The sequence below is a fragment of the Acanthopagrus latus genome, chromosome 15, assembly GCF_904848185.1.
Source record: "Acanthopagrus latus isolate v.2019 chromosome 15, fAcaLat1.1, whole genome shotgun sequence".
Taxonomy (NCBI): Eukaryota; Metazoa; Chordata; class Actinopteri; order Spariformes; family Sparidae; genus Acanthopagrus; species Acanthopagrus latus.
The window spans coordinates 24,268,725-24,412,903 of NC_051053.1; the positions used below are offsets into that span (position 1 = coordinate 24,268,725).

The 144,179-nt window shown below is 42.2% G+C and overlaps 2 protein-coding genes across 5 annotated transcripts; one reads left to right on the forward strand and one right to left on the reverse strand.

The window, feature by feature from the left end:
- The first annotated feature begins 4,845 nt into the window (after nt 1–4,845).
- Nucleotides 4,846–14,226, forward strand: LOC119033002 (protein FAM161A-like). 3 transcript variants are annotated; one of them, XM_037122570.1, is made up of 8 exons: nt 4,846–4,896; nt 5,080–5,191; nt 5,969–6,071; nt 6,164–6,265; nt 7,950–8,143; nt 9,335–9,600; nt 10,790–10,954; nt 13,152–14,226. In XM_037122570.1, exons 5-8 carry the CDS (start codon nt 8,045–8,047, stop codon nt 13,957–13,959), a joined length of 1,338 nt encoding a protein of 445 aa, XP_036978465.1. In that variant the 5' UTR covers nt 4,846–4,896; nt 5,080–5,191; nt 5,969–6,071; nt 6,164–6,265; nt 7,950–8,044; the 3' UTR covers nt 13,960–14,226. The 3 variants fall into 3 exon arrangements, with proteins under 3 accessions (XP_036978465.1, XP_036978464.1, XP_036978467.1); XM_037122569.1 differs by having other exon boundaries at nt 7,953–8,143; XM_037122572.1 differs by having other exon boundaries at nt 5,998–6,071; nt 7,953–8,143.
- Nucleotides 14,227–51,746: 37,520 nt separating this feature from the next.
- On the reverse strand, nt 51,747–118,199 carry LOC119034180 (contactin-associated protein-like 4). Of its 2 annotated transcripts, none has more exons than XM_037124969.1 (24): nt 117,888–118,199; nt 100,091–100,201; nt 92,680–92,873; nt 88,381–88,528; nt 85,866–86,069; nt 78,364–78,539; nt 78,089–78,235; nt 76,413–76,680; nt 75,834–75,983; nt 75,582–75,753; nt 71,958–72,064; nt 70,435–70,554; nt 69,984–70,184; nt 69,384–69,546; nt 69,111–69,238; nt 68,826–68,996; nt 67,943–68,161; nt 65,809–66,048; nt 64,208–64,408; nt 60,995–61,128; nt 60,488–60,575; nt 57,075–57,290; nt 55,246–55,317; nt 51,747–53,444 (listed from the first exon to the last, which is right to left on the reverse strand). In XM_037124969.1, the coding sequence occupies exons 1-24, from the start codon at nt 117,970–117,972 to the stop codon at nt 53,257–53,259; spliced, it is 3,903 nt and encodes a 1,300-aa protein (XP_036980864.1). In that variant the 5' UTR covers nt 117,973–118,199; the 3' UTR covers nt 51,747–53,256. The 2 variants fall into 2 exon arrangements, with proteins under 2 accessions (XP_036980864.1, XP_036980865.1); XM_037124970.1 differs by having other exon boundaries at nt 53,311–53,444; nt 55,246–55,312.
- Between the last annotated feature and the right edge of the window lie 25,980 nt (nt 118,200–144,179).

A 144,179-nucleotide genomic window follows, 5' to 3' on the forward strand; every position in this document is an offset into this window, starting at 1 on the left:
TTCAGCTTCACCATATTTTGCAGGCAAATGTTGTACTTTTTGCTCCACTACATTTATTTGTTAAGTTTAATTTCTAGATACTTCAGTAGAAGTTAGAAGTATCACATTCTTAACTCCAAGGGAACGTCAAGTATTTTTAAACTTGGGCTCGATATGCACATCTGGTTTATGCTTCAGGTCTCCACCGTCGTCTTCATGCAGCATCTCACCTCTCGCGAGACTTGTCTTTGAACGAGCCTTGTTGTTCTGTTTACAGGAAAGTCCTCTGTATCTCTGTAGGAATCACTTCCTAAATGTAATGAGACGTTTAGTCAAACAACCTCAGCCAGTCAGTCGCAAAAACAGGCTCTTTGAGTGGACGTGGCTCTGACGGTCAGAGTCTGAGGAGATCTACATGACTGATTTGAAAGCTTTTTGTGGCTATGAATCATTCACAGGTGAAAACATGTAAATGCAGCTGTACAAAGCCTGGAATTCCCCTTTACATGTTTTTATCGACAATCAGATAAAAGAAAGTCTGAGCTTTGAAACAGAGAGTGAAGCTGACTGAAAACACTACTTTCACTAAAAAGTGAGAAGCTCTGCTGCTACAGGTGATGATGACGTACAACTGATCACTTGTAGAAGACAAATGAAGCCCCAGTTAAGTCTGACAAAACATTTTCTTCCTCTGTATTTGGGACAGGAAACAGAAATGTAATCTGCAATGTACGTTTTTAAAGGTATTTGAGGGAAGCTGATCGTATCGGGCATCTGTTTATTTTGATCGTATCTGTGATTATAAATTCATTCCAGGAATTCTTTCTGGAACCAAGTGTTTGCAAATCCTGCTTTATCTGCATCCATCTCTCCTATATGTTCGATGGCCATTTCCCACATTTCCCAGAATGCCTTTTGACAGCCCCCCTCAGAGAGCCAATATGACCCCGTCGGAATTCCAGTTGGTTACACATGACGGAGCGATAGTGACACAAAAGCAACAGAATATCTTGTGGCTGCAGTGCATTCTGGTTACGCTGAGGTCACCGTAACTGCAGCACAACCTCTCCAACGGTTCAACAAAGCTCAGAGGACATTATCACCGCCAGCCAGGAAACAGGAAACACTCGAGCAACTGATTTAGTGTTAAAAACTGCAGCAGTGAAACACAAACATCTGCATGTGTGAAATGAGTTTTTTTACTACATGACTGAACACAAATGATGGTCATTTCCTCTGCAGAAGGTCAGGCAGGTGAGACGTGCTGCAGGTCTGACGTTGTTGTCTGATCATGTGTGAGCAGTTCGGCACATACATGAACAAATCAAATGGATCAACTAAACAGATGGACTTTTAGATTGTTCTTCAGACATTCAGACATGTTCTCAGACACATACATGAGATATCAACTCCTCCATTTTGTTTACCAGACTGGAATTTACACATTTTATGGTTTGGAAATTGTGTATGTTAATATCACTTTAAAGATCTTAAGTTGCTTTATTTTGTTTGTTTCAGACATTCGTGTAACATAACCGACGTGGCAACAACACATGCAAACATTTCAGCTTCACGTGACATCAGAGAAGCAGTTAAACGCATGTTAACGGGTATTTCATGCCAGGGTTTTTAAAAAAGCGAGCAGAGAGCAGCAGCTTCAACTTTACATATCATTGCATCTCATTACGTTTTTTTTTTTTTTTTTAAGGGCGGCTGCCATGTTCTCCAGAACTCGTGTATAGCCTGCAATCAGTCTCACACTCAAAGCCCAGTTTGTGTAACAGAAGTGGTTGTGAGGAAGTTAATGAGTGGGGCCTGTTGACAGGAGGGTGGAGTATCCCTCTCGAAAAACAAACAGGCTGTGAAGAGCTGCAGTGAAGTGGGAGGTGAGCAGACACTCCACCGCCCCGAGGCCTCTCCACGTCACTGTTTGTCCCCGCGGACGACAAAATGTGTCCGTCTGCGCCCACGTGTTTTTTGAGTGCAGGTTCTTCATGTGAGCTCCTACTTGTGTTCCTGCGTAGTCAAGTGTGTGTGTGTGTGTGACGTGAGGCGAGGGGTGAGATGAGGTGAGGTCAGGGGGATTTCCTCCTCATCTCAGGCCTCTTTCCGTGACACTCGCGGTCGCGCTGCTCCTGTGCGAAAGCGTTTTTGCTGCGAGGGTCCTGACAGGAAGGAGACCCTTTCAGTTTGACTTCCAGAGCCCTCGAACAATCAGATGTTCACATCTAGTTTGTGTGTGGAGTCAGTTTATCTGATCACAACAAGTCCCTTCTCACTTCTGCCTGTTTGGAGGAAAGATAGTCTGATTTCTGTTGAAAACTGCAATCACGTCCATAACCACAACCACCAAGGCAGTCTGAATGACGGTTATCAAAGTAGGTTTATATTTTTGAAGCATGAACCTGTTTTAGTTTTATCTCATTCTTGATGTTTTTTATGCTGATATTGTGTCTTAAGAGTCACACAAGTGAAAAGTCGCGTCCTTCTGTTTTATGTTGGTATTTAACAAAAATTATACAGAGATTATACAGCAAAAAAGCTGAATTCCAACTAGTTTATACATCTGATGAATCAAATCAGCTATCTCATATCTCAAACATGGACTGATGTACAAAAGCTCTTTATCATAACATGTGACACAAGCCACAAATAAACCACATCAAAGACTGAACAAGCAGCGAGTAAACTTTATTGAGCACTTTTGAAAACAGAAGGCTTCTAGACTTCTAGATTGAAGTAGCCTTAATGAACTTGAACACACAGTTATTTAATTCCAACATCAACCAAAATATCATCATCATCTGCTAACCCTCAGAAAGATGCTCCAGACATCCTCTCCAGAGGCGTTCCTCCGGCCTAGATGAGACAGAGTGAAGATATTCTTTCCAGTGTATTCTGGGTCTGCCCTCCGGGATCTCCTTCCAGTAGGATGTGCCCGGAAAACCTCCAAAGGGAGATCAAGAATACAGTGCTGCCAACAATACTGCTGACGCCGCCCAGAACCGCCTGTCCATCTCATGTTACGCTTCACCATCGCTCGAGAACAAAAACCAAGACACTTAAACTCCCTGGCTCGGGGCAGGAACACACACCCACGACCAAGTAGATGGGGACTCGTTTTGGAAATAAAACAGTGCTGCTGCGGTGCTGTTTTACTGTGAAGCTCCAGAAACATTTTGCACACTACGAAACTTCACCTGAGCACGATGAGATAAAGACTAGAATCTTCATTTTTGGGAGAACTGTTCCTTTAAGTGTGTTGTTGCTGTGTGATCTGGTGGAGGCCCGACAAACACTCACAACCGCAGCTGGTATGACTTAAGAAGTCAACAGAAAGTAAATTAAATTAAAAAAAAAACAGCTGAAGAAAATGTTGATATGCAGAATGAGAATCACAACAACCCCGTCAGATATTTGGTGGTGGTGTTGCTCCGCGCCAAGCTTGTGATGACTGTTTACTCAGCCCCACTCTGACTGAACACTGCCACCATTCATCCCACGCCAACACACCGAGGAGCCCGGCGGAAAAAACTGGACACACACACACACACACACACACACACAGCAGACATACAGAAACACAACACACTGTCAGAAATCTGTGCGGTTCACTGTTAACGGTGGTGTCGTGTCTGTCGAGCGCACGAGGAACCAGATGTTTGATGCACAGTGGAAGTTTTATTGCACAGAAATCGAGTGTTCCTGTTCTTAAGATTTGAATAACTGACCTGAGGCCCAAACCCTCTGATAGGCTGGTGGTTTCCCAGTGCATGCTGGGATATAATCAGTCATTCTCTCACCGCCATGCAGCCTCAACAGGTTTCACTCTCTCTCTCTCGCACGCACACACACACACACACACACACACACACACACACACACACACACACACACACACACACACACTGTTGGGTGTCTGTAGGAGGATGTGGCGGTCCACTGTGGTGAAATGTGAGATGCAAGATGTTCTGAGAACTGCAGGTACGTTACAAAGAAAAGTTGAAAAAAAAGAAAACCTATGAAAGAAAACCACAACTGCAAAAAATATTGTAACCATAAAATGTGAAGTTTCTTTGAGATGGATTACGTGATTCACCAACACTGTAAAAAGTCTTTTTGCAGTTAAGTGGACTCAACTTATCTTTTCAAATGACGCTAATGTAAAAATAGAACATTTATTTCTTTAATGTTGATTTAGTTCAGAGTCAGTCAGTCAATCAGAGTTGTTTTGTCCACGATAGTGAAGAAGAAGTTAACAATGGTGAAGTTATTATTGAATTTATTCTTTACATCGTCACAAGGTCCAATTTCAAAGTCAGTAACACAAGTTTCACCACAAATATTTCTGCTGACGTTGGAAGAAAATACTTCAGAGTTGTTGGTGCAGATCTGTGAGAAGAAGATTCTATAAACTATGAATATGTGAAAGGAAATCGTCTTAATTTGTGTTATTTGTCTGTGTGACTTAACTGTTGTTGACTAATGTTAAAGTTTATCAAACACGCGTTCCCAAGTTCAGATAACACAATGACGAACACTAAAGAAAAGACATTAAACTAACAATTCAACCAACGTAAAGTCAACTCACATGTTCAAAGAAGCAACTGAACTGACATTATTTAATTTGAAACAGCCCCAAATCATATACAGTGTGAAAACTGAATATTTGGGACCACAGTGATGAATATGATAATGTCACATTTGGAAGTAAAAAAAGGTTTCTTACACATTAAACACACACAAAAATGTCATGTTTTACAAGAAGTGCAACTGCTCCACCGTGTGGACAAATGTGTAAGCTGCAATGCTGCTGCCTTGATGCCAGTGAGGACTGTAAACAGAAGAAGAAGAAGAAGAAGAAGAAGAAGAAGAAGAAGAAGAAGAAGAAGAAGAAGAAGAAGAAGAAGCCTTCATGTGAGTTGCAGAGGCTAACTATTCTATGCAAGAATGAACCTAAACTAGTTCTAAATTATTTAAAGTTTAAAAACTGAAGATTACGCTCCATACATGTGATCACAATCATGAATATAAAATCACGGCTCAAAGTGAAGAAGGTTTGATGCACATTAAACACAAAATGATGTCACGATTTTCTAGAAGTACAGCAGCTCCACCGTGTGGACAAATGTGTCAACTGCAATTTGCTGCTGCCTTGATGCTAGTGAGGAAGAAGAAGAAGAAGAAGAAGAAGAAGAAGAAGAAGAAGAAGGTAAACTTTATAACAAATTCGATGACAAAACTTTCAATAAGGAAGCCACAACTAGAGATGTTCCAATACCATCTGTACTCTCCCGATACCGATTCCGATACTTGTGCTGTGGGTATCAGCCGATACCAGGTACCGATACTGATACCAGTGTGTTATAGAAAAGAAAAATATCGTCTACGCCTGCATGACTGTGATATGATTATCACTGTGGAAAGGCCTGGCTCAGGTTAAACCCTTTGCAAAACATGAACGAATACAGCAAATGGAAGCCACTTATTTTTTAGATTTATTTTTAAACAGAGCAGTATTAAAAAGGTGAACAGCAACTTAAATGTTTCCTGTCAAAAAAAAAAAAAACTAAAAGTGCAGTCATTATAAAATTAAACTAAAATAAAGGAATTCAAATCTTTAAATAGTGTGGTATTTTTATTCTATGTAAATAAATGAACAAATAATATGAAACTATGTTCAAATATATGTATACATGTTTAACTAACCAATTTTCTTGAACTCATATAAAATTCTTTCAATAAGTCATCAGCATTATTATATGCATTTCATCTTTTTGAATGTTGGTGTTGAATAATCAACAGAGAAGATTATGACGTCACGGTGAAGTAATTAGCAAATCAGCTCTGGAGTTACGGCCACAAACATTCCTCTGTGAGCTCTCAGTGACCTTCGACCCACAAAAATCTGATCAGTTCACGCGTGAGTCCAAGTGAATGTTTGTGCTGAACGTGATTAATGACAGTGAACCTGTCTCTCCCTCCTCAGCTCTGTCTCTCTGTCTCCTGCTGTCTCAGGCTCTCAGGTATATGGACAGGAGACGAGATGGAGGGAGACAGGAGACAGATGGGGAAACGTGTCGCAGCTCCAGGTGAAGACTTGCACGCTTGTAATGACAGAGTTGAATAAACCTCAGTAAACAGATTAACACAGTCGGCCCTGGTATGTGTCCTCCCTCTACAGCCTCATCTGTCAAATCCCCTCCAAAACCCTCCACAGCTGAGCCGAGGCCAGCCAACGTTTGGGATCCGTCCATGTGTGCTACTGGACCAGAAGGTCACCAGTGTAAGTGGACACTGACGGGTCATCACTGTGGTGTTCTGACTGTTACATGATCTATACAATCATCAATCATCTTTGCTTGAGAACAACTTTGTTACCAGTGAACCGGTTTACCTGTGGAATAATCCAAACAGGTGTTTTTGGAGCGTTTTCTACAGCTACAGTCTTTTTTTTTTTGCTCCGGTCCCATTTAGTTTCAAACGTGCTGCTGGCATCAAATTCAGAATAATCACATATTTACACAAGAAATCAATCAAGTTGATTACACGAAACAGTAGATACTGTATATAGTCTTTGTATTGTTTTCAGTTCAGTATATGCCAAAAATGATTAGCAAATCAAGCTAAAATGATCATCTGCAGACTTTAATGCAGATGTACACACAAACTTTATGTGATTATTCAGTTATTACAGATAAAGTTGTGGGGAATGATGTTAATATTCTACATTAAAAGTAAAAGACTAACATGTAGCTGTTTTGTCTCTTGTAATAAATCACACATCTAGCTTTTTATTAACTCAGAATGATCGAATAATTATGCATATACGAATGAGACCCTTAACACTGAACTTGTATACTAGAATTAAATGGGAAATGTACAGGTAATTAAGATACTTAACGGGTAAATTCACCAACAATTACAAAAACAAAATCAGTCATTATAAGGGTGCTTACTAACTCTTTCAGCTCAGCTGCTACAGTGAAGATTCCATCTCAAAAAAGGGATTAAATAAAGTTTATTCAAAACAACTTTCCAACTTTTCTGGGAATTGAGGTTGTAGGCTCGACTCCTCCAAAGTCTGAAGAATAGAATATAAATGCATTTTATACAGTTTGTAGTAATTGACGTTAAAAATGAATTTCAGGCATCAGTCCTGTGAAAAACTACTAAGTTATTAATTTTTGAGACTCTTAAAGGTGTGCAGTCACTGACAGGGTTTAAGTTAGAGTGGTAAGAATAATTTTTTGTATAATACAGGCCTGGAAATATAATTAGACACAGAATACAAGACTCATGTACATCAGAATTTATATTTATTGTGCTTTGTAGTGTTGGTGTTTACCTGCTCAGGTGCTGCAGAAACCAGTATCTGCTGTTCTTCACCTGAGAGAAGTCTTTCTGTACATAATCAGTGACAAGAATCAAATAAAATACAAATGGAGGAAGAGTATTCATAGATACATTAAGAAACATCCAAATATCATCTGAGAAAATGCTGATAGTTGTGAGTTTATTTGTGACATTTCTTAGAATCCATTAGTTAATATTACATGACCAGTTTCCAGTATAAAAGCAGGCATTCATATCATGTCTTATCTAATGTAAATAACCTTTGTGGCGTCCTTTAACTTGTTCACCTTCACTCCTGCAGAACAAAGTGCGACAGGTGCAGCAGGCAGCGTTTTCAGCCCTGTGCTGTGTTTAAGAAAGTTAATCTGTAAATCAGATTGGGGAGCATCCACACAGACATTTATCTGACTTTGAATCATGTCTTCAAGGGAAAAGCCATCGGGTCCATATGGACCATCTGGCTGATGACTGTAAAATCACGACCTCCTCCTGATGATAAGAGGATAAAGCGTTCAGTCTTTGTGTGTGTCAGTGTGTGTGTGTGTGTGTGTCAGTAAAGTTTGTGCTAATCTTCGCTGGCGTCCTGCTCTGACTTACCCATCCTATCTGCTCAGCAGGTCAGTGTGCAGAGACGGGGAATCTGCTTCAGACGGGTCGACGAGTGTCTGCTTTTTTTTTTCTTTTCGGAGAATAAGAAGGAAGAGCGGCGATGTATCGATCAGTCTCTCTGGAAAACAAGGAATTAATGTCTCCGTACGGAGAAGAAAGAGACCGTTACTTTGTCAGAGATGAGGACTGTGCCAGTGAGGTGAGCAATCTAAAGATTTAATGATAGTAAACTATATAAAGAAACTGAAAACCAGTGTTGAAATGTTACTTTTATAAACCTGTCAGTCACCCACATGAAGCTGCTCGAGTAAAAGTCTGACATAAAATGTACCAAAGTATTAAAAGTCCAAGTAAAAGTAAATAATAAGCTTCATATTTGTACATGTTTGTATATGCTGTTGTATCTTTTGTGTATTTTGTTTAATACATTGAAAAGTACATACATAAAGTTATCAAATGAATGCAATGGAGTAAAAAGTACAATGTTTGCCTCCAACATGTGGTGGAGTGGAAGTATAAAGTCGTAGTATAAAGTACACTGAGCACAAGATTAATAATAGTACTTGAGTAAATGTATTTAATTACATTTCATGCTTGAAAAGTGAGTAAATCTTACTGAAAAGTTTCTTTCCTGGTGTCTCGTGTCTAGTTCTATATTTTGTTTTAGATATTAGACAAACATACACAGTAAGATTTTGAGTTTTCTCAGTGATTGAAATAATAATCCAAGCAAATGAGACTTCCTCCAATTTATCTAGTCTTTTATTTTATTATCCAAACAGTTTTATAGTTGGACTTCAGTTTTTAACATAAGTGGTTTAAAAAAAAGAATTTCTTTCCAGACACCACACCCATGTTTGTCATTCGATGCACTTATTCAAAGAACAGGTTTAAAAAAAACAGATCATGCAAAGTTTTACTTTAATGAAGATGGAAATCCCCCCATGGGTTCATTCAGTTTGCCCACATCCTTACTTGAAGTCTTTCACGGAGATGTTTGAGGAAATATCACCGTTCTTACATGAAGCAGATGTGTGCAGATGGGTTTGGTGCACACACCACATCCTTATTATGTCCTCTCACAATAATGACATGTCTGTGAATGGTAAAACATCACCTCCATACTTCCCCAATGACTCATTCTTCTGCTGCAGCCATGAGCAGAGTTAAAATGCAATAAACTGACTCCCAAAAGTGTTAATTGTTTATTATTTTGATGAAGCTGCAAAGACTAAATGATCAACTGACTCTGACATGATGCCAACCTCGTGTTTGTTCTCTTTTAACATTCTCTAGGACGATAATTAATCGATTCATCTTTAAAATAATCAGTTGCAGCTAATGGCAACAATTCTTAGTTTCAGCACAGCATGTTGATGAAACCTTGCAGGACTATGACCTGGACTCAGAGAGCAGCGAGGAGGGTAAAGGCGGCAGGAGCGTTCGCAGCTCCCTGTCCATGGAGATCTACGGCTTGCAGAGGGAGCAGCACGTTTACTTCTCCAACCAGGAGTACTACAGGAGGCTGGAGGAGCTGAAGAGCGCCCACCTGAGGAACATGGCCGAGCTGGAGAGGATGTACATCAGCCAGGGCGGAGAGGAGGAAGACGGAGGTCTGAGGGGAGGAGAGAACAGAGAGGCCAGGCTGTCGATCAGGTTGGATATCATCTGTTCATAGAGAGTTTCAAGAGAGACATCAACAAGGCATCAAGTTTAAATCTCGGGACAGATTTGGTAATACATGAATAGATATTTTTTGGGTTGAGATGGGTTACAGGAGATTAGTTGTCGTTGATTAAAGATCGGGTGTAAATTCATTCAACGGGCAAGAGAAACAGAAAGAAGCCCGGACTACAGAGACGTAAAAGCAAGAAGGCAAATCACAACATGTCAATATGAATCAATAAAAGTTAATAAAAAAGGCAAAATCACATAGAAGCAATAGAAATAAAGTGAATCACAGCAATAAACGACAAAAGACGACGTCACGTAAGAGGAATTAGAAGCAGATAGTAAATGAAGAAAAGTAAAATAGACAGAAAGACTAAAATTAACTAAAGGATGAATCCACATTTTTTTAAGACGTGATTTTAGTTTCAAAGTCGGAGGGGCCCCGACTGCAAAAGCCTCGACTCTGGAACCAGGAGAGCCACAGCTGAGGATCAAGAGCTGCGAATAGCCTCATATGGGGTTGATAATTTCTACTATGTCGCTCGGGGAGAAACCCAGGCGAGCGTTAAATGTGACCTGTAAAATGTCAGCATCATTTCTTTGAATTGAACCAGTGCGAAGGCGTCAGGACTGGAGTGAAAGAGCAAATACAAGAAGCGATACCAGTGCCCACGTTTTTTAACCACAGCAATGTTGAAGAATGTACATAAATTGATTGTAAGTGACTAATTCTTATCCTGCTGCATGATACATTACAAAAAAACCCCCAAACCACATCTGAACTCGTGCTTTGTCCCAAAAGTACCTGGCCTCCAGATGAGTCATTAAAAGAACATTAAGCATTATATTTGAAGGCATTTGTTTGGAAGACTAGTCTTCAATTTAATGACACTTTGCAATAAAATAAGTTGTATTGATTTAAAGCTGCTTTTTGCCAGAGAAAAGTTGATTTTTGAGTCTCATTCCCGACTTTTCTCCGGAAAAAAAGCACCTTTTAAAAGTCTGATGTTCAGAATGATCAATAATGTACAGTCAACATGTGCACCCACACTTCAATATCAAGTATGATATGAGCTGTTCAAACCAAAGTGGGCCAGATGCTCTGCAGATGTGTAATCACTTCCATTTGGTGGTTGTTTTGCCTTCCTAAATTATAAATCTCTGCACATTGCAGTAGTGGCCCAGCCAGGAAACTCCAGAGGATCAATTCCCAGGAGGAGCTGGACTTCCATGACACATCGAGTGGTTCTGACCAATCAGAGCTCTATGGAGCGGACAGCATGGGGGAACTGGAGGTGCACAGTCCCAGAAGGACGGTCCAGGACCGAACCTTTCGGAGGTTTGTGAAGTTGCAGCAGACACATTCATTCTTGAATCTGAAATGAGGAAGCAGCGAGTTTTCGAGTTTCATGAGTTGCACGTCTGTTACACCCGCAAACGTAATAACTGCCCACAAATGTAATAAACCACAAACGTAATACAAATCTGCAGCTTTGAATGTAATAATCCCGCAAATGTAATAAATTTCCCACAAACGTAACAAAATTTGCCTACTGCAAACGTAATACTGAATTTCCTGCAAATGTAATAACTATTACATTTGCAGGAAATTATTACATATGTGGGAAAGTGAAAATCTGTAAATGTAATAACTTCCCACAAATGTAATATGAGACAAAATAATTATCTTTGTGGTTGTTGTTGTTTATTTGTTTACTTATAAACCTGCCAATAGTGACTGAATGTTTACAAGCAACCCGCAGGTCAGGTGGGGCAGGTCAGAAAGTGACAGAGCAGTGTTCTAAGTTATTAATAACACACACACACACACACACACACACACACACACACACACACACACACACACACACACACACACAGGTCATGCTCATAATTTTAAGGGCTATGGCTACAAGCCTATGCTGGTGGCTTATGAGAGCCAGTGTTTGAACCATTTAATGTCTGCATATCAAAGGCCGGGGCTGCACAGTGGCCCAGTGGTTAGCACTGCTGCCTCACAGCTAGAAGATCCGCGGTTCGCGTCCCGGTTAGGATGCCTGGGATCTTTCTGTGTGGAGTTTGCATGTTCTCCCTGTGCAGCGTAGGTTTTCACCGGGTACTCCGGCTTCCTCCCACAGTCCAAAAACATACTGAGGTTAATTGATTATTCTAAATTGTCCGTAGGTGTGAATGAGAGTGTGCCTGGTTGTTTGTCTCTATGTGTAGCCCTGTGATAGACTGGCGACCTGTCCAGGGTGTCCCCTGCCTTCGCCCTAAGTCAGCTGGGATAGGCTCCAGCCCCCCCGCGACCCTGCAGAGGATTAAGCGGCGTACATATAATGTGTACAGATGATGGATGGATGGATGGATATCAAAAGCCAAAAACTTGAATAGATAGTCCATTCTTTGAAGTAGGCCTAATGAAAACATTTGTCAAGATTTAAGACTGGTCCATGTTCTTTTTGATAGTAACATGGACCAAGACTGTCTGAACACTGACAATTAAAGACTTGCAAATAAATAATGACTGTAACTTAAATTAATCTTAATTTAAGTCTTAAATCTTGACAAATGTTTTCATTAGGCCTACTTCAAAGAATGGACTATCTATTCAAGTTTTTGGCTTTTGATATCCATCCATCCATCCATTATCTGTACATTATATGTACGCCGCTTAATCCTCTGCAGGGTCGCGGGGGGGCTGGAGCCTATCCCAGCTGACTTAGGGCGAAGGCAGGGGACACCCTGGACAGGTCGCCAGTCTATCACAGGGCTACACATAGAGACAAACAACCAGGCACACTCTCATTCACACCTACGGACAATTTAGAATAATCAATTAACCTCAGTATGTTTTTGGACTGTGGGAGGAAGCCGGAGTACCCGGTAAAAACCCACGCTGCACAGGGAGAACATGCAAACTCCACACAGAAAGATCCCAGGCGTCCTAACCGGGACGCGAACCGGGGATCTTCTAGCTTAAATGGTTCAAACATTGGCTCTCATAAGCCACCAGCATAGGCTTGTAGCCATAGCCCTTAAAATTATGAGCATGACCTGTGTGTGTGTGTGTGTGTGTGTGTGTGTGTGTGTGTGTGTGTGTGTGTGTGTGTTATTAATAACTTAGAACACTGCTCTGTCACTTTCTGACCTGCCCCACCTGACCTGCGGGTTGCTTGTCAACATTCAGTCACTATTGGCAGGTTTATAAGTAAACAAATAAACAACAACAACCACAAAGATCATTATTTTGTCTCATATTACATTTGTGGGAAGTTATTACATTTACAGATTTTCACTTTCCCACATATGTAATAATTTCCTGCAAATGTAATAGTTATTACATTTGCAGGAAATTCAGTATTACGTTTGCAGTAGGCAAATTTTATTACGTTTGTGGGAAATTTATTACATTTGCGGGATTATTACATTCAAAGCTGCAGATTTGTATTACGTTTGTGGTTTATTACGTTTGTGGGCAGTTATTACGTTTGCGGGTGTAACACACGTCACTGTCATATTTCATTCATCCCCAGAGACATCCTGCTGAGCCCAGAAGAACTGACAACGCAGAAGCAGTTCCGATTCCAGCCCAAGGCCTACTATCCGAAACCGCAGGGAAGACAGTCCCGGCAAAGTGGGGTCAGGTTCAAGTCGACCTCCAAGGTCACTGTGCCCAAACCCTTTCAGATGATGCTGAGAGAGGAGCAGAGGAAGAAGCACAAGGTGAGGACGCGCTCGGAGATCGAGCTGGAGAACACGTTGCTGAGACGGGAGCTGGAGGAGCTCCAAGAGTGCCAGAAGAAGTTCAGAGCGTCACCGGCACCGGCGCACATACACCTGCCTCTCTACGAAGCCATCAGCCGCCGCTCCACTCAGCGATCCAACAGAACAATCAGTACCAACAGTAAGCGTGACACCAGAAGAAACCAGCCCTCCGCTGCCGCTTCACCACAGCCTTTCCATTTCCTGGAGAGAGAGCGGAGGAAGAGGGAGGCGAAGATTGTGGCCGAGCTGGGGACGCTTGGATCGAAAGAGCAACGGCAGACCTTCAAAGCCAGGCCCATGCCCAGCTCGGTGTACGGCGCCAGACACAGAGCAGACACCAAGACCACAAACCGCCGGCCCCGGTTTCTCACCATCAGCACTCTGGAGAGGGAGGCCACGGAGGGCCAAAGCGATCCAAACTCCGACCCGGAGTCGGATGCGCTCAAGTCTCCTGACTCCTGCAGACCTCAGAGACGTCCGTCGGCCAAGCCGGTGAAGAAGCAGATAGAGCTGTCGATCGAGATGGTGAAGGAGAGGGAGCCGTTCAAACACCACAGCGACTGCATCAGTGTGTGAGAGACGATGTTCCTGAATCAAAGCAAGGCAGCAAAGAAGAAGGAAAACCAGCTAAAGTTTTGTATATATACGTTTAATTCTGCGACACAGCTAGTCACAGTTTAGTTACTCTTTATCACACAGCAGGACACGGTTCAACACCGAAGGTTTAAGTCTTAGCCTTTATCTTCCGTAGCACGTGTTGTTTTCATCAAACTCTTTAACACTAAATGGAAAACGTACGCAGCTCTTTACTCACACAGCGACAGCATTCCCGTTAACAAAATGACATTTATTGTTTCTCACCAAAACACGTTGTGTGTATCTCATTAAAGTCTTGAATTACTCCTCCGTAAAACATTTGTAAAGGTGATTCCTGACAGGAAACCTCAGAGTTGTGTATGCTCACGTTTGCCTCACTCGGGCTCCTCCAGCACGTTCATGCGTGTCACGTTGGAGTTTGGGAGCAAAAAAGAAGCTGTTTTGCATTTTATCACTAGGAGCATTAAAGCAACACATTGACAGCTTGCTCCAGCATCTGAGTGAAAACAGAAAGCAAAGGAAACAACTCCAGCTACTGGTAACCCCCCACCTGAGTGGTGTGATCTGATCAAAAACTATCATGACCCAGTTTCAGTATCAATTTGCAGTCGCAGGGTTGTTCCGATAAAAATAGAGAATGATTTAACGTTTACCCGATACCATTTTGTTCAAACCGAGCACGAGTATTTCAATTTGTGTCGATACTGATATTTCTATCACAGAAATAACTATTAGGTTACAGACAGGATTTATTTTCTTCTCTGCTTGTTACAACAAGTGATAATACAGTAAATAAAAAATAAATATAAATGATCATAGTCTCCTGTGTCAACAAAAAGCCTCCACTGTCTCCACATCCGACAAAATAAAACTTCACATTTGAATCACTGTGATATATTTTGAAGTAGCTGAGTAGTTGTATCAACGTCTGCAATGTAATCAAGAACTGACTGTCAAATCAAATGAAGAAAGAACATTTCAAAAATATTTATTGCCACTGAACATTTAATTATGCAGATATATAATACTGTAGGTGTGTATTATTTTATTCTCTCTTTTGAGGAAAAGAAGGGCTGCGTTGAAAAAAATTAGCTTTTTAAAAATTGTACATCTTAGAATAAAGCACTTAATTTTTTGAAAATAAATATTGTGTTTTTGTTTCTCCTCCATAAGGTTTAAACTGCTGGACAACTCCTCCATCAGTAAACGACTTTCTGTACAGACCACAAATCCACTCGACTCATTCATTCATTACTCTTAGAGACTCATTTCTGTCCTCTCTCCCTGTCCCCGTCTCTCACTCGCTTGTCACTTCTTCCAGTCTGTCTGGATTCAGTCAGTCGCCTCAAATGCACCGATTTGATTGGCTGAGTAGCGTCACGTGGGATAGCTTTACTCGCGTGAGCAAGCAGACCTAAACTGTTAAGAACATGCTGAAGACATTTTTTTTATAGGGATTGTGGTAACCACTTTTTTTTTTTTTTTTTTTTTTTATCCCTCATATGAAGTGTTCTGTATTAGTCACCGTTTACTGGAATTGTAAAATCACACTTATATACTTCTTGCAAATGAGTTTCTTTGGAAAACGTTTTTTTTTTTTTTACGTTTATCATTATTGGAAAAATCATCAGTTTTGATTAAAATAGAGTTTGTTGTGATATGAGTGACGCTGTCGGATTTGACCACGTAACTCGGAATCAGTGTGAAAGTCACGCATGTGGAGGAACAATCCCAGATCCTCCATGTCTCTCTGTGTCATAAGAAGAAAGAACACACCACCAGACCAATTAACACGCATTAGAGCTACACCTCTTCCTCCTGCCCACTCTGCGCTGATACTTACGGGAAGGCGTGGATGTTATTAGAAGGCAGATATTTACTGTAAGTGTGCAGACCGACGCACTTGCAGTGTGCAGGTGTGGTGTGGTGGGCGTTTGGCTTTCTTCCATCAGTACTGAAGCGTGTTACTGCACTGACCTGCATTCTTTGTTGAACCACAGTTTATCAACGTGGCGGGTCACACTCTTATTCATATAGTCTCTGAAGATATTTCATCATTCATTCATAAAGTTGTTGTGAGTCAGCATCAGGCTTCAGATCTTTGTGGGTGTCTCCAAAAGTGACCATCACCCTCAACAGCTGCATATATGAATACAAGAAACAAAACCCTGAAAAAAAACTAACAAAAGGTTTCTCAGCTGGGTTTTTTTTAATTGTTTTTTTTTTGTAGCATTAGGTGTCCTTCATTACAAACCAAAAGTTTTCCAAAGTTTGACCACTAGTCATTTTCAAGATGGCGTCCAAGGTGGGCAGGAAGCCCTTAAAATATCTTAACTCCTTCATTATTTGACCCATGTAATCTTGGTGTCTAACCCCATGTTTTCTGGGTCTGTGAATCCATTGGACTTGTCTAAATTGCACTGACATGATTACATACTTATTGAATACATGATTTTGTGAGATTACTGTAAGGTTTTATCTGTGTTTGGGGTGAACCAGAGATGTAAACGATTTAGCCTATGTCATGTAAGTAACTAAGTAACAAAAACACAGACTTGACATTCAAAGTAAAAGTTATTTTAAATTGGAGTTGTATAACTTTGATCATAAACAACTCTACATTAACCAGAACAGAGGCCTGTGTGTGTGTGTGAACCCTCTGAAATGGTCACTCATTTCAATTTAAATAATACATATGTAATGCACCCTCTAGAGATGCTTTGAGTCTAAATGTGGCATTATACTAAACCTAACAATACTAAATTCATAATTTTCAGCAATTCAGAAGTGCAGGAGAATATTGACATTTGATATTGCTTGCCTCATTAAAATTACAGCACAAATGTGTTATTCTCAGACAAATGCTTAGGACGGAGACAGATCCAGTAGCGGTGCGTCCTGAGAGAAAGAGAGAGAGAAAAGAATAAACAACGTTTTTTACACAAAAAAGAGATATCTTCATGTAAAACACTTGACGAATGAACAAGTAGGTCTAAACAGTTAAACATTTTTTGTAAACACAGTTTCAATAATTTTAGACAGTTCCTCCTAACGACGTAAATAAAAAAAAAAATGTTTTTTTTAAGGGAGTCTGGTAACATTCTCCACTTTCTTTTTTACACTAAGACATTTCTTCATACAAAACATTTGCCGAATGAACAAGTAGGTCTAAATATTAACGAATTTGTTGTAATTGGAGTTTCACTAGTTTTAGACAGTTCGTCCTAACGCAGTGATTAAAAAAAATGATTTTTTCCCAAGGGAGTCTGGTAACCTTCTCCACTTCAATTTTTACACAAAGAAATATCTTCACGTAAAACATCTGCCGAATTAACAAGAAGGTCTAAACAGTTAAGAATTTGTTGTAGACAGAGTTTCACTAAGTTTATACAGTTCCTCCCAACGCAGTAGTCTTAATACATTGTGGGATTTTTTAAAGAATGGTCACTTTGCGAGCTTTGTGAAACAGCTGCAGCGAATTTTAAATAATCTGTTCCTTCTCGCAAATTCTGTATTAAATACGAAATGTTAAGATGTTTCTTTCTCTGTTAAACGTGTCCGTGTTTTAAAGTGCGTTTTCCCTCGTTCAGCTGCTTGAACACAAATTCATTTGATTTCACCACTTACACCAAATTAACGAAGCTAGAACAACATTTCTGATGCACACGTCAAATTGTACAAATCCAGTAAACGGTAAACAAACAGGCTACTCCATTGAAGAAAGAGTGTAGAAAGTCACCAGACTCCCTTAAAAAAACGCTCCATTTTGAGACTTGTTGCTTTAGGAGGAACTGCGTAAAGGTTGTAAAACTCTTTTTAACAAGATATTCTTACCTGATTAGACCTCCTTGTTCATTCGGCGAGCATTACACATGAATATATCTCTTCCTTGTAATAAACGTCTTTCTTTATTTCTGTCTTCAGGGGATGATGGGTGCAGAAAGTTGCATGCAGGCACATCAGTACAATTAAAACATGGGTATTACTTCAAAAGGCCATTAGATGGGGTTAAAGTTAGGCGCCGTGGTATCTTCTTCCTGGTGACACTGATGGAAGATACCGAAGGTTTTTTTTTTTTTTATATGGGGGACGTCGAAGTCGAACGTGCCTTTTCTAAAATGGCATCTGCAAGGTACCACAGCCGGCAGAACGAGAGGTGCAGTGGTGATTTTCTCCTGTAAGTACTGAATAAATATAATATTTCGTCTGCATGCTGATGTGTCCATGACACCGGGAGAATTTAACTGATAAAGGAACGAAAGAAACCTGACAAAACTTTGACAGACACACTCTTATTAAAATAGCATGTAAGGATCAGCCATGTTTCACTCATTCATTCGTACAACAAGTTTCTACTTACGCAGAGAGTCTAACAAATGAGCGTTTTTATAAGGGACTCCTGTGTCTGTCTCCTGTCATAGACATCTGGAGTAAATGGAGAAATGCGTTGAAAACAGCATGAAGCAGAAAACAGGAAGGAATCATTTAAACTCACTCTCTCTCTCGCTCTCTTTGCTTTGTTTTCGATGCTTCTAGCTCAGTGAATCAGAGTTTTTTACTGTCATGTTTCTTTTTGCGGGGGAGGGTGTCTTCGCGCTTAATCAGTCGTGCGTGTGAACGGACGCTGCTGGCTGGACTTGCCACGCGTTTTCCTCCGATTATTAAGGAGCCAAAGCCTCGGTGGAGGAGCTGCCTGGCTGTAGTGAGTTTTGGGGGGCGAACAGGTGAGCGGACAGTCTGCAGCAGGTGACAGTGTTTGTGATGATGATCAGGGGGATTTGAGGGTGTGAAGGGGAAAGTTTTGTGTGCAGCGTTAGTGGAGGGTGTCACACTAGGACCTGGCTACACATGTTGTTTGGATCATAATGTGGGGGGTCAGGTATTCACCTCGGACCGAGCACAGAGATCTGTTCGGTTCCGAGAAACTGGCTACCTGGCTGACGAGGCGTGACGGGCTGCAGGGTTCAGGGCTGGTGGAGCCTGAGCGGCTGTTTAACAGGCTGGTCTCTGCACATTTGTTTACGAGAAGGTGGATGAAAGTGTGTTTTTTTTTTCACATGTGTTCATTGGAAAAAGAAGAAAGTGGAGAACGTCACCAGACTCCCTTAAAAAAACGCTCAATAATGAAACTCGTTGCTTTAGGAGGAACTGTATCAACTATTTTACAACATATTTTTAACGGATCTGACCTCCTTGTTCATTCGGCAAACATTACACATGAAGATATGTCTTTGTGTAATAACCCTTAGCAAAAAGTAGTATACTTGAAGTTCATTTTATTAAGTATGCTTGAGTGTAAGTACAGCAAGTATACTATGGACCATGTACTTGCAGCATACCAGAAAGTATACTAATCTAATACTTCTTCGGACTAAATTGGAACATTTTAAGTTTATAAAAGTATACTTTAAGTACACTTTCAAGTATACAACAACTACACTCATCTATATAATACTACTAGTGTACTAAATATATACTTAAAGTCCACATTTTAGCTTATTAACATGTAGGTTTATAACAGGAATAATACCTTAAAACAAATGTGTGTGGTGAAAGACGTTTTTACTGTGCTGAAGTAAATGTAAGCACAAGTCAATGACTTGACCTTATTCTGTGCTTAAATGAAGTCATATTAAATACTACTATTTGTAATTTGGCAAGCTCCAGTCAGACATTCACCATTTATCACCACACATGCGAACAACTTAACAGACAGGAAGTCTCTCCAAGAAAACACCCTTCACTCACGGTGCCAACATTTTTTATCATCTTTGTTAACTCGACACAATTTAACCACAGAACAAGGACGCTGCGGTCCACACGGGGTGTTACACTGTACTAAAGTACAAGTATAAGCTTTAGTATTAAAGTACAAGTCTGAGTATTAATGTACTTAGTCTTAGACTATTCTTTATATTTTTAAGTATAAGCCAAGTATACGTCAATATACTTTTCTTAAGTATATAAAAATATAGTATATAAAAAGTACACTTCAAGTATCCTGTCTCTGTTTTAGTATAAAGTAAGTGTACTTGTACACTTGAATAAACGACTTTTTGCTGAGGGAACGGTGGGCGATTGTCTCTTGTGGTGGTGTGTATTTGCATCATAGTGGGGAAGTGAGAGGAGATCTTCCTAACTGCCCCAAACTGCAGCTTCTTTTCTTTTCTTTTCTTTTCTTTTCTTTTCTTTTCTTTTCTTTTCTTTTCTTCTCTTCTCTCATGCTGTTGTGTGCCTGACCTGACGCTGTGTGTTGCATCACAATTCGTAAACGTCGAGGGAGAATTTAATCTTGAAAGGAACGAAAGAAACCTGTAAAAACTTTGACTGACACTCTCTGAATAACACATCAGACGTTTCTCATTCATTCATTCATTCATAATGTGGTTTAATGCTGAATCGTGTTGTTTGTTTAGCATTATGGCCGGTGCGTCATGGCAGGGAGAGAGTCGGGGGGGAACCTGGAACCTGGATCTCCCTTGAGGCGGAAGAGGCGGTGTGAGGAGCCAAATTTTACAAACTGTACAGAGGCGAGAAAGTTTTCTGATCCGGGGTTTATCAAAGGCGTGGTTTTGCGGTGGAGGCTGCTGTCCTCGCCACGCGTGTTCTGTCCGACGCGCTTCCGTTTCTCGAGGATGGGCTCTCGGTGAAGGAGCTGTCTCGCTCTGGTGAGTTCGAAAGTTGAAGTCGAGCTCTCCGAAGTGTAGACGCACAGTCAGACCTGAAGTGTTATCTCTGAGGAGACAAGTGCTGATAAAGTCAGCTTCTGTGTCTAACACGGTGAAAGTTCTCATACTGTGTACGCGACGTGCAAGAGGCTGCGTTGTTTTGGTTTCAGGGAAATCGCTCATGACGCGCCCCAGGACGCACCGGTGACGGAGGAGAGGTGGGGCGAGTCACTGGCCTGCAGCGGGGCGAGGACGCGCCGTCTGCAACAGGTGACAGTGTGTGTGAGGACCGTGCGTATCGGAGGAGCCCGTCATCCAAAACCCTTTCATCCAACTTAGTCAGCGACCCCTGCGCAGCCTCTTTGTGTGCGCTTGAATTGTGACACTGCGCCACCTGAGACGGGCGGGACGGGCGGGACGGGCTGGACTGGAGGATAACGCAGAGTAAGTCAGGTGTGAAATCTCTGAGACTGATGGAGAGGCTGAGAGGACAGGTGCGGGGCCCGCTGGATCCCTTCAGTAAGGCGAGGAGGGAGGAGCAGCCACTTTACCGGTGAGGCGGCAGGAAGACAGGAAGCACTCGCGGGCAGAGAGGCTGTATTCTCGGGGGAAAGTTGACTGAAGTCTCGGTCGGTGATTTTTCCAACACGGCTTCGGTTCGCCGATGCTGCGCCTCTGATTCTGCCTCCTTAAAGAGCCGGTCTCTGCACTGGTGATTTGTTTATCAGAAACTTCTGTGTGTGTGTGTGTGTGTGTGTGTGTGTGTGTGTGTGTGTGTGTGTGTGTGTGTGTGTGTGTGTGTGTGTGTGTGTGTAGGGGGATTTACAGTATCAGCTGGGATTCAAATGGCTCTGAAGTCACCATCCCATCTTGTGATTTTTATTTTTAAGACTTGCTGTAAAAGTGAGGGATCTGTTTTTCTTTTTTTTTGTCTTCAGACTGTGAACGTCAAAACCTCACGTCCCTGTCCTGCGCTGGTGACTGGTGACTTCCACGCAGATGCAAATTCACCTCTGGGATTGATCGGCTGCAGAGCATGGGAGCTGCAAGAGGAGATAACAGGCTGATACTGTCAGTCATTATTTGTAAGTTACTGCTATTGTCTCCTGTGGTCAGATTCTAATATTCAATCTAGAATAAAGACTGAGTTGTTTGTTTTTTTGTCCCCCAGTGGAGTTACTATGTTACCCTCCCAATGCACATGGCATTAAGTGCACTGTAACTCAGAGTGGCGGAGTGACACAATACAGCGTCCCAGAGTTCAGCGCAACCAACTGCGAATTCTGGTGGACCAACAGCTCTGTAAGTCTCAACACTAATATCTCATACCACCTGCATGTAGAGCTTTATCACATCGCACAAATCCATCTCAGTCGCCTGAACAATGTTATCCGTTTCTGCAAAACCCACAGATAAGCTAAAAACTAAAAGGTTTCTTTATGTTAAAGCTCCACGTTTGTGTTCTGAAGTGTCATGTATTGGTTCATGTTGATCACGTGAGCGGTGACGCAGGAACACACAGGAAGTGTAAGCCATGAGGCGGTTGTTCATCTAAGGTTGGAACACTTCGAGCGATGATTCAATTCAGGATGCATTCTAATTAAGTAATAAGACGTGCACACAACGTTAAGCTCTGGTTATGGTGGGCAAAATATGATGGTTTAGCTTAAAATACCTGTTTTGTTAGCCACAATCACAAGTCCCATAAAGAATAGCCTGTGTCGGACGTCACAAAAAACGCTTGAAATATCTGCAGGTGTCCTTAAAAACTTCCTTCCGCCTGCTCATGTGAAGGCCAGGTAATAAACTTCGTAACATGATACCACATGTGATACAGATGTAAACCGTGGTAGTATCTGTGGTTTGCAGAGACGTTAACTGCTTACATCACATCCTGGCTGGGCTTTTTTTTTTTTACACAAGCTTGTTTCACACTTCAAGCCTGAGGGTCATTGTTTATACACTGCCGGGCCAAAAATAAAGTCACTACCTGTATTTAACTTAGCAAAGAGTTAAGTGTCTTCCTTTGGACAAATACTGCAGTGTTTAAAACAGTTTCAGCTGGCAGCAAGTTATTTAACCCTGACTGATGCAGTGAGGAGTTTCTCATTCCATGTCAGAAGACACATCCTGTGGTCATGGAAAAGCTGAAAAGCTGGTCAAATTATTGCCCTGAATCAAGCAAAAACACAAAAAACAACTAAGATGATTACAGAAACTACAAAAATTGGAACTCTCCAACGCCTTCTTAAAACCTGAAAGGATTGTGGTGAACCGTCATCTTTGAGGAGGAAATGTGGTCGGAAGAAATAGAAATTGTTGAAAAATCGAAGATCACTGAGCTGACTACCTGAATATATTAAATAACCAGGTTTTTTCCCTGACGACACAGACAGGGGCAGTGTATAAACCTAATCTGAACTAGTTTGTAGATGTGACATGATTTTATTGTTTTTTTTAATGTGTTTACTTAAGGACCATGTGCTGGCAAACCACATGGCCAAACTGGACACGCTGGTAGTGAATAATACAAACTGGAGACTAAAAACAAATCAGTGTGTTGAGATGATCTCCTACGTGCGGAGCTGCACCTCTGAGGTAATAACAAACAGGAACTGCACACTGAAACACATAAATACTCTGGATAAACTGTGTCTTTCCTAATGATATTACTCATGTGTGATGTCAAGAATTTGACTTTTCTTCTGCTGAGCTCCAAACAATTATAATCTTACTGATCAATAATCTTTCTTGTCTGTTTAGGGGATAAAAATGGAGGCGAACTGTACCAGTGAGTTTCATCACATGTCAGATTTAGCCTCATACAGTATGTGAGTGGTATGCAAATGTCGTGTCTTTTACTTGATGTTCTGATGTCGGATTTTTTTTCCTCTTTACAGCCAGCTGCAGAGGAAATGCTGAAAATCAGGGCGGGAAAGGTACGGACAAATATAGTGTGTGTTTGTGTAAGATATAAGTCACATTCTAGAAAGATATGTAACAGTTACAGAACAACAGGAAAAAAACGTGACTCAAATTTGAATTGTGGGCAAGTGCGAATGAATACAAACTAAACTAAGGAGGCAGGGTTCTCCCCAGACTTTGGAACATACCCAGTTTCAATGTTAGCTGCTTTGTGGTGAGTGTTTGTGGGCTGCCGTGGTCTTCTCGTAGTGAACAACAAGTGTCCGACGAGGTCTGACGCCACAAAACAAAGCTGCTAACGAGACGGTGTCATTTTAGGAACGAGCTCTTGGCTCGCTGCATGTTGTTGTGTTTGTTTCTCTGTGGAAAGTCAATGCGGGGACGGAGCCCACTATGAACTACGGGAGCCCGTGAGGAATGCCGGATTTCTGGGGAGAACCCTGGGAGGGGATTAAACCAGTGCCACCAAAATACCATGACTGGGACAAAGACACCATGTTTTATGTGTGTCAACTTTCTGTCCTTGTCAAACCACATTTAATTCATGTATTTTTGATCGTGATTTTAGAGGTCGCCATTCAGAAAGTTTAAAGAGCAACTGCAGGCTATATAGAGTCTGTTTATGCAGTTAAAGGAAGATGATGAATTCATTAAATAAATCACAACTGGAACAAACTGAACAAACAAAGTGATGGCCGGTCAAAATAAAAAGAAGTGCAGCTGTGAGGCACCACTAGCTGCATGGCTAACTGAGCTAACTAGCTAAGGGCAGTGGGCAACATTTAGCGGCTACGCTAATGATTTGCTGCCCCCTATTTGTTTTCAGTATGAATTTAATAGTTGGCCAATTCTTACATATTGTACCTTTTTAACTTTAAAACTCGGTGTTTCCCTGACAGGAACTACCCACAACCAATGGATTATCCCTTCCTCTGTCAGCATCCTCGTCGTGCTGCTGGTGATTCTCCTGTGCTGCGGGTTCGTCACATACGCATGTCATTATAAGATAATAGAATTATACACACTGCCCTCATCCTAAATGTTTTTTAATGCTGTGTTGTAGGTACAAGCTACACAGACGACACAGAACCCCCGGACCCAATGTAGCTGATGAGGAGCCACAACATGGATAGTCATGCAAATCAGCTAGTACCGGATTAGTTTTAATCCAGTTAAAGGGTTTCATTTGATGCTGTTGTCTCTGTTTAGTCAAACTATATATTTGGGTCTCAAAGTGTTTTTAAAAGACTAATTTGCCACACAAAACAGACACACCTATGCAAACAGGTGTTGGGACCTACAGACGAAGTCGTTCAGCTTGGATTTCGAAATCGACTCTGAACTGAACTCAGTTTACGAGCTTGGAGCTGCTGTCGGTCAGGGTGACTTCGTTCCCTCTCTTCTCCACCTCTCTCCCCCCTGTCCTCAAGTCCTCATCTCCTGGAACTCAGGAGGCCCAAACAACAACAGTGACGCGAGGTACTGCTTGTATTCCATCTAAGTTAGCGTCCAGCAGCTGAGATGCAAAGCTTACCACCTAACTCCACAATCTGAGGACCACGAAGCAAGTTAGCACTGAGCTGCTATCCCTGCAGTGGGAAGGAGCGACCAGTTTTCCTCCGTCTTCTGTCTTTGCATGGCAAGAACATCACTGTTCATCATCAGGGTGGTGCGTGCAGAGGTACGAAACTTCTGTGAACTTGAGACTTTCGTCATCCGTCTGCACCAAATGTTAAGCTTTCACACAGGATGTGACAGTCTGTGGCACCACGCTACGAACTAGACGATGTGTTGGGAAATGTAGTATCTGTGTGTTTCCTACACATCCTGGGCTCTAAGACAATAGTGAATAGGAGGAAGACAGGATGAGATGGGACCAGATGCCCTCCTTAGACAACTGCGGGAATGTGACAGTGTGAGGGTCCCCATAACCAGGGGCCCTGACCAGCCCTGAGGTGGGCATCAGAGATAAGCTACAGGAAGGAGCCCACACCAGAGGTTAAGAGCTGACTCAAGGTATACATTGTCATTTAAGTGTAGAGAGACCATCCTGTCCACTTTAGCTGACATCAGCAAAGTTAAGTAACGCACACAAGAGTTATTTCATAGAGGATGTGAGGCAGACCCATCCTTCTCTTCTTTCCCATTGGATAGATGTACCTTGAACCCACCAAAGTGACCAATTGGGACAAGTAGGCGGTTATGGAGAACAGACTTTAAAAAAGGCCCCCACACCAGAGAAAGGGGGGTGGCACTTGGGTAGAATTCCTAAGATCGAGAGCATAGGAGTTCTGATAGGGCAAGAAGGGGCAAAAACGTTTGGCATTACTTTGCCCTAGATTGGAGAATATCAGAGGTGTGGCCACACTCTGTTCGGATGCTAGGCTCAAGTCTGTTTTAATAAAGATTGCTCTATCATTCCACCCAGCCTTGCCTCCGCAGAATTTTTTATCAACATACTACACGCCGACACCTTTGAGGAAAACAGCCCAGTAACTACAGAAACACTGGCAAAATCTAAGCTAAGGACTGTTCAACTGTGGTTGATGTGATGCACATGTGTTCAATCTATGTGATTGTTCACTGTCTGGGTGCTGATGTAATCTCAACTCTCAGGTGGGCAGCCATGACTCAGGTGTGGCCCAGTGTTGTTTCTGGTTTTAGTCTAGTCTTTGTCTAAAAATGTCATTTTAGTTTTCATTAGTTTTAGTCACGTTTATTGTCTTTTTAGTCTGGTTAAGCTTCAGTCGACTACATGTTTTTGTTTGTATTTTAATGTATTCCTTGTTTTGTTTTCTCTCTCTCACACACACTGTGAGGTTGATGGAGAAGCGTCCGTCCTCCCGACTCTTCCTCACATTTCTGCCCTAAAAACAGCGTCTGTCACCGGCAAAAAAAATGTTAACTCGCCGAGTGATTGTGATGAAAATGAATCAGCCCTCCAGACCGAGACGTCGGTGAACTTTCCCCCGAGAAATCAGCTTCTGTCCCCGCGAGTTGAGTCACACAGCGTCCAGTTTACTGATGACGATCGTGTAATTATGTAATTTAGAGCGAAAAACGCACATTATAACAGCATCCGTGTGATTATAAACTGACAGGGGACAATAATAATAATAATAATAATAATAATAATAATAATAATAATAATATATAATAGCGAGACGAAATGACGTTATCACACTTCGTCTCGTCTCGTTTTGGTCAACGTAAATGAATTTTATTTTGTAAACCACAGTTTTAATTCGTCAGCAATATTGCATTATATATTTGATCATAGTTTTCGTCACATTACCGCCATTTACGTTGCGTCTCGTCTCGTTTCCATCACCTGATAAAAGTTCGTTGACGATATTTAGTCACACTTTTCGTTGGCGGAAGCAGCACTGCTCAGGGGCAGAGGAAGTGTCTTTTTGTCAGAAGGTTGCTGGTTCTGTTTTTGTATATATGTTTTGCATTTTGTAGTGTCCTTGGGCAAGACACCGAACGTCAAACTGCTCCTGATGTGCTGACAAAAGCCTCTGCTAAAATGAAATGTGTTTTGCTACATGGCTAGTTTTGTATAGTTAAATTATGCTTTACGCACGTCTTTTTTTTTTTTTAAATAACATTTTTTTAATACTTCTGTCTGTTTAATGTGCCGACCTCTGCTCTGTGAAGGACTCAAATCCTTCGACCATTACTGGCTGTTATGGTGGTTTTTATTCAAGTTATGATGTCAGTCAATAATCTTTTACAAACTGAAGGTTTAATACCAACAATTGAATTTATGAGACTGATTTGGTGAATCTTATCCCTTCTTCACGTGGTGCCCGAGGTCACCTGATGAAAACTGGATCTAATTTGTTATCATAATTACTAATTATGCTTAATTATTATTGATTCACAAGCAATTAATATAATTTTTTTTTAGTGTATAGTCAGTTCATCACTTGGAAGCGTAGATTCGTGTTATTCTACAAGAATACAGTCACCAATGTTGTTTTCAAAGAAACAAACAAACACTTACTTCTCTCAGGTGTATGTGTATGAAATCACTCACTGCCCTGATGGTCACTAACCAAGCATTATATTCCCATCATGCATTGCACTGTGTCTGTAACTCTTAAATAATGTCACAAGTCCATCTGTTAACTCTGCCTTATAAAATATGTATTTTATAAAACTGCTGCATGTAGCAGCCGCTGTGTCAGAGCTCTCCTGCAGCTCTTCCACTGTAATTTGATTTAGCATTTATGAATAAAGACTAAACTTCTCCTGCTTAAGAACTGCTGCTTTTATTTTATTTTTTGCTGCACATCAGCAGAGGTCTGTGTTGTCCGATGATTACCCACCAATTTTAGGCATTCTTGTGGTGGGAGGAGCGATGAGACAGGAGGTGAGTCAGTCAGAGGTGGTCTGGCAAAAAGCTTGTTCCCAAGACAGTACCGCACAAAGAAAACCTACAAATGACATGTGAGCATAGGAAGTGTTCAAAGAAAGAAATAAAGAAAAAAACAAATGCAGAATAAATCATTGCCTGTAAGCAGCGTCATGAGTAAGGCCGGCTGCATGCTCTGCATCTTAACCACAAGCTAAACGCTGAACTGTTGCAGAGCAGTTCCTTTTTTTTTTTTTCCATGTCTCACAATAACCGTTGAAGAACTTCACCACAGATATATTTGACAAAATACCTTGTCTGCCACAGTTTTCATTTCACTGACTGAATGCGAGAAAAATGTTAATGAAGTTGAATGGAATAAGCAGCCAACTGTGTGTTCCAGCAGACAGTAGCTTAACAGAGTAACTACTACAAATACATGAGTCCACTTCTAATATGAGCTTGTGACTGAAATTCAAAGAGGGAAGGAACTCATGTTACAGATTTATACAACTATCTGTGTGTAATTATCACTGTTTAACTATAACAGACGTAAACAAACATGCTGGTTTCAACTTTCTCCTTGTGAGACTGAAAGTGTTGTCCCACATAATGCAGATGTTATCATGTCAAGGCCAAAAGTCACGCTGTTTACCCTCCATCTCGTCACAGCACGGTAACACATAGCCTCATGTTTCAAGGCTTCTTACACAATTTATTAAAAAAAAAACTGAAAACATCCCAGTTCTTACATATCATGACACGCTCACTGACATGAATTTTAAGAAAAAAAAAACCACCCCAACATCTTAAAAAGTATTAAATCTTTACCTTCAACTTCAAAAACATACTAAGCATCTTTTCTCATCATCAGTCAATCTGAAACCAGGTGTTACAGAAACAGCACACGAGGGAATTTTCCCTGAAATTTTCTGATTATGTGTAGCAATCGTAATCACTTGCCCACTTCACTGTGTCTGCCAGATGAGAGCATCATATATGTTTTCATTCAAACACTCTCTACAGTTATTCTACACGAAGACTACAGTAAGTGGAAGACATTCATTTTCTCTAATGCTTTTAATCTACAGGAAAATATTATATGTTTGATTCTGTTAGGTTAATTTGACAGCTAGTTTCCTTGAAGATCATGATTTTACGTACAAAACACATGATCAGTACATGAAATATGATCATTGTTATATATTAAACTACCAGTTTGAGTTACAACTTACAAAAAAAACATTACGTAATCTGCCTTCCACTCACTGTCTCTTGTGTTGCCACAACACTCCCACACTGAGTGAGATAGTGGAAAAGTTGTTTCTAATTTACAAACTCCATCAGATTACACACTGAAAGGGGTTACTGAAGGTCGTTTAAAGTGAAGAGAAGATGAAATCATCTCACACGTGTGACAAGTGTGTGATTGGTTGATTACAAGTGGTCTGATGTGGAGAGGGAAGCCACAGAGGTGCCCATGGTGAGCATGACGAAGCTACTTAGTCCAGCGGAGGACAGAAAGCAAAGTCCACTTCGACACCGTGAAGGTTTAAACCAGCTGCTCTAGATTTCTACACCACACCAACAGGACAGCACTGGACAGCACACAGTGTAGTTTTTTGTATTGGTATTTCTGTCAAACTAGTAACTCTCTAATACATTACATTTTGAAAGTAACTTGCCCAGTACTGGTATGAAATCAGTACAATTCCAAGCAACATTTCTGTCACAGAGCACACACAGAGAGAGACGTACCTTCGTCATGAACACCAGGTAGCAGAGTTACAGTGAGTCACACACAGGCATCACGAAAACCCTTTAGCCTCCTAGACATGAAGATGGAAAACTTGACAAGATGTAGCTGTTTCTTGGGGGGTTTCTTTCGTGTCATTTCTGCTTTTAGTTCAGGAATTTACTTTCAGGACCACAACAGACTGTGTAACGATACATAAAATTCCAGCCCATAGGATTTTCTCGTCCTCGTGGCATTTGATCTCCAGGGGTTCGGTGAAGAGGCTGAGAGGGTTTTCCCCGTCATGGGTGCTGCAGCGTCTCACACACACACACACACACACACACACACACACACACACACACACACACACACACACACACACACACACACACACTGCAGTTGTGCATGTTGAAAAAGACCTGGTCCGCACCCACGCCTGCCGCCAGGTGATTTGCCCATTAACGAAGTAACTGATTTCTAGGGGGGGGCGTAGATGAATTTTGAGTCACAATCTTACGTGGCTCTTTTAATAGTGAGTCAGAATTTCCCCTGAACTGCTCGTCTGACCGAACAACTACCAGCTCACCATAACACACAGCACGACGTCAGAATGTGAAGCTGAGGCGCTGCCACTTCCTTCAGACCTTTTGACCTTTTCACAGGCTTTAAATGCAGCTCATAAAAAAAACTTTGTAGAAATGGGATTAGATTGTAGAAATGTGTCTTATTGTAGACCATCTAGTAACCCAGCGTGAACTAACAAATGCAAAATACAGGGTCACCTCGAGGGTGTGTGGTTTTCTCTACACGGCTGCATTACCACGATATTGTGTGTGTGTGTGTGTGTGTGTGTGTGATATTTAGCTACTGCTTGTAACCACACCACTGTCAGTGTAGCCTTTACGTCTGTCTTTAATCCCTCTTGTGGTGTTTTTACTTTTACTCCTCATCTTATTATATCAGTTTTTATACCATTTATATTTATTATTTCAATTCAACAACAATTTAAAAAAGGCTACATCACTTTTGTTTATGTGAAAGTTGAAGTAAAAGGCCTGATACTTTTTTTCTGATATTACTGATACGTTATTTCTTATTAATTATAATACTGAAGGCAAACTAGTTTGAATCCGTGTCAGGCCCGGTCTATTTATTTTTCGGAAAAGAGAGCTTTGAAAAACTAAATGTCTCCGTCCAGACAACAAAGATGTCTAAAAAACCCATTATTTTCCACTCAGCGTGTGCAGTGCCATTGTACACAAGGGACGGGGGACATTACACCAACAGAACAAGAACAGCAGCCTCCAATATGAATAACAGCATTAATTATTAATCTGTGAAATCATGAACATTCAAACCAGTAGTGTCACCCTCACACTTGCACTTCTGTGAAACACGTCAAGTTGTAAATTATCCAACTCATTTCCTCAGTCAGAGTTGTCCGACCCTCCTCAGCAGAAAGATATATTGATATATATTGATCGATGGAGGAAATCTAAGGTTAACACACACACACACACACACACACACACACACACACTGCCTTCTCCAGTCAGCCCACCTGTTACGTCCTCACCACCTGCACATATTGATTGTATGATTTCACGATTTCATCAAAGCCTGTGAATAAAGTCAGTGAATCACTACACTTCAATTATTAAATAAATAATAAAATAAAAAGTGTTCACGTGTCCAAACTTCCTGTTACTTGTGCATAATACTGATGGATGCATTGATTCACGCGCTGAAAGGACAAAGTGAACAGAAGATTTAAAACCAACCTGCACCTCCGACACGTACAACTTGTTTTCTGTTTACAAGTACGAACAGATGATGCGGCCACTCCACAACGTGTGTTATGTTTCCCCCTCGTGTGCGATGACTCTTAAAATCCCCTGGCTGAGGGATTAGGGACTTCACCTCATTACGTGGTCCGTACCTTGACTTTCACCCACCCTATTTTAACTGCTTAGTGAAGTTTACAGTGTTCATTAAAAGGTAAATGAAAAGGCAATCCGAGCAGCCAGATCACATATTAGTTTCCCGTCACTGTCAAGCTTTAATGCAAAAAAATTCACATGTGGCCTTAATTCTCCTCTGTAGACAAGAGCTGAGGACGATAAAGGGAGGAAATGTTTTATCACACACAACACACAACAGGTGTTTGATTAAGATAACTCCTCTTTAATAGCTTCCTCACACTCTCCAAACGATCCTTTATGATTCACAGGGACTCTTAGTTGTCGCCGCAGCAGGGAAAACCCCTGTCGGACTTCATCAACTCTACTGGACAAAACCAGGATAAGAATGAGAGGATGTAACATTCATTGTTTACTTTGTGCCTTTAACTGTGTCTGGGTGATTTTAGTTCAACTGGCACCTTTTAATCCCACTTCACTGAAGTACAAAGTTAACAGCCGGGACAAATGCTAAAGCTTAAAAAGAGAAACAGAAGCCACCAGATGTCAGCAAAGCTACACTCACATTACACACGACGAGGCCTGAGAACTGCTTCTTTCTATTCTTTTAAAGTATGACTTAGAAAATAAGAAAATAAATGTTATTTCGAAGCATCATAAATGTGTTTAAAAGTGTGACGGCATGAGGACATGCAAGCAGCGCCGACCAGTGGTTTTCCAAGTTGGAAAGTTTGTTTCCATTCACCGAATTCCCCCTCACAGTTTGTACATGTAACTTGCCCTTTAAGAAACATGGCTTACATCACTCACCGATGTAAAGTGCTCATGGAGAACATTTTACCTATTTTAAGACAAACAATGGAAAGCACCTCTTTTTCTTCTGTTGGTATGAGAAAACTTGACGTGCCTGTCACTGTGAGGACAGTCAGTGCAAGAGGGAACTGGGGTATTTATGCTTTTTTCCTCCACTTTCTTTCTTTCAGTTTCTTTCTGCTTTATTTAAGACAAATAAAAGCATTCTGCTTCAAATAATCATTTGTGTTTGAGATGGATTTTCCATTGGATAAAGGCGTCTGCGAAATCCCCTAAACATAAATGTAAATGTCTTAAAATGGGATCTCGGTTGTAAAATATAGAATCTATATTTAATCTATATAAACTACCACACTCCTCTTACATGTCTGGAAAGTACCAGCAACTGGCATTGTGACGTTTGCCCTTCAGCAGGGAAAACCAAGGGACGCCGCCCGTCTCGAGCTCTGTGGTCACCTTGTGATGTTCAGCGCTGAACTCCTGTTACAGTCACATCGTCACAGTTAAACCTGAAATTCATGCACCAACACGCTCAGCAGTCACATTTCCTGCTCAACACACAGATTGTAGGGCTGATCTGCATATGTTTCCTGTTACAAAAAAAATATATGATCATTCTTTAATGGGAGCAGCTTGTGCAGCTTTCAAAGAGAGTGAATGCACTACTTCAGTGTAGTATTCACTGTTTTGGGATTTGAATAGATAACAATCTGTTTTCTGTTTGTGCTCAGGCCAAAATGTCCACTTTTCTAAAATGTCGTCCCTTTAAAGTTTTGAAAGTGTCTCTAAAAAGAAGAACACACACACAAATCCTCACACAAAAGAAAGTAAATATTACAATCCAGGGTTTGATGTTGGAGTTTCCCAAATACCGGTGTATGCAGTGAGCTTACTTAAATAAACTGTTGAATAGCTGCTGTAATATTCTTCCCGGCTCCGTCCTGCAGTCCTCTCGCACGTTGCACCATCTCCTCCCCGCTGCCCGTCCATCAACTCCGGCCTCGGTTCGGCTCCGGCTGTCTGGCCCTTCGTCCGCCTCAGGCAGCAAAACCAATTAGTCTCCGATAGTAAAGCAGAGACCTGCTCCCTAAACTCCTGAGCTCTGTTTTTATTTCCTTCTGTCTGGGACCACAAAACAATCTCCACCATTGACCCACAGCTTCTCAGGTCAAGCGGACAGATTTCCTGAGATACAGTAATGTTTTTGTGCTTTGGCGCTGTGTGGACATTGAGCAGTAAACTCTCTAACCCTTGTTTCTAGGAGTTATGTTTGTATCCCTCTGTGCAATTAAAATGATTGTGTGATGTTTAATGACTAACTGAATGATAACAGCTGTTAGGAATCTGTTTCATTGCTTTCTACTTTTAAATGTTGTTTGTCGCTCTCCTGATGAGTCACTTTTTTTTTTTTTTTGCATTTGGCTGACAGAACAAGGTTACTGTCGCTGCTGTGATTAGTTTCCATTGGACACAATCCAATACAGTTTGTAACAACAGACAACATGATGATCTAACGTCTGAATCATCTCATCAGAAGTTCCCACTCCTGCTTTCTGTTGTTGGACAAGCTGGTAATTAAGGCCAACCTATCTCCGCGCTTTGTGGGAACATTTTAATTTCAAAAGGGCTGAGTGGGAGTTTTGATCACCAGCATCAATATGTTTTTTTTTTTTCATCCCTTTGTGTTGCTTTCTGTTTTGCTGACAAACTACACCTCCGAGCAGCTTCAGGAGACGAAGGACGGGGTCACTGCGCTGAACTACGGAGGCCTGGAGGGTCATTCAACAAATTGTACCAGCGCAGACACTCTCTGATATCTATATCATTTTGACAGCTCCGTGGTTATGAGTGGTAAGGAAAAGTTCACGGTGATAGTTTGTGATAACGGCGTGGTAATTTAGCGAAGGTGGAGCTGAGAGGCCGGCGACTCTGCAGCTGAAGGCGTCTAATATCATCTTTAACCGAGGTCAGACGGCTCGCTGAGATCCTGCTCCGACGACAGGCTGACGGATAAGGATCAGAAAGCCTGTCAGCGTATTCAAAAAAGGGAATGGAGACATTTCTAGGTGACCAAGACGATTACTGCAAGTCATTTAAGGGTAAAGGACGGACAGTAACAAACTGCTGTTGGACTCATTAGTCATCAAATCAAGGAGACACTGAACTCACATCAAGAAGTGTGTTTAGACAGAAGAAGGAAAAGAGATGGTTTCGAATTGTAGTTTACACTTTGGACTTGAGATTAATCAGCTCCTGTTGTTGTGTTCGCGTCTGCAAAACTGATATGCTACCAACTAAGAAACTTGAACTTTTGTTTTCTTTACGTTGAAATTTTAGGTTCAGTTCTCTACATCATGCTGTGGCGACGCTGTTCTTACGCTCTGCTCAGGTCTCAGCAGATTCAGTGAGTGTGAAACTATTTTTAGTGATTACCCTGCACGGAGAGGAGCTCCACCAAAGAGCATCTGATTCTCCGCTGATGGTATCAGCTTCAAACCTCAAACCCCTGAAATATTGATATGGTGTTAATAATACACATATGATAATGTCGTGTGAGCAATCCAGAGGAAACGTCGGGTCTTTTCTCCATGAATTCACCTAGAAGTCATCGACTTGCCCGCTCCAGCTCCCTACACGCATGTTTTTGTGGGATTTATTTGCCAAAAAGAGAAAAAAATACAGTAATCACAGGTCAAGATATTTAATTTTATTGCTGTTAATATCATTATGGTGAATTTTTTTGGCCACAACGATCGTATAGTGAAAATCTGACATCCTGTCGGCCCCTCACTGTAAGCCTCCTACAATATATGCAGTCGAGTTGAGGCTGATAACCAAACTTTGCCTGTTGCATCATTATAAGAAGCAGTTTCAACAGTTAATCTATTTAAAAGCCACTTTTTTATAAAATTAAATACAGAAACAGACATCCAGAGATCATCCGTTTAAATTACAAGACAGGCTTCCAACCAACCTTTTTTTTTTTTTTTTACCTGTCTTGGGTCCATGCAGGTGACTCGAGTGATGTTCTCCAAGTCCCAAAACGTTTTTCATTGGGAAAGTCGAGTGAAGTCAGACCAGTCTCTTGTTTATATGTGGCGGACCCTGCCACCTTTCCAGCCTCAAACCGTGTTCTGTGGAGCTTATTTTCCTCTGAGAACAGCCTGTTGACTCACGTTCGTTTCTGAGTTTGTATCATTACAGCATTTACATTGTTAATATTAAAATTCAGAGTTTGAATGCCGTAGTGCCCCTTTAAATTTAAGCCTTTAACTTCATTTTCAGGTCAAGTAACTCGAGTCGATTCTAGTCCACATCTCTGCTGGAGCCCTGTTTGATACTGAAGTTGTGAGGCTGCGTCTTACACAATACTTTCCAGCACTTCTGACAGAAACTAAATTTGCATTATTCATACAAGACTTGAATCAACAATTATGCTGCGGCTCAGAGAGGGGGATGATGAGAACGAAGAAAGAAAAAACCCAACGCATGAAACACAAAGGCACCGGACGAGAATTTGCAGAATGTGAAACAGACGGCAGGTAATTTAAAGAGAATCAGGTGTGAGAATCACCACCAGGGACTCTCTCTGTGGTGAAATTAGACCAAAGAGAAAGTGACGATAAAGACAAGAACGAGGCAGACAGACGGCGACAGAGAGAGAGAGAGAGAGAGCGGAGGAGATCAGAGTTGTCAAATGAGACAAAGGGAAGAAAGAACAAACAAACTTTTCTTCTTTCACCTTTACTGTCTGTCTCTGTCCTTCTCGTCGCGGCTCCCTTTTCTTCTGAGAGCATGAAAAAAAAAAAAGAATAACGCCAACGCCACTTTTAAAGCTGCCAGAAATATATTCAGCTCTACAGCGTTTGTCTGTGCTCTTCGTCAGGTGTCTGATGTCTGAAAGGACTTTTGGTCAAAAAAAAAAAAAAAAAAGAGACATACTTCATGTGGGATCACATTTATTCTCCTTGTTTTTGATTAATTTGTAGTGAGCATCAGTATGATATCAGCACATTTCTCCTCCTGGCAGCTCCGTCTCGTCTTCAATCCATCCAGCAGCAGGATCACTGTGTTGGCCCTCCAGCATCAGATTTATAATTAAAAACAGAGAGCAAGAGTGAGCAACAACTGTGAACTGTGAACCTGCTGCATGCTTTAAATTTAGCATTTTACTGATCATCTTTAGGACCTTGATCATGTGTGTAATCATGTTACTGCTCTTACAATGTACACAAATGAAAAGGGTGTCAAAGCTAATACTAATATCTGGACTAGACAAGAAAATGCTGGATATTGTTAACTATTTGTTTTAGTGTGTTGAAGGAGATGATATGATGATTAACTACTGACAGACCTCAACTTATCTTGGGACGTGATCAAACCTGGCCAGCACCAGAGTCAGATGTACAGCACACACACGCTTAGGTAGGTAACTCCAAGCTTCCTGCTGACTTTGGAGAAGCTTGTCTCTGCATTTTGATAGTAAGTCGCCTGCTCCAGACTCTTTGGTAATCCAGATACCTTGACTGATACCCAGCCCGACCTCCAGCGGCCCATCTCCGGCCACGCCTCACACCCCAGTCCTGCTGTCCTGTCACCAGCCTCCGATGCAAAAAGCTCAAAATACCTCCAACAGGGGTTTCACCTCCGCTGCTGCCTCGCCAGTCTGTTCTGACTTTCTGAGTTCTCTGACATCTTTATTCCCCCTGGAGTTTTTTTAAAAAGTTTGTTATGGTGCGTCATGCAGTGTGGGACTCTAGACATGATCTTAAAACCTCATTGATCTTGTCTCAGTCTCTACACACTCTGGTTAAGGTGGTGCTGACGACAGCATTGTGGCTTACCCTGTGACTGAGTTAAAAATAAAAAGAGATCGTGTGTTATGCAGCGTCGGTCTTATGGTACAGAACACGTGGTGCTCTTATATTTTGCCTTTGTATCTTAATACTTTGCTCATTTATGTGTTCTGTAAGTGAAAGAAATTACTGAATTCTTTTAAAACTCTCGCTGCAGATTTAGACCCTTCAAGTATAAAGACCTGCAGTGTCCCGACTGCAAATCCGTTCGAGAGGATTAGTCGAATCTTATTATCCATCTCATTTTTCACTCCATGCACTGTAACTCCTCCATACATGTGGTGAGCCAAAATGATGATCCAGAGCAGAGAAGCAGATGCCTCACCATGACTATGGCATTACCTTTATGTGTCTCTGTATAGTCACAAGTGTGAATATAGCACTCAGTATTTATATGTCTGTTTATGTAACTGTTTATACATGACATGAAAAAACAGGAAATGTGCTGTAAAGCTGTTTTTTTTTTTTAAATATTTATAATCCACATCCAAATGAACCGGATCAAATTGTTTGTTTTTGTTTTCTGTGTGTGTTCGTCTCTGTTTCGATGAGTTTTGCCCGTGTGTGTGTTCACATTTCATGCCTGTCTGGTCGTGTGTGCGTCAGCGTGCGCTGTACAAACCGACAAAAGCCTTCGCTGAAAGCTCGCCGAGAACGTGAACAGCTCTGTCTGTAGACACGCTTCACACAGAGAGGAAACAATCTGTTTCCCCAGAGCCTCCTGAACGCTGCATTACTCCAAGCTAATCAGCCGCTCACTCGCTAATATCCCCAGATGAGGAGCAGCTCTCAGCTGATTAATGGGATTAATGTGATGCTGCTGTTTTAACTCGCTGACGTCTCTGCAAAGATGGAAGCAGATGGAAATCAGTGGAGGAGAAAGAGGACGAGATATCGATTCATCACCATCAGTTACACGGATGTATTTTCATTTAGCCCTCTCGTACCTGTCTATGTTTAGTTAATTACCGCTGCTATCGACAATTGAGGCAAATGAAATGAATTCACATGCGAAAGAAACACAATCAGGGAAGAAAGTCTAGAAAAACCAAACACATGATTCTGCTTCTCGGCACAGTGGCAGCCTACTTGCAAGATGTGAAGGAAACACCTGCTGTTCCTTTGAATGTTACGGAGCACGCAGAAGGATTTTAGATTTATTACGACGTAACAACTACGTGACACTTTCTAAAACTGAGCTGTAGATGCGATCGAACTACAAACAAGGTCAGCTGAAACAGGATGTCGAGACCAAGTTAAAAAAAAAAAAAAAATCAAGAGAAAACCACAGCAGACTCAGAGCAGTGAGAAGCAGAAGAAAGGAAGCTGTGGTTTAAAAATGAACTCTGACAAAACCAGCGTTCTCACTCTCTTCTGGCAGTGTTACCATCCTGTTCCTGTCCAAACCGAAGCAGTGCGCCAACATTATGACAGAACTGACACGATCCAACTCATGTACAGTGCCAAGAATCCATAATAGAGGGAAGGTTCATGGTGGGAGAGATCAGCAGCAGTTACGTATTTGGAAATATCAGATTTGGATATATATATAAAACAGGGGCACGATCCTCAGCAGGAGAGGACACATGGATTTAGTATTCCTTATTTTCCATTATGCTCTTCATTGTCTTTGCCTCCTCTGTCAACAGTGTTCTTTTTCCCTTTGCAGTTTAGAGTTTCCACACTTTGTCCAGTTAATCCACTGTTACAAGGGGATTATGACAACAATGCCTCCTCCTGTTTTGTTTGGGTTGTGCAATGGCCGACATGCTTCCTTTATGCCATAAATCAACCCTCATTTTTTATAGGAAACGAAACTGAGCGGACCAAGCAGCACTGTGAAAGTGCGGCTTACAGGGAACCAATATAGAGACAGATTTTGTCATTTTTCTATAGCTGTCTATAAGTTGTCTATTGCAAGTTGAAGCAACGACTTCATGAGCTACTAGGATGAGGTCAGGAGTAACAGGCGTGTGAGTCGATGAGGTCAGGGAAAATATATATATATATATATATATTGATATCTTGTATCTTGTTTTATCTCATTTGAAACAGCAACTAAACAAACTCTTCCCTCCTTTAGTGTCCTCGTCCGTCCTCTCTCATGCGGAGCTCTTTCAATGGTTATATGGAGGTGCGTTTGTTTGCACTGAAGCTTGACGATGAGGGGAAACTAATGTGAAAGCTGGCTGCTCGGATTGCCTTTTCAATTACCTTTCAATTAACATGGTAAACTTCACTAAACAGTCAAATTAACATTAAGTGGCTGCAAAGCTATCTTTGTATCTGCCCTGGTGTGACACACACACACACACACACACACACACACACACTCCACATCACGACAAAGTGACAACAGCTGTGTTGAATTAGGAGCTCGTCCTTGTGAGTCTTTGTGTGTGTTTGTACGTGTGCGTATGTATATGAGGACGCGCCGTTGAAAGGTGTGTGTCTCTGCACGAGTGAGCGGATCTAAGCTCGTGCTGCCATCAGGGATTCGTAATGTGTTTGATCCCCGCTCTCTCTCTGAGGCGGCTGTTAAGGATGAAAGATGCGAGGAGGCGCTGCAGCCGGCTCAAACACCGCCAGCTTTTCCACGGACGACCTCAACTGCCGAACCGACCGATCAGATCGCTGCATCGCTTCTGAGAGTCACAGCCTTTAAACGTCATCCCTAACAGCAGCCTTCAGACTTTGTCTTTCTGTGTGCACGTTAAAACAACCAACCATTTGTAAAAACAAATCAATCCAGTAGGCTTTTAAAACTCTAATTCAGTCTTTCAGTCAAGATAATTGCCATTGATTCAGGGAGATAATTTGTTCATTTCCTGCTTTAAACTGGTGCTAAGTTCACGTCAGGCTGCTCAGTTTCGGAGCATTTGCACCACAATGTTTGGACATTTGCAGTCAGAGCAAGAAAGTCCTCAGATTGCATTGACTTGGTTGGGAAAATGGAAAGCGCTGATACAATCTTCACACTAATTGTGAGTTTGGGTTTTTAATACATGAGAGACGCTGAGCAGAGATCGCCAAAACAAAAGCTTGGCCCTTATAGCACCGTATGCTTTGTGGATCAAGGAACAAGCGATTCACAGTGAATGATGAAGCATGTGTTCCCGTCGTCAACCCATCTGGCAGGAGAAATTCTGATAATGGATGTTTCTACGAACCATCGGTGCGTTGAAAGTTTTTGTTTCTTTAGCTTTTTTCTTGTTTGCAACACCGTGATTATGGTCTGGTTAGGTTCAGGCACAAGTACCACTTATAATCAAAATATCTGTTTTTGTTGCCACAAACATGACCGAAAATTGTCTCAAGGTCACATTTGACTTGTACAGATGTGAACTGAAGAAACAACATTTTATTCTGGGCTGATGTCACTCAACGAGAGCAGCCACACTGAGCTGAGATAAGGAGTTGCACCTTCAACTCCTCAGCAAATAACCAACTCTGTGACAGCATCATGTTTAAAAGAGCTTATGGATGAACAGCAGAGATGGTCACATGTATAACACATACGTCTCAAACACTTTCTTTGTCAATATATCTCCAACTACACTACTTTACATGGTGCGCTTCGATCTGTTACGATGGCATCCGTAAGCTACAAACCTTTCAGGGTCGTCTTTCCAGGCTACAGGGATGAATATTTGAGTCAGGACAGTTTGTCAGCAGAGGGAACCCGTTCACCTTGCACACAATTAGCTGCTTTTTAATATTCAATTATTTCCTCCCAGAGTGCTTCATGCCTGGCATGCGTCTCTCGATGTAGTTAAAATATCCAAGGCCTTTTTTTTTTGACTGGAGATATTTTGATTAACGTTGGTGTGTAACGGAGAGACAGAGGAGAAGTTGGTGTGTCGGCTGCTCATGTTGACAAATCAAAAGTCAGCTCATGACACTTTTGTTTGCACGCAGTCAATGGATGGAAGATTACCCATGAGACTCTGGGACTGGGCCACAGCATGCAGACGGTGTCTGTGGATGTGACGGAGTGGGGAGCTCTCAGTCTGCAGCCCGCAGGGAGCGAGGCTCGGAGACGGACTGAATGCTGAGCAGGCTTCAGAGACTCAGACACACCTCAACACCTCAAACACTGATGGCTGAACAGCTCCTCGAGTGTTACTCACTACACTACAGGCAGTCATGAGCATGATGTGATACTCAGCGCATCACACCACCTACACAACAACAACACCACCGCAGAGCTGAATGTTATTAACGCTAAGCTTTTGAAACCGATTGGAAATGTGCGTTCAAGGTTAATTCCACTTTTCCTTTACTAATCATCTCTTTTTTTCCCCTCTCCAACCTTCAATCTTCCAGCTGGTACAAAAAGATATATTACGGCTTGTTTCCATCCCCTCAGAAGAAGACATTTGCTTTGTGACGTTCATTTTATTTAGTGTGAACAACATCCACAGATAAAGAAGAAGATCCATCACAGTAAACACAAAGCCGTCATTAGTTTTTTTTCTCCATCAAAATCAGTGTAAAAACAATACAAAGAACAAAAAAAAAAAAAAATTGGACTGTGACAACCGTTCTACACTGTGTTGTTCACGGATGGACAGAAAACTCACAACAGCACCAGAATCTTCATGCACTTCTGACCGAGACGGCGTGTCCGAGGAGAGAAACGGCGTGAGAAGCAGCAGACCTGGAACAGATGGGCTCGTTCAAAACATACAGGTGAGAATGTTTCTCCTCCTCGCTAGCTTTCAGACTTTTAAAATGTTCCTCCTAATGATCATAGTTTCAGATTTTGCTCGTTTGCTCCCTAGAACAGGTGCACTGGAGGCGTTCCACAGCGCTCTCCTCATACAACTCCCTGAACGCCAGGCGCTGTTCTACGTGGGGAAGAGGCAGCAGACTCGTCTTTCCGTCTTCGAGCACAAAGAAAACATCGTGACGAGGAAGCAGGCCAAGACAGCTGTGTTATGATCTATTATAAGAGCTTACAACTATTGAAATTGGAATTTCCTGAGCTGAGTCAGTTGCCGGCTTTCGCTGATGTTTTGCTTTCATGGCGAGGATGTAAAGTATGAAGTTAGATTTGTTATTTACTTTCGGTTCTTGCTTTTTCTCATCTCCAGATGTGTTTTCCTCTTCTGAACCATCATCGTGACGGTCCTGCTGAGTATCAGCCCGATTCATATAGCATGCTTTTAAAGATTTTAACATTTGAACCACGATGTAACATCTAGTTTTCTGTTGCAGAAGATCCATATTTCACTCAAATGCTGTTTGAAAATCTGAACAACATGCTCATCTAAAGTCCAACTGAGAGATGACAAGTTCGTTTTAACTGTGGGTAAAAATGTCTATAAGGCAGCAAACAGGGGAAACAGCTAGCCTGGCTCTTTGTAAAGATGGGTGGATGGATGAAACAGTGAATAAATGAATACAAAAAATCCACCAGCACCTTCTCCTTCACTGAAAAGCTCTGCTGCAGGGCATGATATTGTGTTTTCCTGCATATCCGGAAAGCGTAGAAGGCTTTTTTTTTAATCATGTTTTATCAACCATAAGGCAAATCAAGATGGCACTTTGAATACATTTTAGTTAAAACATGCAGGATGATGATGAGGTAACTACTTTTGACAAATGCAGATCTTAAAATATGTCAGAACATTTCTGGATCTGCTCCCGAGCCGAACCAAAAACAAATCACTTGCTGTTGGTTGACCCACAGCTGAACTTTCCAACAAATCCTGTTAAAGTCTGGAGATATCCTGCTTACCACCAGACAGACAAACAGAAACATTCAGGCGACTGAGCTTGGGAGTGGAAACATAACGTCCAGTGGAGGATGTTATAAAGCTTCATGGGATCTTTTTGTCTTTCTGGCCAAAAACAGGATATCTGACAGCGTGACTGAGCCAACGGAGGTCATTGTTGATCCTGACACGCCGATTAACAAACATGGAAAACAAACTAAACATCTGGCTAAAAAAATGAAACCAGGAAATATAAGATGATGAACTGATCCAGATCTGAGTGTGAGTTTCTCCCACTGATGAAGATGCTGCTGTGATTATAGTCCAAAGCACGGCTGCACAGTATTCGTCTTAGTCACCATGCGAAGACAACGAGGCGTCCTTTCCAAAGAAGCCAATGAAACAGAAGAATTCCTCTGATGCAGCAGAAAATCTTTGCTGAGTCCAACCATTCCTGCATCACATCTCTGCATCTCGTTCTGAAACTCACCTGTTCACGCGGGTGATAAAAAAGAAGCAGCCTCTGTGGAAGCCCACCAGCCCTCCGCCTCTGATCTGTGCCACTTTTATGTTTCGTATCAAGCTGTCTTGATGTTATTGAAGCCCTGCGGAGCTCTGAGTTGTGCTCGGTGAAAAACCCTGGAGATCTGAGTAAAAAGAGAAAATATAAAAGGGGGAAAAAAAATCGAGCACAGCTGGGAAATTGTGTGGGATGGAAGTTGTTGAAGTTGAGGTAACACGGTGTGTTTTATTGACTGACAAGCTGAATTTTAAAGCTGCACTTGGATTTTTTTTGTCCACTAGGGGGCCAAAGAAACACCAGAACAACTAGGAAAACAAAGATAAACATAATTCACGGTCAGATATTCACTCTTCTTTTTAAACATCCATCTACAATCTGTCTCAGGCTGATGCATTTTCAATTTTCTTCACCAGAGACAGACACTGGGACAGATGTGCTGAGCAAATTGTGCCAAATCTATGAACAAAAACTCACTAAAATAAAAGACATCAAAACACGTTCACCAACTCTTAAACCAGAAAATAACATTAAATTTAAAGATTTAAAGTTAAATCTTAGAGCTTGTATAAATGACGCTCTGCGTTGTGATTCCCACTAAGCTCACAGCAAAGATAACTCCACTGCATCTAGTTAAATCCATTAATTAGTGAATTTAAGCTCCTTTGATTTGGCTTTTGCCCCCAACCAGCTGATTCAAGTGGACAAATTCTAATCTCACTTGCTGCAAGCTTGACAATACTTTTGTTTGCAGCAGCTGTGTCACATTTGTAGCAGAAGAGGCTCTCCGAATCACAAGTTTCAAGAAAACAACCTAAACCAACTCAAAGACGACTCCTCAACACTCGGCTTGTGACGTCGATGGACAAGGAAGAGGAGGAGACTTGATTCCAGTCAAACTGTGTTGCTAACTTTGTCCGTGTGCTGCGCAGATTTAATAATAGAACATGTGACATGTGAGGTGATGATGGGGAACGCTTTCAGCCGGAGTCAGGAAAAGCACGACAGTCGAAGCTGGACAGCAGTTTATCTCCGCTTGTATCCAGAAAGGATGAAAAGAGAATATGCTGACACGACTGTCACACAATGTGGTGATTATAGATGTTCATACAGACATAAACCATAGAGAGACATTAGAAACAGAAAAAAAGCAACAGGTCATTAGATAAAGTGGAGGAGGAGGAAGATGAGGGAGGTTGACTGTGGCACCGAGGGCACATTTTCCGTTTTAACAGCGAAGAGATTAGAGTTTCCTCAAAAGGAGACGCTCACGCTCTCACTTTATTCAACAGGATGATGAGGGTCCACATCAGAGCATCACATGCAAGAAAACTCTCGGGCTATTTATCCTTCAGGCACTCTGGAGGTGTCAATAAAGAGTCAGAGAGAGAGAGAGAAAAAAAGCTTTATTCTTGATTTGCTGAAATCTGTCACTGTCCTGCAGAGTTCAAGGATCTGGAAAACAGTAATCCATCACTGCCGTGGCTCGGTGGACTCCTGGCTCTGACCTTGAGCCATAAACAGCATTACTGATGTATTACAGCAACTGAGACTGAATAATTACACAGAAGAGGAGGGGACCTTTAGCACGCCGCCTGGCTCGCTCATGCGCCGCTATAAATATGGATGGAGAGTGATTTGAACACTGCAGAAACTTATTATATGCAGAGTGAAAAGCGGCGTGTGGGCGGTGATTGTGATTGAGCTGGAACGCCAACTCGGGTGGCTTCCATGCCGAGCTGTCACTCTGAACCCCTCAGCTGTGCTAAATGAATATGTACACGACTGCAAAAAAACCAAAAACACACACAGGAGTGATGACTGTGACAGTGTCAGGAATACGACAATGTGCGAGATGGTTTTGTGATGTTAACTCGCGTGTGGGCGGAGGCGCTTCACCTGCGCTCAAGTCTGGCGGACTTCACATGTGGTTTTATCACAGTTTCACACGTGAAAACGGGAGACATTCACGCCTTCGAGCTACACGGCAGGGTGCGGAAAGAAATGCACATGAAAAGAAAACTCCACTAAACAGCTTCCTTTATCTATTTTTATTTCCTGTTCCAATAAACTGAATTGAAACTCATTCCAGCAGAGCCTGTGACCCACATGAAGAGGACAGTGTGACACATACATCGTGTTAGATAACCTTTGTTGTGAAGCTCAGTGTTTGAATCATCCGTCCAGTTTTTTTATCCAGAGCTCAAAGTACAGTGACTTCAGTTTGAATGGGTTGGGATTTTAGTCTGGAGGAAGTAAGATGTCTGCAAAACTCGTTCCAGCCAAGCGGCAACCTCGGATGTACCCGAAACTGGATTTCTGGGGTGGTAACTTGAGGCTGAACATAATGCTGCATTTTATTTTGAAGGAGTTGCTGCAACAGGTGGTCAGTGTTTTTATTTTTACAGGTGATGGTTTCAGTATTCCTCCCTAATTTAAAGAGTCCGCAGTAATTCAACTACATTATGGATCTGGAGAGTCAGCATTTTTTCCTGTCAGTTAGGTCTTATATTGAGCACTTTTATGTGTACATGCAGTTTATTCCCTGCAGGGACGGGAATGATTACCGCTACATTTTCAAATGGTCTGAAAATAAAAAACAAAAAATCAAACTGAAGATATTTGTTTGCTCGGCCACAGCGAGCCGTCTGTAAAAATAAATGTAGGAAACTCATCTCGGCTTAAATAAATCCATTTGCAAAATGCATCATTCGTATTCCCCGGGTACCCGCTAACATTTATTATTTAACTCCATCTTTAATACATCGCTTGAAAATATTTGTATTGCTCCGTACTGGGTGCATACGTTTTTACTTTAGAGCGCTCAGCTCACCTCAGAGCAGGTCAGCAGGAACTCCTCAGAAGTCAATCTGATGCTGTTTGCAGCAGATGATATGTTATCTTGTTGGATCGAGATGCATGATTGAGGGTCAATAAATCTTCTTCTCTGTTACATTTAAGTTGAGCTGAGTTGAATCGAGGTAAAACTACAAGCTTCTTCACGACAGCAGAGTCAGAAGTGATCTCCTCCCACGTTTTCTCGATGTGAAACTGAGAAACCTAGCAAAGAACTTATGGAGTGTTGAAGGTTAAGTTATATAAACTTTTTGAATAAACATGTTGCCTTTAATGATTACAGCACTTTTCACATGTAAGATACATTATCCCCTTACCTGTCACCTGTGTAGATTACAGTGTATAAGGAAATAATATATTTATAACACGGGCAGCCAAAGAGCATTGACGTGTTTGTTAATCGGTTTTATCTCATCGTCAAAGTGGCACTGTTGTTACACTGTTAGACATCAATATTCATGCTTTTTGGAGGACAGACTAGTTGACTTGTACATGTGTTGTACATGGTAACTAGTCACGTTGTTTCATGTGAGGATAAAATCCGTCTGCACCCTCCGACAACCACGAAAAACCGACTGGCTGCACCTGATTGGATGAGAAGCTCCCAGATTTCCAACTTGACTAACACGGTGGCTCGTTTGTCTTATATTACAAAAATATCTGATGTTCAGATTTTACCTCTGGAGGTTTTTGGAAACTAACACACGTCTGCACCCTGATTGATTCTTATCAGTTTATGTAGCATCTCTGTTGTGAACATGAAGCACAGTCACATTTCACTATTACATCATTTTTGTACCGCAAAATGCAATAAAAGTAAACTTGTTTATAGTATTTTCTGCAACTAGCAACCCAACCACAGAGACAGATCTGCTTTCTGTTTACTCCTGCGCGCACATGCCAAGTGAGTGGTCATGAGAAATGTGTTTTCAGATTTTCAGAGGCCTTGTGGTGTTTGGTGCCGGACTTATTGATTTGATTGACACCACAACCAGGAGCGAGAAGAAGGAGGGTCAAACAGCAACAAACCGCAATCCCTGCGAATATGTCCACATGAGAGGGAATCAATACCCCACCAAAAAACACAAGTTACACTACCACTGCTTTGTTAAAAGAAAAAAACAAACAAAAAACAACAACTAACATCGCTTCAGGATCACTTCTTTCACATTCCTATACAGCTGTTGGATCAAAAATAGCTCTTTCGCTGTTTGTTCTCATGACAGGTGTCAGGTAAGGTGTTAAATATGAGCAGGACGGAGATCTCAGCAGAGAGGAGGCGCCGTGACAGAGAGGAGCATTTATAGGCTCCAGTTAATGAGGTGATAGAAGTCAGGTGTGCGCGCTGAGGCAGGTGACCTGAGGGCTTCTCTGATTGATGAACTGAACTGTGGTTAGTTTGAAATGCGCAGCGAAGCCGCTTCTTGTCTTTTTAATGAGGTTTTTATCGAAAGTTTATTTCTATTTCCAGCTTTACATTTGAGAAATATTTAAATAAATCCCCTGCCTCACTTATAATGAGCAGCAGATGAACAATAATGAGTCCATGGGCAGATATGACACTTTGAAAGACCAATACTGCTACTTTAGTCATTTAGAAAAACACATTAATCTACAGTTGAGAGAAAACGACAAATTATGTGAAACTGAATATAGGAAACTAATATTTTCATGCACCCAATAATGAGTTTTTTTTGGGGGGGTGAAAACAGTAAAGAGGCTTTTTTTTAGAGATAAATTCCAGTTCATCCTCAGAGACTCTGTGATTAAAAGCCGTCCTCTAGAATTGTTATTATGGCGGTCGGAGATTAGCCAAACTTTTCACACCATCTGTCTTCATCTCTCTCGCTGTTATCTTAATATAGGAGTCATGTGCAGCGATGTTGTGAGTCACATTATTATCCCCAACAGTTTATGACCACAGCAGACAGCAGTTCTTTTAAAGGGGCCAGTTAAATTAGCCCTGAATAAAACCCCTCATATTAATGTAATGAGTTGTACAGCTGGGCTTTTATTTATTTATTTTTTAAAGCTGCTCGTGCATAAGGTTGTTTGAAACGTTGGGAGTTTTGTTAAGCATATAATTTACTCAACACTGGGGAGAATATTACGGTGGCTGACGGGTGCAAATCATGGAAACACAATTGCAAATTCCCAAATTACAACGACATTAACCAGAAAACAGTTTGTCAAACGGAGAGGGTGCGACTTGTACTTATTGAATCTGATGTGCAGATCAGCGTCAGTAACTGTGGGAGTGTGAGGAGGTCAACGCTGACCGATGTGCTTTGTCATCACGTAATTTCTACGTATGGCCAGAAATCAATTGTAGCTCCAAAAACAAAGGAGGCAGCATATCACCGAAGTAACCGATAACTGGCACTGTTTGCAAGCTATCCATGGATGTCATAGCTCAGTTAGCCGGTGGCCAAAGTTGACTGCAAAGACGCAACTTCTGGAGTCACATTCTGCTCCGATCTTAAGCCGTTTATGGATGGAAGGAAAGCTCAGAGTCACTGGATGGAAATAAACTTGGTCAAACTCACTTTGCTGGTGGTGAACGTACGTCTACTGACCTATCTGACGCGATTCAGGCACAACTGTTCAAGGATCAGGAAATGTTTTGCAAATGCTCCTTCCTCACTCGTTGACTCTGCCATGAAGTCAAGGTTAAACACTCTGTTAACTTGAGTAAACTTTTGGATTTCACTGGGTTTAAACGTTGCTTGAAAACCGCAGAATTCTTCCATATTATATCTTCTTACTGGTCGTGAGAGCGTGGGTTGGAGGTTAAAATGTGTCCCAAATATGAAACCTTCCACTGCATCTGCGCTGAAATGACGCTATAAGTAAGATGAGAGGAAAGAGGAGGAGGGTGAAGAGAAGCTTGACAGTCATGCTGCGCTCTCTGGTGTGATGTAGGTGGGGAACTATTAGTGTCACTCTCTCCACCTAAAAACAGCCTCCAGCGATGACAGCTAGAACTGAAAGGAGAGACCGTGATTCCGGTGTCATGTGGCGGGTCGCGCTGCCACTGTGTCGCTCCTAACTGACATCTGCAGCGAAGAAAAAGTTGTCATGAGCCACATTTGGCTCAGTGGGAGTTTCGCTTGAGCGATGCAACCTGTGGCCTGCGCGCTGCTGACCTGTGACGACTGCCCTGTCAGCTGTGAACATGCTGTCAGCTGTGCTGTTTAACAAAGGGACTGTTACACTGCCAGCAGCAGCAGCAGCAGCCGCAGCACACAGCTAAGAAGTCTTTTAACATCAATAAATGTCACATTCATATGCTGGACACACTTCCCGGCATGATTATGATGGATGTACAGGCGGTGCGGAGCCAGAGGTCTGTGCAGTTGTTTGTTATCAGGTGGTTTTTTCGGAGCTGTTTGTGTTTGTGCTGCTGCAGCCTCGTGGGATCTCTAATCAGATCGCAGGCGGCTGTTAATTATCGAGACCGCAAAGTGTTTTATTGACATCACAAAAGCTACGTTGTTTTTTTTGTTTTTGTTTAAATCTACGTGTAAACTCTTTATTAAATGCATCGTTTTGTTGATTTCTGAGGCTTGACAGCTGCATCAGAACATACAAATTTACGATGCATAATGTCCACAAGAATGAGCCTTTAGTTTCTCAGAAGAAATATCTTTGCACACTTTCATGAAGCAGCTGCAGAGAGGAGGGACGAACGATGCGAACAAACTCCTGCACATGGTCTAACACGGTCTTTTGTTTTTGCTGATAAAGGTCTGGCATTGAAAGAGAGCTCAGGAGCTTGCAGTATCCTGATGAGAAACTTCCACTGACGTTGTTCATTTTCCTACCCTGTCCAACCGAGTAACCACATTAAACTGTCATCGGTTGGTAATGTAGGTTCATCAAAGGCTTCACTTTCTGTGCCAGCTTAAAAAACTTTGTGGTTTGACAGAGGAGGCGTTGCAGCATTTTCTTGCCTTCTCAGCCACAATGTGGCATTGCAGAAACAACCACTCTTGCATGATGACTTGTTGCTTGAATCAGAGTGTGATGCACAGCATCTAGGATGGTTGGATGTGATCACCCCCTTCTGTTCCCTCCATGTCTGCAGACAACACGCAGAGGATAATTCAGTCTCACATCGCTGCTTCCCTCCTCCGGCTCCTCCCAGGAAGGAGATTCCAAACTTAAAAGCGTCACCCTGAATTTCCACTGGATACATGTCAGCTGTGTGACGGTGCAGTACAGCAGACAGCTGGCGTCACGAGGCCGAGGAGTTCCCGCTATGATCACATGATCACTTGCGGCCACAGTTGTAGGTTTGTGGTTGCTGGTGTCAACACAGAGTGTTTTATTTTGAAAAGTAACTGGATGTTATATTGTTATTTCGGTGCTTGACTTCCCGTCTGCTCGGTGCTAAATTCAGCTGAATTGCTGCGTCGTGCTCCGACATCCGCCAGAAATATTAGTCCTGCGTATCTGTTCCGGAGGGCTCCGTTTCTGCGAAACCACAGATGAGATGATTTTAAAATGTACGTGTCTTTATGTTGCAACTTTAGGTTAGTTTAGGTTCAATTATTGTGTCACAGTGCTGTGCTTACACTTGGTCAGGGTTAGAGAAACATCGTGGTTTGGCTTAAATGCCTCTTTTCGTGACCACAAACACGACAGACTCGGACTGCGGTCGGCCAGCAGCCTTGTTCTGTTCAACTAACTGTTGTTGTTCTCCCTAATGAGGTGTTATTAGAAGCACTGGATGTATCCCCCCTCTGTAAATTATACCTGCTGACAGCCACACATCAGCAGAGTCCTGTGTGTGTGTGTGTGTGTGTGTGTGTGTGTGTGTTGGTGGGTATTTGTGTGTAAAGCAGGCGGACAGCAGGCGTCGTGACGCCCCATCACATCTCAAAGCTCTGTGTCCCCGTGTGATCGTTTCAGCATGAAGAGAGGAGAGGTGGGCCTGTGACAAGAATTAGCCTGACATCTACAGCACATGAATGCTTCACAAAGCAGCAGACGGTGAAGTTATCTCCTCTCTGCAGACAGATGCTTATTAATATCCCGCAGAAATGTCACACGGCGAAGAAAAGACCCATTCAGAGGCAACTTTTAAAAGACCGAACAAGCACAGATGTAAATTTATGGTGATCAAATCGACTGTTTTTCTGCAGGAGTCATTGATTCAGACATTAAGTTTCTAAACCCGAAATGATTTCACTTTTTTGTTTGAAAGGAGTTCATTGATTTAACTCTACTGTATTATTTCACACACACTCACACACTCGGCTTTTACAATACATGCTAATTGAAACGAAGTGGTGAATAAAAAAAAAAAAAAAGAAACGAGTGAACAAAAAGGTTAAAAGAGCGATAGCAGAGCAGCTGGAGAGGAAAAGATGAGCCCGCCTCGGAAAAAAAGATCGAACATTTTATTTTCACTGAACAGAATTATTTCTTACTAAAATATCTGTACAAATTAAAATCTTACAGCAAGTCGCTCATGTACAGTTAACCTCCAGACTGTTGACATCGTTGTGTTGCTGTATTTCAGGAGTGATGACACCTGGAACGGGAAGCCGATCCCTCAAATCAACTCAAAGTGACGTAGAGTAAACGCTTCACGCTGCTCCTCAGTTTCTGTATTCATACATTTCACAGATGACAGGGCTTTGTCAGAGCACAATAAGCTGAATCTGATCACGTTCACTGGTTTTATGTTCAGTTCGTGTTTGTCCGATGTGGTGGAATGAAAAGCAGCGCGCCACTTTCTGCAGGGATGATTCTGAAGTTTAGCATCGTCCTGCTTCCCCTCGACAAAAAGAAAGCAGGATTCTGATACTTTCACATTTGGTTCAGCAAAAATAATCTTCACAAATTAACACCACGGTGATTTCTGAAGCATGAATCCATTCGGCAGAAGTAAAAAGCTAACTCTATTTAAAGGAACGTGACTCTGGAGGGCACTTTATCATGTTTCATCTGCCAACAGGGGGACGATCCTTCCTTACATAAGCTGTTATTGATTACTGTCACTTTACATTTACATTATTTTCGCTCCATCAGAAGATGAAACATGATTTTTCTTTTCACACCTCCATTCTTGTTTTGCTTCTCGGAAAACTGTCTCTCAGAAAAATGACATTCCTGTTGAAATGCTTTAGTTGGAACGATGTTGGGGACAGAAACAGTGGACGTGTCTGTAGTTAGAGACGGCGAATGTATCTGTCTCAATACCTTTACCATTCAAATCTACATGGAGAGCCGGAGGCAGGAAAAGGCACAGAAAGAAGAAAAATCTGAAAAGAACATTCGAGCTGAGCTTCAGGCTGTAACGTAATGAAAAAAGAGAATCACCGGTGAATAAAACACAAATAATTTATGAAAGAATGAGAAATGTTCAATGTGAACGGATACATTTTGCTTTTTCATGGTCGGTGCAAACAACATGAAACAACTGAGACGGAATAAGTGGTCACTACGCTCACTGTCTCAATGACATTACAATTATTTTCCAACGTTTCCAGCATGAATAAAATGTTTTTTCAGTCACCTCGAAAATACGGTTCATCGTTTCAAACGTTTCAGTAGCACAGAGAAAAGACTGATTGATATAAAGTCATAATTATAAGATTTACATCATTCGATATTTACAATTGTTCTGGCGTATTATCAATTCGACATTTTGTTCTTGTGCATCTTTATACAGTCTTTACAAAAATACAACCACAGAAGAAGAAACAAAAAAAAACAAACAAAAACAAACAAAAACAAAACAACACCAACCCAAAGAAGACAGAACGTGAGTGAATGGTTCTGTTCCCGTCTCGATGAGCCGCCGCTCGGGCTCAGTTTGTGGCGTAAAGCACTGAGGCTTGACAAGGCATCTCTGTCTCCGTCCGTCCCCTCAGCAGGTCAAACCTCCACCCTAAATAAAATACTCCTTCTGGTGCTCGCTCGGACCGTTCTGGGAGCCGCCGAACGCCAGCTCCGGGCCGTCTTCGGGTTTTACTGTCTTTACTTCCTGGCTCTGGAACGTTCCTTTCCTCCTGTAGAGGACTCGGGCCATCACGGCTAATGCAGACAGAACCACGAAGATCACCACCGCTATCACACCTGCAGAGGAGAGAAGCGTTACAGATGATCAGCGGCGGGAACGTGGACCGTCTTTACTGAAGGTTAAGAGCAAACAGTCGGTCATTAAAGGGGTATTAATCACTTTTTTATCACCCATATGTAACGTGATATGACACTCAGTTGCCACTACAAGTCTGTGGATGATGTGTTTAAGTTATTTAACGGTGCTGGATTGTGGATTTCTGTATGATGGACTTTATGCGTGTTCTCGAGTGCCTCGCTCTCTGCTCAGATAGCAGGGAGCAACAGAAGTTTACATAAACTAACAACCGGCTTCCTGCACAACACAGACGCTCCACAGAGCCCCATTAAAAACAAAATGTCGAGACTCTGATTTTCTCACTGCAAAAGTTGGGGCGGACTTTATATTTCCAGGGAAAAGAAAGAAAGTTGACCAAAATTAGATGAAAAATACACAAACCACCTCTAAAAGTGCTTGTTTTTGCCACTCAAAGGCCAGCGTTTTTAATCTAAATGTCCGGCCACATTACAGACTCGTTTCATACACAGACAAACCTTTTTTTTCTTTTGGTAACTATCGCTATGGTCACTATGAGGTGACAACAACAGTGGAAATGCGAGAATGAATTAGAGTGAAATTTACAAAGTCACTGTTTGAAGAAGAAAGATGGCAGGTTCGTACGTATGAATCATTTGAACTCTGACACATGTAATGAAGATGCATTTTTCTCTAAGTCACTATTTAGTGGAGGCAGCTTGTTACGGTCAGTTACGGTTTTGAGGTCGAGGACGTTGAGCATTGTCGCTTTACACTTTGGCTTTAGTTTATTTGTAAAGTGCTCATCAGTTAAATACGGTTCAATTGGAAATAGAGCATCAGTTGTTGACACTTACTGTTTTATCCTAAGTTGCACGACTTCACTTCAATATGTAAAGAGACAGAAGTGGAAAGAAAAGAGTCTGATGTAAAACTCAGTCTTAAAACTGCTAACAGCGAGGTAAACTGCAAAATACAAACCAAGAATAAAATGCATAATTTATCGACGTGTTCATTTTGATTTGCAAACCTTTCCTGCTAAACTCAAACGTTCCTGTCGCTGCGCTTCAGACTGACACTGGCTAATATGATAACTGCCTCAGTTGTACAGATTCCACCGCAGGGTGCTCAAAAACATGTCAAGTGGGAGTTTCAGAAAACAGTGAGTAATGTTTTCATGATGTATTTGGATCCGTGAAGGTCTTAAAACATTCATACTTTAGTACATTTTTAATTGTTAGCATGCAAGAAGCAGATTACAACTGACGGCTCTGTGACTTCAAAATCCCTATTTTCAAATTGGGGATGAAACATTACATTTGGAGATAAAACTCTTTGTTAAAAACTGTTCAGTGACCCAACAGGCAGTGAGAAAAACATCCGATTGCTTCGGCTCCATCATTAGTTATGCAGTCAGCTCATTTTCCCAAGACTCCCTGGGCATTTTCATCTATTAGAAGGTCTCTGAACCAATGTTAGCTTAAAAAAAAACACATTTAATATGGACAATAAAGTCATTTGTATTCTAATTAGTTTGGTTTCCTTTGTGTGCTTAGACACAGTCACGCTGTTTGAGGGACGACTCGGGGCTTCATTTAAACTGCTGCGCGGCATGCAAATTTTATGAGCATGCTCCTGCCTGACGAGAAATGAATATTTCACAACAAATGAAAAGGTCTCCGCAAAACTTTGTGTGAAGGTGCAGAAAGACCTGGCAGGAACACAAGTTTTAAGCAGCGTCTGATACTGATTGATGAAAAAGCCTTGCTGTTGTTTTAGTACCTCCAATTAGAGCTGAGTCACTCCTGACGGCGTTCACCAAAGGCTGACCAGTTCCCACTGATCCAGACTGGCCTGCAGCAAAGACAGACAGAAGAGGTAGAAAACAGAGACGTAGATGTAGAAAGAAAAAAGAAAAAGAGAGAGAAGAAAGTAGAGATGCGGAGGAAGGATCACCGGGGAATAAAAAACAGAGTTGAGAAATAAAAACAAGAAATGAGATGAGAATAAAAAAAGGAGTTCAGTCAGGACATGAAATATAGAAATGTGAAAGATTCTGCAGAGGGATGATCACAGGAGACACGCGGAGGCAAACAGGAGTCATGCACAGACCGACCATCACGGCAGACGAAGCTTATTGGATACCACAGCACATCTCCACACAATCCTCTGTGTGCGTGACCACATGGGGGGGAAGATGCAGCACAGGAAACTCTACCCTGGTCTGAATTAATTTCCTCACGCAGTGCCCATTAACCCGATGCCATTACATCATGAGAAACCCAAAGGTCTCATTGTAAAGACCGAGTGGTAGCACCCACACAGAGATCTGGACGGTACCGCCCAACGATAACCTTATTAATATCCATTAACTTCAGCCCCTTGAGAAAGTGCGTGCTGTAATTGTCGGCATCCACCTTTAATATGAGACTCTAGTTCCTGCGAGGGCACGCAGGATTTTAGAGAAAAGCTGGAGTTTGGGTTTAGTGACTCGCTCATCATTATCCAGTTGTGTCCTGCTTACAAAAGCTGAAACACAGTCTTGAACATGTAAAATATTTGAATGCATCATTGATTTGCAGAAAAAGTTGACAGCCAACATTTTATCCAGGCGGCTGGGCTGCACCGTCTTCCTTCTTCACTCTCTGATGTTTCATCTGACAACGTCACAGATGTTGTGACATTGTTGGAAACGTTTGGGATAATTTATGTACACAATTCAACAAAATAGCACGCAAAGATCGTCTTTTTTTTTAGACTTCAGTGTGGAAAAGTTATTTATTATATATGTAAATGAGAGAAACCTCAAAGTAAAATGAAAGAGTCTTGATTTTCTATTTTTCAAGAAGCAATTTTTATCCACAACACTGTGTTTGTCATAAATCCACTGTTTTTTCTTTGCTGTTGTAGGCCGAGTCTGAGAAACTTTTGTCTCGAAAGTGTGGAAATTAAACTGAACTTTTAGCTCTTCTCACCTTTTGTTGTAAGTAAGAATAAACTATGATGATTCAGCAGCTACTGTGGGATTATTTCCATTGTTTCAGAGAGGGCAAAGCTGTTTTTTGGACACATTTGAATAAACATGTCTCAAGCCTTTGGGAGGCCATTTCCCACAGCAGCTGTTGACATTTGAGAGCCAGTTTGTTTGTTGCAGACTTATTAGTGTGGTGCACTACAGACTGGAGCGTGTCATACTGTATAACATAAACTTTGAACGTCGCTACAAGTCTTTTTCTCTTCAATCATAGCATTCAGCAATGACATTCAGCATTTTGGAAGATGCATTATACGGTTAAGTTTGTTTTTCACTCAGAAACTGAAAAACTTCCCCTGTTGTCGCCGTTGTTTCCGAACTGCTGAAGCACACAAGTTCTTTGTTTGGTGTCGTTGTCGGTAACCACACAGCCTCAGGGCGATCATCACCGCCACCCTCCAGGATTACCCTCATTTGCAAGTAGCCAAAAATAACATGTAAATGCAGATATGTGGCTAAAAGACTACGGCAGTGTTTTAAATCTCATCTGCATAACAGATACTAGAGCGAACGTTAAATGGAGCCTGAGGCGGTTACAGCGCAAAGACAGGAAAAAACAACAAGCGTCTCCTCTGACCTGATAGGTGGTGTGTTGTTTCTGCTGCGTAGGGATTGGCTGAAGTGGAGCCACAAATGGACTGGACCAGCGGGCCGGTAACAATGACAGGGCTGGTGTCTTGGTGGAGCAGAGCGGCTTTCAGAGGGCTGACGGAGTTAAAGAGCACAGCTGACAGACAGCCTGTGAAACCCGGAGAGGCGATCCGAGACAGCTCCGGGTCCAAATCACCAGAGTCTGAGCAGAAGAAGAGAGAAACGGAGCCTGGTGTTTTTTTCAGAACAGTAAAAAACAAAACAAAACTGAGTATTCGGATGGAGAAATGATTTTTACTGGGACAAATTGTGAGGTCAGTGTTGGGCAAACAAGTTGAGATCATTCCTCGATTTGAACGATCAGATATTTTATGATACTCAGGAGATCAGGGGCAAAATATTTCTTGTGCGTAGAAACAAAACTGTTGATATACTGTATGTTATATATACTCTGTGACATCAACAGTGTCAAACCTTTTCTCAAGTATATTATAAAAAAGAGACGGTAACAATCAGGAACATTACAATTAGTTCCAAGTGAGTGATTTGGCTTGTTTTGTGAGGTAGAGCTCTTACATTTTATATAAAACTCAAACATAATGGAACATGGAAAAGGTTAATTACAGTCCATAAGCAAATTAGGCTGTTCTTGTGAAAACTAAGCTCAAACGTTAATGTTGCGTTGATTTGCTATGAAGATGAGCCGACAACGGTAACATCCGTGAAAAGCGACGCGTGGAAGCATTTTAGGTTTCTACAACGCAGATGGCGAAGTCACAAACAAAGACGAGACTGTTAACAAGACTAACTCTTCAACAACAACAAATCTGCAGACTCAGCTGCTAGCTAAACGTCCAACCGAGGCAGGAGACGCACAACAGATGAGCGGAGTCGCGTTTGATAAAAACGTCGTTTGACTCCATGTCTGCCTTTCTGAGGCTCTCAGAGGCCACGACGGTTAAGGCAAAGTAGAGTAAAGTAATTATTAAATACTTGTCCTTTAAGAAGGGACAGAGAGAGAGAAGGCAGAATATTTTGTTCATGACAGAGCTGCAAAATAACTAAACCTTCACCTTCACGACATGCAAATCAAATAAATCAAACCAATCCTCCCTCAGTATAACCTGTATCAGATTAAACATTTACTGCACTGTCTGATTTATAACCCATTTATTAATGTGTGAATCTAATGCTGCTGATAACGACAGGGTGGCAGTGCTACACCTGGATCTGATCTGGGAAGTCCCACAGCCTCTCATCTTATTAACAACCTACTTCTTAGTCTGTCTCTGAAGGTGCTGTTCAAAAAGAACATAACTGGGTCATGACAGAGTAAATTACAGCGGAGCTATGTCTCTATTAGATATCTGATCTGTTTCACAGGCTCACCATGCGGAATAAAAACAAGAGCAGGGGTAATTGGTGGCAAAGTCTTTTATTCTGAGGGAGACGGACTCCCTGGATAGATTCCAGCTAATGCAACATCAGTGGTCTGATGTTTGTTTTTGTCCGTGTCTGGTCGGGGGAGAATCAGACGCAACAGCTTCTTTGTTCGACGCTGCATTAAGCCCACTCTATATGAAAGCACTGGGCTGATACTGAAACATTCATTATACCCTGGTGGTACCTGACCATTGGTCCACAGAAGATGCAATATATATGAGGTGGGATCATCCGGGAACCCGTAACCTCACAATAGAACATCCTCAGACCTATTGTGGGTTTTTATGTGTCTGGCAGAGTGAGTGCGCTGTCTGGAAAGTTTGAGAAGTTGCTGTGTTTACGCGAGCGCAGCGGCAAACAAGAAAGAAAAGTCGTCTTGCTGAGCTGAGTTGCAGAATACGAGTGGAGGATTTATCAGCGCATCGTGAATACATCGCTTACCAACAGCTGGTCTGATGAATATCTAGACGGCGTGCTGTACACACTGAGCGCTGGCCTTAAAACTGATCTGCGTTCGGCCCAAGTGGTATAATGGGTGCACATCCAGAGCGCTGTTGTGACAACACATCGCAACAAAAAGTCTGTTATCTCCACTTGTGACAAATGTTTTTTTTTATTTTATTTTATTTTTTATAAACTCCATGGATTCCTGTATTAGCTGCTAAGTAGGAGCTCTGTTTTCGTTTGTGGAATATTATTCCACCATAAGAGCTCAGCCTTGATGTACAGAGACACGGCAAGACTCTTCTAAAAACCACACTGGAGGGCAAACTGAGGCAGACTTGATGAAAACCAGATGCTCAGTCATCAAACAACATCCTTAAAGTTTTAGTCTGAGATGGGACTTGATGAAGGCTACGTGGAAGTGTCTTAATCCTGGAATATGCTAACTTCTGCCTGTAATGCCCACATTGAGGCTTTAAAAACCCTCCATAAACCACCAGGTTACAGTGGGTTTCAATTCGGTCCCATCTCTTAAATATTTCAACAAATATTAGGTAAGTTGGCAGGAAATATTCTACCTCTGCCTGAGGGATGAATAAAACTGATTTTGGGAACTTCCTGACTTTTGCCCCTGTGCCACCATGAGTTTGCCATCCGTGTGCTTTTGTTTGTCCACCCTGCTGATGTAACATCTGCTTGGCCTCTGTGGCTCCTCCTGAGGTTTCTTCCATTTATTCCCCTTCTCTGTGAAAAGAGTTTTTTTTTTCCGGGGGAGTCTATTCTGACTCGAATCGAGGCTGTGAGGACAGACGCTGTCGTGCACCGTACAGATTGTAAAAGTCTGCGGAGGCAGAGTCATTTCTCATTTTGGGTATTGTTGTTTCGATAAAACTGACTTGACAACTGTTAGATCAGTTGCCACAGATTTTCCGTGTCCCCATCAGGATACATTGCAAAAACGTTCTTGATCCCCTGAATATTTTAGAGTTTGCTCAGACTGGTTTCAGATTTGTTGACCGCAAACCCTCAGTGAAGGTTGGCCTAGTTTACCCAAACCACGGATCAAAACAGATTATAATCTGCTGTAAATCTCAAGAATATAAGAACAGACAGTTTCCCGACACGGCACGTTTTAACTACAGCTGCTGGTTGAAACAGTAAAGAGATTAATGTGGATTATACTCAAGTAAGTCCAGAACAACAGCAGACTTTACACCACAATCAAGCTGAAAAAAATGCTTTTTTGGAAGGTAAATAGAAAGTTAATTACCCTCGGCAGTCCGACTGCACTCTGCCAAAAACTAAGTACCTGAATCCCGTCTGATCCGAGTGCTGAGGGCGCCAGGTATGAATATTCGTTCTCTGTTTGATCTTCACTCGTTTAATCCTCTAGACAACACTTTCCAATACCTCACTGTCTGGTACGGCAGAGTATCTTTTGAAATGAGTCTGTGTCTGAGTGCTCTGCCGCCTCAAAGGCATCGTCTGGATCTCTGATGCCGCCTCACTTACTGTGCACTCTGCCGAGGACCAGCGACCTGATGGCGTTGAATTCTACATCAGACGTCACGTTGAAGTCCTCTCTGGCATTCTGGTCAATCTGAGAATTGGAAAAAAAAAAGAAAAGTTTCAGTTTAGTTTATCAGATGTTGACGGGAAAGTACACCTCAACGTCAAAGGAAGGTAAATAAATCAAAGCGTAGAAACCGATTACACAACGGGACACCGCTGGTTTTTGTGATTTTCCTCATGATTGCGGAAACTTTGTATGTTTATCTGAGCCTGAAAAACCAGTTGAGCATTTTATGCAGGAGGATGGAGAACTCAAATCTAGCAGAGAAAGTCTTCTGAAGTTTTGAGGAAAAAATGTTTCACCACAGCTCAGCCTTTATTAGCAGCTCGTCACTGAAGTCGACTGACAGAGAAGATGTTGAGAAAATCAGTGTGACTCAGGGCTTAGTACTGACTGGAAGGTATATTTCAGTCTAGTGTGTGTGTGTGTGTGTGTGTGTGTGTTACCTGCACAGAGACAGCGTCTGCCAGTCGTCTGATGGTGACGGCATGAAGCTGTCCGTTAGCGAGGTTCCTCACTTTGCTTCTCAGGATCTCGGCATCTTTGGTGCCGTCCAGTCGGTACCTCACCTCCAGCTTGTCTGCATACACAAATCACCAAAACACAACACTGGTTTGTTCCCTTCCAACAAACAAAACAAGCCTTTTATTACCTCGACTGAGGAGGTAATGTTTTTTACCTGTGTCTGTTTGTTGGTTGGTTTGTCAGCAGGATGACAGAAAAACGACAGATTTCCTGGAAACTTGGATGCAGGATGAGTCTCGGCCCTTAAATAGTCCCTATTAACTGTCGGTGCAGTTTGGATTAAAGGGCAGCTGCAGGGATTATTTCTGACTTTCTCTGACATGGAGAGATATCAATAACTTTCTCAGGGAATAATACATGGAGACTGACAGAGGGAATTAGGGTTCTTCTCCAGCTAGTTCTGGTTCTGCCCCGGGGTCTCCTTCCAGTTGGCCGTGCCCATAAAACTGATGCCTGAACAACCTCAGCTGGCTCCGTTCGACACGGAGGAGTAACGGCTCTACTTCCAGCTCCAGGAAACTTATTTCAGCCGCGTGTATCCGCAGTGAGATTCTTTCAGTCGCTGCTCGAAACTCTTGACCGAAGGTGAGGGTCGGAACAGATTGATAATAAATCGAAAAGCTTCGCCCACAACTCTGCCGACACCGTGCCAAACTGAACCGAGCTGCTCCATTTTCCCTCCGCTTGTGAACGAGACCCCGAGGTACTTAAACTTCTTTGCTTTAATTTAACACTTTGAATATTCAAGATTTCAACCTCTACAATGTACATTTCAGCTGCAAAAAACGCCACCCACTTTATAACAAAGAAGAAGTGCTAAAGTTGGCAGCAGCCGCCCTCTCACCCATCATCTCCTTTTCAACAGAGATGTTTTATTTCAGAGCGTATCAGTGCGAATCAGGAGGGAACCGAATGTTCCAGAGCAACAGCAGCCAAAGAACAAGCCGGAAAATATTTAGTATTGTGCGAAGTGCTGCCAGTGATGGTCCTCAGAATCACGTTAATCTGTACGATGATCACGTCGCTTCGGCTGGATAACGTTTTACTCCACTGACATGAAAACCCCGTCATGTCTGTGTGGGTGAGGAAAATGTAGGTATTCCATTCTACAGCGCTAATGCATAATAACTAGTGCCTATTAAAATATTTTGACTTATTCATATGAGCATATCTTGGGTGATAATTGTAAATGCATGTATTCCTGGTCAGGCTGCAGTGTGATTGGATAGAGGAGGATCAATATATACAGAAGAGGCAGAAAGTGAGAGCAGAACTAGAGATTAAACTTTTACATCATACATTAATCATATTTTTCCAACCGGCTAATTATTCTTTAACATTTAAAGCTTGCCTTTTTTTTTCTCCACCACCTACACTTACTAGAGGAGCGAGTCAGCATCTTCCAGCATCCTCACCCGGTAACGACCACCATGAAGAGGTCACAAGACAGCCGATTGTCTCAACGAGCTCGTGGGCCGGTGAGAAGCTGGTGATGGCTGAACTTTTCACACGTCAGAACTTCACTCGTCGCTGTTTTCCTGCTGAAGCCTTTTTAGTTTAATGAGGAAATGAGTGAGTCTTAAGCAGAGGAGAATGTGTTTATAGCAGCTCCGGTTCACGGCTCTTTAATCCTCTTCGGTGATTTGAACGTTATGTCAAAATGAGTTGAAGGGGCATTTTATATCTTCTGTGCTTTTCATGATGCTAAAAAAAAAATAAAGAAGGCTTTAAAAACATGAAAGAAATTGCCAAATCAGTCCAAAGTCCTCAGTTTGTTTGCCTAAAATGTGAAGGTTGCAGCGTCTCTCACTGCTGATGACACAGCAGAGCATCGAGATGCTCGCAGAGTTTTATCCCCCCAAAACAAATCTGCTCCTGAGTGTCTGATGAACTTGTGCTTCTGTGTTAATGCAGCATCCTGCCGACCACCTCATCATCCTCCTCCTCATCATCATCCTGGTTAACCCTGCAGTCTGGGTTATTACAGCGGCCTATTCACAGTCTATTTACTTTACTAATGTAGGTGGAATCCCGCTGCAGCCTTGGTCGTCCCTTTTTTTTCAATCCAAAAATGACCCTGCTTGCTCTTCTTCTGACTGAGCCCATTAGAAGCTGTTTAAACAGTGAAGTGTATAACAGCGGAGGAGAGGAGGACCGGATGAAAGGAATGATAAGAAGGGCTCGAAGAGTCAAGGAGAAGAAGAGGTGAAGGATAAGAGGAGGTTTGCTTTCACCACCGAGGACGTTGTTGATCAAGAGGTGTCTGATCGCTGCAGCGTCATAAAAACATGCAGTAAAAAATCTCTCTACCTGCTCTGAAAATGCATTTAAACCTATTATTTTAATAAGGTGCTGAATAAAAAGCTGTTAGCTTGTTTCATTTAATTAGTAATTATATCTATACACTCACTCTGACTTTATTAGGCACAGTGAGCTAAAACGAGTGCGCTCTAATGAAACAGTCCTGCCATAAATCTTCACTTCATGGAGGTCGTAATGTTCAGTTTTTATTGAAGCTGTTTTAGCGAGGCTCTGATTAAAACGTGGATCTATGGACCCTCTAACACAATGAATTGTGGGAGACAAAAGCCTGAATGTGACAGCACCATGCACATTATGGATTCTATACAGTAACAGGGAAATACAGTGAAGCTGACAGCAGCAACAACAGGGTTATAAAAGCTGTGGAGTAGAATCAGTAACCAAAAGTCACATTTGATTGTTAGATTATTAAATGCAACCACACCGTTCTTCAAACTCAACCTTCATTTTGAGCTTCTGGACATCATCCTGCACAGTTGTAATGATTTTCCTCTGACACAGTCTGTTCAGAGACAGACAGCGGGGTGGAAACAACACCAGCAACATGAGAGTGGACGGGGATGATTGGAACTGTGACCTGGGGAAACGTAGCGAGCCCTTTTCTACTTCCTGCCTCGCTGTCTTCAAGCACCCTTACTCTGATGACACCCATCTTCGAATATGGCTCACATCTTTGATCTCAGCTCACACCTTTCAAGTTTCATGATGGTATCGTGCACATTTGTGGCCATCATAGAGAAAAAGGACCACATTGTGCCATTGTGCCACACACACACACACACACACACACACACACAGGACCCGATGCTCACCGTGCTTGTTGAGCAGCACAGCCAGGTACTCCCTGCGGTACGAGCCCACGTAGAGGAGCAGAGCCGGACTCTGGCTGGTCCTGAAGCTCAGGGAGATGTTCTCTGCTCTCAGGGTCGTGTCAGGCAGGGCGCTGCTGCTCCTGTTCGGCTCTTTGAAGGTGTAGCTGATGGATGTTCCCGGCTTGAAGCTGGCTGAAACCTCTACAGCGAGGGGAGACGTGATGAATGGATTTTAAATTTGGCTGCTAAAGGACTGACGGGAAAGTTTCTCGCCTTACAACTTCTGCTTGTTATAAAAAAAAAAAAAAAACTTTTTTCATCCTCGCACGTACACCCACTTAACAACTCACACGACAGGATGATTTGCATTCAAATGTGAATATATATTAGTAAAAGCATATTCTATGTCTCCACACTGCATCTAAGTAGCAACTAATCCTGTAGGGGACTGGACTGTAACAGCGCCTCAGCTGCAGCGACAACGTCTAATTAGTGAGCAGGAGAAGAAGCGGCTGACAGCTGAAAAGAACAATAAAAAAAAATATGGCTGCTAATTATATCACTGTTGTGTGTCGGAGTTGTGTTTTTCCGTCACAGATAAAGCTCTGGAGCTCCAGCAGGCGACACAGGTTGGGTTGTTAATTATAAAAATACATGTGATGCTGTGTTACTGTGCCGATGTGACGATCCGATGTTCCTGTGACAAAGAGGCGTGAGTAAGTCTATGTGTGTGCTCTTAAAACAACTTTATGAGATCGCGACGATTACATTATACAGTTTGAGAAAAACTTAACTGTAGGATATTAACCTCTGTGTTTACCAAAACATTTTCAGTGATTGTTCAGACTGTAACAACACAAAGAAGAAACATCTGGAGACATTCAGGCGACTGCAGATATAGAAGAAAAAGGTCAAAACAAGAGAAATTATCAGCCGACAACAGACTATAAATGTCTTTAAGATATGAATCACATTTCCCGCATGATCAGGATCATTAGCAGCTCTGTTTTTTGTGATAACAACTTTAAGGCTTCTGTACGTGTGTAGCTCCAAGGCTTTAGTGTGTTAGTGTTTGGGAACTAAGTGTGTGTGTGTTTTATTCAAAGACCACTTTCAGGTGCTGCACTCGAACACATCTTCAGGCGGCCATGTTGTAGGACAGCAACTGTCCTCGTGGTTCAGTTGTGTGTTTGACTGCAGACTGATGGTTTAACTCTGATACTCCCTCTGTAAATTATTTTTGCATGGCACTGCACCAGCTTAACCTCCTAAACCTCGATAATACTAATCGCAAACTCGTGCCGTTTACTTCAGCTGAAAATAGCTTCTCATATTTTGGGTATTAAGGGTTTAAAACATTAGCATCTTCAATATGGCACCACACACGTTAGGCTTCCAAAATCACACCAGCTCAGTGTTGAAACTCTGCGCAGGGTTTTTGGGATCTAGGTGCTGAAATGTAAGCGCAGTCTTTTCATTAGACTGTCCTATCAGAATGACTTCGAATCGACCAATATCACAAGACTCAGGTTGGCTTTTCTTCCGTTGTCTTGCCTGTCATTAGAAGTTAGCAGTAAGCTTATTCTGCTGTGCACCAGTACCTCTGTCGCAGAAGGCTCCAGTGTAAGCAGACGGGCCGCAGTTGCAGGAAAAGCTGTTGGGTCTCTCCACGCATCGACCCTGGTTCTGGCAGAGTGAGCCGTAGCTGCTGCAGTGACCCGGACATCCGGCCTGAACCCCCGGGGTGATCTTCGCCCTCTCCTCCAGGTCCAGGGTGACGCCGTTCAGCTGCAGAGAGCGAATGCAACCTCGAAAGCCCTTCTGCCTGGACGCCGTGCCTCCTGAACACACACAGAGGATCAACTTCAGCAGGCGGGAAGACGTCTTGTCTTATATCTCTGTCTAGACTACACATGCAATACCTATCATTTTTTTGTCATTAACGCAGACAACTTTTTGAAAGCATAGTTTTAAATTTGACACCTTGAACAAAAACAAATGCAGACCTTTCATTCACAGTCTTTTCACAACATGCAGAGATGAATGAAAAGCAAATCACATCATCTCTGTCATCAGATGTGGACGTGACGCTGACTGATACCTGATCATAATTCTAATCGCTGAAAACACTCTTCACCTCCAGAGAATTTGCCGTCGCCGTCCTCATACCGGTGTTTTAAAATGACGAGGTGATGAAACACACTGAAACACAAACTGGCAGGTGAAATATTCATGCAGTTGGCTTTTCTGTTTGTCAGCCGAGCACCTGCTGATCGTCGAGTTATGGAAATTTGGCGAACTGTCAGTCTAAGTGACAGTCTGCTCGTCCTGCTGCACTCGCTGACTGTTACAGGAAAACATTTTCTCCCTTTTTCTCGGGCAGAATCTTAACTCAGAAAGTTATTGTTTTCTCACTTCCTCGAATTACGACCTTCAGCTGGCCCCAGAGTTCAGGCTCTGCAACATTATAATTGTCTCAGAGAGCCAAACTGGCAACCTCGAGACTCTCATGATGAGATAAACAGCTTTCCAAGACTGCGGAGATGATGAGGTTCATATGGAGGTCCAGAGTTTCGTCTGGAGCTGTCAGGAAAGGACTTCCTGAACTAATGGACTGGGTCCAAAAACTGCACCAAGGTTACTGGAAGGAACTTAAACTAAGCACACAACTTTTCACTGCATCAGCTGAAGGTGTTTTCTATCAATTTGTGAGGATTTTCTGTCAGTCTATTGAGTGTTTATAAAGGAATTACCTCCACAAAGTCCGGCTGTGCACCACACATTGTTGGGGTTTAGGAACAAGGATTGTTAAAGGTGGATTTATTGTCACTTTCAACATGGATCAATAACCGGAGACAGCACTGTGCAGGATGAGCTGGGATGGGTGATGAGTTTTGCTGAAGGGTTTAGTTTCTGTCGCTATCTGATATTTTTCAGAGGGACACAAAGATGTTAAACCACCAGCCTCGACCACGAGGGGTCGATGAAATTGTTTTTGTTGGTCAAACCGGTGGAGAAAAAGAAGGATGGTAAGACGAAGGCAAAGACACAGAGTAGTGCAACAATTCAAGAAGTCTATAAAGAGAAAAATCAGCTAACACCGACACCCCACTGACAGCTGGTATTAACATTTGATGAAGAAAAAAGGAAAAATACATGTTAAAATAAGGTGCAATGCTTGTTGATGATGATGATATGATTGAATCTGCCTGAGGAAGGTGTAAATGCAACCTGTGAAACATGCCGTCATCTCTACACAACACAACGCCGATACAGATATTAGTTTGTAGTTGTTGTTCAAGTTTAGAGAGCGAGAAAGAAAAAGAAAGCTGAAATGAACAAAACTGTGCTGATTGAATGTCTTATTTCTGAGATAAAAGAGCCAAAAGCTGCGTTACAACAGCGCAGCGTGAAATATTTAAGCGATGCAGAACGGAAATTAATCGTAAATAAAAGATGTACGGTAAGATCATCTGTGCAGATGTTCCACTGTTCTGCAACAAACCGACACAACCTGACATCATATTTTTAACTTAATATCGTCTATTACATATGCTGAAATTACAAGAGAGTACAAATTATTAAGAATTTGCTGCAGGCATTGTTTTTTGACGTTTACAAATGTTCCTCTAACTCAGCAATGCACAAAATACCATGATGTTTTTAGGGGAGTCTGGACTGTTTTGTCACACGTCACAGCCACACACACACACACACACACACACACACACACACCTATAAATAACTGGCTGTTAAGCTGCAGGTGGATGTGCCCGTCAGCTGGAGCCTCCTGCGTGGCAGCGGGGAGCTCATCCAGGCGAAGCGAGGCTTCTTTAACGTTCCGCTCGGCTCGGATGCGATGCCACCTGTCGTCGTTCAGCGGGGAGCCGGCCTCGACACGAACCTCCAGCGGACCGTTACCCACGTCGAAGGAGAAGAGGACCTCAGTGGAAGCTGTGTGAGGGGAGGAAGGAAATGAAGGTTAACTGTACGCAATCAATAAATCTATTCATCTTGTTATCTGTATCTCCCTACAGTCTGTTCCTCACTTATTTGCCAGGTGTTTTCAACAAACACACACAACAAAACACTGCGGTAAACACACGCCTTGTTGCAAAAACACTGAACCTGGGTGGTTTACTCATTGATTTCCAGAGTATAAAGTACCTTTTATCCTCTCACACCTTCTGTTGTCACTTGTTTCATTCCTCTTGTTACACTTTACTGAGCCATCACTCCCTGAAACAGTTTCACCATCTGTGTTAGGGATGAATGTGAAGTGATTTCAACCCAGTCGCCAGAATACATGTTAGCACATTTCTTTTGCAAGTTTTTGTTGGTTTAGGTTCAATTTCAGATATATTTACAAAGCACTACTTGGCCAAATGCAGTGCAATACCAGTGCAATGATTTCCCACAAAAGGAAAACCAAATGGAAGTGATGCGGGAGAAGTTTTTTTAAAGCTTGAGGAGGTCTGAGGTGGAAGCGGAGAGAGAAGCGTCACCTCCAGCTGAGTTCAATCCAGAAGAAACTTTAACTCCGAGGATGATCCTTAGGCAGCGCTTCACATCCTACTGAAGTCGAGATTAGACATCTAACCTGAGCGCTTTGACTCACAGCTGAGTTCGATCCGAATGAAGTCTTTGATGCCCAGGTTTTCCAGGAAGACCCCAGAGGACGAGGTGGTTTTAAACAGGAAGGAGATGTCGGCGCTCAGCTCTCCGTGGAATGTGGGAAAGTGGAGGTAAGACGTCTCCTTGTCAAAAAACGCAGCGTTCCAGACATTTTCTGCAAATACAGTGAAAGTTTTTTTAGTTTAAAATTCAGCTTGTACAACTTTACAGTTCTTTACAATTTATCTGTCTTGTACTGACACGTGCAGCGTGACATTAACTGACTTACTGTCTCCATGGCAACGCAGATGCCCCACTTTGTACGCGCTTTCTGAACCGGGTCTGTGGACATCGCCCAGCACCAGAGACCTGACAGGGAGGGTCTCTTTATGGGTCAGCAGCCCCGAGTCGTTGGCCCTGGAAGGAAGTGAAAGGATGACGCAGGAAAAAAAAAAAAGCAAAATAAGACTGAGTAGTTTAATTGTCATTTTCATCAGCTGCAGTAAAAGACAAAAAAACAGGAAGTAAGACGCAGTTTGACTCTGGAGAAAACGCACGGTACCATTCAGTCCGGTCTGCGTCACAGTTGCAGTGGTGTTTGGGGTCGACACAGCTCTCCTGCAGGCCGCAGGCGCACCGCTGGCTTCCTGGTGGAGCTCCGGCCCAATACGTCTGCACCTGTCCTCCACCTGGACCTCCAACCCACCAGCTGAGAGGAGGGCCGTCTGCAGCACACAGATACACCCATTCCTCTCACTCCTCTGAACATTTGATTTGACTTACATTGGGAGTTTTTCTGTCGGACAAAATACGATAAAGGAAACTAAACCAGATCCAGATCCCCAAACTCTGGATCAAACATTTCCTTTAATTTAGCTCAAGAGCTGAATCATCATGACTTCAGAGAGCTCCTACAGAACAGCATACCACATTATACATCTGTTTTCAAAGCTGAGCAGTAATCCCTCTTTAGGAGTGAACAACATAACATCGAGTGTGAAATCAGACGACGAGATCACACACCACTTGATCAGCAACACGGACCAGGCAGCGGCAGGCCCTCGCTGTGATCATCGTCCATCCGGTTCCTCCTGCTTGTACTGTAGAACCATCTGTTTTAAATAATCTCTACGTGGTGTCACAGAATACCAACAAGCCTCACCCGGCGTGTTGAGGAGGCGTGACTTCCTGCAGTGGTAGGTCAGCTCCTGCTCGCAGTGCTCCGACTGGGTAATGATGGCCGCCAGCTGCTCCTCCTCTGAACTGTACTCAAAGTGAGCCGAGTGCTGATTCCTCCCCGGCGACGGCTGGACTCTGGTCAGCTCCGTGTTGTTGTGCTGGATCACCATCCAGGTTTTGTCCTCTGATGGAGAGAGAGATGGAGAAAAACACAAAACACTGAAGATTATCTATTTTTACGTCTGTGTTTTATTTTTCATCTTTCATGTGATTGTGTTGGAAAATCCGGCGTTGAGATTCTTCACACATGAGAAACAGAAGCGGGATGAAAGAGTGAGAGTGGAGAGGAGTGGGCCTGTGTGTGTGTGTGTGTGTGTGTGTGTGTGTGTGTGTGTGTGTGTGTGTGTGTGTGTGTGTGTGTGCGTGTTAGCTACCTGTCATGTCGCAGTATATTAACTGAGGTCTGATGGGTCCGCTGCCGTCCACATCAATATAATAATACGCCGATGTGTTGCCTTTGTGTTTGTACGCCTCACAGGACTGCTCGTATATCGCTGAGGAGAGAGAGGAGACACACCTTCATCACCATCATCATCATCATCATCATCATCATCATCATCATCATCATCATCATCATCATCATCGTAATTTATGCTTTCATTATCCTTTTTTTTCTTGCAGTTGGTTTTAAACTGAAGCTTCCTCCCAACAATTATCACACAAAGTAGGTACTACACAAAATAAATAATCAAATATTATCACAGGAAACCTGTAATGCAGTATGCAACATTCTGCTATCAACCTTTTAAAAGTTGCTTTTCCTGAAACTGCAGCCGTGCAGGAAAATATTTAGAAGAACGAGTAAACACCTCACGGAAACACAAAATAAGTCAAAGCTCCAGGGTTCAGAATAGTTTGGCAAATAACCCCTTTGGGAAAGAACAGATTTAAAAAAACAAGCTGTAATATGTTAATTAGCGGTTAGGTGGATGTTGTTTCCTTTACATCGGTTATCTCTCCGCTCCAGTCTTTATGCTAAACTAATCTACCGACGGCTGGTTGTAGCTTCGAATTTAATGGACACATGAGAGTGGAAACAATCTTCCGTTCACTTTTTCCAAAACACTCTTTGTTTTGCTCATCAGCAACAACAAAAAGCGTTTTACATTTCTGGTGCATAGTATAACGTCAAATTTTATCAAAATAAAAACACTTTCAAATGTGAAAAGTGCCAAAAGTGCCTCTTGGCCTCGTCTACGAGTAGAATAAAAAGTAAAAGTGCACTTATCCTGACAGCTCACAGCTGGTAGCTAATTTATAATCAGAGAGAAACACACAAAATGTAACTGCAAAACCAAAAATGTATGCGAACAATAAGTTCTTATTGAGCCGCGGATGTTGTATCGGATGGTTCTTCATTATACTGAGATTCGTGGCACCCCCCCAGAAGAATTGCAAAGTTGCAACAAATCAAAATCCAACGTACAAACATATAAACATATAAAGGACATTGCCAACATTTACTCTGGCGGTTGGGCTGACAACAGTCTCTGAAGATGGGAATCCATCCTGAATGACATTTCGGTGGATGATTGCAAAGGGAACACTTTACTTGGTCTTTAAAACAAAACAGTAACACTACATCTGAAGTCTCTTTCACATTAGAGCCACAAACAAGCGTTTTTATTTCTCTTTATCTCCCTCTCTTGTTTCTCCTCCTCCTCTCAGTCTCCTTCTCCTTCCTTTGCGTCGACTCTCTCTCAACTCCCCGTACAAGTATGACTGCCACAAAGAGTTTTGATCTCAGCCTGACCTTCCACCACCGTTACATCTGCGGGGACTTCAGCTTGTAAAGCAGCAGGTCGTGTTGCTAGAGGAAGCACACGAACAAACAGAGCCGGCGCTGTGTGCGTGACGTACAGAACGACAAGAACCAAACAAAGCCTCGGGCCCTTACAGCTGTGACAGGTGGCGCCGCTGTAGCCGGTGGTGGAGCAGTTACAGTGGAAGGTGCTCCATGATTGACTGCAGCTGCCTCCGTGTTCACAGTGACTCAGAGAACACCTGAGAGACGGAAGAAAAGCAAACATCAGACCCAACACTTGCTTTAACCTTGCAACGTGTTTTAGAGGTGAGTTCAGTGCAGTTTGTACGAACATGAAACATGAATTACTTTTAGAAAATCACACACCGGCTGGTCAGGGAGCTCCGCCTGGATGATGGCCAGTTCAAGGCTCATTATTATTCTGATTCATTTTGTGACATCGGGTGCTTTACAGCTCTGAGCTGAACTTCATGGGGTGTTCAGAGTGGGATTGGTTTTGGGAGAAGTTTGATGAGGTGATATGATTCAAGGAAAGACCGATTGAATGGATCTTACACATGACTTCCACGTGTCCCATTCCAATTGTAAGATTAATGATTTTTACGGACAGAATTGGGGAGGTTATGTTTAGGTGAAAGAACTTCCTGCACGGGTCGAGGAAAAGTTTGGGGGATTTATCTTTCCATCACTAGGGTGCAGTGATTTGGCCGTTCCCCTTTTTTAAAATGAGGGTAAATCAGAGATCAAGACACCCCAGAAACTCCCAGAAACATTTGTGAAGGAGCACGAAATATTATAGATAGTGTAAGACCAGAGTTTACTTGTCTGACAGCCTTAGATTTAAATGTAAAAAGGTAGAATAATTATGTTAACGTTAAGGAAAGGTTTCTTGATGATAAGCATCAAACACTTCTACTGTCACCGTAGATGAAAGTAATTGTACTGGTTAAACCACATCCACGACTTCTGGATAATTGTTGTTTTTATCTGTTCAAGCGATTTGTGAAGAATCAGATTGAAATGATAAAAAATGACATCATTGTTTGCATAGCAGGAGAAGATGAGAAAATACTCCCCCTCTTGTTTTTCCTTCCTTCCTTCACTCCACGACAGCAGTCACGGTGCACCGGAGCACAGCAGTGACTCCCTCAGTGTGAACATGTGTAACTACATGTGTGTGAAGCGGTGTGAAGTGTATTTCCCTGCACCAGTGAACAGCTGAGGACTCCAGACTTTCATCACAACACAGACTGGAACAAAGCTCTGTAAACTATGCTCACACACTCAGGTGAATATTTGTTTTCCCGTCGATCAGCAGCGTGTTTGTAGGAACTCCGCTGTTTTGTTTCTGATTGGAAAAAAATAATCCCGGAGTTACGATTCTGTCCGCAAAAAAAAAATCTTCATGTGGGTTTTCCTCACGGTTCCGTGGCATCCAACACATTTGAGCAAACTCTGCAGCTGTTAACTCACCGTCAGGACTGAAACAGGAGGTGGTGGTGAACAAAACAAGCAAGGGAGGAGGAGGGAAGAGGGACAAAGAGAGAGACAAAATGATGGAGTTGCTGCAGAAAGCGAGAAAGAGGGAGAGGAATTAAAGTTGAGAGATGGACCGAAGGAGGGGAAGTGGGGGGGGACAAATGGGATGACGGTGGGGATGAATGGAGCTCGCCGACGACTGGGTAAACATATTCGAAGGGGGAAATGAGGTCAGCGAATTGTGACTGCAGGGAGACGGAAAAGAGAAAGGGAGAGGGAGAGGCAGCATGTATTTTTAATCTTTTAGTCCGTGTTAGAAAAAGCCTTACTCAGCAGGCTTGTCACATGGTACTGCTCGCTTTTTAGCACCAATTTCTTTGCTTTGCTTGTTATCTGGAAGTAAGCTGGGATGGAGGCAGGTGCAGCACTTTGTAAAGACTCCACTACTTTGTGCTTTTAAAATATACGCATTATAAACTCTGGCAGCCTATTGTTGCCACGCTTATCTGCAAATATGCATGTCTTGCAGAAACATGTGTCTCTTTCTTTCCGAGTGCGCTGATGGATTCGCTGTGCGCACGAGCAGTCGAGCAGCGTTTATTTCTGGGAATGACGACGAGGGTTGGAGGTGAGGGGGCTGGAGAAGTGCAAATCAATTTTTCAAGTTGACATTTTCTTGAAACAAAAAGCTGCACAGAGGGATAATATGTACGTTGCACAGCAGCGGGCTGTAATGATTTTGGAAAAAAAAAAAAAAAAAAAAAAAGGTCTGATGTCATGTTCCGTGTTAGTGGTCACGCACAACACAACGCTCAGAGGAGACGTGGAGCCCGACCTGACATTTAGTTCAATGCAGAAAGAGCAACGAGAAATCTTAGAGGCCGTGGTCACTCCACTGTTTAATGACATGGAGATTATTGATTTTGTCTGTGGATTTTTTTAATGAACAGCATCTATGTAGGTCTGATAGATCTTATGTTCCAGACATATACGACTTTTATATCCTATAAAATATAATATTGCCCGCCAAGCAACTGTCATCCACCTGCTTTTTTAAAAAAATGCACAAGTTAATCCAAAATAGATGCACAGAAACCTTTAAGAACAGAATTATAATGAACCCAATCACCAGATTTTTAAAGGAGCTCCAAAACTACAGGGGACAGCATAACCCCCCGTTACAGCAGCTCACTATACTGGACTCTTGTGGACTCATTCAAAGACAAGGATACGGTATGGAGGTGATTTACGGCGGCTCTGACCTGGACTGTGACTCTGGGGATGAGAAGACACGCGAGGCAACATAAAGCTCAACCCATATACATGTCATTTGAAGGTTATATGATACATAATGTACAAAAAAGTTTATGTTATGTATTAAACATACACATCTTGTTTACCCATGGGTTGCAGAAATGTACAATTCCATATTATTTATGACATTATGGCAGGTAGGCTGTTATAATGCACCAGCAGCTTAAACTAAATCTCAGCACTTCAGGATGTACACTTTAAATCCTGCTTTACTCACCGGAGAGTAAAGTTTTATTTACCATTTGGAAATAGTTTTGAAAAGAGCACTGGAGTCCAGATGAAAGAAAGAAAAAAAAAAAAACAACCTGTAAGTGTTAGCAAGATGATAATAGTGACGATGATCGTCTGGCAACAACAATTGAGAAGGCAGAGGCAGAAAGCGAAGCGGGCAAATAAGAAATTTATTTCCAAACCTGCCAATACTCCCTGTCCACTGACTTGGAACAAAATATCTCAGGATTTTTCCAAACTCGATCACACAGTGAGGCACAGAGCCAATCCACTCTAAATGTGTGTGTGTGTGTGTGTGTCCAGGATAGTTTATTCTCTCTGTAATAGTCCATAAAGTGCGCTACCGCTGCCTCTCGCAAATAAATCACTTTCTGAGGAATCAACGAAAAGCCAAAACCACATTTCAGCTCAGAGAGAGAAAAAAAAAGAAAAAGACGCCGCTCCTCATATGATGCCAGACGGACAAAACAATAACTGGACGGTTTTCTTAGCGGGGAAACATTTTGGGAAACGCTGAGCCAAATAAATCCCTCTGTATCCAATCCACTGCTGTCTAATAATCCTTATGTAACCCCATTTCACAGGAAACCAGCCACGGAGTCTTCAGAGGGAGATTAACTGGGTTTACAAAGGAAGAGTGGCAAGAAAATAAATCTTGACGATGTCTGCTAACACAGAATATTCAGTGTTACGTAGAAACATTTCCTACATAAAGCTAAAAAGCAAATGTACCTGTCAATGATGCCACACATGTCAATCTGCAGGTGGCTGTAGTTTCCCATCATCCTCTGCTGCACCATGATTAAGTCCACCGGCTGGTCGTCCACAGCCAGCAGACGCATGCAGCCCTGGAAAGCCCTGAAGGGGTTCATACACTCCGGGCTGCTGTCGTCAGGAGGACAACCTGCAGCAGGAGAGGAAACGACGTGAGTCGGCCAAGTCCAAGAACAAAAGCCTGTTTATGCATGTGTTCATCTGTTTGACCTCCAAAGAAGAGCTGACTTCCTGTGGTGACAGGAAATGAGGGACTGGCGTGTGCGGAGGCTCCTTCGTCTCTGTCCACGGTGACGGTCAGATGTCCTCGTCTGGACATCAGCTCCACAGAGTGCCACTGACCGTCATTCAGAGCAGAACCTGAGGACAAAGATCCACAAATATCGACTGTCTTCATCTGAATTTCATGAATGTTATGATTAGAATTTCAGTCATTCATTTATCGATTCTCTGTGATTGCCTTGTGTCGCAGGGAGGCCAGAGGTCGCTCTGACTGTTGAAACTGATTGTGATTCAGTATTTCAGCTCAAACACTCTTCTGACTCAGGCAGAAATATTAAACAAGGTAAAGTTTTATTAAAGTTACATTTTGTCTGGTTCGCCTGACTACCAGAATTTAGAGCAACAGGGGACCGAATGAAACCCATCGTTACCTTGAGTCATCTTTTGGAATACAGAGGTGAACAACTTTTTAAAATATATAACAAAAGGTCTTGTAGTTTTAAGACATTTAATTGTGGAAGTATTTCATATTCTATATCTAACTCTGAGGTTCAGGGTCAGACTGACCTACGCTGAGCTCCAGCGGCGCCCTGCCAGACTTGTGGATCTGTAAATGGAGCCTGGCTCTGCTCAGGTACAGCCACACCGTCCCCCCATGCTTTGGGAGATCGAAGGTCAGAAGCAGCCCCGCTTTGTTCCACGTCCGAAACTGAAGCCCCACCGACGCGCCCGTTGATGACGGCTCTGTCACCCCTGGCAGGCAGAGGAAGCTCTCGGGGCTGGTGAAGGTCATGGCGACAAAAACAGGCTCAGAGCAGGAAAAGGTCACGTTACCCTGAGATAGGTGGGGAGGGAAGAGATACGGAGAGAGAGGGATGATAACCAGTAAAAGAAAGGAAAAACACGATAATGAATGGATATGAATTCATTTCCGAGGCTGTGTGGCAGCGCCGTGATGCACACAGATCTCATCAGCAAGTCTCCTTAAAGAGCGTGAGCTTATTACCATAATGATAATAGCCCGGCTTAGAATAAGCACGAGGCAGAGCAAACTAAAGGCAGGCAATGTCACCCAACAGCTTTCTAAGGTCAGAGAGGAAGTTCAGGGGGAGCAGGAGGGCTGAGAGACAGAAAAATAGGGAAGAAAGCGGGAAATAAAACTGTGATTAAGGGACGGGGAGCAGTCGGACGTCTCTGCGGGCAGGCTCGTTGTTCTGAGAAGTGGTAATTACAGTAAGTCCACTGCCAGAGCAACAACAGTGATATGTTACATCCCAGGTTCCCTACTGGGTTTCTATTTTCAGTGGAGTATGCAGCACACAGACACCTGATCAAATCTAAAAGCTCTTTGCGGGGGAGTTAAAGCGATATACAGTAACTCAGACTGAAGAGGAGAATGCCGTAGAGATTCAGTGGCACGCAAACACACACACACACACACACACACACACGCTCACACGCTCACACACACACACACACACACACCAACATGTCGTCTCATTTACACTGAAGAGGATGGAACTGTACTTCTTTAAATGCTGATAAGTGCACTTCAAGATGACATTTTCACTTTTCAGAGATAAAGTTTGTGTACTTAACTTATCTTACTCTTTTGCCTTAACACTTTTATCATCATGACATTGATCATAACGTGGTCAACAGTTTGCAGATAACAGTGATTGAAACATAACTGAGAGTATAAATCTGCAGTGTAAGCGACAATAGTTCAAGGACACCTCGAGGTGTCTTACCGTGTTTCTGCACCGACATCATCAGTTTGTTTGCGGTCAGCCGAACACACGGTCGGCTCAGGTACATTATCAGCTTTTGATGCAGCAAAGTTATGTTGCTACGGTAACCAGCAACTTAATAAGCGGTAATTTGCAATGTGGTTAAGGGCCGTGGTTTAACTGCTAACTGGATGATTCTACCTAACTACCAGCCTGGCACCATGTACAAACGATGCCATGCTGCCAGACCAGTTCAAGAACAATTTGGGGACACACTCTTCCACCTGGGCCCAACTTCTACTTTTAGTACATTAACTATATTAGGATGCTAGTGTTTGGAGGTATTACTACTATTCCACCACTGTTAATTGTCTTGGTTTGTGAGGTGCTAAATGTCCCAGTTCACATTGTGTTGTCATGTATCTCATATCTGATCAGATTGTGGATCCACAGTGGTAAATAGAAATCCACACACAGACACACATTTCATCTGCGCTCTGTGAGCCGGTTTACCTTCACAGTGACCCGCTGGTCTTTCTGTTTCGCGAGGTCCACCAGATTCACTCCATTATAAACAAGGTTTTCCAAACAGCCTTTAAAGTTTCTGTGCGACCCGACTGACCTCCAAGAGCCGAGGACCCGATCTGCTCCCACACTCATCTGCACGGAGACAAACTTCAGCATAACACGCACATAAAACCACATTTTATTTTGTCAAATTTGAGCAACTGTGACTCCATGTGGGCTTTTATGATGTCTGTGTGCAGCCCACACCGACACAAACACACCTGGTCGTGGTCCCAGTGGGTGAATCTTGGTGGAATCTGCACCCACAGTGTGTTTTTGTCCACGGTGAGGTTGAGGTGGGTGCTGTGATGCTCCACCGTGACGTCATGCCAGTGCTGGTCGTCTAACAGGCTGCCCAGAGACACCAGATGCTGGGCATCTGGAGAGGAGCTCCTGCCTGGAGGAGGAAGACGCAGCTAGATGAGGTAAAAGACAATAATGCGAACGATCTGCCAGAGAAAGTTAAGATATTGAATCTTTAAAACAAAGTAGAGTACAATAAATGAGAGCAGACGCCTGAAAACTGATACTGATATCAAATATTTGAGCTTGCTGAATGTTCGTTCTTCTGGCTGTCAGCTTGTCTCTTTTGTTAATTCTTAAGATTTTTCCTCATATTTTATTCAGGGAAGAAGTCCTGCTTTGATATATTCTCCTCTGTCTCCTTCTCTCTCTCTCTCTGCCTCTCTGGGAACAAAATGTCCCTGCTAGTTTCGTACTCGTGACCGGCCTCACATCTCAGAGGCAGAACCAAATCTACATCTACAGCTATGAAAGACCGAGAAAAGGCAGGTGATAAAACCAAACACTAAAGGTAATACAGAGAAGAGATCGAACGGCATAAATAAATGACAAAGGAAATGCTGTTGGCTCTCTGCACTCCCCCAAAGTGTTGGCAGAGCTGCCGAGGGGGAGGCAGACCTAAATGCACTCGATCATTAAATATGAATTAGATATTGTTTGAAAGGAGACAACGTTGTCTTTGTGGGAGAGGAAATAAAAGAGACAGGGGAGAGAAGACAGACAGAGGCCCAGACAGAGTCAAATGTGTTCGCTCATCAATCATCATTGATCAGTCAGACAGACACTTTGGCACTGCAGAGAGAGACGGGAGAGAGTGAAGGAGACAGACAGATGAAGAGGGAGAGAGTGACGAGTACTTAATCATCAGCAGACAGATGTGAGCACATGTCAAAAGGGAGAGGGAAACGGGGAAATGAAGGCGAGGTCGAGTGTATTTAATCGTTACCAATACACAAATCTTTCATTCGACATTCGCGATGAACGCAGCTGCAAAATATTAAAAAGGCTCCGACGAACTTGTACAGGAAGCCAGCTGTTGGAGAATGTGCATGGTGCCCCGAGTCCTTCGTAAAGAAATCCAAAGTCTCGCTGCAATTCAAAATGTCCACAAATAACAAACAGGCTTGCATGGAAAACTGACAGAGACGGGGAATGTTTCGTTCTTCACGTTATGACACAATACTGAGTTTGTCCCCAAAATCTTCTATTGCATCATTATCGTCTTGGGCAGGATGCAGTGATGGTCCTGTCATTAAATCCCTGCAAGAGAAAGTAACCTGCCAATTGCAGTAATAAGTATCTGTTTAAAACCAAGTCAAAAACCTCTTATTACACTTAATATAAGACAATTCCATCTAGAAAGTGGCTTTTCAGTGAGATAAATGGGACTTAATTTGAGGCAATTTTAACTTTTTTTTCCATCAGCAGTTTGTCCAAACATCTTGGGTTCATTGTTTTTGTTGTTGTTTTAGATTTAAGTGTCATTTTCCCGTCTCGTTTGTTCAGACCTGGCTCTGTAAGTGGGAAACAAAGCTGCACAACACTATTAGAGCCAAACAGCAACAGGTGGCAGAGGACCGGGGACGGGGAGATGGAGGGATATAACTAAGACATATAAAAGTTGAAAGACGGATGTGGAGGTTGCTTTCTGTCTGCTTAAAACGGTGATTAAAAAGGTGATTATTTCAGTAGCGTTATGTAGCTCCAAATCATCTTACATTTACGTTCTCCAACATGCGCCGTTGTTCCGACGTAAACCATCTCATCCTTTTCCCAGTAAGTAAACAATTTTTTAAAGTGAACTGTCTGAACTTCTCCTGTTTTTATTACACGAGAAGCTGCTTCAAGTTCCTCAAAGCCGGCTTTGCTTCTTACAGCTTGGCGTTCTGCGTTAGATCGTTCCAGACAGCTCCCCGAGGCAATATCACCTAATCATCGACTGCCTTGCGTCTGCTGCTACATCTCTGAATCTAATTTTGTTGGAAGATATTGACAGGTCTTATCAGATGTCAGCGGGACTGTAATCACCTCAGCACTTTCATTTTAATTCTGTTCAGCTTAAATGATCACGACGGCGCACATAATCAGTCAACAGGGGCGTGACGTGAAACCCTTGGACCTGCTCAGAACAAGTTCTACTGGAGGAAAATGTATGAAATCCTTTTGAGAAATCAGAGAAAAGGTTATTATTACATAACATTCCACTTCTGTTTTAGTTTTTACTTTTGGGAGACTTTTTTCAACATGCATTGACGACATGAGTTTAAACTTTGTTATTACGCAGGTGCTGTCAAATTGTCAGAACTCTGTGCGCTGCCAGAATCAAGCAGACACTGTAATTGTTTCTTTGTTCCTTTTGTATTTTATGTCTGCGCCTGTCTGCAAAATCAGTCAACACCATCGGCGAGTTTTAAACATCAGCAACAATCAGCAGTCTTTAAACATATCCACAGATACGACTCCAGAAAGTGTTTGAAGACGCCTCGCTTCAAAAAAACACTTTGATTTTGATAAAACAAGCCACTAAATGGAGGGCCCGTTTCAGCCTCACAAGCTCTGCGGCTAATCAGCTTGTCATTGTGAGTCAAACATGGCCTCTGTGTTAGTGCAGCGAGTCAGCTGTGAGCTGTAAAATTAAGCACAGCCGGCTCTCTCTGACATGAATGTGTTGATTGTCGGATGAAGGCTAAGCTCTTTATTTACAACCCTGTAAGACTGAACACCAGTGAGGCGCCTTCCTATAAATCCAGCCGGGTAGAATAGCATGGTAAGTCAATACTGCAGTATTGAACATGACACACAGCTCACCATTCACTGAGACAGCTGAGCTGACAGACTGTATCCAGAATGAGTCATCATCAGCATCCAAAGAGCATCTGTTCGTGTATAGGGTGCTTAGAAACAGCTCTCAATGCTCAAGATTCTTAATTTTTGTGTGGAGAACAAATGAAATCAAATAAAATGGGGCACGACAGACCAGCGCTTCTGGCATATTTCTGGTGCTTACAGTCCATTCAGTCTGTACGTGATGGAGGCTCCAGCAGCCTTCGAGCCTCCAGGCAGAGCAGTTTTAATACGACCACAAATCAATCTTCTCCATTTCAACAGCTTCTATCTGAAACTCGGAGCTCCAGAGGCAGCTCCTGTCAACTCCTCTGGGAAGAATTTGAACCCTATTCCTCCAGGTCATAAGTGAACCACACAGATAGAGAGCACGATAGAGTTCAATTCCCTGATCAGTTTTTCCCTGCGCTCTCCGCAGGCTGTCCTTATCAGAAGAAACTACCATATAGGTCGACTATGACAGCAGCTTGTTATGTCTCATATTTCTGTTTCTTTTTAGGCAGTAATAAGGCAGCAATTTGTAAGTAGAGGAGGAAGTCGGGGGTGTAAGAGAGCAACAAGTCCACAGGAGGTTGGGTTTGATGGTTGAGTCAAACAAGCAAGGGAGCGTCACCCAGGAGACCGCCGCTCAGGTCCAGAGAGAATGTTAACATTTGTACAAAATGTGATGTTCACATTACATATTTACCTGACTATAACAGCAGGATGCAGAGGGGATGAGTTAGAGGCGAAACCGGTGACCGCGGCTCGAGTCTGCGTTTCAGCATTCGCATCACTGGATATATTTACAGAAAGCTGGGGGCAATTTACAGTCTTGCTCATGGCAACAAAGGCAGAATATATTTGACAGGAAATCGGCCAATTCCAGCCGTGTCCAGCAACCAAAAGACACATTTGAGGCCAAAGTATAATGTTTTCCTAACCCTGACCAAGTGTTTCTTGTGCCCAAACCTAAGAAGAGAATAAACACAGTGTTGTGACAAGAGAGAACTAAAAAACTGAACGTAAAGAAATGTACATGAATAACATCTCCCGGTGATTGGATTGGAAGTGCTGAACCACAATGTTTTCCTAAACCCAACCAAGTACTTTAGACTCAGTGCGGTGAAGGTATGTCTGGTACCCTGCAACGCTCATGTTGTCAGGATACAGCGATATACATCTGTCATTTTGTCCGTCAATCCATTCAGTTGTTGGGTTTGATTTTCTATCATTCTGTCTTGTCTCCATGCGTGTACACAACGTGCATGAACTGCACATACAGCGTGCCTTCCTTCATTCAAACAACTTTACCACTTGAGAGTTTCTAAACTTGAAATTAAGCATACATAACATATAAGACCATCCTATACATTATTCATATCTGGCAAGCTCTCTCTCATCTTCAGGAAAAAGAAACACTTAGTTTTTTTTTTTTTTTTTCTTACTGAAGCCTTCATCCTTAACAAACAAAAAGCTCAGCCAGAAGGCACAAGATCAGCGAACACTGATTCCTGGCACACTCACTCTCCCAAAAGTAGAGAAACAAGCTGAGCGTAATTATGAGCCAGTGAGCTACGGAACTACAAACATTATGATGAATGTATAGCAGCAAGGAAATGAGATGCTTTTGGAGAGAGCGCATGAATTTTAATAAGCCAGTGTATTTATTCAAACAGTTTGGACGGCTCCAGGCAAACAGAGTGGAACTAAGTGTCTTCTGTTAAGTGCTTCTGAAGGTTGTTTAGGGTACACCGGGGAGCAAAACTCTCATAATGGGGTTTTACAGTGGAGGCCAGACGTGCACACACTAATGAGAATGGAATGCAGGTAAAGGTGTGTGGTATTTATCTCTGTTTTTCAAAGTGGAAGTTTTAAAGGGGTGCATCAGTGGCCTAGGTATTACGTCATCGGAGCCATAAAGCCACGATTATCCCCGGTTGGAGTCAAGACACACGTCCACTAATGTATCACGGACTCTGATGATGTTGTATAACAGCTCTGCCTGACAGACAATGCTGAATAACCAAAATGTTCAAATCCCCAAATCCATCAGTGTGCAAGGAACAAGTTCTGGACAAGAATCGAAAACAAATCAGAGAGGTTTGCTCCTGAAAACAACTCTACCCAACCTGAGGAGAAAACATGAAGAAAAAAAAAAAAGCCCTTTTCATTGTGTCGCAGCGAAGAAGAAAAAGAAAAACACAATTAACCTTGTTGTCACTCTTCAAGGCAGCGGCATGTCTGAAATGAATCAAGTCAAGTTCAAGCCTCAAAATTTACATTTATAGCACAGCAGAAAGAGAAGGTAAAATTGGTTTACAAATGGTAAATTTTCCCCTCAGTCTGTTTCCTCAAGTTTTATTGACAGGCATGCACAGAGACACCTGATACACAAAGATGTGTAACAGAGGAAAGAGCGAGGAACAAATCAGAAATCCAGATAATGGTGTTGTTAATGAACAGCTCCTGAATAACTCCTGATCTTATGAGGGTTTAGGCACAAAAACCCCTTTGTTAGGTTTAGGAAAACTATATTTTGGCTTAAAATACCTGCTGTGCTCACCACAAACGCAGCAAGAGACGTCCTGACTTCCCGTCATAAATAATTGAAAATGTCCCGAGGTCTCCTTAAAATATCCAGTGGTGTCACGCTTACAAATGTTGAAACTCCACCACCATCTTCTCCACCTTACCGATATGGAGGCCAGTATGTATTGGGAAAGTGAAATGACATGACTTCTTGTCAATGTGATAGATAATAGCACAATTGTGTACATGTCAATGGTTTGCAGAAACATTAACTGTCCACATTTCTCCCAAATTAAGTCTAGCAGAGACACAAGACTGACAATAATAAGTTTTCCCCTCCAAAAACATTTCATTTAGAAGTCAAAGCCAGTTTTTCAACTGTGCACACATCAGTGTTCTCCTGCTACATTCCTGTGACCACAAAGAGAATAAATTGTTTAGTGAATTCATGCATAAATCTAGTCCACCAACTGCTGCAGCAGGCTAAGACCTTTAATTATCCTTATTAAATTCACAAAAGCCATGTAGGTGTCTGTGTGAGGAGGACAGTCTCTCATGAGATGTGACTGTATGTGGTGCTGCTCTTAAACAAATGACTTCAGGATGGATATGGATATGAGGCAGCATAAACTGCAGGACATGAGCTCAGCAGTTTAGAAGCCACTGAAATGAAGAATAGTAGAGCAGTGTGACACATAAATCGAATGCCAGCGAGTGGAAATATTTCTCCACCGCTTGTCTGAAGAGTATTTCACTGCAATGTAAATCAACAGCATAACCGAATATACAAACCAAACAACAACTAAAAGAAGATGAGGTCAGCGACAAAATGAGCAGTCCAGCAGTTTAGTTCCACTTTCCATAAGTTGAGAGAAGTTAAAATAATGGTCAGCAGATATGGAAACATCCTGACTTTTAGTACTTTAACGCTAAATAATCATCTGTACCCGAATCTGTACCCGGAATGCAACTTGTGGCTAGACTTTCAAAATAAAGGTGCCACAGCCAAGTTAGCAATAATACACAATAATCAACATGTGGTTAGACTTTCAAAATAATGGCTCCGCAGTCAAGTTGGCAATACTACGTAACATGCAATGTGGGGCAACATAATTTAAATCTCACTGACAGAAATGTCACATATCAGCTTTGTTCATTCTTGTAACTCGTGTTGTGTTGCGTGAGTCACGTCAGCTTACGTATCACAGAACTTAAGACAAATCACTCTTGATTCTTGCTGACAAACGGGACGCTTGATCTTGATCTACAGAGGGAAAGTCCCATGTATGTCCCAGCTAACCAGCCCGACCACCCCCTGACCCAAACTCCTTGTTCTTTACACTACTGCACTAGAGCGACGCTTCAAGAAGTGACACAAGAAGGTTGACTACAGCGTCAAATTTAGGAGCATAAGTCCACAAACCACGCTGTTGTATTTGATACGTTATGAGTGACGACGGACTGTATCAGTTGAGCTCTAAACACTTTGTAAAGCAGGCTTTCTGTGCAAAAAATCTGAAGCTCAATTAGAAACATGGAATATGAAATCATCTGGGTTATTGTTTCAGCTCCCTCCAGAGCTAAACAAGATATTATACAACTGTTTGCACAGGCGGCACCTACTTCACCTAATGTGTAAAATCAGAAGAGCATCCCTTAAAGTCACGATTATTTTATATTATCCACCAGCAGTTCTGTGGAGAGAGCAATAAAACATGCAGCGAGGTTCAGCAATCTCATAGATTATTGATCTTGCTAAGCACACAACCACAAATTAATCAGAGCAGCAAGATTCATGACATGCATGTGATCGCTTGCAGTAAATACTTGGCCTGGTGACAGAAAAGATTCAGTCTGTTGGAAGGTGTCATGGCTGCTAATACAACAGTTACCAATATATTTGCATCATATACAAATGCTTCTTTAAAGTACAACAAACTCGACATCGGTTGAAATCATATCTGACCAATCAGAAACCGGCTTCAAGTCCCTGTTTTATAATTTAAAGCAGCCTTGGTCTGACTCTGAGCAGACATGACATGGCGTGTGTGAGGATCTGTTGTACCTTTGCGGAGGAGCAGGAGGAGCTTTCCTTTCTCCAACTCAAGGGTGAGGCTGTGCTCGCTGTGTCCCTCTGCGTGCAGCAGTATCCCAGAGTTCCACAGGGTTTTAAATTTCAGAGAGATGCTCTCCAGCGCCATCTGTCTCGGCCTGGGACTCAACCTGAAGAGGAGGCTGCTGCGGCCGTCGAAGCTCACCACGTCGGAATCTGAAGAAGCGACAAAAACCAAACGTTAAATTCAAAAACAAAGTTCACAACAACTGTCTGTGTCTGTCATGTCACTCTGAAGAAGATGATACACTAACATTGACTGTCATGGTGCTGAGTGTTGCTCTGCTACGAGTCTCACGCCCACTGTGTCACTATCAAAGCACCAAATTAAAAATGTCAGCTGTGATGCATCAGTTACTGGATGCAATGAGTTTGAGGCTTTACTGCTGACAGTGATGCTGGAAACAGCGCAAACCCCAAATTACAGTATTTTTCACCATGTCATCAATTTGAACCAACGCACAAGCTTGTTATTTTAATATCTAAATACAGCAGCTTGGTCAGGGGCTTCAAACTACAACGCTCTGTCTACATCTCTAGTGTCAGTTTTGCACATTAATGGCTCCGTTACAGGGAATATGCAGTGTTACACTGTTGCTGACAAACGGTTCACATATTGTGAGTTTTGGGCTGTTATTGGTGAGGTTACTGCTTGGTTTGGGTTTTGAAAAATCATCATGCTTTGAGTTGGAATAGCCGCGTTTAGCTAAGTGACGTAATCTACATACGGTAACTTGCTTACGTAATATAACTTTAGAACAAATCACTGAAACTCTTGGGGTCAAACTGGACATGAACTTTGGTCTCTTGAGCTGTTGTGCAGTCTTGAAATGTTACAGGTGTGTAGTTGAGATCAGAATGAGGGCTGAGTAGAAGTCACGAGTCAGAACGAGATCGTCTCTACTCCATAAAATGTTTGGTGCATTGAGTTGTCTGATATCACAACGTGATTTACAACAATCTCATAGTTTCAGTCGTGTTATTTCCTCATTTTGTAATTGCCTGTTCCAGCTCAGTTGTGTGTGTGGGACTGGTTGTGTATTTGTTTGGGTTTTGTTTTTTTAATCTAGCTGCAGAGATGGATTTGCATGAACACTGTCTGGGGCCAAGGAAGAACTGATTAACTTTTTTCACACTGGCTTGACTTCTTACAAATTACTTCTGCAAGCATTCATGTAACATAATGAAACTTCATCTCTCAAACAGCATAGAGGTTTTCTATTTCTGCCATGAGCACAGCTGTTGTGTCCTCTCCTGCCTCCTCTGCCCTCACTGCTTCTCTTCACATGCTGTTTCTGCTTGTTCTGCCCATTCCTCACCTGTCCACCAGGTGCCAGCCAGGCTCCCGCAGTTTGTCACACTTGGCTAATTCCTAACTAACCCTGATCTGCTGCCTGCTCACCATCTGCTCCGCATCAAATCTGTGTAAACTGTGATATAAGATGTGTTTCTGTCCATTTTTAGACACATTAAAACTCTGAAATTTGACACGCTGGAGGTTTATTTGCTTGGGTGAGATGGAAGTTTCTGTGCCAATGAATAGAAAATGCAAACTAGAATGGCACTTAGTAGAGCACAAATCTCCACCAAGGCCCAAGATCCATCCATTATTCCCTGACAAATGCCCAATCTCACAATGTTTAACAAAATGAGAGGAAAAATGGCCCGATCAGACCCATCCTCCATTCAAATACAGTAAATCCTTTTTGTATTGTTTGTGTAATCCTGCTGACAAACCAACCAGTCAACCATCAACCATAACCTTGGCGGTGGTAACAAGAAGTTCATTTTCTTGAACAAACAATGACATTTTGAGGCATTCATGGACTGTCGGCGAGCCATCCGTGTTTCACCCCCTCCTCAAAAAAAACGAATTACAGATTACAAAAGGATGGAGTGTCAGCTGATCCGTGCTTTATGTCAGCCTCCTCTCCTTTGTGTCAGCCGTGGCTAATGAATAAAAATACCAAAGGGTACAGGTGGATGAGAGAAGACAAATTCATTCAATGAAATAAAATACTGTGAATGCCATCTTAGATGATGGAAATGCCATCATGTATCATGCCAGAGAAAGTAGAGATCCGCTCGTTCAATCTGCCCCTGATGAAATGTTGGTCCTTTAAAAGATCCCAGGCAATTCAAGACTTCTTTAGATGTTGAAAAATTACGACATCTAAAGGTCCAGTTTAGACTTCATGATATCGGCAAGTTGTAAAAGATGGCAAACTCTGTCAAGTCACATTGTCAAAAACATTGTGTAGTCTAAAGAATCCTCCTAAACTTCGTGTATAGAAGTTCATCCAATTAACAATTAAAAAAACACGGCTGCTCTTTCTAAATTGGATTTAACTAAACATAGAGAATCAAATGTAACACTCATGTTCAGGTGTCGACTGCCATCTTTTCAGTTGATGTCTGGAAGTGAAGGATTAAAAAAACAAACAAAGAAAAAAAAGCCCAAACTGACTGTAGTGACATCCGTAGGTCTCCAGTCTGAGTCCAATCCGACCGTTGGGATTCCAGTCCAGGGGGATCAGGCGGACGTAGCGAGCGATCACCGGGTGCTGGAGCTTGTGCTGGACCACACTGTCTGCGTTGGTGTTACCTGGAAATGCCTGTAAAAATAAAAAAAATAAAAACAACGTGTTAGCGGATTTTCTGTCTTTCCAGTTATTGCTTGTGTGACACCTCTAAGATAACTGTTAAACTCTCCCTCTGGATCTTTATTGTCGTCGATTTTCTCTCATCTTTTTTATTGAAGTTGAAGTGCAGTCCCCGGGGCTTTTATGAGAAGTGATACGTTTGATTTTCCTCTTAATGAGGGGAATATTGTGGAGATAGGGCCACGTTCCTGCTGAACGCTTTCTCAATCAGGTAGAAAATTAGATTTGTGAAGCACTAGGTGTAGTTTTATATGTTTTAGACGCTTTGGTACACACTCAGTCCATGGAGAATAACATTTATTAACCTCTGCAGTGCTCACAGACGCTTTACCTTTTAAGCTTCAAGCTAAACTTGATCTCAAGCCTTTATATAATCTCTAAACCATATCCATGTCTCTACTTTTATTATTCTTTTCAGGTGCTTCGGCTTCAACAATGAGGTAAAATAGTCTTAGGAAACAATGACTGGTCACATATTTGTGACTCAGTGTCTGTTTGATTTTGGTTGTGATGTATTTCACTCTTGGCCAAATGCCATTTTGGTGTTTTAACTTTGTTCTAGCTTTGGGCGCTTCATCCTTTTTTTAATTTATATGCAAATACAGTAAGCTCAACACGCAATTTAACTACAGCACTCCAGCACTGTTTGAAAGTAAAACAACTGTAGCGTGGCTTATTGAGCGATGTCTTCCTTCAAATACCTGGATGAAAAGTCCTTGAACGAACCACCGAGTCCCTTCTGGCTACACGCCGCTGGTCTGTAGTTGATCTGGACCTTCTAAGAGATTTTCTGAAAACTTGTGACATTAAAATGTCTGCCCGGTGTTGTGATTTAACATGAGAATGACACACACATGAGATTTGCCTTCCTTGGAGAGGGGAGGCCTGTTTTTGAATAGATAGCATGACGACTGAAGGACATCTGCATATTCGCCACGCTGTGTGCTGCTGCTCGTCTGACATGTTGTCTTATCTGAGTGAATTCTTATCACTCGGAAGTCTTTGTGGCGGTGATGTCACGGCTTTAAAAAGAGTCCTAACCTCCACACATTCCTGCTGAGGAGGGCACGGAGAACAAACACTTCATTTAGTTGAGGCATTCGCTTTTGAAATACGACCTGAGTAAAGGTAGAAAATCCTCCAACGGGAGGCTTTGATTAAAGACTGAAGGACGGAGATTTGAGGGGAAAGTCAGGGAGCAAAGCAAGGAGAGAAAAGCTGTTATATGGGAGCTGAGAGTGAAAGAGGGACAAAGTCAGGGAGTCACACCAAAACTTAACTTGACAGAAGACTACATTAACTAGTGCCGACACAGAAAACCTCAGTTACGCTACAGTTGAAGTCCTACATCCTCATATAATAACAGGTTGAAGACACAACATATTTTAATACTACTTCCACTGACATGTTGGTAAAATGATTCAAAAGTTAAATGAGAAATAAACTTTAAAGATCATGGAATCAGTTCCCATGTGTGTCAGTATTTTCAAAATCAAAGCCCCTGGAGATTTACTTCTAGTATTGAGGATTTCACTTTAACATAAAATATTTAGAATATGAAATATTCATGACTAAATATGTGCCATCAAAGCGAGGCAGCGTGGTGTTTTGATCATGTTTGATTGGCAGGACTGGCAACATAAGCCTAAGTCATCACATTTTGGCTTCTTGCTTTAGAAGGTTTCCTGAGTGAAGTGACCCAGAAGTAAGTGGCAGTCATGATACGAGCACTGAGGAACGCCTCGTCCCTCCTGCAGCATATGGTTCACTCAGCAAGCAAAGTGTGATTCCCACCACCTTCCCCCCCGCTAGAGACAATTAAACACCCAAGTCGAAACTGACAGAACCGGTGGGATTCTGAGAAAATCACCGGCGGTCTTGGACATGAGACAAACTGGTTTTGAACGGCCTGTGGGGAGAATGAAGATGAAACAGTCAAATTCTTGATTACAAGCTTTGGCTCTTTACTTTCACTGAAACACAATCACTATCTTGTCATAATATGATTAAAACAATGTTATAATGCTCAATAATCTGTCCACTATGGATCTCAGGGGGGATGGAGAGGGAAGGGAGGTTATTGTCATTTTTCTAACAATGGGGAAGGCATCCAATCAAAGGCAGAGTTGGGCAGGTCTTGCAAAAAAACAAAACAAAAAAAAAGCAGTGGGATCCTTACTTGTCCCCCCTCCATTCACCAGACCATCCATCCTTTAAAAAACGGTAAGCTGTCTTTTCCTTATGAATTCTCCTTCACATTTTACACCAAGGCCGAGGAAAATCACCTGAGCCCTCTCACCTCTGAATACTTCAAACCACTGACAGCTACAGAAATAGACAAGTCTCTTCTCACTGTAAAACATCACTGAAGAATGTAGTGAAATCAGTTCATCCGTAAAGTTTCATGTAACTAAATATAACTCACATCTGCTGCATTAACCCTCCACATCTTCACATCCTACTGTTGGTTTCTAGCTCTTCTCCTGTTTAGCACAAAGAACCCATATTTGCATTTCAAGATGAGGTTCATTAACAGAATTGCCTTCACCTGTCCCACAGGGGACTCTATAACCTCCTCCACTTCCTTTACCTCTATTAACACCTCAAGATGCTATATTCCCTGATTAGGATAGTATAGATTCCCAACTCCATCTGCTCTTTCACACCTTTCCAGTGGATGTGAAGCGAGACAGAGGAGAGAAGAGAAAATTAGAGAAGGCCAGAGCGTTGCCGAGCCTCGCAGACTCTCTGGCCTCTAAGCTTAAAAGAAAGAAAAGGTCCCGGAGGAATTGTGACTGATGAAGCAGCTCAGCAGTCAACTCTGTTCCCCGAAAGCCAAATAAACTAGGCTGACTAATATGTGGAGCTTTAGGAGGACTTTTGAGACATGCTGTGGATTTATCCTGATTTATGCTGAGTGTGGAATCAACAAGCTTTTAAGCCGGCGAGAAGCCTTTTTTCTTGTTCTCTCCCTCCCTCTCTGAAGGGAGCCTTAGCCTGACATTAGTCTTCCCCTCGCTGTGAGATTCTTACCTCGCATGAGCTTTAAATTGAAGCCGTTCGCCACAGCATCACTGTAATGGGGAGAGTTTTCTGTCTAAACCGGCCGCTGCCTGCGAGGTAACGCTTGACTGCCTTTACATATTCAAGTGTAATGTGGTCAGTACAGCAAGTGAGAGAAAAAAAAAAAGTGCATTTCTAAAAGGAGAGAGTATGAGATGCTGGTTTCTTTGTTAATTCTGAATAAATTGTAGGGTTTTCCTGGAGATAACAGCAGAAGCTCTGGCAAAGTGATAGAAACTGAGGTAAAACAAGAGTGAACAGATGGGAATTCCCTCGATGAAGAACGCTCTGGTGTTGTGTCAAAGTCTTGTTGATATGTGTTTCTTCTTCGCATCGGGACTTGAAATGGTTCAGAACCAGCATGGTTTCCTCTAGATCAGTAAATAACGAAACCTGAGTATTTGCTCTTGCTGTTGCTTTGGAGAGTAGCAGAAAAGTTGCAGATTTCAGCTTTAAAATAAAGCTTTTGGGTATTTTTGTACCATTGACATCAGTGCTACTTTCAGCTATAACTGTGTGTTACAGACTCTGCCAATGTTGGCCTTCTACTTATAATAATAATATTACATTTCTGTAAAATTGTCAGATTTTTTTTATTTGTGATATACTCATTGAATTTCAATCGTTGTCCTTTCACCTGTTTCTTTTGTTTTTGGTGCGGTGAATGGTAAAATTTAGTCAGCACAGTGTGTTAAATCAGTTATCAGCACGTTATATGCACAAATATTTGTGTCAACTTTTTTTTTTTATCCCAGCTGGAAAAACAGGTGTGAGAAAAAAAAAAGAAAAAAAAGAAAAGTGAATTCCATTTTGCTCCTTCGGTCTCAGGATCCCGTTGTTGTGCATCACTGTCAAGGCTCACTGGGACACATCAATACAACTGAACCGTTATTATAAGTAACACCTGTGCTTTCCTTTCTGTGACATGTCAGACTGCCTGCTTTGAAAACAGGCTTTTGTCTCTCCCGGTTTCTGTTTTGATGATCCCGACTTTTCCTCCTAACTCTGACAAGTCATTACACGCAACACAATGCACTCACGTCTATACTGTCTTCCTGTCGATACTGTCTCCAGTTGTGCCCTGTGTCGCTGAACATCAGCAGGTAGGCCGTCAGCCAATCAGAGCTGCCGTAGCGGCCTTGCGTGGCGACGGCGGTGATGTGTGTCCGCTCACCCAGGTCGACCTCCAACCACTGATATCCGTCTGAACTTAGAGGAGACCAGCCTCCGGCTCCTGGAGGAAGAAAGAGAGAAACACCTTTTCAGCATGCAGAGAGGAAAGTTCTGACTTTTCTCAACATAAAAATTATATTTGTGCTCTTTTAAACACTGATTAAAGTCTTAGACAAGAATGTTAGTTAAGAGTGCTGGAGAATCAAAGGTTGATAAAAATTCATTCATCATATTGACTCAGGTACACGGACGGATCTGCATCTCATTAACAAAAAAAAAAAGTTTTCAGACACAAATCTATGCAGCGTTTTCACTTATTTCTTAAAAAAAAAGTACCAACCTCACTAAACTCATCTCATCAGACTCAAACTTTTCCAGACTTTTAAAAGCCCTGAGCACAAAGGCTTTATCAACTCCCTTCTTTGATGTTTAATTTGGAACAGTCAAAAGAGTTTAATCTGCAGCTTTAGGACTGTTCTCTGCATAATAAAATCTGCAGATGAGGCATTTATGGTCAACACTGCAAGCCTTATGTAATATTAAAGTGGCCAGTTCATAGCAGACGTTCATATAATCTGAGTACAGGGGCCGAGGACCATAAGATGAAGACATGCTGAATAATTAAAATGCCATAAGGTGTGCGTGCTTGTGTGGCCAAAGTGACATGTCGCTGTCAGAACATCATCTGGAAAGATTTGATCTTGTCTCTCTTCATAAAATCCTTCACCTGGCCTCTTTCACTGCTGACTGTCTCTAACTTCAACCACAACTTAGGGACAACTAGAGGACGTTTTCCCAGTCGGCCCCCATTTTGTTTGTTTAAGAAAAGACACACATTCATGTAAGTACAGGAGGGTTGTGATCCTGTCTTTGGTTTCCAACTGAAGATGCCAACAAATTTGGCAACGTACAACCAAAAGCTGTTCACAATGCAGGATTTTAAATATTGTTCCTGACACGTTTGTTAGACTTCAAGGATATACTCAAGTTATTATGGTGGAAAATACTGAATATAAAATGCAAATCTCCACCGAGAACTTTTTAACAATCTCCTTTTAGATGATTTAACAAGCCCTGCAGCATCCTCTGAGCATGTTTCCCATTGGTGAATGGTTCGCCCAAAATTAGCCTCTCTCCCTCTCTGGTAACCATTGGGGAGAGAGTCTTGGGCAAAGTTTGCGGAGGAACAAGGTAACAACAAGGTTACAAGGTCATTTATTTGTCATTACACACATGATTGCATAGTCATAATGGTTACTGAAGCATTCAACATATTGTAGCAACTCTCAAAAATTAAGCTACTCAGTTTCAGTGCAGCAACTAAAAAAATGGCTACTGCCAGCCATGGCCGACTCAGTTAAATAATAAACCTGCCTGTACAAACAGTTACATATGGACCTTTTCACTAGACTGAGTACAGGAGGGTTGTGATCCTGTCTTTGGTTTCCAACTGAAGATGCCAACAAATTTGGCAACGTACAACCAAAAGCTGTTCACAATGCAGGATTTTAAATATTGTTCCTGACGCGTTTGTTAGACTTCAAGGATATACTCAAGTTATTATGGTGGAAAATACTGAATATAAAAAGCAAATCTCCACCGAGAACTTTTTAACAATCTCCTTTTAGATGATTTAACAAGCCCTGCAGCATCCTCTGAGCATCTTTCCCATTGGTGAATGGTTCGCCCAAAATTAGCCTTTCTCCCTCTCTGGTAACCATTTCTACTTGAATGCCAAACATAATTATCGTTCTTATTCTCTCGTTCCCATTTGGGAGAGAGTCTTGGGCAAAGTTTGAGTAGGAACAAGGTAACAACAAGGTTACAAGGTCATTTATTTGTCATTACACACATGATTGCATAGTCATAATGGTTACTGAAGCATTCAACATATTGTAGCGTCCCTCAAAAATTAAGCTACTCAGTTTCAGTGCAGCAACTAAAAAAAAAAATGGCTACTGTCAGCCATGGCCAACTCAGTTAAATGATAAACCTGCCTGTTCAAACAGTTACATATGGACTTTTTCACTAGACTGACACACGCCAAGGAACACCAACAACCAACCTCTGTATTGGGGTGAATGCCACAACAAGATGGTGATCATAATATGGTCAGCATATTCACATTAAAGCATCAGGTGAACACAATCTACTGGTACCAAGCATCAGTGATGCAATGTTCCAGTGATGAAGCCAGACAAACAAACAGGTTAAACATGAAAAAGTAGCTGTGTTTGAAGGAGCCATCTGCATTAGACAGCCAGAGGAGAAACAATGAACTGAACTAACGTTTTAACCTTCAGATAGTCTTGTCAAGACAAGGAAAGGAAATGTTCTCACATAGAAATAGAAGTACACGCAAAAGAATTAATCAGAAAATAACATAACTGCAATGAGTCATAACAGATCATAATTCACACTGATATACGACAGGCTGAGATGTGTTTTTAGATCTGAAACTGCTCACTCGTTGACGACTGAAGACAAATCTCTAATTAATACCGACAGCCACTGACTGTATCAGTGTCATCCTTTATTCACTACAATTCCTTTTGTCGTGACAGCCATAGATTGCAGAAATGTATTGATGTCTCTGACAAAGTTCTTCCAGAGAGAACTTCTGAGCCCAGGCTCTCTGCCAATTGAGCCACTTGGTTATCAGGAGAGTCAGAGGCTGAGCAAGGGCCCTCTGGGAAAATTAAAGGAAAATCCCCTTCAGTCCTCGTCTTTGAATCCTCAACATACGAGGAAGAAGTTTCAAAACTTCCCCAGGATGTACATCGGAGGAGTCAGACCCCAATTTAAAGTGGAAAAAAAAAAAAACTTGATCAACTTTGCATTTCCTAGGGATGTCTGAGTTTCTTTTATATGTTCAGACAGCCAAAGTTTTTTTTTCAGAGCCGGCATCTCGTAGTCATTAGAGCAGACACATCCCAACTCTCCAGGCATATAATGTAATGTTGGTTGGTTCAAATGTAGTTGAAAAACTCCACAGCGCTGCCAGAGATAAGTGTTTTGAATCAAATATCGAGACACTACCCAAGTACGTGTCTGCCCACAGTCAGATAATGTCCTCTGCAAAATTTTAAACAGTTAGAAGCTGCAGCTCAAATGTTGTAGATGTCACAGTATAAAGCGTAGAGGGCGAGAAACATGGGAAATGTGAACAATATTCACCAATCATTCTGCTTTCAGGTGTCAATCATGACAGGTTTGATGAAAACAAAATACACAAGAGCAAGGTTAAAAGTCTGACTACTTACGTATATTCTCGTCTAATTTATGTCCCTCTAAGGATCCTGTAGTTTATTGTTTATTAAGCATTACTAGATTTAATATTTCATGGATTCTTATTAAATTACAGCTGGCAGTGCTGGTGCAGAGGCACTATGGGCGGATTCAGATCTGGTATTAACATCCATCCATCATCCATCTCAAGAAGCATCTCTACTGATCAGATCTTATTTACCCACATGGGACAACAATGTTATTTAAGCAAATACAAAACATCTTTGTGCAGAACATTTGCCAAATGGACAAGAATGCCAGAATATTTAAGAACTTGTTGTCGTCAGTGTCTCACAAAGTTAACTCAGCAAATCACAAAAATGTAATTAATCTCTCAGAGTCTGGGGGCTTTCCCAGTTTACATTGTGAATCTGACAATTAGCATCAATTGTTATTCTGATTTCAAACAGCTGCTAAATGTTGGCAGGAAAGAAGCAGGCAGGCTGGTACACTGACAAACTGAGGCTTTTGACAAGGTTTGTTAAGTTTGTTCCCACTCGACAGCTCTTAAAGTCACACAATTTGTAAGGGAGTCTGGATTATTGCAGTGACCAGTTCAAGTGTTACATGGAATTAATCCAAATGAGACGTTGTGAATTTAATTCTGCCTGCTGTTGTCGCTTCTTTGTCAGCGTCTTGATCCGATCAGTTGAGTAGGTGGTCCTTCACACGCAGCTCAGACCAGCTCTCAACGTGGTCTGAGTGATCGGATCTCGATTGTGTCTTGAGAGTGTTGAGCTCGTCTACCTGTGATCAGATCGCTGAGGATGCATGTTGACAGGTCTGATCAGGTCTGAACGGGGCCTAAAATCATAATTTATGTGTGATTAGGGCCTTTTTCAAGTTATTCTGATGGAAGCAGCTTTTTGCCCGCTCACCCTCTGATCTGTGCCACAGTCTCGTCCGTGTAGTCAGACATTTTTAAATCCTACTTTGATTTATAATTCAGATAATTGACTCACCACTTGGGAAAAACACTTTTCTAGCTGATGACTGGTTGAGGAATTAGAGTACAATTTGTTTTATTGACACTGCTCTTTCATGGGTTAACGCACAGGTTGATAGTGCAACAAGAAAGCAGTGTTTGAAGGAAGCAGCTCTGTGTTTTCTCTAAAACAGAGCTGTGTGCTGCGCTGTAAGCGTCTCTGCTCATTTTGCTGGTAAATTAACTCTGAATGAGGCGACTCCTCGGAGGGTGACTCCGGAGGGTGAGGAGCGCTCGCAGCAGCTGGGGGAGAGACGAAAAACGAGCAGGGGTTTTTAATTTATTCAGCAATTTCTGCAGAGAACAGCTGGTATTCTTCAATTGAAGCTTTTAAGTATTTATTTTCACATCTGAGGTGTGTGATGCTGCTTTCAAGCCTGAATTAGATTTATTGATCAGTCTACTTCACTTTCAAACCGTAATTCACTTGAAATCTCAGGTTGAGAATTAACAAGACATTGTAACCCGAGAGGTGTTATTGTAAGGAAAAGTCCTTGACGAGGAATTACAAGTGTTAAACCCTCACAATATGAAATAGATTGCAAGATTACAGGCTTAATATTTCATCTCTATAGTGTACGCACATTTAATATTGTTTGATAACTTTGAAGCGATGCTTGGAGAGTATCTTTATTTTCTCTGTTCTGGTGTAAGACAAAATTTTCTACAAGGACCAGAACACATTTTCACACGTCCTTCCTTTTAGGTTATATCTTCTTTATTCTTCCTCTTCTTCTCATTGCTTCTCCTTTTTTCATCCGTGCAGATAAATATCTTGTGCTTTTGCCATTCAGATACGTCTGATGGTCCTTTAGAGGCATCTGATCCTCCTTAACGCAGATCAAACTCAGCTCGGTAAACAGACAGAGTGGGTTGACTGAAGCGAGGGATCACAGCGGGTGAGTCTCTCTCACAGCTCTCGCCATCAAACACACCGTGGAAACAGCAACCTGCAGGCTGTGCCTCCCGCCGTCTCCCAGGTGGATGAAAATCACCCAGATCCTCTGCTGTGTCGCAGACAAAGACATCACAACACTCCCGTCTGATTCTTGTGGCTGGTACGAGTGCAAAGCAGCCAACTCTGAGGAGTGTGTTCCCTAAGCCTCCGTATCAGCACATTTACTGTGTTCTTTCAAATCCAACTTTTGTCACAGTTCTTCCGATGACATGCAAGTTTTGCAAAGTGTTATGCACTTATCTAAAACACCTGCAACAGATGTACCTATAACAGAGCCTTAACTGGGCTGTACGCTTGGCTTTATCTGTCGGTTTGTGAGACTCCAGCTCCTCGACGCTGCGTGATCTGAATCACGAGGTGAGCGGCGTTGGAACAGAAACAGAGGGAAGCCTCCTCTTACAGCCGGTTTTATCTGCACAACCAACTACAACACTGGGGGGTAAAAAAATAAAATAAAGAACACAGTGTAGAGAAGAAGAAAGGAGCACCGCGATGAGTTATTGATGTTAAACTGCTAAATTTTATATGTGAACAGGCCTACGGGGAGAATAACTGAGCAGGAGATGGAGTTGTTGAAAGATCACGCTGTGTTATAGGACGGAGAGACCTCCTGCTCCTTATTAACAGTGACATTCAGACCCTTTATGATCATTTAATTATCATGATGAAATGGTAATTCTTAATTTTTCTACATCTTTAAACATGATGGAGGTATCTTCGGATTGGGAAAGAGAAAATCTGGTTGAAGAACGGCTTCCACTGAGGTGTGTTGGGCCGTGCATGTCCTCCACTCCAAACTGCATTATTGAAGCACCTGAAGTGGAAGGCTACAGTTGTTTTGGGTGATTCTGAATCTCTAAATATGGAGAAACAGCTGGGGAAGACTCATCTCACCCGCATCTTTTTGAGGGGGGCAAAATGACTTTACAACAGAATAAAATGTTGGCAGTTAACCCCGGCTCCTGTCCAGCAGGTGAGGCAGATGTGACTCGGCTATAAGACTGTGATCATCACACACTTCCAGCACAGCTCAGTGCTTTTCACATTTTCCTTTTGCAAACGTCCAGACCAAAGTATCAAAATCAGCATTGAGGGTTGACATTAGGGTTGTGGAGTTAAGTTAAGTTCGAGACTGCGTTTCAACATTTCTAAGCGGTAAACCCTCTGGCTGGCTACAAGGAAAAATGGGATAATTCCCAGTCCTGTTTGTGGTGACACAGAACTGGTCTTTGTGATGGCAATAGTGAAATCTCAAGCTGTGTTTATGGTGGTCAAAACACGATCTTTTCCTGACCCTAACCAAATGGTCTTTGTGCCGACACCTTGCCGGACCCTGAGCACAGCACTGTCATAGCATAAACTTGAAAATGGAACCTAAAGAAAGGTAAAGTTGCAGAAACGTACATTGCCAACATTTATTCTGTTGACTAGGTTGTTCTGTGTATTGTCATACTGGGAAGTTACAGCAGCCTCAGGACTCCTGCACCTTGTACATGTTCAAATTCAAGCAACTTGTAAGCATTGCTAGCGTGCATTTTCAAGCTTCCTCAGCATCTCAGGACAGAAATCTACCAGAAGTATTCTGGTATGAAAACCCACATTTTTAATTTAGCTAACATACAGTGTTATGACAGATGCCTAACACAAAGCTGTTATAGAGAACCAGAAGTGGAATAATAACTGAAGCCAAATTTCTTGGTCTCTTTGTTCAAACATTGATTTGCAATTAGTGAAATGCAACAATAACGCATCACTGAGAAACAGGCTCACCATGTGTTTCCAGGGGAAGCCCTGAAATATTCTCATTTATATAATTAACAGCATGTACTGCTGGTTTTGTTTACAGTCCTGCCCTTGTTATTTCTCACAACCTCCTGCTCTCGGCCGCGCCACGCTGGTAAATTTCGCCTCACAGGCTTTGATCTAAATGCAGCTTAAGAAAAGATGCAACCAAACAAACTGATCAACATCTCTCAGTCCACCAGTGTGTGGAGAGTCGCCTCCACCACACACATTTATTAAGGAGAAAAAACATTATCAGACTCACCTTCTCTCCTATTCAGCTTAGCAAATCCTGGCCCATGGCTGCCGGACAAGTGTGAGGAGCTTCTGAAGGACGACGGCAGAAGATTAGATACCAGCGGACTGTGACAGACCTCTGCGAATCACAGAACAGAAGGAACGGGCAATTTAAAATCATGACATAATTCGCAGGACACAAGTTACCGCTGGCATTGGACCGTCGTGTTTTCTCCTTCTGCCCTCGTACATCTCACAATGAGAACGCATTCTTCGATTTCAGTGCTGAAGAAGTGATTGTCTGAGATTAATGGAGCCTAAAACCTTAATTATTTGGCCTTCTATCAGCCTGATGTTAACAGCTTTTTGACTTTAATGAGTCTTCACTTGATATAAAAAGCACTGAGTCCTGACTGCCTGACAGTCATACATAAAACTGGCCATTGGAGTTGATCAGTGATGTCAAAGGAGGCTGTACATATAAAACACACTCTGATCTTTATAGACTTCATAACACTGATGCACAAACACATTTTCTCTCTTCGGACTGACCGACAGTCCAAACACCTCTCGGAGCTGCGATATCTCTCGCTGAGATTAAATTAATGAGGGATCTTGAGCTGTCTTTACTTTGTTTAGTCGAGATGTAATCAGACGTGGCCTCGCTGCTTCAATATTGGATTTCTGCCTGTCGTGGGAACTTAAACAAAGACTTTGACTTTGGTCTCTCTTTCAGGGGAGTTACTGTTTTTTTTTTCCTTGTTGCCTGTTGTCTACACAGTGGTACATAATTAGAGAGTGCTACGATAACTTTACAAACCGTGCAACATAATGCTCATGGGATAAAAACATCAATCACAGAGTCTGTGAAGAGCTGACATATTTATGTACAGTGTTGTAGGACACGTGGCAATGGACTCATACCGCTAATGGAACTGAAATCTAGAACATTAGTAAAAAAGCTCGAGCACACAGATGCCGCTTTGAGTCCATAGCATCGTATTTTCTATGTTAATATCCAGCAACATCTGTGCCCTTCATCTCCAAATAAAAACATGTTGTTGCAGATGGCGCAGCGGCACGACGACTCTGTGTAATAAAGAAAATATTTGATAATAAAATGCAGAGACGATACTTGAAAGGCTTTCCCTCGATGTCCTCTGAAAATGAAAAAAAAAAATGTTTTAAAATTTTGGGTGTGTTCCTGATTTTCCAGTGTTTCTTTGCAATAAATCACTTTTCCCCCCATGAGACGAGATGCCATCTGACACACCTTTATCAGCAAAAAAAAAACTAAACAAAATACAGTCACCAAACCACAGAGAGGCAGAGGGGAGGAGGAGCTTTGTGTCGCCCCTGCCCGCCTATTGTTTGAGGTTTAATTTTTCACCTCTGTTACTCATCTTCGCCTGGAGCAGTGGCGCTAAAAGAGCACTTTTGTTTGTGCACGATGCCTGTATCAAATAAAGGGGAGACACCAAAATGCACTTCGGCTAACTGATTTATTCTCACAGTTGTAAATAAATCGCTGCATCATAGCAAACTGAGATGTCAGTGAGCTGATGTGAGTTGCTGGTGGTCTGAACGAGGACAAAGAACAAAGTCTGAATTGTGCAAGTATTGAAGTTTTGGTTGCAAGTTGATTATCAATGTCTTTGTCAGTCTTCCATTCATATAAAGAGAAAGGAAGAGAAATAGTTCTCCTGCATCAGATATCAAAGTTTTAACTGTGCTGCTGTTATAAATACAGAGTCATTTCACATGCATTTAAATGTTATGGTTGAATTCACAACACGAGCAGAGAGCTGTGACCCCACTCGAGATAAATTGAAGAGCCAAACACTGAAACCATTAGACTCTTACAGCCAACAACCACATGGCTGACCTCCTTTTTTCACTTTCAGCAGTAGGAAAAGCAGCACGCATTAACTCGCCGACTAGAAAACGATCATCACTGTAGAGACCATAATTTACTGTACATTTTGACCCAGAAATTATCTTATGAACCTCGAGGGCGGGGTCTCCTTCTGGTTCAGCGGCTGGCAGCTGGAGGGGAAATTACAGGAGACCACTAAAAAGAAGTTCATGTGGACGACAGAAAACGAAGCACAAAACAAAGTTTTCCTCACTTGAGATTGGGTCGCTGACGGCAACCAGTGGAGCACGAAATCCCCTGACACATCAGCAGGAAGCGGACATAAATTCTGAGTACAAGCTGGACCCCCAACGGCTCAACCCTGACCCTGAATATAGTGACGGACACCCTGAGAAATGTTAAGATACTCAATCTTTCTGACTTGTCCCAGGGGCTTTGCTGAAGTCTCCTTCGCAGTGTCAAGCCTTAATATTCTGACATGAGAGATTTTCTTTTTGTGTGTTGAGGTCAGCTGTCCATGCTTCTCAAAGCTGAATTTATCAGTGATACCTCTTTTTTACGCTTCAAAATCATTTTCATTTTTTTTCCTTTATTGCCCCGTGCCAGCTTTGATAGACATCTGTCAGCTATCAGGACACATACCCGAGTGAGAAACGGCAGCTATTAGCAGCGATGATGATCAAATCAGCGTGAAATTTCCTGCAGTTGACTGTTGTACTGAGGAGCACAGTCAGATTCGTTCCAGTTATAATATCTGTGACATTAGTATGGACATCCTGCTGTGGCACTTGGGAAAAGATGATTGCATTGTATACAGGCAAAGCTTCACTCATATAGGGTTTAATAGATATTATTGATCAGCCACACATGATCTAAAAAAGAGACTTTTTCCTACCTTTTTGTGTAAAAACATGAATGCTGTTCCCACCCAAAGTCATCAGTCTGCACTTCTATATGCCGTCAAGTCAAACTGAGGCTTGTTAAACTGACCGACCACAGAGTTTAACAAAGGTTTGCACTCTTTATTCTACAGCCTGGAACAGTGTGAGCCGTCTTACCTTCCTGCAGTTTCAGTGCAAAACCCTCAAATACCTCATTAAAATGCAGCGCTCTGACCATGTCACCGGAGCCAACAGCTAAATCTGACAATTCCCCACTTGTGAAATGAACATTTTCCACTCATTGCTTTTATGATTCATGTCGTTGAAGGCAGAAAAACAACTCCCGATGTTCATCTCTTCTTAAGCTCACTGTCATTCTGGTTTGTTTTCGACCCCCTGCGTGTGCTGACGACTCTCATTGATCAGGACGCTAAAATGTGTCTTTAATAAGACATTTTGATGGTTTTACAAAACATTACACAATGTTTGGAGTGTTATGTCTCTAAAGACACTAGCTTTTGTATTCATTTTACTAACTCAAAGCGCTTTACAACCCAAGTCAGAATTCAAAAACACAGATGGAAGAGCCATCAGAAGCAAACTGGGGTTCGGTGTCTTGGATATTTCGACATGTAGACTTGCTGGGAACAAACCAGCCCTTCAATTGGTGACAGACTGCTTTACCGCCTGAGCCATAGCCATCTCATAACAATTAGAGAGTTAGAGGATTCAGAAAGTAAATGAAAGTGTCGGAGGTCAAATGAGGAAAAAGAGGAGCTTCCCAGGCCCAAATCATGACGAGAATGAAGGATTCTCAGGGTTTACAGAAACTAGAAGGACGCTCAGGTGGACCCAAAGATTTCCCTGAGATAGAGAAGCAACTTCATCACAGACACAGACAGAAATAAAACAGAAATACAAAACACAATCAGCAAAAGTCTTGTGAAAAGAGGTCTCCCCTGTAGTGGTCTTAAACCACTTCTCAGCTGAGAAAAAAAGGCCTTGAGGTGAACTAAGAATACCAGAATTTCCCAGTGGATGACTGGAAAAAAGTCCTAATTACTGATGGATCCAGGCTAGAGACCTGTGGCAGTAACATTTACATTTTAGGGCATTTATCAGACACTTTTGTCCAAAGCGACTTACAGCAGCACATCAGGAGAAGTTTGGGGTTCAGTATCTTGCCCAAGGACACTTCAACATGCAAACAAGGGGAATCGATCTTCCGAGACAAGATGGTGGCTCTGCGTCTGAGCCACAGCTGCCCATAACAGAAGAGGAGAGACAATGTGCATCAAATCAGCCCTGAACGTGATGGTGATCATTTTTCACATCCGGGGATATTTTGCCTACTGTGGAGTACCACTCCATTCTTCAGAGACACGCTCCACCCTCTGGTTTGATCTCTGCGGAGAAGCATTAAGACCGAAGCAGGATAATGAGCCTGAACCCACCTCAAAGCTTCGAAAGAACTATGTGAATACCAAAGATGACCAAGGCTCTGCTTTTATAGTTTCTCTTTTAAAGACTGAGCAGAAATGACTCCACGCAGTCTGGTGTGAAAGCCACAATACTGCTGGCTTCCAGCTGTTGGCTCCTGCTCAGTTTTTTTCCTTGACTTTTGGTATTTTTAGGCACTTCTAGCATTGTCATTTGTCACATTCACAGCGTGCCTGTTTTTAACACACTTAACACACTGCAGTGGTATTTCAGAGGCACACAGAGTGCTATCAGTGCTAAAGGAGTGTTAGCCTGACAGCCTTTGCCCTGTGCAGTGGATCATTAGTCTTTCCCACCTTCAGCTCTCACACCGAGCAGAGTGAGCTTCACCGCTGCCCTCTTACGAATCCTCTCATCCACCCGTCTCTCCATCTGCCTCCATTTTTGCTAATGTCCCTGCATTAGCACAGTATCCACAACATTCCCAATTAAATCAAGCTGATGAGCATCTTCCTCCGCTTCGATAAACAACAGCAGTCGGGAGGTGTACTGTACAGGTTCAGAGCTCTTCAAGGACCCTGAACACATCTGCATCTTTTCACAGTGACGACATTAAGCCATGCATCTCTTGGCACAGTAATCACACCGGGGTTGTGCTCACAAGCATAATCCTGCAACCAAGAAGCGCAGTGATCTTTCAACAAACCTGCTCAACCTCGGTGATCTACCTTCTGATTGATTTTGTACATTTGTTCCTAAAATGGATTTATCCTTAATGTGTTTCATCAACTTTTAGCAGTCTGAGGTTATAAAGGCAGTAATTAAATGCATGCACTTTTCCCTGCCAGCGAAGCAGGCATTAAAATGCAAATGCAACGTAAGGATTAAATGAGAAAGAGAGCGAGAGAGCGGCATAAATCATGCATTCAATGTACACTTACATCACATTTTAAATGTCTGACATGTAATTTGTGTCCTGGGTAACATTCTGAGTGCCTGAAAGCACTCCGAGCGAAGCCGTTTCGCCCAGCTCAGAGAAAGATGCTCTGTCACATGCCGTCACAAGTTAGCTCTACCCTGTGGGACACGCTGGACATTTACTGAGCTATGTTTGGAGCCTTTCACCTGCCAGTCATAAGTACACCTGTGATTCTGGCCTTCTGAAGCTTATCCAGGCAGAGAGTGTCAGTCAGCTCAATGTGAAGTTAGTGTAACATGCACAGTATATATGCAATATATAAACACGCTGCTCCTGGAAATTTGTTTAGCTATATTTTTCAAAACTAATCATTCATCGATTAATGTGTGGACCATTAAGGCACTCATTGCAGAAGCCTTTTTACGCTGAAAACCATGTTGGAATGCACCCCAATGACAGGAATAAATGTTAGCTAAGTGCTTTTCTGCAAAACCACAGATACGTTCAAGCTGATTCTGGTGTAACTTTATGTAAGTTTGGGTTCAATTTTTCTATTTCTGCCTTGTTAGAAAGGTTTAGGAAAACATCGTGGTTTGGCTTAAAATACAAACATGGCTGGAAATGTTGGGAAGTCTGACGCCAGATACACAGCTGCAAATGTGTCAATGTCGCCTTCAAACTATTCAGCGGTGTCACGCTCACAAATCCTGAAACTGGCAGCCTCATTGTCTGTCACTCACTTCAAACCAAACATGCAAAAAAAAAAAAAAAAAAAAACTTTGCAAAAGCTCATCAACACTTACAAACGTTAAAAAAACAAGCTCAAGTTCTGGTGACGTCCTCCTCTATATGTCCTACACAGACCGGGCTGGTTGCAGTCTCCTCCCCTGGTGAGAGGGCGCTGACTCTCTGCATGGTGGAGAATCTCTAATGCTGTAAAGGCAACAGCCGAGCCAGGAGTCTGATGGTGCTTCTGTTGCGTTCACTGATGCTTGTCCTAAGTGTAGTCACCGCCCCGCCCACATTTAATTTAGGACAAGGGCGTAGCAAAAGCGTAGCGGCACCTTGGGGAGCATAAGCAGAGAGGGATTACTGTTCAACACCTTTCTCGTTTTAGAACCGCTTGTGGCAGCATGTCAAGAGTCTCTGCAGCTGCACTTCTCCTCCGAAGCAGCACGAAAGATTCAAACATTTACAAGCATCAAAGCTTCCAGACGCTGCAGCCAATTCCGAACTGTTGTTTCCTGCTGTTTTCTGACATCAACACATCTACTTTTACAGATTGTTCGAGTCTTTTGAATACAAAAGGAGCAGCAATCTGCCGCAACTCCTTTTCACTCTGAATTTGCCAGATTTACCTTTCATCTTAACAGACAAAGAACCGAAAGCCCTCACAGCTGCGGCGTTGAGAATCTGGCTCACGTAGAGAAAGCTGCAGACTTTAAATCGCCGCCCAGGCAGGAAAAAATACAAATGACCCGGCACCCTTGAACAAGCTTTTATAGCGGCGCAATGAGGGAATAAGGGATTCAAAACAACAATAACAAAAAAAATCTCTATTTAATATCCGCAATTTAAAAAACATTAAACCCATCAGAACCCTGAATGTGGAGTTTTATTTGCCTTTGTTTTGTCAGAATGGCTTGCAGCTAATGAATAATATGAACAAGAACGTGGTATTTTGTCACAGCAGGTGATTTTTTTTTCTCATTTCAAACACATTTTACTCAACCAGAAGAAAGTCTTCAGGCTCTTTCATTTCGTCGAATCAATGAAAAACAATGTTAACGGCATCAGTAAGGGAAAAAGTGCACCGACAGGCGAATGAGGACAACAGTACAGTACAGACGACACCTCTGTGGCCATGCTGTTGAGGCCAGCTGGTCTGTGTACCATCCAGGTTTTTGTACAACGCGCACCACATGCACTCATTTAGCCTCCACCGGCACTGCAGCAGCCTAAATTATACATACACATTAACATCCACTGTCACGGAGGTCAGCGCCTCATTTCACTGCCAGAGCCGGAGCTGCAGTCACACTTCATTATCGCTTCGTGTTAGAGCCTCTGCACCCGGGAAACATTAAAACATTCTCATCTATTGAAAAGTTCTGCGCTCATAATCACAATCTCCTTCTTATGGGTTAAACTATTGATCTCTGAAGCAGTATTTCAGGTAGATCTAGCGTGCAGACTAAGTTAGTGATCAGCACTTCTGTCTGGAGCTGGCAGGCGTTCAGTGTCGCACAGAGTTTTGAGGAGGCCTGCTGACACCCAGAAATTACACCCAGTGGACACTTCCACTCAACACGTGTGATGGCCCGGCTTGGATTGACTTGGATTTGGATTTCCACCACAACAAGGCGGCCATCTTGACAGTACGGACACACCAGGCTGACGGGCATCTTCATGGTTGTCAGTGGTCCTGCTGGTGGTTTGTTCCGTACCGCATGATGCTGGACAGCCCTTGTTGGAGGCTATTTGGCCAATTCTGCATGTAGAACAGGTGAGAGAAATCACTCTGATTGGCTTTCCATCTGTCGCTGTAGTATCCATGATTTCATCCATTTAGAGCTGTTAATCCTCATTTTTCCGGACATATTCTATCTTAGAATTGGCTATATTGATGTGAATTGTGTCAAAAAATGCTGCTTAATCATACCAATGGTTTTTATATCAGAGGTATAGACATATTTGGACATTATCACAGACTTGTTAGGTGTTGGCTGAAGTCTTTGCGGTGTGTTCAAGTGCTTCTTGGTAGAAACATTGGAGAAGCGAGCTCAGCTAGTTCTGTGATGTCAGTTTGGTTTAAACTGCCTTTCAGCTGATGACAGGCCTGTCTTGTGTTTATTAGTGGTCTATAAAGCCACCGTTAATACTCTTCTGCCCCACAGAGCACCCGTTAACACAGCTTCGCTAATTCAGTGATGAACACCTTTCATTTCCTATTAAAGTTTTCATAGTAATCAGCCATTTATGAGCTTTTATTAAGAAGCGACAAAAACCAGGAAATGTTGGGGTTTTTTTCACCAGCAGTAACTTAAAACGACTCTCTGCTGAACAGCCGAACATGAACATGATGAAACAGTTAAATAAAGTTGACATCGGCAAGAACAGTCAGGGACACAGGAGAGAAACTAAAAAAGATTCATTTAGAAGCTACGAAAGTACTGAGAGACTCTCTCGTCTGGTCTCCTGCACAGACACCGTCAATCACAACACACGCTTGTTCAGGGATGAAGGGGAAGGTCGTCCCGGGATCGCTGACGTCACAAGACGTCACCGCAGCCAGCTTGGCGTGAATCGACCCTGCTCTTGATCTCATCTCGAGTCCGTCAACTCGGCACGCTTAAACCGATAATGGAAACACAAATCAGCGAGGCGAGATTTGACTCGGAACGGGCAAAAGTCCCGCTGGAGTGAGATCCCCCTTCACCTCAACGTTCCTAAAAACCAGCACGTAAATGAAACATGACTGACCGACAATCATGAAACCGTTTATGATATTTATTTAAAGTTACAATTTCCTTAAGCAGCTTAGTATCATAATTACTGTACAAACATTCTGTGTGGCTGTTTTGTGTCGCAGTTTGTTTGAGCTCAGCGTAACATTTTTATAAATATGCAGAGCTCAGCCTATGCATATTTAACAACATTTCCCGCTGTGGAGCAGAGAGGAAATTTACATGGAGGCGATGACGGTGACACAGACACTTTTCTTGAAATAGTTATGAGTACAGTTCAGTTCTCGGGGAAGTGTTTCAGTATGAAGTTTCTGAGAAATCCCTCCAGAATTTTAATCACGTTTGACTTGAATTAATTAGGTTTCCATTATACCTCCACATCCAGGATATCAGACTGTGTGACCGACTGTGGTTTGTCATCATTGCTGTCGTGTTTTTCCTGACCTGGATGACGTGAGGAACTAATTTGGAAAGACAGATATATTTCTCAATATTTCAATAAGGGATGGGAAGCTTTGATGCTTAATCATCTCGGCGCACTGCCACCACCGCTGTCAGCGCTTTGACAGATTTTATGATCATTACAAACAATCCTGACTTGTTTTCTCCTGAGAGCTTTTCTCCTCAGCATGCACGATCCAGAGGAGGATGAGAATCCCAGCAACGAAAAAGCCAAACGACTGAGATGATAGGAGGCGCGATTAATGTGACGAAAAGCTTCGGCGTCGTCGGTCTGTTGGGGCCGCAGCAGGTGGATTCGTCATTGAATCCCTGCCAGCTGCAGGACTGCTGTTCTGTACATGACCCTGACCTGAAGTGCCATTAACACTGAGGTGAAGAGAAAAAGTTTTAGAAACAGTTTCCGTTACGGGAGGAACCGCAGGTGTGCTCTCCTCATTCCGAGCTCCCTCTTCCACCTCATTAACTCATTCAGTCATTAACTTGCTCATCAGGTTCCTTATCCCGGTTGCAATCTTAAAGTTTTGGCTTCCACTCAGCCTTCTTCCTGTGGCGTTCAATGTCAGCTACAAGCTTTCACACCAGTGACGTTTCTCCTGCTCTTACATTTACCAAGACACTGCATCTAATCTAATTATCCCTCGTGGCAGCGTGGAGTGTGTGAGAGAGAACAGATGGCAATTTACAGTCTAAAAGGAAAATGGAAGACGGCTTCAGCGCGTACGTGTTTTGTTGAATTATGCCCAAGACTCCTCCAGATGCCCTCAGAAGTAGATTCTGGCAACTACTGAACAACAGAGTGGTTGTCTGTTGAATTCTGAATGCGTCAGATTGGCTGTTATTCAGGAACGTATGGAGATAGACCTCAACTGTCATCAACGTCCTTTCAAGCTCCGTAAAGTCGATTTAAAACACCTGACACAACCAGGAAAATACACCTGGGGGTTGCAGAGACTGGAACAGGAACAGAGATATACAGTCACATTTCAGCTGTGTGTTCGCACACTGATGATGATTTCAGAGAAATGTTTGTTACACTTTTCTTTCTTTGTACTGTTTCTTCTCCTCTCCTCCACCACTTCTCTTTATTATCTTCCTTTACTCTCTCTTCTTCTTCTCAGTATACAACTATTTCCTCTTCCTCCCTTCTTCTTCTTCCTCATAAGTTTCCTCTTCCTGTTTTTAGTCACCCTGTTTTTCCTTTTCTTCTTTTTCCTCGTCCTCCGCCTCTTCTTCTTCTTTTACTAATAATGTTTTCTTCCTCCAGTTCTTCATCTTATTCTTTTCTTCCTTACTTATGACTTACTCGTTCGTGTTAAGTTTGATCCTCCTGTTCTTTTTCATCTTGCTTTGCTCCTTTTCTTCTTTTTCCTCGTCCATCTCCTCTTCTTCTTCCTCCAGATCGTCAATTTTTCTTTCTTTCTTTCTTCCATCCTCCTATTCTTCATGGCTTCTTCTTTTCATTAACTTCATCTAATTTGTCATCAAAGCAACTTCATCCTCACTTTTACCGTCACCGTTTCCTCTATTTTAATAATAATAATAACAATAATGTTTAATCTACGATTCATCCCTTGTCAGATTTGACACTAATCACTTCACTTTAAGTCAGATCTGTGATCAGATAATCCTTCTTGAAACTTTTTGTGTTTCTAATGTTTTGGCTCAGGAAGACCTCAAACTTTCCTCCACGAGGGTTTGAATCTGTAAACCTGTAACAGTCCTGACTTCTGCACCTGCAGCCAGTGTTTCTCTTATTAAGTCCAAAGCAGGACCCGGAGTGACAGAGCACCGTGACCTTAGCACACTTTGACAGATTTTTGGACCGACCACAAGTCGTCGCAGGTGTTGACAGAGCCGTGTGATGAATGAAGTGTGTGTGTTTAGGGAGCCGGAGCTCCAGTGGGACCTTCAGCAAATATCAGTGCGTCACAAACTCAGATGGATGGACTGCAGGCTTCACTTTCATCACTTAACTGCTTATCCTTGGGTTAATAAATCTAGATTCCTGACTGACGGTTACAAGTTTACCCCGACAGCCGCCGCCGCCGCCACAATGCGGCCTTGACTTCATCAGGTGGCATTCATGGCTTCTCTTCTCTGAACACATATTTTCATAAATGACACTAAAGAAGAAATATGAGACGGGGTTTCACCTCAGCTTCCTCTCACTGTTCCTCATCTCCGCTGTCACAAACTTCAACTTCTCGTGAATCATGAAGGACGAATGATGGTTTGTGAGGAAATACACAACATGTACACAATTATTACATGTTAGTTTATGTTCCAGTCAAGATCCAGCTGACTGGAAAAACACTGAATTCTTAAATTCAGCTGGAAATGGGCAGCAGGTAAGAATGAAGCTTAGTCTCCTTTCTGAATTAATTTTTTTTTAAAAAGTCAGTTAGAGACCAAAATTTTCATCTGTCTCCTTCCAGTTTTAACATCCTAATATTTCCACAATGAGGGCAACATTTCTGAAATACAAATTCTGAGATGACAAATCAAACTTTGAAATAAACCTGGAGGCCGAAAGAAGACGACACAGATGTCATCGTAGATGCAAGATTAGATTTTCCTTTTTACCCAGCTGAGACCTCCATCTCTCCCTCCGAGCTGTGATTGACAGGAAGCACCACATGAAAACACACAACTCATCTCAGGCACAGCAAGTTCAAACTAAATGAAATTAAAGCTTCATGATCACAGGGATGCATTTGGGGAAAAAGAAAAAACATGAATGACAGCAAAATGATCCTCTTAAAAAATGTTGAGCTCTGCTCTTTGAGTTCAGGGCGCCTTCAGGGACGGATAGAATCTGGATGATTGGCACAAATTGAAAGCGCATTTTATTATCCTTTAATAATAAACACACTCTCAATATTGCCCCACGGTCTCCTCCAACTGATGCCAGCTGATTTCTGCAAGGCTGCATGTTCAGGTGAATAATAATGGAATGATGTGATAGTTTATTGATTTGTTCCCAGATAGCGGAGGCACAGATCGACCACACAGCTGCAGTGCTGCTGGAGATTCAAAGTTATGCTCAGGAACGCTTCAGATGGTCAGAAACTGGATTACTGTACCGACTTCCTCATACATGGGTAGGGTACTCTGGACCTGGGCTTAAAATGATGCAGATGTCTTGAAATTAATGTGCTTCATTTGTAATAAAGTGAGACAAAGTGCAGATTATGCAGCAGTTTCATGTTAAAATGGGTCAACTCCTTCAATCAGTGTTCATCACAAGCAAAGGACAAAATCAGCTTTTCTTCTTTTAGTGTGAGCAAACCATTTGTTCACACCTAAACCTGCTTTATTGTTTGGAAGTTTCAACCAAAAAACTCTGAGATAGTCCTCAACAGTCACAGTCCCTCCTATAGATCCCTCTTTCTCTCATTAGCCGACATTTGCTGCTGTTTATCTCCCAGTTTTAGAAGAAATATTGCGAGTCCAGCATTAAACCTTATTGGAAAAGCAACGCCACGATTGAAACTCTTGCTTTTCCTCTATTTCTATCACGTCTCTTCTTGCCTTTAGATGTGGTTTCTCGCCAGGAGCAGGTGGTTAGAATTGGCTCGTTCCTGATCCTCTCATGTTGGACAGAGTGCAGACTGGACGCTTCACTGACTCGCTATCGCCTCTCGCGAAGCGAAGCGGCATTACGAGACTTGACGGGCCACGGCTAGCTGGTTAGCGCGCTAGTTTTGAAAAAAAAATCTCTGCAACCCAACACAAAGACGTCTTAACATAAAGTAATTTGTCATTGCGTTTTTGCTTTTTTCAGTCTTATTTTGTAAGTTTCATCCTCATTTGGCATGTTTTGTTTTGCGTTTCCTGTCTTTATCTTTTTCTCACATTTTTCCTGTTTACCTGTGTTTCATTCGCTAATTAGTCTGACTGTATTGTCATGTACATCTTAAAAGCTCACTATCTAACTTTTTCACACATGCCTGCCGTGGTGCCTTGTGGTGATCGGGTCCATTTTGGCTGACCATAATTTCATCACCCTCTGTTGATAATTTGAGTTTAATTTTTGCGTTTAAAACATTTTGTCAGTCTCATAGCACAACATTGTGTTTGTGCCGGGCAGCTTGAGCATCCTGTCACTGGATGCTTAAGAGGAGAATTTGATGCACTTTAAGAATGTGGTAAAAATACTAAATAATAAATAATCAGCTGACTCTCAAGTGACAGAAGACAGTTTCCTCTGTTTTGTCTCTACAGGTGCTGCACCGAATCATTAGTTTTAACTTGAGAACATCTGGTGACTGTGAGTGTTGAATCATTTGTTATCTTGACACAACACATGTACACGCAGAATCACACGAGGCAGTTTGTGCACACACACACACACACACACACACACACACACACACACACACACACACACACACTGCTGCGGCGGTGCTGCTTAGCATTCACTGGCTCTCCTCACATCATGTTCACACACACACAAACCTGCGCATATCCTCAGACACGCGGGTGCAGAGAGCGGCCGTATTATCTGCCATTAGGCTGCGATTAAAACGCACACTCTGCTGACTCCAAATCAGCTGAGAGAAGAGATAACAATCCCGCAGAGGACTTCTGCAACCACGCTGGAGAGACACAACGAAAAGTCACTTTCATCTTATTAGTGTTCTTGAGCCCGTGTGTGAATTTTCTTTCAGGCACACGGCAGCCTGGAAGCGCGCTTTGGAGCGTTTCTCCTTATTGCTTATGCGCTCGAGGCAGCATCGTGCAGATAACTGGAGGATAATAAGTGGCTCTGATTTCACAGCTGGACCTTCAAGGTTCACACAATTTGAGGACCCATTTTGCGTGGTAAAAGAACTCAACTTTTCAGTTTAAAGATTGCTAAGTAAGAGCACACCCACGGCAAGAAATTTTAATTTAAAGGCCAGATGATTAAAAAAAATATATCTGACTTAAAACATCAATATCACAAAGTGTACTTTATGCCATCAGAATATTATGAAACTTGCTAATCAAGTAAACATTTAGTGGACAGACACATCCACAATGCAGCACTGTGTGGGTGTGTACAGACAGTCTGATTGATTATTTCCTGTCTCGCTTGTTATTTCATTTGTGATAAATGGTAAGAATGTCTTTATATGGATCTTTTTCAAGTCATGCCGACCACTCAAAGCCCTTCAGAAAACAAGTCAGCACTTTCACACACACACACACACACACAATTCACCATGTGGTCTTCAGACCCTGAGGTCTAATCATGCAGAAAAACACCTCTCGTTTACAGCCCCTTAAATAACTGTTTCCAGAAAGGCAAAGACTAATAAGCAAGCACAATATCATTCTATTTTATGACACAAAACATAGAAGACCATTAAAGGTCTGTGCTCCTCTGAAGCTTATAGTTTGCGTGTGGCTGCATTCACCTCCGTGCTCTAGTGAGACGTCATCACCCAGAACAGCAGCATCTCCTCCCCTCCACCTGTCTGCTGCTCTCTCAGTGTGGCTTTGTTATTCCCCAGCCATAACTTCAGTGAAGGCAGCATATTATTTCCTTTCTGAGCTTGGTGACCTCAGACAAAAACCCCACTGGTGAACTGCAGCTGGGTGCTCCGGAGAAAAAAAAAAATGCACACAAATAATTAACATATTGACTTGAAGACGCAAATTCGCTCGGTGTTTTCATGTTTTCGAGGGAGACAAATACCTACAAATGGTAAACTTTGTGTGTCTCATTAGAATTCAGATACCACCCAGCCTACATGTTGTGTATTCAACGCAGAGACATGCCCTGTATGACTAAATGGGCGCTATTTTAAATTGATGAACACATTACAACAAGGTTCTGCTGTTGCTGATGATTACAGGAGAAATGATTCCTGAGCTGCGCCACTTCAGTTAAGCAATGTATTGCTGGGCGGTATGCATCCGTCGGAGAGTGTTTTAATAAATTAGTTGCAGCAACTTTCTGCTTCAAACCTGCAGTGAGAGGTTACAGACGTTCCCCTGCACATCCAATTAGCCTCTTAGATTTTGGATTCTACCAGCTGAGTTTCACAGTTAGCGTCCACGATTCCTCTGCCAACTGCTGTTCCAGCACGTTAAACACCCACAACCACCACCACCTTTTTTAAATTTCAAGATGGTCTCAATCCCCTCCCCTCTCCTCACCTCGATTATTAGTGATGCATGACTTTTCTTTGTTACAGAGGGCCTCCTCCTCCACAGATGTTTCTGTTGAATGTCAGCTCTAATTAAACCTCTCGTAGGTGTCGCTAATGTGATTACTTGGTTTATAATGAGGTTATCAGCAAAGGCTCAGCCTCTTTTATGAGCAGTTTAATTTAGATTCATTTTTATCACTATATACAGTATATTTACTGATTGTTATCTGGGGTTTTTTTGTAGTTTTTTTGCCGCAGTAATATTCCCTTACTCTACTGATCAACAAGAATTTCTATACTGGACGATTCTGCAGAAAAGCGCCACGAGTAGATGGTACATTTCCTTTCTTTAGGAATCATTACGAAGGAAAACTAACCTGCTCACGACAGACTTTTCACCCATCAGAAGGCTCAAACATCACGTCACAGAACTTAGTAATTCCACCCACTGTTTCCTTTTGTACGCTGCAGCTTCAGTGCAGAGCAGGGTCAGCGTGACCGGCTGCAGAAACAGAAACATCTGCCCTCTCATGACAGTTTTACCTCTTTTGTTCACTCTGACAAATAGCTTGAGTCAGACCTTGCCCATGGCACTGGCTCAGCACTAACACAACGTCGCGTGGAGAGAGGTCTGGGCATCGGAGAGATTATTAAATGGATGATGAACTATGTGTTTGCTCTCTCAGAGGGCAAAAAAGGTTTCAAGCACTTCTTATTGATTTGAGCGACAGCTGCATTTTCTTTTCTTTTGGTTATCTCAGTTGACTGAGTCCAAACTATTTACTTCAGGGCAAAGAAATCTCTTTATCTCCTTTATTCTTCTCTCTCAAAGCCCATCATATCACTGTCTCTCTCTCCAGCAGATGTTGTCTGTCAAGGGAAATATAAACCTTACGATTTAATGTCCGCGATTTATCAGCCTGTACCTGCTCTGCCCACATTGAATCCTTTCGAACCATCAGTGAAAACTGAAAAGCTGCCTTTTGTTCTGGTCACAAGGAAGCATAAAACATCACCACAGCAAGACTGAAAGCTGATATTAAGGCAGCAAAGCGCAGACATCAGCAGAGACTGTAGGAGAGACGTCATTCCCAACAGAACCATGGATGTGGCAGGAGATTCAAAACATCACAGGCTTAAAAACAGTTCCTCCCATCTTGCTGAACACGTCTGATGCTCACTAAGGTCTCTTTAACCAAGACTCTACTCTTTTTAAGGACCAGAGGACCAGTTACTGTCTGCATCTGTGAGAAAAATCATGCTAGGAGTAAATTTGAGTAAAGCTGCAGGACCTGATAACATCCCTGCACTAAAACACGTGACGATCAGCGAGTTGAATTCAGAGTGACTTCGCCTGCATTAAGACAGCCACCGTACGTGTCCTCATACCTAAAAAGTCTGCAGTTCCCTGAACGACTGCAGCCCCGAGTGTGAAACATAAAAGGAAACAAACCAGCGACCTGGACCCTCAGCAGTTTGCATTCTGAGGCATTAGACATTTTGACTAAGATGACATTTTAATACAGCATCAGCCGTATTAGAGACCATCATTTACCTTATAGCTGCCACATTTTTGGGCTGTGTAAGCAGGATTGTTGCTGGCGTGCCAGTGTTTGGCACATGTAAACTGCTCCTGGGTGAAATGATTCCCCTGTTGGTGTTTCCATCAACACAGTGTATGAACGGTGTCCCCAATGCAGCACAAATTGTATAATAGGCTTTTGTTACTCAGGCAGAGAAAGTGGATACGAATGTGAAATTATTTAAAGCCAGAAAATGACTGAGAAATTAAATTTTAAAAAGAACAAACATGCAAGCAAAACAAGCTCCTGAAGGCTTATGAAACATCACACCACAAACGACAACTGGAGGAAAAAATCAATTTGACAGAGAAAAAGATGAAGGTAACATGAAAAAGTGCTGTTTTTGTCTCAAGTTTGCTTTTGACTACAGTTAAGCCGAGAAAAGTGAGTCGTCTCTCTCCTCATTTCCATCTCTGATCATCAACACTGAATGCATTTTTGTCATCAAAACCTCTGAGAGGCAAAAAAAAAATATGAATAATTAAATTACAAAAACCTGCACTGATAAAAATGATTCACCACTCGTGCAGTCATTCTTAAAAGTGCCACCACAGACTTCTGCATCCAGTGCAGTCTGTGTGACTTGAGTGTCTTGCTCAAGGGCAACTGTTTAAAGGTCAGCGTTGGAAGTAAGTTGATTTTGGAGTCCATTTCCCAACTCTTCAAATACTGATGCTTTGGGATGGTTGCACCAGTCTTTGACCAGGTGTGAATGAGACTAAAAAAATCAACTTTCTTACAGATTTGATAGGCTTTAATAGGCTGAGTAACTTTCCTGACCTGGACACTATATTCCAGTGCCTCATAGAAGACCGATACTTGGCAATCACTGCATGAAATGTATGAAAAGAAACCAATAAAAGTAAAAGTTTTTACATAGAGGGAGAAATTGTCTGTGTGATCAGTAACCTCTGCCTACTTTCTTGCAGCAGAAGACAAAAGAGCATTGCTTTTTTCCAATATTTGAGATGTAAACTGATCAGTGCTCAGCATCAGATCCGCGACCCAGCATCTCATCTCTACTGTTACCACAAATTAAAAATCTGACTGTACTCACCTCCTGCTGTTGCCCAGTGCGAGCCGATAAGTATCAGGAGGACCTGTGTAATAATTCCCGGGACTTTTTTACTCCAGAGATCCATGATGAAGTGGAAGGATGCTGCAGAAAAGCCCACCGGTGTGAAGGAGAGAGAGATACTCTGCCTCTCCTCTCCTCTTAACTCCACTCCACTCCTCCTTCTCCTCCTCCTCCACACTCTCACACTTTCTAGATCCCTGATGAATTATGCACTTGTGCGTCCACGGCGCTCAGCAACATCCACCTGGCTTCACAGCGATGACAGCAAAGGCAAGAGGCTACTCTCTGTTCGGCTGCACCCTGCAGAGTGAGGGGAAGGGAAAGAGAGAGAGACAGTGAGAGAGAGAGGGAGAGAACGAGTGAGTGAGAGAGAGAGAGAGAGCTTTCACTACTGTCTCAGCTCCAGGTAGTTTAGTCACTCATAGGACTTGAAGACCCCGTCCTCTGCCAAAATCCTTCAGCAGAAAAACTCTCTGCGGGCTACACTATTCTGCTCCGACAACGTTTGAGAAAGAGTCATCTCAGGTCCCATTAAGCTCCGGGCTGCTGCTCACAGTCTATTTGTCATCATGTAATGCAGCAGTTCAGGTCCGCTGGTCACGCAAGGAATCCCCTGCACAGTGAGTCACTTCCAATCAATTGAAGGCTTCCCACTGAGGGAGGATACAAGAATTCAAATGACTAGTCAAAGTCTGATTATAGCTGGAATTCTCTGTATCGTCGCTGTATCTCATTTCATACATACATGTGAAGGTTTAACAAAATGTTTCTGCCTTCCAGGGAAAGACATCTAGTGGAAATGACCTTTTTCCCTTTATTTTTTAGTAAAACTGAGATTAATATCTCCCTTCACATACCTGGCCAAAATGCAGATAAAACACTGTGATTAGGAATACTGTACAGAAAACATTATCCAACTAAGTAAAAGCAAGTAAGTCTTTAAAAGCGTAAAGTTCATTGTATTTGAAGGAGCCTGTCCTCATCAGACAAACAACAATAAAGACTGACTAAGAAAGCAGCTTCTTACCACCCGTATCAATTTTGGTTTTGCCAGGTGGCACCTCCAGCAGCAGCATCAATCACTACAGCTTCAAAAGAAGGAAGTGAAGTCGTATAAAGACTGAAAAATGGACAAGCAGTGGACTTTCATTCAGGAGACTCTTCCTGTACAGTGAGTAACCAGTCAAGGTATTTTAACTTGATAACATAGTGAAGTAACCAAAGTTACAGAAGTCACCATGTGATTTTGTATTAAAATTTTTTTTTATCATAATTATATTTTTATGGACAGAATTTCTAGGTGCAGCCAGGGGCCGGAGGGGCTCTGGTTTGGGAGCCACTGGATTTCATCTCTGTTTTTTGCAGATGATGTTGTCTTGTTGGCTCCTTCGAGCCAGAACCTCCAGCATGTCCTGGGGCGGTTTGCAGCCGAGTGTAAAGCAGCATAAAAATCAGCACCTCCAAGACTGAGGCCATGGTTCTCGACCGGAAAAAGGTGGGTTGCTCCCTCCCTGTTGGGGGAGAGTTCCTGCCTCATGTGGAGGAGTTTAAGTATCTTGGGGTCTTGTTCATGAGTGAGGGAAGGATGGCGCTTGAGACTGACAGGTGGATCGGTGCAGCGGCCGCAGAAATGCGGTCGTTGTATCGGTCTGTCCTGGTGAAGAGATTTACCGGTCAGTCTACGTTCCTACCCTCACCGATGGTCATGAACTTTGGGTCGTGACCGAAAGAATAAGATCCCAGATACAAGTGGCCGAAAATAGTTTCCCCCGCAGGGTGTCCCTGCTCAGACCCTGGATGAGTGGAAGAAAATGGATGGACTACGTAATTTTAAGCCAATTGGCGCTGTTTTCCTAAACCTAACCAAACTGCTACTGTAGAGGTTCAGAACTCATGTTGCTGTTACGCTGCAACAATCATGTAGTTTTTGGTATGTCATTTTGGGAGATGCTCACAATTGACCTATTCTGCCTATTCAGGTGTGCGGATGTATATTGATACATGTATATTGATTTAAGGAGAAACTGGCCCTCAGAAAGAATGTGGCAGTGGCACTGCTGCGCTCTGAGACACACAAAAAAAATCTAGGATTGATTGTAAGATTCTTTTAAAAACTTTTAAAGCCCAACATGGTCTGGCCGAAGAGAGAAAGCTGGCTGCACAATATGTGTTTTCAAGTCAATGCTTAAAACTTATCTTTATGGGAAAACTTTTTGGTGTAAAGCTGCTTCACCTGCATTCAGACAGCAACCACTGTCCTTGTAACTAAGAAGTGTGTGTACCATGAAGTATCTGCATGTTGCATCTTACTGTGTAACCCTGTGTCGTAAAATGACCAATAAATAATTAAACTTGGTATTTATATATATTATTATATTATCATTATTTTATAATCTTATGTCACTTTGTTGTTTTAAGGACTGCAGCTGAATCTTAGCTGGCACATTTACAGAATTGTTAATGCTGCATGGTGTCCTGATGAATAAACCAAATTCAATTCAACATTATTTATGAGCATTTAAGTCATTCAAACCAAAATATCTGATATTAACAGATGCATATATTTATTTTTAAAATGCATGAAATAAGAGATATTATCCTAAACACAACAGAAAAAGCCATCAAACTTTGGATTGAATTAAAATGATGAAAATAATGGAGTAATAGAGGAATCTAAGTGGAATAAAGAAACTTTTATTTTTTCACCACCAGCCTTTGTGATTACACACAAAGACATAGAAAAGAAGACTGACGATATGTATCCTTTTCAATGGATTGTGTTTTTTCTACATCAAACACAATCAATCCGCAGCCATTTGAAAACCGTCACACAATAGGAAGGTGAGAGATGTAATTTCTTTTCTAAATTGGGTTTTGATGAACAATACTGTGTAAATATCTCAGTTCTGCAGAGAGAAGAAAGAGATTATGCTGCAGTCTTTATCAGTGTGATCACAGTTAATATTACTGTTCCTGGATCGCGCCAGTGTGCTTGTTTTATCTGCCACGATGAGTTACCATACAGCCACACAGGGATGTTGGAGAGGCTTTCAGGAGCAGAGAGGCAGCCGGCATGCAAATGAGGCTGACTTGTTTATGGAGAGAGAGAGCGAGAGAGAGAAAGAGAGAAAGGGGGGGAGATGCTGCTGCCTGCGTCACACAAGAAGTATAGATTCAATTAGAAAGCAAGACAGAGAGAAACAGACTAAAAACAAATGTTTTGTTCATCTTTGTGTCTGGAAAATCTGGACAAAACTGAAGTATTTGTGCCCAACTTTGGGTGGATTGTTTTCATTTCAACCATGTTTCTAAATAGTTTATTTTGTCTGAGTGTTGAGATAAGACTCTCACAGCAACTGCAGATCAACTCTAACCAGGGTGGCAGGAAATATTCCCAGTGAAAATGTGTAATAAATACAAATACAAACTGTGTCTCTGTGTGTTTAACTGATTCAGGGTCTAAATGCTGATGTGGAACTGGAGAAAAGCACAATCCATCAATTGCCACTAAATTTAGCTAACATTAATGACCTCATTACATTGGTTATCATCAGGTTTTTCCTCTAGCGCCACTATGAGCTTATTTTTTCCCCAAAATAACTCACAGCTTGTCATAACATTTGGTGCCCCTGATCCTGTTATTCGCACCATCATTAGGTCAGAGTTTGACTACTGACATTCACATCAGCCTCGGCTCTAGGACACTTTGTTTTAGAGCTAATTAGCATGAATAAGCATGCTAACACACTAAGCTAAGTGAGACATCACAGAGACTCATTGTTGTCAGATTTTTACAAAAAGTGCACCCAAATACAAGACACACACGAAGCCAAGAGGGTGAAAGAACAAAAAGCCAAACAACAAAAAAGCAGGCGAAGTAAAGTCCAAAAAACTAAAGACAAAACAGATCGTCATGGGGAAGAGATCAGGCACATCAGGAGCCTACAAGGACCAGAGAGGAGACGCAGGGTGAAAGCAGGATGATGACAAAGAGTGAAGAAGACACACAGGCTTAAATACACAGGGAGTGATTAAATAATGAGACACAGGTGTGCACAGAAAAAAGAGCAAGAAAAACAGACAGAGAGGAAAAAAATCAAGCAAACCAAACCATAACAAAAGTGGAGTTATGCCTGTTGCTCGTATACAATTCATACATCCATTTTCTACAATCCCCCAATATCTGTGACATACTGCAATTTCATTTTCTCCCCCACAGTTTTTCCACAGAAAAGGTCAAATTGAAAAAAAATGTGTATGTGCATACATCCAGCGCCGTGGCTGGCTGTGCAGAATGTCATGTTTGTGAGCCAAAGAGATTCCCAAAGTAGTTTTTTTTGCTCCTAATGAAACCCTTTTTGTACTGGAGCTAAAAGTTTTGGAGAAGCTTCTGCAATTTCTGTCATTTGGCATCAAAATACACAAAAGTCTCTTCAAGAACACAACAGAATTATGCGATTCGATATGTCAATAATAATGTAACTTTTATTGTGGATAAATAATTGTTGGAAACTGAAGCAACAGATAAATTCATTTAGCTTCCTCCGAGTAAAAGAACAGACTTTGCTCTGACAATGTTTTTGTGTGTTTGTTTCTTTTTTGCCTGTTCTGCTTCGACTTTGTCACTTTGCTCTGCAGCTGTATGTGAGCCCTTCTGCTGCCTCCTGCCAGGCCTTGTTTTGTATAACTCATTTTTTATTTTGCATACCAAATGAAGCCGGCCAATGACTGATGCACTCACACTCTACTTTATATTCACAACACCTGCTGCAGGCTGTGTACGGATTTTGGCTTTGGCCTGAAAGCTTGTTGGCCAAAACAGAAAAGACTTAGTTTGTTTAGGAGGTGAGCAGGGATTTTTTTTAAACTGCATTTTGTGTGTGATGATGGCTCGAGGCAAATCTATAGTCTCCTTTTTTATCGAACGTGGCAATAAATTAGCCACGAGCTTGACATTTGAGACACGGAAACATTTTGCTTTCTCTCTATAGAGCAGATAATTGGTTTTTCATCCTTTTAATGAATCACATTTAAACTATGAACGCTCACTTCACTATTCTAAAAAAAGAAAATACAGTAGAGAGAGACAGAGGGAGCGAGCGAGCGCAAACTGTCACGAGAGAAACTGGGCTCTGGAGTTTTTCTTTCATGTTGTGTAATCCTGTGTAATTACGTGATTTAGCAGCAGTCTGTACGCAATGATAGTGTCAACATGTGACAGCAAGGGTTTGGCTTTAATGCGCTTTTAGGTTGAGCTCGGAGTAAACACACGTCTTCAACAGTGAGCTGAGAAGAGAAGCGGTGGGAGATGTTTATAATGTTCTTCAAGGACAAAGTTAAGTCAATGTCAGTTCATGGAGCTCTTCCAAACTTACCACGCGAGGCAGCTGGACTCGCAAGATCACATTAAAAGAACCAACCAGCTTCCTTTGAGGAGCCTCTGAATAGGTTTGTGTAACTGCTATAGAGTCAGTTATATCAGAGGTTGAGTCTATGTCATTGGAAAAACTGCAAAGAACAGCACTTAAAGCTTTTTGTGTCTTTTGCACTCGCCAACTGAATGCATCTTTGTTGATCTCATTGGTTGAAATTAGCCTGTGACATCAACGCATCCTCATATCTTAACAATTTAATAGGTTGTTTGTCAGCATCTCATGACTCAAGGGACTCAACACACCAACCTGACCTTCAACGTACGGTCGCAGATTGGCAAGGACGGTCAGGTTTAGGAAAACATCCCTGAAGAAAGTCCAGTGTCACAGTTCCAAACTGGACCCACATGCAGCGAGCTTCGATGTGCTGATGTCCCATGTGAAATCAAAAGACAAAAGACAGGCAAAGAAAAGTGTAAGGAAAAAATGAGGACATGGGGACAGAAACAGACAAATCAACAAGAGACTGAGCTAATGACTGGACTGGAGAAACAAATGAGAGAAGTGAAGGAGCTGATGAGTCACACATGACACAAGACGATATCATCTGCAAAATAAAACAGCAAATATCTAAACCAGTGACCCGACTTCGTACAGACGTTTCACTCTTTATATTACTTCCCCTGACATCTTCCTTTTTAGCTGCAGTAATAACTACAGCTGCAGGAGGTCGTCGCCTAACAACAAACATAAGTACTGGTCATCATGAGGTCTTTCACTGTCAACCTATATGGATGTTTTTCTGACGAGGACAAGCTCTGTGATAGTCAGTACTGAACAGATGGTTATTCAATCACCTGCCAGAGAGGAGACAGTGCCTGCCCTTTTTTTTTTTTTTATCAAACAGTTTCTGGCAGCTACTTTCCAGATGGTTTCGTGAAATAAACCATTTTGTGTACAAACCATCTGCTGCTCCAGGTTACTTCTTAACAAGCACGAAAAAGTTTTCGCTTAATTTTTGAGAGGAAATATCGGGCTTTTTGATTGAAAAAAGTCAAAGATACAAGCCTGCGTACATAAAGGGGAGAATAAAATCAACTGCAACGTCCATGAAAACACTGAACCTAACACATGCTGCAAGAATCCTGATCAACTAAAACTAATTCTGAATTTGAGTCATTTGAGTTTTTCTTTCATTCTTCTGCTGCTGCTTTTAAATGATGACGTTTAATCTTTTTCAAACGCTGTTACAGAAACTGAGGTGCTAATGCTCAGTCCTCAGTCACCTTCAATATGAATGAAAGATTATCCCGCTACACGATGACTGACTTGTTTACCGGGGGGTTCTGCGGAGCCCGGGCTTGCCTTGTTTATTGGACCGCCTGAAGCTTCTCCCTCCTAGAAAAAAAATTGCATCCTCTTGCAGTTTGGAAACGCTACTGTCTTTCCCAATTAATTGCACAGCTCTCTCTGAAAACAGTATCAGCAGAACTCCTTTATGTAGAGACTTCAGGTTTGTGCCCGGTGCTGCTCATTTAACACAAGTGGCTTCATTTCCATTATTGACCCCAGTTTGTTTTCCATTATTGACCACAAGAAATGTTTGTTTTCTTTGTGCCATGGCTGACCTCCAAACAGCTACACTGGATAATATCTCCTCATGAATAATGTTAAGGAACATCAATGAAAGGCAGTGATTTAGTTTCCCTTACAAATATCCTGGCCTGCAAACTCCGTCCATGGTCAGTGTGCGAATCATCAATTCTGTATGTGTTGACGTATTGTAGTTTCCCCTCAACCTGTCATTAAAAGGAAAGATAAATCCATAAAAGACGAGGATGGATATCTTGCCAACCTGAGTTTGAAGAGATGTAAGCCGCGGCTGTGTTGCATTCAGGTCTTGTTTGGCTGCTACCTGTGGAGAGGCTGCCATCTCTGTATCTCTACGGATTTCAAGCTTAGAACGGCCTTGATCATAAAATATTTCAGATTTATTGGCTCTTCTATCGTTTCTGCTGGACTGGGTGGATGGGACTCTCTAGCTTTGGAGTTTCACCCGCTGATCGAAGGTGACCCCCACCAAGTTCTCAAACTCACCCAACTCTCTCAGGAAGATCGCAACTTGTTCACGGGTTTCTGTTAGTGCTTGAACAGCCGCCTCTGGCTTGGCAGCTGTCTCGTCCAGCTGTTGTGCTACCGCCATCTCTTCCACATCCCAACAAAACAGGAAAGTCGGCTCATATAACCTACAAACAATGTTCATGTGACATTGCAGAAATGTCATTATTCCATGTAATGAGAAATGTGAACGTATCTTTTAATTGGTCTTGAAAGTTTATTTGTAGCAAAGCTTTGTGAATGTGCTTCTTGTAGTGGTTGTCTTTTACATCGTCATCTATTTTTAATATAAGCGTTTTCTCCCTGGTATTTTTCATTTCAAAGTCTGCCAGCCTCCTATATTATTTCTGCCACCAGTGTGTGCTTTGTGTGGTCACCAAGACTGGAAAATTGCTATAGATGCAGCCAATTTCCATGCATTTATCATCTGAAGGCAGGCTGTTCAGTTATTCAGTTTCAATTTGTTTTTATTCTGTTTTTCTCTGTAGTTGATTCTTGTTGTGTTGTAGTGCAAAAATGGCCCAAAGAGAACCAACTCTTGCTTTCTTATTTCTAAATAAAAAATTTCTAATTTCTAAATTGTTTTTAAACACAAGTTTTCCTGAAAAGCATACTTTTTATTTGGCATGACCACCTTTGATTGTGACATGATCTGACATCAACTCAAGAGACACTTTGACATTTTCTAAAAGCACGGCCTCTTTGACTAACTGAGTGCATGACTAGCTAACAGGCTGTCTCACTGACTAACTGACTCTTACATTTTTCCTGCAGACAAACGACAGCTGACTTCTCCTCAGTGGCTCTGACCTCGGTGAGCAGCGGCAGGAGTGAATGTGTGTCCTTCGGTGTTCGGGGAGCATTTAGGCTGAGCTGGACTTTTTCGCCATGCTGCGCGGCGGTACAGACGGGGTTCTGAAGCGTGATATTAGGTGTGAGTCTTCGTGCCTGGACGCCTCAGAGCCTTAACGATCTCGAAGCAGTGCTGACGTGTTGGCAGTGACTGACAGGAGCAGCTCAGCTGGAAGAAAACGATGCTTTGAGCCACGCTCTCTTTTAGAAAGAGGGAATGTCGGGGGGTAGAAGTGCTGTCAGGACACAGATTACTGAACAGCGTGGAGCGAACAGTGCAGTGCACGCACAAGATGTCAGTTTCCTTTTTGCTAAATAATGAAATCTGATGCACCCTGCCTGAAAGATCCCAAAGAATTTTACCGCATTATGCTATTTTAAGGTTTGATGATTTATCGGATCTCTTGTAGGTTTGGTTTCTTGTGAACCACTTAAAGGTAGTGAAGGCGATTCTGGACGTAGATAGACCCAAAGTGTCGGGATTTGATGAGCTGGCAATGAAACTCTACAATCACCTTCTTTCTCCAGAATCACCTTCCCTTGCTTTAATGATTATACGTGATTACTGTGCACGATGAGCAGAACGATGAGGGTCTCAAAGCCAAGTCTGCTGTTTGAAGTTGGATCAGGACATTTTTGGGCCCGATCCCAATACACCCCATGCTCGTACCACTGAGCCCTACTTGAACATTTTGCACGTTTACGCCCCAGGTAAGGGCGTCCAGATAATTACGAGTTAGAGGTGTAAGGTAAGCTGTTAGATGACTAGATGACCCACCAAACCAACCACCTGATGCTGCTGGTGTCCAGGTAATTTGATGACTTTATTTGATGACTTGATTGATACACATAGCAAATGACATTGTGATAACACCATGATTGCCGAGAGAAATCACCACAGCTGAAGACGGCACACTGGAAATGTCATGTCAACATGTACATGCCATTGACACAAACAGATGAAGTATGAGGAACTTGACAAGTTGTTCCATCTCATAGGGGGAGATTTCACCCGCTACTGCTTGTAACTCTGGTCTGAGGGACAAGGGGGGCGCTGGAAAACACTTGAATCCAATCCATCCCATTTTCAGGGTCAAGGAGGGCTGGACCCGACTCCAGCTGACATCGGGGTCCACCACAGGGCTGACATATAGGGTCAAACAACACAAACAACACTCACTTTAACTGATTGACCTAACTTTTGTGTGTATGTCTTTGGATTGTGGGAGAAAACCCACACAGACAGAAGGAGAACATGCAGACTCAGGACCTTTTTGGAAACCCTGGCTGGCTGTGTTGTTATTAAAAGTCGAGCTCACATACATTTACGACCACGAGCACAGTTTTATAGAGGCATGAAGAGTAGAGGTCCTTGACTCCAACCTTTGGGAACACGAGGATAGATAATTTCAACAATATATCAACCAAAACTTCACCTTTAGCATCTCTGAAAGAAGTCTGACAAAGTGCTCCCAGACTTCCTGAACACAAGATACAAAACACATAAATATACAAAACACGATGTCAAACCTAAAGCGCAGTCTTGTACAGGCACAGTCACTCTGTCGGTTTATTCCAGTAATATTTCTCCGATCTGTGGCAGTAGTTAGGGTTGCATTTCAGTCTGTATGTGTTTTTGTGAAACTGATAATTTCATGCATTAGTTTTTCAATTGTTCCATTTTTCATTCTGACTCTAAACCAGAACAGAATGTTAAACCCTGTGAGACTGGTGTTACTTTTACTTTCCCTCTTTTTTCTTTTCTTTTTTTTTTTTTTTTATTGTTTTGTTTTCACACAAATTACAACCTGGAGAGAAATGTGCAGAAGAAATGTAATCAACGTCTGCTTGATATATAGGAGAAAGATTTTTTTGTGTTATGGTGATGGATTTACTTTGAATTTTAATACAAGCTTGAAGTTTGCCTTCAGCTGTTCACATGCTGCAGATACTCAACAGCAACCAGCTCTTTTCTCTTTACCATCCTGTTGTACATACATGTGCCACACTGTTATTAACATGTTACACATGTGATTGTTCTGCACAAACACAATGTTGTAAATTGGTTAAGGATTGATATTGCTTTATCTGAACTGTTTCTGTGAACAACATTACGCTCAGCCAGTAAATCAGTCACAGCGGTGACCTCTGACCTCTGCAGTGGGTTTGTTCTGTGAGTAATCATTCTGTGAATCTGACGCCACACATTTCTTCTCCTCTCTTTCTCATTGTCCGATACGTCCGCACCATAAACAACCCACATCTCCGCCTGTTGTTTCATTGCTGCGCTAAATTTATGAAGGCGGTAAAAATCCCTCTGCAGTTGCTCTGCTGATTCCTGCGTACAGGATGTATCTCCGCCGCCCGGCTCAGGATGCCGTGATCGGGAACAGGCAAATTAATAACAAGAGGCAGAGATAACCTTCTGCTCTCCAACCCACTCGCCATCCATATCCAGGCTAACGATTCTCTCCCCGTCTGCTTCTATCCTTTGTTGTCACTCGCTCTGTGCGTTCTTTGTTTCCTCGGCGTCCTTCTTGTCTGTCACTGCCGACAACTGTTCTCCTCTCAGCCAATCTCCCGCTGACGAGAGCTGCCAGCGTTGATCTGAGCAAACTTGAGCGGAAGGTAAAGTACAGCCGAGCTCCTTGCATGACCTTCGTGGTGACGACTGACTGACTGTAACTGCGTGGCAAATGCAAATCGATTCAGTTCTTGTGGCACACAAAGTGAATTTTCGAGTTCACATTGTCGTGAAGTCGAACAAACACGACGTTAAATACGAACCTGCAAGACATATCGATCAAATATTCATACGCTTGCTGTTTTTTCATAGTTTATTTTTTATCTTTGAGATGGCTAAGGTTGTTGGAATGCCCAGATACAACACAAACACGTGCCATATTTTCAATTAATCCCCTATCAGAACTGCAAACTACAGATATGCTGAAACTTCATATTTCAGTTTTACATATGTGACAACGCTGTGCTTAGGAAATGCTACTGTAGGTCCAGGCACAAAAAACACTTCACACCAAAATGAGCGTGTATATGCAGGTTTTTCTAAAAGCAGGTTAACCCACCCAAAAAAAAAAAGCATCTGACTTTTTCACATTGCCAGGAGACGAATTCACCTTCTGTTATTTATTTTTTTCGTGTGTTACCTCCCTCATCACAAATGCACACAGCTGCTCTTATACTTCATCACAATAAATCAAGAAGACATTAAAACAGGTTTTAGAAGTAATGTCTGAATTTGACAGGTTTTTTCTGCAGGTGATAACAAAATTTCTTGATCACCAAACGCCTGTCACACCGGCACCAACATGTAAACACATGTAGGTCTATTAAAAGCTATTATAAGACACCTAGAGAGAAACATTTCACGCAGATAACTGGGATTTCTTTTTAGACAATTTTGTACCACAGTTACAGATTGCTGGTTTTTAGATTGTTTACAAGAAAGAAAAACACAGTACATTGATTTTTCTTTCTTATTTTTGGAGTTCCATATTTTCCACTGAGCTTGTCAAATTGATGCTCAGCTGTGCTCAACTGCTTTGCACTGTAAATGAAGCACCAGAGTGGATTAAACACGTCAGATCGCTTCCTCTTATTCCACATCATTCTACCTCTCAGTGGTTAATTCATCAGTGCGCTTCTCTGGAAGCTGCGGCGCTTCTTAAAACGCGACTCCGGGCGTTATGGGGCTCTGCGACCAGTTCCATCTCAATCACTGAAGATGTGCACACTTAATCACGCGGCTGTTTAAAAATGCCTGCTGGTGGAAGTTTATTGTGGTAAACCAGCAGAGTACCGAGGTGACGAACTAATGGAGAGCCTAACGACTTTACAGGACGGTAATGGGACTCTTTGTGCATCAGTGGCTCCAGGTTCAGGGGGTTAATGGGGTATTACTGGTTGAAAACTGCGATGGTAAGTACGCCACTGTGGAGGGCTGAGAGTGATGTAGAGAGGGAAGAGTGGAGTACAGAGGAGAGGAGAGAGGAGAGGAGAGGAGAGGAGGGGAGAGGAGAGGAGAGGAGAGGAGAGAGGAGAGGAGAGGAGAGGAGAGAGAGGAGTGGAGAGGAGAGGAGAGGAGAGGAGAGGAGAGAGGAGAGAGGAGAGGAGGGGAGAGGAGAGAGGAGAGAGGAGAGGTGAGGAGAGGAGAGGAGAGGGGAGAGGAGAGGAGAGGAGAGAGGAGAGGAGAGGAGAGGAGAGAGGAGAGAGGAGAGGAGAGAGGAGAGAGGAGAGGAGAGGAGAGGAGAGGAGAGGAAAGGAGAGAGGAGAGGAGAGGAGAGAGGAGAGGAGAGGAGAGGAGAGAGGAGAGGAGGTTGCACATTAAACAAAAAACATGTGCATCAGTCAAAGCTTTTCTATATTATTTATTGTTTTAAGTGCTTTTGCGATATAGGGAATACAGTCCTTCATTTACAATTATGTTAATATTGAAAACATGAAACATTAGGCATGATCAGAGCATGTTTTTACCAGATCTATTATCCCAAAAAGTAATTTTACTTGTTCACAGCTTCACAGTGGAGTCACCTTCCCACATACACTCTATGTAGTCGAGGAACACATCACAGTTCGTGTTTAATCACAATCAGCACCGACTGAATCGGCAGAGTTGTTAGCAGAATTGATGTTGGGGGATTCGCAGCCATCGAATTTTACCATTAACGCTGTCGATGGTGTGTTGCTGTGAGGTGGTGAGATAATGATGTGTTTCAGACAATCTAGTAAAACAAACTCTGAAACATAAGATTCAGTGATGATGTGTCACTATCAAATTATACGCGTACATCAGAATGTGTTGTTATAGTTAGAAGCATCTCCGTGTCTTGTGGGAAATCAGATGTTACAGAAAAAAAAAAAAAACACATTATAGTCCAGAGCAATAAAATTCCACTGCTATGGATAAAATCACACAGAAATCATCACATGTGAACCAAAAAGTGTAATAAAACATTTCTGCATTACGTCTAAAAACACCTAGACTCTTAATAATATGTTTTGTTGACTTGTGTACGTGAAAGTGAGAAAACTTGGACGTTGTTGCGGGAAAATCAACAGCGCCTCTGATCTCCCGTTGTGTTGCTGTTTTTGAGTATTCACATATTTTGGAGTGGTCCGAACAGACCCGAACAGAGATGAGATTTTATTTCTGCCAGCAGAAAAGAGTTGTGTGAAACTCCGCAGTGTTCGGCCTACTTCACCCTCTCTGCTCTTCTCTTATTTCTGTTCTGGGACTTGAATTTATACACATATATTGCAGTGTTGTACTTTGTCATTCTGTTGTGTTTCTGCTCACTGTTGCACTGAAGGTCGTCGTGTGGGCAATTTTTCAACCTGTGCTGAAATTAATTTTGGCCGCCCGCCTCTATCTCTGTCCCTCTCTGTCTGTCTGGAGAGAGAAGACGATAAATCATTTAACTGAACTTTTCCTTTTGTCTGTGGGGGCACCGGCAGTGTGCAGCAAACATAAAGTTTTTACAGTGACTTCGTTCCTGAAGAGATTTTTATTGCAGTGCCGTCGTCCGGGGAGCTCGACACTGATGCTTGGGTTGTTTTGTTAATTGGTTTTGGTGTCTTAGCTCTGCTTATGGTTTTTAAAACTCGGGAAGTCCTGGCAGAGGCCACGTTCAGTCCACAAACTTTTCTACGGAAGCTCTGACTCATGCGTCTGTGAAATATTAAAGGCAAATCGTGCAGTTTGTGACCTTGTAAGTCAATTTCACATTATGAAAGTATGATAAAAGCTCGGAGCGGCTTTTTGATCTGATGAATTTAAAATTGATTAGCACATCCCAGTTCGCTGTGTTTGCTATGCACCTGGAGGCTTGTAATGGATGAATTTAAGTGTGTGTGTGTGTGTGTGTGTGTGTGTGTGTGTGTGTGTGTGTGTGCTTATGTCTTTCCTTTCGTTTCCTGCAGTAGGAATTTTACGCTCATTCCATAGCTCAACGTTTCTGCCAAAAACCTGCTTGAAAACACTCAGAAAGAGACAAACAGAATGTCTCAAAAAATTGGCTCCGAGCAGTGTCGAAATTAAAGTATCAAATTATCAACAAAAAGCTCAAATTGAGTCCTTTATGTGCATTAAATGATAATCAAGGAGCGGTGACAAAGCACGGGCAGATAAAAGGTCTGTATTCAGTCTGGGCCGCGCGGCGCGCAGCCTGTCTAATGTATTCCTCTCCCTTTGTAAATTTGTCATTTGTTGCAGTTCAGTTTGTCGCTTGCGCGCGCTGATAAGGGAAATGGAAAAAGGGAGGCTTGGATCTCCTCCAAGTTTTTCAAAAATGATTTTTCCCTCTTGTCGTCCTTCGTTTTTTGGAAGGTCTCGCACACTCTAACATTCTGGAGCCTCATTAGCGGTCCCTGAATGGAGCATGTTGGTGTTTTGCATGTTTAAAAGCATTAACAAATCATGCTTACCTGCCGTTACAGCTGAGCCTTTTCTAAAGCAAAGTGAAAGTTTGGGAATAAATGAAGTGCTTCCAGCTGCAGCCACAGAACGCACAACATGAAGGAGGCTGAACGTCCAAATATCATCCGTGCAGGGTGTGTTGGATGATTTGCTGACAGAAGTGGCCAAAAACTTCATTAATATTTGAGGCAGAAGATTTTAAGTTATATCTATGCCTAATAAACACAAGGCTCCACAGTCTGGACTGAAACCAACTCTCAGAAACGACTCTCTCAGTTTCTTGTTCCTTTCACAATAAAAGTCCCAGACGGATACACAGTTGATCCTCATCCTCACGTCATTGGCAACAGGGCAGTTTTCTCTCTTTGGTGAGACAAATGAAGGCTGATGTCAGAGATACAGCAGGACGTAGTGTTAGCAAGTGACTTATTTGAAAAGGAAGATCACCACAATAAAACAAACAAATGCATTAAAATTATCTGCAACATGATGTAATGACAATATTCTGAGATTTTGCCACTTTTTTTTTCCTACCATTTCCTTCTTCATCACAAATCCAGTTGCTAATTTCCCATGTTAATCTCATGTGATGCATACTGAGGCCAAATTACAACGTCTTCACATGACACAACAAATTAATGTTGCTTATATTTGGGGACAACAGCACTGTTGTTTATTTACCAGTAAAGAAAAGTAGCAGACAGGCTAAATCAGAGCAGCAGAGTAGTTTACTCTGCACTTAACTGTCAATGACTGCTAATTGAAAAACAGCAAAATATCATTATTTAATAGTGTTTTTCCAGTAAATATGGTAATTTGGGGCAGAACTTTCTAATGGATTAGTTTGTAATTACCACCAACTTAGACTTAAACTTGTGAACTTGTAAAATGAAATGTTACCAAACTTCTGATGTTGAGCAAAGTTGGTTTTCTTGCTGCATTGTGAAGTTCTGAGTTTCTGCTTTGAAATTGGAGAGTTGCTGCAACTGGGAGCGAAACTTCACCTGGGAGATAAATAATATAAATGCATTAAAGTCATGAGAGGAATGATTTGGGATCGGTGGTATCTTTCAGGTTGGCTGTTGTTTGGCAGCGGACATATTTCCAGGGTCAGTCCGTCTTTGAACTCACCACACAGGGAGATTTCTCCCCAAAGATCCCTTCTGGCAAATATGATCAAACTCATATCAAGAAGAATGAAAACAGCATTTTGGATTTTCGTGTCAAGCAAACTTCAAGTGAAGGTTGACTTTGAAAATGACGACTAATTATATGAAAAATTGCGTAAGACTGTAAAACTGATCCTTAATCATTCAAAGGGAGCAAAGCTTTCTATCAGCATACCATCACAGTCCCTGGAGAGTGAAGCATCTGAGGGAAGTTTCCAGGATTTCCTCTGGTTCATTAAGCGTTCTTCAAAGCCTTTCTTGTATTTTCAGAGCAGCTGCTCCACGTTCCATTTGGTATTCTGTTTATGACTGTGGAAACAGGAACCGTGTCATTTTGGCTGCGCCGCGCAATCAAAGCCCATCCGAGAGCTTTGATTACATTTTAAAGACAAAAGAAAAACACTTTTTGTCAAGCCGACGGAGGAGTCGACTGTCTCATCGTGATTTAGCCCCCATTGTTTGCTCAAAGGAATCTGTGATTGTGAAGTTTACCTGTCATCAGCTCCTCGCGCGCGCACACACACACACACACACACACACACACACACACACACACACTTCAAACCAATCAGTAGTCGGAGCAGCCGCCTGCCCTGCTTCATTAGCAGACTATGAAATGGAAGTTAACAGATTCGTACCGTGAAATATGGCCAGCAAAGGCCAACGATGATAACACTGTGCTGAATCACGAGGCTCCCGAAACAACTCCGTCAAAGTGAACTGTGTCAAAACTTTACCTGACTCGCCCCCATATGTGCTCTGTAGCTGCACTAATTGACTCCTTCCTGCTGCGCATGTTTCCATCAAATGAGAAGAATTTAATAGTGGGAGAATCATTAACCAGCTGCAGCCAGACTGCGGAACTGTTGTACATCAAAATAATAAATCATCTGTTTTGTAAAATTGCACGGCTGTGTTATGGTGGCTCTTTCTTCAGCTCCTCCGGTGCTTTTCCTAGCTGTGCGTCGCTGCAGCTTCGGGCCTGATGCCATTTCACTGCAGACAGCTCATCAACTTGAGTGACAGGAAGGATGTGAGCGACTGAGGTCAAGTGTAAGTGGAATCAAGCATTCATCGATTCAAGGCGAAGAGTTGCATAAAGGAAATTTAATCATAACAATGTGCTTTATCCCCTCCTTGGGAAGACTCTACACATGGCCTCCTGCAGGGCGTTGGAGGTCATGGTCCGTAGCAGAACTGCACCACTGGAGCTGCGAGTGATTCGGCATCCTGTTTAAAGACACTACTACACACCTGACTCGACTCCCTTCTGCTGGCCTCCAGCTGAATCTATTTGACTTTAAGGTTTGATTTCTATCTGTTGAATAAGTAACTGGATTCCCCCCCCCCCCCAGTGCATGTTGCAGGACTTTCATCATCCTTCAGATCTATATTCAAAGCTGCTTCACATAGATCGAGCGCAGAATAAAGATAAACGGTGATAAAGCATCTGTTTCAGGGGACTCCTGCCTATTGAGCACATCTGCATTGCAGGGTTGAGGTGAAAATGCATTAGTCACGCTATGTATTCACGTCATGGCAAGGTTGTGAGCAGTGTTAATCATGCATATTACGTGATAAACACAAAATTAAAGTGTCATTTGATTGCTAGTTTGTCCACTTGTTGTGATGAAGTTTCGTGACTTTTCACTCACGTTCTGCATTGATTCCTCTTCCATCACTTCCTCTTTCCCACACTGTCAAAATCCTTACAACCTCAAGGCGATCACTCCCTGGATGCTGATCTTTAGATATCATTGTGATTCTGTCAAACCTACCACCGTGACCTTTATGAAGTCCAGGGAGACTCAGCTGGGAGTTTTCATCAACCACCTGCTGATTTTACTCCACTGCTGCCACCAGAGTCTAGACTCTGTGAGCGATCCCGTTCTATCTGTTCCCTACATTGAATTAACGATTGATGAAGCTGCTTCACATCTGTGGAGACTAATCACCAAAACATTTCTTGATTGTTAATCTCAACAATCAACACATTTTCAAGAATGTGTGGAAATAAAACTGAGAATATTCTTTTTACAGCTCAGTGTTCAATTGAAGTTTTTCTCTTTTTATTTCCTCCCTTTGTCTGTTTTCCTGCCTTTTTAGTAATCACAATCAGTCTATCCCCGGTTCCATCTTACATTGCCTTTTGCATTATACTTTCCTTTTGGCCGTACTTTGTTTCACTGTTGTGTTTGTATTTTTGGTATTTTGTATTTTCAGCGTTTGTTATCAAAGCTTGCTTCTCGAGAGGAGCCTGTGTGTCTGTGTGTCTGTGTTTGGGTGAACTTTGTTTATCAAACTTGTGTAAAATACCCATTGATCCATGAGAGGATTTTGAGTCAGTGTCAGTGTTTGCTCCAGCGTGAAAAGTATATACGTGTATGAACGTGCAATATGCCGGCTAAAGAGCAACAGAGTCAACACAGAGATTTTTCTGGGGTGGATTGATGGCATTTCTGTTGGGTAAGTAAGTTGTAACATCACAAGAGTAACTTTTTTGAATCCTTACCAAGTAGTTTTGGTCTCCATAATCAAATTGGAACCGTCAGCTGAAAAGCTTCTCAGCAAGCTTTAATCTGGAGGTCCAACCTGCACATTACATATTTATTCTTGCTTACTTTACAGCAGAATGAGAAACCGAGGCTCCTTTTCTAACTTTGGCGAGGCAAAATGGGACAGCGACATGATTTGATGTGATACAGGGTTGAAGTGATTCCAGAGTGAAGCGAATCTTTGAGGGACCAGACAGATCTTTTAATTTTGCATTGGACTTTTGTGAACTCGCTGTCATTTCCATACAGATACAGCAGTGTGATTTAGAGTGTAGCTAAATATGGCCACTCAATCAATCGTGTCTAATTTATTCATTTGGAGAGGTTTTGTTCATCTTTCCTAAAACACACCTTTTTAAAGACACTGATTGAAAACATCTGCCTCTGAATTAATTCACAGTGTGAACCTGTGAAACTGACGGGTACATTTAACCTCCAACATAAATCAGCAGCAAAAAAAACTGGTGATTTTTTTAAAAGTTTGAAAGACAGTATTGCATTTTGATGTTGTGACATCGCTGTGATTGTGATCTGATTAGGTTCAGGCATTAAAACCACTTGGCTGAGCTCAACCGCAGACTTGAACCCAAATGCACGACTCAGACACAGTTCAGGGTTTTTCTTAAATTCAAGGTTTTCTTGCAAAAACACGTCGGTACACAGGAACTCGAAAAAAAAAATGATATCCAGCAAACAAGGGCTAGATAAAAAAGGCTGACTAACCAAAAGTCAAAAATACACAAGGAAGAACATTGCTACTCAAGAAAAAGATGAACTGGGGAGCATGCAGACGTCATACACAAAGGAAGGAGGAGATAATGAGGCACACGTGCAACACGTCAGGACGGGGCTGACAATCACAAAATCACACGAGGACAGGAAGGAGATCTGAAACGAGAGAAGAGTTAGACGCCACAATAAATCAGGAAACAGACTAACAGAAACAAACAGAAAACATGATGAGATATGACACGACTTAGGAAATGATCGTGTTTCGGTCGCCTCAAACGTTGCTGGAAATGTTCTGAGGTCTTGTTAAAATCACAGTATTTTCGGCACAGTGGTCTCCTTTGAAAAATTCAGTGATGTGACGCTTACAAATATTAGAACGCAGGCTCGAACTGTGGTCACTGGCTTGGCAGCATTATCACCTGTAACTCCTCAGACACCTGCAAAGATTGGTGTTTGTGTATGTTATTAACAGAATTAACAAATTGCATTAATTCAAGAGGGCAGGTTGGAGACTTTCATGATAACCATTATAGTATTGGTGTTATAAAAATCATCATCCTCTTTATTATTTCCCTTTTCTAGTCATCGGGAGCAGCTGGCTGATTGAATCTGATGCCGGCTGCCTCTCTACCTCACTGACCCCTGGAGATATGATGCAGTTTAATTAATGATTTGATAGCTGTTGAGGTGTTAAGAGGAGCACAGGCGTGAAATATAACCGAGAAGCAACAGCACAGCAACGCAGGATAACTTAACACCTGGTTCTCCATATGCTCCGTGTCTCGTTGTGTTTTTCCCTCTCTGTCTCCATCCCGCTCTCTCTGCTTTCCATCTGTCTCGCCATTTCACTCGCGCTCACTCACGCACACATTAAAGCTCTCAAGCAGCAGGATGCATGAAAATGCGTAGGAAATGTGTTAAGAGCGTCGCAGACATTTAACCGTAGGAGCTAACAGGATGACAGTGAGGGGAAAGTGCTATTTTGTCTCATTAAAAAGCAGCAGTGGTACCACTTGTATTGGGCCAGTGTCAACACAGTGTAAGCGATTCTATCTGCGAGACAACTTAGATGAATAAACAGCAGTGCACAGTCTGAGGAAGGGATGATTACCAACTGTGGGGCTGATGTATCGGAACTTATCAGTATGCAGGTGTGTGAGTGTTTAGAGAGGACACACTGTGCATCTTTTATGTTGGAGGTGTTTAATAGCACAGAAAGTTTGCATAGTTTAAATGTACAATATGTGACAGATAAAAGATCTTTGCCGTGTGTTGAGTAGAAGGCCGGGCGGAGTCAGAGGCAACAGTTTACAGACGGGAGGAGAGCTCAGAATTTACTAATTTATCTTCACTCCTGTTTGTCGACCTGACTGCAGCCACGATCCTCAGAGCTGACCGCTGTTTTTGTGTGTTTATGTTCTGTAATGTAAGCGACTTACAGTGATTCATACAGACACTGATGGCGGTGGCTGCCATGCAAGGTGCCGACCAGCACATCAGGAGCAGTTTGGGGTTCGGTATCTTGCCCAAGGACACCTCAACATGAAGACCAGGGGAATCGAAACAGCAGCCGTCTGACAACAACACACTGGCTCGACCTCGGAGCCACAGCCGCCCTCAAGAGTCCTGAAACGCATCGAAAGTGACGTTTATTCTTGGACAGAAGACACATCGTTCATGCAAGTTTTCTGGAGATCCAATAAGTAGTTTTTGTGTAATCCTGCTGACAAACCGACCACGACAGAAACACAACCTTCTTGGTGGAGTTAAAGATGCTGTTGGACTTGGAACCTGTTCAGTATGAAGCAGTGCGTTCTGAGAGAGGCTCCAAACCCCAGCCATCATGAACTTGAGCGTGAACACTACATTCGAAATATGTATTGAAAACAAGTATCTGATGACAGTATGATGCAAATTATGAATGCAGTGAAACGCCAGCACAATTATTCACAACAGACAATGAAACAGCTACGGATTGTGGAAGAGAAAGACAACACCACTGCAGCACGGCCAGCTGTGAGGAAAAAAACAACCAGAGGAGAAAGAAAAACACAGCTCTGCAGGTCAGAATGATAAGTTATTAAAATTCTTGGTTTTCTGTCATGTAAATATGCACCCTTCGTCCTTGAACTATCTGGACTGCCCGCAGAGAGCCTCTATTTTCAGTGCTGGCTTGGTTTCCTCATTATATTCAATATTTCATGTTCTATTCAATTATATATACACGGGAAAGGCTTCACTGTTGCATGTTTCAAGCTTAGCATTTCTTAGCAGCAGTGAGCCAGGTGCTGAGTTCCGTATCGAGGCACGTATGGACGAAGAGGACAACACGTATAGGCTGCACACACACTTCCTCACACGTACAAATAAAACTACAGACATCCTAATCCCTCCAGAGTCAGCCGGCTGCACACTTTTGGCCCGGATCTCTGTCCACTCTGCCCTTGTCTGCCTCTGTGTGTTTGGCTGGCAGTGTGTGTGTGTGTGTGTGTGTGTGTGTGTGTGTGAAGAGCAGCCATCTGTTTGGGTGGAGAGCTGGCTTTCTTTGTTTTTTATAGAAATAAAGCATTAGCAGCTTTTGTTCTCCTGTTTTTTTTTTTTTTTTTATTTGAGAGTATTCAGCCTTCAAATCTCATCAAAGGAGCCAAAACATCCGAGCTTTGACTGATCCTACTTTTTGTTCAGGGTAGATAATGTGGCATAAGAGTTTTTATTTGACTCTAACTCACTGTTAAGAGCTCCTGAGAACCACTAAGGTGTCTCCCATGTAACCACGACAACCTGAGTTTGTTGGGAGTTTGCTGTATGACAGACCTCAACTTCTCTCCTCCATGGTTTTCCTCGGAAATCACTCCATAAACTCCAACCGGTCCAGAACGCTGCTCGTGTCAACACCAGACCTCCCTCTGCACATCGCTCCGATCCTGCAGCAACTCCACTGGCTACGTATCAAAAAACAGATTTTAAGATCCTACTAAGATCCTCTCCTACCATCCAGCTCTTTGCTCCATCTGCTAACCTAACCACCGTGGGGTCACGATCTTTGAGCCGACCTTCCCCCAGCCTCTGGAACTCTCTCCCACCAGGCATTTGCACTTCTGACACTGTCTCCACCTTAAAATCCCGCCTGAAAACAACCTTATTCCATGTGTTATCTCTATTATTGCACTATGTAATTGCATCGTCATATTTATCTATTTATTCATTTATTATCTTTTCATAATTGCACTGCAATGTTTCCTGATTTTTGGATGTGCTGTTGTTGTGCAGTGCCCTTGAGTGCTTTGAAAGGCGCCTTCAAATAAAATGCATTATTATTATTATTATAATTGTTGTTGTTGTTGTTGTTGTTGTTGTTGTCATTGTTGTTGTTGTTGTTGTTGTTGTTGTTATAAATATTTGCCGTTAATCTTCTCTGGAAGCATCCAATTAAGATGATGTGAATGAAATTAAGGTGAAAGCTCCTTCTTGGTTATTTTGTATGATAACATGAACAACTTACTAAGAAAAAGAGCACAGAGTCATCAGTGAGCAGGCAAATGTTCATGTCGGCAGAATCAGTTGAATCAGAACAGCAAAAGCAAATTTCAGAATTGGACCCATTAAAAAACATGATATGATGGTAGATTGGACCGGGCTCATTGTTTCCCTCTTTGTCTTGTTCTTATGCTAACTTCAGCTGTCTGTCCGCTATAAACTGTATTTGCTGTGCGTGGTATCAATCCTCCTAACTCTTAAACAAATAAGTGTTCCTCCCACATTTGTCAAACTACTTGTAGACAATGTATTAATGATCAATAACAAATATGTCCATCCATTAAAAACACAAAAATTGTAACCGCAACAAGAGAGCTGCAGTGCAAACCAACAATATCACTGTTATTTTCTTTAACATTTGAACCATAGTTTCATTTGCTCACAGTAATTGCTCCAACGTTCATTTGACAAAGATTGAAAAAGTAGTGAAAATGGTACATGTATCAACATCAACAACAATTTGACAAAGAAAACTAAAAATGCTTTTTTTTTTTTTTATTCCTTTGATCAGCGGCTGAGAAACGTATCATCTCTGCTCTGCCACCACCCGCTGCAGGGTCTCCTTCTCTGAGGGAATAACGATGCTTATATGCAAAAATAATTATCCAGTCTTGTCTCATTATGATGATGTTCGGGCAATAACACTGTAAGGTCATGATTAGTGTGAGGTGACCCAGCATCTTTATTTTCTGCTTAATCCTCTCATTATTTAATGGAGTTTTTAAAAGGTGTGATTTTTATGGAGCAGCAGGTTTTGTTTACAGACACAGCAGCGTGACAGCACTCAGCCCGCCGCGTCCTGCATGAGCACACTCTGACAACCCCTGCTGTCGTCCAGTCGCCGTGAATAAAAGCTTCTGTTGAGGTGATGTGAAAGCACACCAAGTTAAAAACAAATTACTGAACATTATGTGTCACATCGTTTTATATACAGATCAGGTGGTGACAGACTGTCACGATCAAATTAATGACCACAACGCTTGTTTTTTAAAGGTTTCTCGAGAAGAAATTGTGTTTATTTCATACCTTAATTAATGTCCCAGAGGCAGATTGTTCTGTTTGTGCATATATGAATGTATGTTTTCACTTAATCTTGCAATAGATACATTTTCTGCTCAATCCAGTCACCACAATACATGTTGTTGTTGTTGTATGTTCTCTCTGGTCACAACACTGTGCTTCTATTCTGGTTTGGCTTAAAATACATGTTTTGCCACAATCACAGATGGAGATACAGTCCGACCTCCTGTAAAAAAATAGCCAATTTTGGTCACAACAAAAATGGCCCTGCGATATATACGTACATGTCAACCTTGGTTGTTACTGTGGTTTGCTGAGAAGTTGACAGCTAACATTAGATCCTCGTGACTGGGCGGAGAAAATGTTGTATTTTTGCATGCTTAGGCAGAAAATATACTAATCCAACCCAAATTTTCTGGGCACAGTTACAGCCTAATATGTCCCTGAGTCCATCAAAAATATCCGGTTCTGTGGCCACGAAATGGATCATAATCTACCTGACGTCTCACTAAAAATATTCAGTAGTTTCGTGCTTGCAAACGTTCAAACACCATCTCAAACCAACAACTGAATCCACAGCCTTTGCTGAAAAATGCAATTTGTACATCTGTATTAAAGTGTTACAAATTGAAGTTTAGGTAAAACTATCACGTGAAAATGTATGTTTTGTTTTGTTTTTTTTTACTTCACACACCTGAATATTAAAACCAGAATGGATTGAAATATCTAAATTATATCCGACCTAACTCTCATGGGAAGACTTATCGTAGTTGATGCTGGAAAAAAATGCTGATTTTCTCTCTGAGGAAGGTGTCGATGGAAGGCGTTGACGCTCGGTGCTCTTCAAGTTCCTGTTTGTGCAACCTTTAAAACACTGTATATTATTCAGCATTTAGAAGCCACTGCAGCTTCATTAGCTACCATTAAATTCCCTAATTATAGTTTTAACAGGCCCTCTATTATTGCCGCTTGTATTTTGCAGAAGTGCTCGGTTTTATCTGCACTCCTCGCCCTCAGCCTCAACAGTTACTCTATAAAAGGTTATTGTGCTGCGGGTCATTGAAAAACCTTTCACAGGGCCCATAGAAGTAATTATGAATTCTTTATTCTGAGCGGCTTAAAGTCACAAAGGCATAAAGCAGCTCTGTCCCCCTGTGCTAAGCCTGAACAGTGTGAATGGAAGCTATTCACCGCAAGGGATGTTTCCATTTAAATCCCACAGATGAAGGTCCAATTTATTAGAAAAAAAGGATTTAAAGCCCTCAAGGAGCTGAAGAGTTGCCCAGGAGGAGACTCCCGGTGTGGTGAAGCGTTTGAGAACTGATGGTTTTAAAACGAGGTGCTCATCATTTTTAATTAAAACTTTACATCTAGTTTGTTGCATATATAATATAACAGCAGTGCATCTTACAGCCCTCTTTCTCTTTCTCCCCATGTTTCCTGCCTGTGCCTGGACTGTAGCCGTCCAAAACTAGTAAACTTTTCACTTCAAGTCTCAAGTTTTCACTCTTCTATTCTTCACCTCTTCCATCGTCACAGTGCAAAATACAGAACATGCAGTTATATATGAGCGCAATACAATACTCTGAGTTCTCAACAGTCCAGATTACATACCTTAAATAGTAAAATAAGGCTGAACTGCAGTACAGGGTGTAATGTTTCAGGTCTGTTTCATCTCATTAAAGTTACACCAGAATAAATATTTGGAAGATAGAAAAGACAGATACAGCATCGTTCTCATTCACATCTCAGCCAGTGATGTATTCTCACGTGGATCCTCTTTTGGAAACTTTTTGGATCTCAACTAGAATTTTACATGAATTTCTCTCCGATGTGAACTCTGCTGGTGTGTATAATGACCTGACCGGTAGCTTGACTCGGGTTAAACAGGTTAACAAGTGTGCTGCTGCGAGCAAAAGGCTCGGAGACGTTTTCAGGAGAAAGACAACACGTGTGTTCAACAAGTTAATGAAAAACAGTTTTTGTTAGTATATCATTCAGTGCGGTCAGACGTTTGTTCTTTCACTCTCTTGTATTGATGTTTCTATAACTCCTAACCCACCGGAAATAGAAAGAGATCACTCGGTTCACTGTTCACAACTCATGTAGTCGTATGTAGTTGAGTCAGCCCATCATATATCAGGTCTGATATCCTTCTTTCATCAGTAATCTAAGCTGATCTGAGGCCGAGAGAGAGATGGATGAGGATGACAGGTTAAAGAGGTGACGCATGAAAGTGTTCCTGAATGAGAAAAGAAGCCTTTTTTAGATCAGAGATCCTCTCATGTTTGTTTGTATCATCGGCCTCTGATGTTCTTCTGATCATCTGAACTGAAGCCAGGCAACCGGAGACATACAGAGGAGGAATAAAATCATCCAGTGGGGACGAATAATCAAAAGATTTACACTGTCACTTTCTCTTTTTTCTGACCTGCGAGGTCATTTACTCGTCATTTCGTGCAACGTCTGGATTACAACCGTCC

Coding starts and splice junctions, on each gene's coding strand:
- LOC119033002 (XM_037122570.1), top strand. CDS start 8,045: ATGTATCGATCAGTCTCTCTGGAAAACAAGGAATTAATGTCTCCGTAC. Junction 8,144..9,334: donor ATGAGGACTGTGCCAGTGAG/GTGAGCAATCTA, acceptor GAAACCTTGCAG/GACTATGACCTGGACTCAGA. Junction 10,955..13,151: donor CAGGACCGAACCTTTCGGAG/GTTTGTGAAGTT, acceptor ATTCATCCCCAG/AGACATCCTGCTGAGCCCAG.
- LOC119034180 (XM_037124969.1), bottom strand. CDS start 117,972: ATGGATCTCTGGAGTAAAAAAGTCCCGGGAATTATTACACAGGTCCTC. Junction 70,185..70,434: donor AATATACTGCGACATGACAG/GTAGCTAACACG, acceptor TCTCTCCATCAG/AGGACAAAACCTGGATGGTG. Junction 68,162..68,825: donor CATTCGGATCGAACTCAGCT/GTGAGTCAAAGC, acceptor CCCCTCACACAG/CTTCCACTGAGGTCCTCTTC.